This window comes from Semicossyphus pulcher, unplaced genomic scaffold (genome assembly GCF_022749685.1).
Source record: "Semicossyphus pulcher isolate SPU_LCO1_2020_fin unplaced genomic scaffold, fSemPul1.0.p SCAF_17, whole genome shotgun sequence".
Classification (NCBI taxonomy): Eukaryota; Metazoa; Chordata; class Actinopteri; order Labriformes; family Labridae; genus Semicossyphus; species Semicossyphus pulcher.
This window is the reverse complement of record NW_027211681.1, coordinates 10,013,577-10,135,000: the sequence shown is the minus strand read 5'-3', so window position 1 is coordinate 10,135,000 and position 121,424 is coordinate 10,013,577. Positions and strand designations below refer to the sequence as shown.

Below are 121,424 nucleotides of genomic sequence, written 5' to 3'. Positions count from 1 at the left end.
GTAAAATTACAGTGTACTCTGTTTGGTAAAATACAATCACAATCACAGTTCAGCTATGACCTCAGCAGGATGTACAGATTAACTAGCGGCCAACTTCATGACATTTAGTGCAAAGGGTGAACATGGGCCAAGAGAGACCTCAGTATGTTGTGACCTGACTCAGACTCACAAACACAAGAACAACTCTGACTGGAAAACAGCTGAAAGTTTCTTCCTTGTGAACACACAGTTTTGCGTAACAACAGTTTTTTAAAATAACAATCTACCAGAGGTGGAAAGAGTACTAACATTTTCTACTCAAGTAAAAGTACTGTTACTTTGATGACATTTTACTTAAGTACAAGTAAAATGACCAGTCTAAAAATGTACTCAAGTAAAAGTACAAAGTAGCTTGTTTAAAAATTACTTTTTTAACAGCGGGAGGGGGGTCTCTCCTGTGTGGTGCAAAAGGACAAGGGGATATAAATCACAAACTAGTTGTTTTTAATTAAAGGAAAATCCTTACAGATTAAAGTGCAAAAACAAAATAAAACATTTAAACCCTTAGGGAGGTAAAATGTGTCATTTCCCATCAAACATCCTGTAAAACATTTTCAAACAAGACAACCATTGAAGGAGGCATCAACTGTGGATTCTGTAGACCATCCTTCTTTTTGTCACCAACAAACACCAACAACAGTCAGACTGCAAATCTATTAATTAAAACGGGTTAAGGTCACAAGTGTTGTGACTTTCCATGAATGACCCAAAGAGGAGCAAAACATCAGTATCAGAATTCAACGTTTGGCCTTCAGCTGGCTCTGCACACTGCTGTCTGACTCGTCCGTCTCCGTCTCCCTTATGATTTAGCGCTCTTTAGCTCTTCAGCGTTTGTCCTCCTGCCCATCTTTCACTGCAGTTGTTTACGGGGTGTGATTTTTACCCTTTCATTTATTATTTAGGCCTACATTTTTTTACTCAGTAATGGATGCGATTTAAAATGTTGTAAGTACAATACTTCAAACGAAACCTACAGATTTTTAAAACTACTTAAAAAAGTACACAAAAAAACTTCTCAATTACAGTAACGCGAGCAAATGGGGCGACGCCTGCGAGCTAGTTCAGGCAGACAACTCGAGCTGCACTGATTTAATAATTGATATACGTCACTTCCACATCACCTGACAAACACTTCCTCCCAATTGGCGGTCTATTTAAGCTGCAAGATTTCCTGTCTCTCCCTCTGCTCTGTCATTGCCATCGCTGCCCTGCACCAGTACTGCGCTCCTACTTTCAGCCCCACCACCACCCCAGCAGCCACCTGTAGGACTCCGAATAGGGGGTTTAAGATATTATCTCATCACTCCTCAATTTCTGCATGTAAAATAAATCAGCGAGGAGTGATGAGGTCAGAGCCTAGACGCCAAACAAGCTATGTTCTGCTGCAATAAACATTTCAAACTAAAACGTGAGTTGTCTGACTGAAATGTAATTAGTTACTTTCCATCTCTGCAATCTACCATGTTTAGGATTTATTTCAGTCCAAGCATTTAATATACGTAAGCAAACATACACATGATGACAATGGGTCAAAAAAATTATATCTTATTTTATTAAAAGGGAACTTAGAAATACATTTTAAATGCACAGGTGTGATGATTGTTTAAAGGGGACATATTTTAGCTACGCAATCAATTGTCTATTATTCTAAAGTGTTTCTGAATCACGTTGGTAAAGTTTGTTTCTTTTTAAAAATTGTACACATATTTTATTTATATTTTTGTCTCCTTCCACCTGAAACCAACAAGCCGTTTTCCCATTCAAAGGTCAGGGTTTCGGTTTAAACAAAAAGCTGACAAAATCTAACTCCAACAAAAGACAGAAAGGAAAATCAAAAGACACAGCAATAAACTCACAAACAAAACCAGGAACAGGTAATCCAAGGGACACGAGGAAATCAGGGGAGGCACGAAGAAAATCCAGAGTAAGGTCATGGACATAGACTAACACACAATGGACGACAATGAACAGGCAACGAGACAGGGGAGCACAAAGACTAAATAAACTTAGGAGGCGAGGCTAATCAGACACAGGTGAGACAAAAAAGGGGCAGGTGAAAACAATCAGGGCACATAATCAAACAAGCGGGAAACTCAAAGGCAGGAAGTGGACCAACACGAGAGACAAAGACAAACAGGAAATGATCTAATCAAAAAGGTACAAGTGAAATACTAAATTGTGACCCGAACATGGAATACACTAAACACAAAACTAAACAATGAGAACTCATGACAGGGAGACAAAGTGACAAGGTAAAACAAGAAATAATATCTAAACCCTGAAATACAAGTCAACAACATTGCTAGAAGAATAACTCATGACAAGACCTTAGCCATGACTGGCTGACAGTATTTGCGGTCGCACTGCACTGTCACTCCAAAGTTGTAGAAAACATGGCTGCTCTATGATCGGTTATTCGGCCTTATATGTACGAGCCAGAATCGCCAGGAGGTATCGGAATGGTTAGTGCAAGAAGGCAGCCTGAGGTGAACGACGGTGAATGACGTTTAGTTGATTTCAGTCAAGCAAGGTTCTACGTAGAAACGTGCAGGTGTTCTGCACGGCCCATTTCAGAGGCTAACGTGAAATAAAAATGTAATTCTGGAAAAACACGGAATTATGCAGTTTTCACTGTGAACAATAAACACCCAAAAATGTGAAACGCATGCAAAATATGAGAATATCCATTTAAACGACGTGGCCCCTTTAAGCTTGTCACAACCGTATTTTGACATAATTCTTATAGAAATATATCTAAACTTCTAAAGAGGTTGTGTTCGCAGATTTGCAATATGTCAGAGTAGATGATGGAGGTCTTTGCGCTCCAAGTACTCATCTAGTCCCGACTTTATTTCAGGGAACATAATCCTGCACTCCAATATAATAGTTTAGCACTTTTCACTAAATTTGTGCGCTCATTCATTTGTGTAAATAAAGTAAAACAAACATTGCTATGGATGCAAAAATCACCCGGGCAGACAGATATAAATACCACAACACCACAAAGACAAGTTACATAGCTCAAAGTCACAAATTTGTCTGTACACACACAACATGACGCCAACCATAAACATGTGGTTGATGGGGATTTTCATCACCTCAGAGGAGCTGAATGAATACGTTTTTAAATAGTTCTCTGTAGCTTAAACAGCCCATTCAAACAAGAGAGAAACTAATATAAACAATTTAAATGTATATAATCTTCTATTAAATCTGCTCAGAATGGTTGTTGTTAGTGTGTATAAAATCCTGGATTTATTCTTATGCTACATTAGGCCTGCACAATATTAAAAAAAACATGCGCAATTACGTTGTTTAATATTAGGATATGAGGCGTGATAAATAATCAAATATTAAAGGGCTGTAACTCTGAGTTTCTATGTCTGTCTGCTGTTCTGCATGTTTCACACAATACCTGTGTTTGCAGTGACTAAATCCAAAAAGCATTTATTTTTTCACCTCTAAATTAACACCAATTAATCTGAGGGTAGCAAACAGCTAGCTTTGGCGTCATCTAATCACATCCAAAAGGTAACATTTACTCATGCTTAGAGCGTGGCCTGTTTACATGAAATAATGTTTTATTCATTGTGATGAATTCAGACTTTTGCGATTGACAATGCTCAGACTGCAATAAGGATGAAATTGCGATTTATTGTGCAGCCCTGGTTACCGTGCTAGCAGCTCTGAGGGTCTGTTCACAGCACTCATAGTGATAGCTAAATGATGTCGGCCTGGAAACATGTGACAGCGCTAACACTGACCATTTAAGCTAAGTTTTTTTATTTATTTATTTATTAGCATGCTTAGGCTTAGTTACTTTCCATCTCTGCAATCTACCATGTTTAGGATTTATTTCAGTTGAAGCATTTTATATACGTAAGCATACAAACACATGATGACAATGGGTCAAAAAAATTGTATCTTATTTTATTAAATGGGAATTTAGAAATACATTCTAAATGCACAGGTGTGATGATTGTTTAAAGGGGACATATTTTAGCTATGCAATCAATTTTATTTTATTCTAATGTGTTTCTGAATCACGTTGGTAAAGTTTGTTTCTTTTCAAAAATTGTGGACATATTTTATTTTAATTTTTTTCTCCTTCCACCTGATTCTGCAGAATCAGGATTGTAAAACAGTGACCGAAGCGTGGACACACACTGGGGCTGTGAGTCGAACAACTAACTGCACAGTTGTCCCGACCATACACACGCACAAACACACACAGTCCTCTGTCCAGGGTGTGACATGTGGGCTATAGGGGCGTGTTCAGACAGAGCTAAATACAGATAAACCATAATTAAGACCTTCCCTGAGGGTGCACGCTGCTGAAAACACACACACACACATACACACACACGTACTATCACACATTAGCACACATGCTCACAGGTAAAATTGAGAGAATCATCACCTAACAGATGTTTGGCACAGTGATTTGGCAGAGTGAGCTGTGGTTTGGACAGGTAGCTGAACCTCCCTGACACTCCTTCTCAGCCTCACCTGCTTATTGTTACCTGTGCAGACTCTCACACACATTGACACGCGTGTGTTTTGTATGTGATTCTGTACTGTGCGGTGTCACTTCCATTCCAACAATTACAGAAAGTGACACGATAGCCTCGCCTTTCCTCAAACTCAATTTAAAAACCACATTTCAATCAGATTATTACTTGAAATTTTCCACTGCACAATAACAAAACGATCATAAAAAGCAGACACACCTTTCTCTTTGTGCTCCTCCAGACTCCATACTATTAATTTCCATTTGATTCCAGACTGATAAGCTTAGTTATGATGAATCGTAAACATGACATGTCTGTATCGATGCCTCCGTTTCACGCCGGTAGACATGCAAGGAGCACGGGCTGCCAAATTATCAGAAAAACAAGACAGAGCGAAAACATTGTGCAAGACATCTGCAAGTGTGTGTGTGTCCCACTTAATCCTATCATAAAGATATAACAGATTGATGATGATAATGAACAGATAATAATTTTGGAGAATGTAAGATGATGATCTCTGGATGTTTTCCAGCCTCACCTGACAGCAGAGAAACACCTGCATGCAGCTCTAAACAGCTTCCAGGACATATATGTCTCGCAGAGGGAGTTTATGATCTACCTTCAATAGTATCTCTGTTTTCACTGTTGTCACATCAGTTGAAATCTGTGTGTGTTTGTGTTTTAACAGCAGGTGACTCTAACTCGTAGCTATGTTATGGTATATTATCGTCTCCCTGGGGAACAATCACATCTCTGTCTCTACATTCAACACGGGCAGACAGGCAGCGTGTTGTAACCACAGACGTGACTCTCTCAGAACAAACACTTTAATTGTTCATATCTGCCATTTTCACAAGCTGCACCTCCTTAAGAAACAACCCTGGCTGTAAATCTAGAGCACAGGTGTACTCAGAGAATCAGAGGAGGTTGTGTGTGTGTGTGTGCCTTCTGGCAGTATTTTAAAATATCACTAATTGAGGCACACAATTGACCTGCAGGGAAATTGATCCACCCAAATAAAAAATGTAACAGGCATAAAAAAGCCGCTATTGTCCTGTTGTTATTGTACACTGTTATTAAAAATGACTCAGCAAGGTTATTTGATTAATGATCTATGATTTGATTAATGATCTGTCTGTTGTTGACTAATGACGAACTCGTTCAACTTGACACAGAACCACAAAAGGAAGCTTGACTCTGAGAATCATCATAGTTTCAGACCTCACCGGTAACTCCGGTTAAATATGGTTTAGCAGGTAACGAAGTCAACAGTCTTGATTTGTGATTGTTGGGTGGAGGTGTGTTATCTGTGATATTATCACAGATAACAGACACCTGGTCAGAACACACACACACACACACACACACACGCAAACACTAAGGAAGTCAAGTCTAGTCACTTGACACTTTTTTAAAGCACATTTAAAAACAGCAGGAGATGTCCCAAAGAGCTTCACAGGCGATGTAGGTAGTTTAGAATCTGCTTCAGTATAGGAAGAAGCTAGTTCACCTCCATTTTTAGATGTGAGAGAGATACAGCTTTAATTTTACTGAAGTTAACAGCTGATAAAAGCTGCTCTTAACTACAAAACTAAGCTTTGTATTAAAATTCAATAAAACGTTGATAATTATACCAAGCAAACAGGGGCCCAAATGTATTTCATAAGCTGGTGATTGAACTAGGGTGGTGTGTGTCATCAGCATAACAGTAGTATAAGAGGTTATATGTCATAAAAATAGAGCCAAGGGACAGCATGATGAAAATAAAAGAGGCCCCAGTATTGAGCCTTGGGGGATGCCACATTTACTTGGAGCTGGTGATTACACGCAGTTTTCAGTTAACTGAGAAGTTAATTTCTCTCATGTAGGAGATGAACCATTTTAATACAGGGCCCTGCACACTGACCTTATTCTCCAGGTGTTTTAAAAGCATGACACGGTTGATCGTGTCAAATGCTGCCCTAAGAGAAGTACCAAAATGACACAGAGGCCTTGCATGTAATTGGACTGTTGCTTATTGTAAATATAAGAATAAAATGTATCTGAACTCAAATAGTTAACACATTTTTAAGATGCCACATTCTGTTTTTACTAGATGACTAAATTATCCACGCATTGAAAGAAACATTAAAGTCTGGTTAAAGTTTGAGCGGCTCTGCAGGACTGTTCAGAGTTCACAGGCTGGCACATGTTCGGAGATGCCAGCACCCACGAGACCCGCATGAGTCTAGAGGAACGTACAAAATTAGTTACGTCCCACATCGGCAAATGATACTGCGGTGATCACATAGACAATAAAAGGAGGCCTGTAGTAGAGGCCTTTTAGCACAGTGAAGTCATTGTCATGGTTAAGGAACCAGTTTGAGATGACTTGACCTTTCTTCCCCATTCTTATGCTTGGTTTGAATTTGCATAGACTGTCTTGACCATGTCTTCATGCCTAAAGTCGCTGCCACTTGTTTGTTAGATATTTGCTTTAAGGAGCAGTTGAACAGGTGGCTGATATGTGTGTGTTACTGTACATCTTCCCTGTATTTTAGACAATTTTTCCTTTTATATACATTGTTCTGTTTTAAAGTTGTATTAACTGTAAGGGGAGTGCAACCGCATTTTGTTGTGCAACCCTTTGTTGTATAATGACAATAAAGCTGAACCTTGAACCTTGATCTTAATAGTATTTCTGTGATGACACTTTTTGTGTGTCTTTTACCTGCAAGAGCTTATAAATAAAACAACACACTAAGCGTTTGGAGGTGGTTGACACACTGGACTTAATATTTCTTACAAAACTCTGAAATTAAAGATAGTTTTAAACTCTTAAACTCCATGAGATCTTCTGCAGTCGACCTGCCGCACACCTTCATCCCCAGTTTGTAGAGCAGCAGACAGAACAGGCCTGAAGGAAGTCGCCCAGTCACTGAGAGAGGAGCTGGCAGAAAGCCTGGCCTTATAAAAGACGATTCCTTCACAACACAATTACTAATTCTTGTACAAGAAGGGCGGGGCAAGACAGTGAAACAGACTTTGGGCTCCAAGATAGCCAATAAGTGTGTGTGACTTATGAACTGTGTGTCTCTGGATCAATGCACATGCGTATATATGTGCATGCTGCATGTGTGTGAGTGTGTGTGCGTGTTGGGTGGGGGCTCTATGAATCCTCTCCCCACCCTGCAGGGAGTTGCTCTTCCTCTCCAGGGTTCAGAAATAACTAACAGACAGCTTTATTGTTCAAGAAAACCTGCCTGCTGTCTGTGGCTGTCGCTCACACACACACACACACACACACACACACACACACACACACACACACACACACAAAGACCCCCCTCTCCATTTACAGATCTGAATAACTGACAAGTAGAGTCTTGGTTACACCCTGGCTCTGAGGAAGGGAGGAAGAAAGAGGGAGAGAGAGGCATAGAAAGAGAGAGAGAGAGAGAGACAGAGAGAGAGAGCAGGGGGTAAAGGGAGGGGTTTTGTGGACACTCGATGTGCTGACAGGACAGCGGTGGTCACACCCAAACTGTGGCGCCTGACCTTCTACAACAAACAGAAACACCCTTACACACATACATTGACGCGCGCACACACACAAATCCTGTAACATCATCCGTCCCAGTTTTCCAGAGAGGATGTCTTCTCTCCGCTCGGCCTGCTGCTCCGCGTTAGCAGTTTGTGACTCAGCAGGACGACGACAATCTGCCTCTTTCATAATCTGAGCCTCAGTTTCACCCTGAGGTCTCTGCAGGAGGCTCTGAGGCACGCTGTGGTCTGCAGTCACAAACACTCACTACATCTACTCCGCTACTTGTACTGTACTTAAGTATTTCCATTTAAGTGCCACTTTATACTTATAACATATGATTATCTTATAAAATATAACAAAATTGCCTTTATTTTCACCTAAATTCTGAATGAGATAAAACATGTTTTACAGGGTAGATCTGTCTAAGGTAGCAGCCATGCAAAACCACAAAGTATTAAAGTGCAACAATGACACTTCGGAAACAAAGCCTTGCCTCCACCAACCACAGCCTTTATGTTCGCTTAAATTCAACACTGAATTCCTCTCATTAGACGTCGTTTTGCAGATTATTACATCACCAGGTTGCACAGTAAGAAAACGCAGTTATTTGCAGACCTCTCATAACCCAGGGGAAATAAAAAAGCAGCGACTTTGAGAGAAGCAGGTGATCACAAGAGCTGAAAAAGAGGAGGGTACAGAGATAAGATTCAAGTTTACCAAGTATCGCTCCAGTAATCCACTACCATGATGTACTATGACACTAACAGGTGATGTTCTCTCCATATTTACTTACACATATAATGTTTTACGGTAAAATGTTGCTCCTTTCACCTTTATAAAGGATCTGAGTATGTCTTCTACTACTTTAAACATTACAGGAAATGTGCTGCAGCATTTCAATGAGAGACAACTCATATCAGGTCGACTGAAAGAGAGTCATTTCAATCATTTTTAAAGCCTGGATCTGTGCACCACCCGAACGGATCTCTTGGGTAAGATATTCACAGAAAAACAAAGTAATGCAGCTTTAGATGTAAGGCACACAAACCTCTATCCTATCACATAGTGTCAGTACAAAATAATCAGTTTTGGCAAACAAATGTTGAGGGTTTAGCCAAACCAATTTATTTTTTATGACCTTTGATTTCACGTGTTAATCAGCTCAAAGATAAAGAATGTCATAAATTATCCTTTAAAATTGCAGCTGCAGCGTTAAGCTCACACCTGCTCCTTTAATTTATAACTCTGTTTACCATCTCAAACACTGTCTGCTCCTTTTTATACCTTTAAAGGTATTAAAAGCAGGATTTTCCTAGAAAAATAAAATATAGACTTTATTTAAGACATCACTTTTTGGCCTCTATACATGTGTGTTGGTGAGTGTGTGTGCAGACCCTTGTGAGACCCTTCCCTCTGCATCTATTCTGTTGTTTTGCTTTGTACAGGATGTTTTCAGGAGGGGCGCTGTTGTGGTTCCCTGAGCCAATCACAGCGTGTACGCGACTGTGGGAGTGGTTCAGATTAGCAACTGGGCTCAATTCAGACCGGCGAACATGGCGGAAGAGCGATGCAGGGGTGGCCTTCTTTCTGCTGGACAGGTAAGTGCCTCAAACATGCTAGCGCAGAGCTAACCGACAGTTAGAATGCTAGCACAAAGGTAACCGTGATGCTGTCGGTGTTAGCTCGGCGGGGTGGGCGTGTTCGCGCACGAGAGAGTGAGCTTCTGGTTCCGAAGAGCCCAGGAGGAGGGGCCTAGTTTGATGGTGTTGTTGACAAAATCCTACTTATTATACCTTTAAATAAAAAATATAAATCAACGTGATATGCAGGACAAATTGTAAATGATAACGATACTGGAAACATTAGATAACACTTGATATTTATTAAATATTTGATCGTGTTTGTTGTCATTTTTATAGACTTACAGAGACACGATTAAAAGGCAGCAGAGTGTTTCTGTTGATCAGGAGCTAAAAAGGAAACAGAAGTGATTTTAATGAACATACATTTTTGAAGAACAGCACACATACACACACACACACACACACACACACACACACACACTCTGTATGTTAAATTTAGTCAGAGGAATGTGTGTTTCATTCACTGAATACAACATTATGCAACTGGGACATGTTAAATAGCAGTTTAGGCATGTGGAGCTGCAACGTCTGGGTGGTGTGATGAAACACACACACACACACACACACACACACACACACAGTGATGTTGAAATGCACAGGGTGGGATATATGCGCAATTTCCTTGCCAGCTCTCTGACATATCTTTGAAGAAGGCGGTTGTTTCTTTTTCAAACCAGTTTGTCCTCTATAAATTAAAACTCACAAACACAGACAGCAGCGCAGGATGAACCCAGCTGAACAATCAAATACATTATCATCAGTCATATAAGGAGAGAGGAGCCAAGACACATTGACTGGATCTTTTGTGCATGTTTAGGAAACAGGGTGAGGATGAATCTAAAGCGTGAGCTTTATTTAGGAGGGTTGCTTTGTCACATTGTGAGTCAAACAAAAAAAGAAACATGTGAGAATTATCCCAAGTTAAATATTATAAATGTTATATAAGTTTTAAAAAAAAGGAGATAACAAACATTGCAATTTCTAGTACATTGCATTGTGTCACAGTTGTATGAGCTGTAGTGCAAATATGCAAATATGCAGGGTGGAGGACTGAAAGGACATGTTTGATCCCTGAGAGGTTCGAATAGTGCGTGCAACAGTTTATATATTCTTAAAGCAACATCACTGTTTACAGCATTTCCTACTTCATTTGTGTTTATTTGATATGATCATTTATTTTTATAACACGAAACTTATTACATTATAACATGATAACTTATATTGCTATAACATGAAACTTATCATGTAACAATGTGACAAGTTGGTCTCCAGTGGAGTTACCTGTGATAGGTACTAAGGGTACTTCCGTGCCCCTCCAGCTGATCAGTGAGAAGCATTGCAGACTGCAGATGGTCGGACTCATTCTTCGTTCTGTAAAGCCACAGGCATTTTAAAATCCTTCTAAGTGCATACATGCTTAACACAATATCATCCACCGTGCTCAATAGCAGCAGAATCTCTCCATGTCTCAACCCAAGCAGGAAGTAGAACATAATCAAATCCTGTAAATGAGACATATTTTTCAATTTGTCCGTCCACACAAAGTTTCCTGACTCAAACATCACTTTCATGTTGTAACAATATAATTTATAACATTATAACTTGGTGAGTTTTAAGTTATAACAATAAATGATCAGGTTATAACATGATACTGATCCTTTTTTTAAGTCCGGCGTGGCAGCGATACACTTCTTTATCAAACAATAAAAGTAAGACAAAGAAGATGGTGCAGTCTGCAGCTTCTTACATGTACTATGAAATACCCGATTTGTCTGCAGTGCAGGTTTCCCCCAAGATTTATCAGCCCGATCAAAGGTTAAACTTATTAAAGCTTGAGGTCAAATCACTGTTATCAAAACACGCATTTATTGAGGTTCATATTTAAAGGACTCACAGTGATGTCAGACTGCAGGTACTCTGAGAGGAGCAGTCTGATGGATCCGTCGCAGGTCCAGTATAATCAGTAGCATTTTTATGGCCGCAGGTGCTACAGGTGAAGTAGCTCCTTATCGAGGTTTTACTGCTTTATGAGCTGTTACTGAGTCTGTTTGACCTTTTGTCCTGACCAGCGCGCTCTCACCTTACCACCTGATGGGAAGCTTAGTGTCTTTGAACAGAGCCTTATTAATGATTACATCCACCTAAATGAGTTTATACGCCGCATAAAAGGATCAGGTCGGTATTTGCTGGTGTGTTAAGGTGAGCTGATAAATACTCAGATGTAGTTTTACTGTTAGCAGAGTGGCTGTAGGGATGACGACATCAGTAAGTATACTTTTGATCCGACTGAAATAATTAACAACTATTGAATGGATTTCCTGTAACTTTGGTACAGACACACATGGTACCCAGAAGGTGAATTCTACTGACTTTGATGTTCCTCTGACTTTTTCTGTAGCGCCACCATGAGGTTGAATTTGTTGATTTTACTGAAATATCATAACAACTATCAGATGCATGACCATAAAATTTAGTACAGGCAATCATGGTCCCCTTATCATATTTATCACTTTGTTTTATGTCCAACTTCCCGCAAAGCTCATGTCTTACTGCTGTATATCAGCTGCACCGCTGTTGGGAAACATTACGTCAAAATACCAGCAAGTATGCATTATAATTATGGGCATGTTAGCATGCTGGTGTTAGCACTAAGCTAGAAACAGTGCTGTGCCTACGAACTACCTCATAGAGCCGCTAGCTTGTCTGTAAGTCTTGGAGGAGAACCAGAGCTTGATAACCTGTGAGGCAACCATGACAATACCCACCATTAAGGTCCCCAATGTCCAGGCCTATGTGAATAAAGTAATGTAATACACGCCTTAAAAATAACTTGCTTGTTTGATCTTGACGATGCTACAGAAACGTTACTCAATGGTGTTTCTTTGAGTGTTGCAACCACTTGATAATGTCAAGCAGACAGGCAGCTGAATCCATGCCAAGCGAGATACCGGTAACAGAATTTGTCTCGTGGATTGCATATGGTTCAATGTCAATCATCTCCAGACGTCCTCTGATGTCAAACAGTAGCCAACAATCATTACGCCTGCTTTGTTCAAATCATGTGAGTGGGAGAGAAGTTTCAGCCCAAAGACCCAGGATGAAATTAGCATTATGTCTGCGTGCTCTTCAACACAAAGATAGCCTCTCTCAGGCTCACTCAGAGTGTGTAGCACCAGCGTCATAGGAGGATACGTACATGTGGTGGGGCTGGGTGTAGGGCAGGGCAGGGCAGGTCCGAGGTGGAGTGCGGAGGGATAAACAGATGCCAAGTCAAATAAAACTAAACTCTGTGCAACTGAACAACCCCTGGCACTGTGCTGGGCCCGGCAGAGTCATACACGTAAACACACACACACTGCACTCACACGCTCTGTTTACACTCAGCGTAGGCGTCCTTTTAAACGGCGATCCTGCTCCTTCTCTGTTCTTAAGAAAATCAGTCCACCGCGCCGAGTTTCAACCACAGTCACACAAGTTTGTGCTCTTTTCAACCTGTAGAAGCAGCTCTGATACAACAGGTGTTCAAACACACACACACATGACAACAACACTGCATGATAACAGGCACACACACGACATGGGCAGGGCTGCTCGGTCAAGGGTTATGTAGCTTTAAAATGAAATCCACATAAGTATTTAAGAGATCATCTCAGATTAGCGGCATCAAGGCTCACACAGGCTGCTGACGGTGGTCTGCAGGGTGTGTCCTCATCATCCAGCAGTTATAGAGCCTACCTGCTGAGCGCTCTCATCAGTGGAGGAGGGCGTGTTCGGGAAGAACTTGACTCTCTTTGTTGCTGCTTGGTGAAAATCTGTGTTCAGGAGGAGTGTTTGGTTTGGATCAGCTCTTGAGCTCTGTCTTTAAAGCAGCATTAATGCCAGAGTTCACAGGTATAATTAATGATCTATGGTTGATTACAGTGTGATTCTTTCGTTGATCCTTGTTAAAGTCGTCTGTCTCGCCAATATCCAGGAGGGGTCAAAGGTCATTTAAAGAGCAGCGTGTCTGAAGTTGCAAAGGAGCTACATATAATCCTTATTTATGAGCATATTTCCCTTTATTCTGTGATGATAGCAGAGACATGAGTGTGTTTTTGGGGTCTGATTCACAGGATATTAGACTTGCCCTTCCACACAGGCAGCACACAGAGCTGGATTGCCCAGGCGGACACATTCTCAAGTACTGGAAACACACTCTTTGGTTTAGGTGAGGGGTAGCACCTGGGTAGGGTGGAAGGAGGAGGAAGACTCATTTTAACCATGTTTGCGTTGATACCGCTCCAAATTGTTTTTGGCAAACTCAGCAACAGGAGCATTACCGGGCAGTAGTACTGGGCATTACACAGACTTGGTACTGAGGGGCAGGCAGGGTAAAGCCCGTTTAACATCCAGGTTAAAGGGGCCATATTTCTTTTGAATGGATATTCTCATTTTTTGCAAGGGTTTCACAGTTTTGGGTGTTTATTGTTCACAGCGGAAAAGTGAAAACTGCAGAATTACATGTTTTTCCAGAATCCCATTTTTAAAAAGGTAGCCTCTGAAATGGGCCGTTCGGAACAGCTACGCAGAACCTTGCTTTCGCTGAAATCGACCAATCATCATTCACCATCATTCACCTCGGGTGGCCTTCTCGCACAAGCTTGTAGTCAAGTCGTTTCAGCTTACCATTCCGATACCTCCAGGTGATTATGGCTCGTACATACTGTATAACGCTGAATAACCAATCCTAGAGCAGCAATGTGTTCTACAACTTTGGAGTGACAATGCAGTGCGGCCGCTCCCCCACCTGTGTGATCCCAAGTCAGCCAATCGTGGCTAAGGTCTAACCTTTGAACAGCTTGTTCGTTTCAGGAGGAAGGAGAGGCTCCGAAAAATAATTAAATTAAAATATGTATATGTGTGTGTGTGTGTGTGGTTTCACTCAAAATGTAAACCAGCCTACTCACCGCTTTAACCACACCCTCGACCTTGTTCTAGCTTATGGCCTTGAAACCGAAAACTTAATTGTCTTCCCACAAAATCCTCTTTTATCAGATCACTATTTAGTAACATTCGATGTCCTATTAACCGACTACTCTCCAGTTAACAAAAATGTACTCACAAGATGTTTGTCTGATAGGACTGTAGCTAAATTTAAGGAAACAATTCCAGCTGCTTTTAATTCTTTACCACATCTGTTTACTACAGAAAGCTCTTTTGCTAATGTTAGTCCCTCTCAGCTTGATCAGTTTGTTGATAGTACTGCAGGTTTGCTGAGAAGTACTCTAGACTCGATTGCCCCCTTAAAAAAGAAGATTATTAAACGACAGAGGCTAGCTCCATGGTATGACTCAGAAACTCGTAACTTGAAGCAAATGTCGCGTAAATTTGAAAGAATGTGGCGATCCGCCAAAACAGAAGAATCTCGTTTATTCTGGCAAAATAGTCTTAATAAATACAGGAAGGCCCTACGGTATGCTCGAGGTGTCTACTACTCCTCCCTCATAGAAGAACATAAAAACAATCCCAGGTACCTTTTCAGCACTGTAGCCAGGCTGACAGAGAGTCACAGCTCCACTGAGCCAAGTATTCCTATAGGCCTAAGCAGTGATGACTTTATGAGCTTCTTTAATGACAAAATCCTAAAGATTAGAGACGAAATTTGTAACCTCCTGCCGTTAACTGGTGCAGATGTATCTTTGGAAACTGCTCAAAAACCTGATGTTTACCTTGACTGTTTTTCTCCAAATGACCTTCCTGAGATAAATTCTCTGATATCTTCGTCTAAACCATCAACCTGTCTTTTAGACCCGATTCCAACCAAGCTGCTTAAGGAAGTCTTTCCCTCAATTAGCACTTCTTTACTAGATATGATCAATATGTCTTTATCGACGGGCTATGTACCCCAGTCTTTTAAACTAGCTGTAATTAAGCCACTTCTTATAAAGCCTACCCTAGATTCAGGCACCTTAGCTAACTATAGACCTATATCTAACCTTCCTTTTATCTCAAAGATCCTTGAGAAAGCAGTCGCTAATCAATTATGTGACTTTCTTCATAACAACAGTTTATTTGAGGACTTTCAGTCAGGATTTAGAGTCCACCATAGCACTGAGACAGCCCTTGTGCGAGTTTCAAATGATCTACTTACTGCTTCAGACAGAGGACTTCTCTCTGTACTCGTCCTGTTAGATCTTAGTGCCGCTTTCGACACGATAGACCATCACATCCTGTTACAGAGATTAGAACATTTAATTGGCATTACAGGATCTGCACTAAATTGGTTTAAATCTTATCTATCAGATCGATCTCAGTTTGTTAATGTTCATGATGTGTCCTCTATGCAAACCAAAGTTAGTCATGGAGTTCCACAAGGTTCTGTGCTCGGACCGATTCTTTTTACCTTATATATGCTTCCTCTGGGTAATATCATGAGGAAACACTCCATTAATTTTCATTGTTATGCAGATGATACTCAATTATACTTATCTATGAAGCCAGATGAAACCAATCAGCTATCTAAACTAGAAGCATGCCTTAAGGACATAAAGATCTGGATGACTAGAAACTTTCTGCTACTTAATTCAGACAAAACTGAAGTTATTGTGCTCGGCCCAAAACACCTTAGAGACTCTTTCTCTAATGATATAGCTGCCCTAGATGGCATCAGCCTGGCATCCAGCACTACTGTTAGGAATCTGGGAGTTCTATTTGATCAGGATATGTCCTTCATCTCCCACATAAAACAAATATCAAGGACAGCCTTCTTTCATCTTCGCAACATAGCAAAAATCAGACACATCTTGTCTCAAAACGATGCAGAAAAACTAGTCCATGCATTCGTTACTTCCAGGTTGGATTATTGTAACTCGTTACTATCAGGCTGCCCTAATAAGTCACTAAAAACTCTGCAGCTGGTACAAAATGTTGCAGCACGTGTGCTGACAAGAACTAGGAGGAGAGATCACATCTCTCCTGTATTAGCCTCTCTGCACTGGCTTCCTGTAAAATCTAGAATAGAATTTAAAATCCTTCTTCTTACTTACAAAGCTCTTAATGGTCAGGCACCATCATATCTTAAAGAGCTCATAGTGCCATATTACCCCTCTAGAACATTGCGCTCCCAGGATGCAGGCCTGCTTGTGGTACCTAAAGTCTCTAAGAGTAGGAGTAGTGTTGGAGGTAGAGCCTTCAATTACCAGGCCCCCCTCCTCTGGAACAATCTACCAGTCAAGGTCCAGGAGGCAGACACCCTCTCTTCTTTTAAGAGTTCAAACTTTCCTCTGTGATAAAGCTTATAGTTAGGGCTGGCTCAGGCTTGGACTAGCCCATAGTTATGCTGCTATAGGTTTAGACTGCCGGGGGGATCTGACACACCAAGCTTCTCTCTCTCTCTCTCTCTCTCTCTCTCTCTCTCTCTCTCTCTCTCTCTCTCTTCCTCTCTCTCTGACTCTCTCTCTGACTCTCTCTCTCTCTCTGTCATATTAATGCAGCTCATTAACTCTGTATCTTCTGGTCCCATTAACATTACTAACCACATATCTTCCCGGGAGTTCTTGTGCTCCCTTGTCTTGAAGGTTCCTGAGGATCGTTGCTGCAGACCACCTGCTGCTGTGGACCTGCTCGACTGCAACAACTACTAACATCAGCCTTCCCCATAGTATCATTATTGTTGCTGCTAATGCTAATAGTAGACCTGTTGACTTCAACTGTTACAATTACGATTACCTCAGCCTTTATCATTACTCTGCTTCTCTCGCTAATTTATTTATTTATTTAGCCAATCTTCACCCTAGTCTACCACTATTATTGGCATTGCAACCATAAGTATGTGTCTGTTGTTGTTCATGTAACAAGGACATATGTTGTTGTGGTAACAAGAACATATGTTGTTGTTGCTCTCTTTGCCTGTCTCTATCCTGCATCTCCTTCTATCCCATTTTCGGCCCATCCAGTCGAGGCAGATGGCTGTTCAACATGAGTCTGGTTCTGCTCGAGGTTTCTGCCTGTTAAAAGGAAGTTTTTCCTTGCCAATGTGCCGAATTGCTAAGTGCTACTCATGGTGGATTCATGTTGGGCCTCTCTTTAAATAACTTAACAAAGAGTCGGTCTAGACCTGCTCTTTCTGTAAAGTGTCTCGAGATAACCCTGGTTATGATTTGGCGCTATACAAATAAAATTTGATTTGATTGATTTGATTGTATACAATTTTTTAAAACGAAACAAACGTTACCAATGTGATTCATAGACACGTTACAATAATAGAAAATTGATTGCATAGCTAAGATATGTCCCCTTTAACTGATTCCTACATTTGCATTTGACTGTCTGTAACCAGAACCAAACTATCGACTTGTACAATTACCTGAGAGCAGGTTCTGGAAAATTGACAAAATTGAGTATAATTAAAATAGTTGTGCGCTCAGAACATTTTTGTGTGAGCTGTTGACGTTGACACTTTTGTAAAAATAGCCCCAGAAAGATCTCAGAAAACATGTAAAAGGGAAAAAAGTCACCTGGGGGGGTCGCTGAAACAATCTGTGATCACAACACACACATCATCACCTTTTAAGTTGATGTCAGGAACTGGTTCGTAAACAATATCTCATTTAAAGACCCAGCAGTTGCTGAGGAACAATATAATTTATCTTAAGTCACGTTTTTGGCTACGTAATACATATAAGTCCAATATTTACATTAATTTTGTAGTATTAACTTTGTGGATCAAACTGATTTTTAACCAAAAAGTTTAATAAAAGTTCAGTTTTTTTTCTGTACACAAAAGCCTTAAAAAACATGTGTAATGGCCTTCAACGTAATGGTTTGTTTCTTTAGCTCATGTGCACACACGGCGGCATCCTGATAAATAGGCGGCTCCAGTGTGAGCAGGTGTTTGATTAATGGGTTCACTCAGAGGACCTGAAACAGGTTCAGGAATGTCAGGAGAGAAAAGTCTTGCTGGGAGCTATAATGTCATCGTACACTGCTGTTAGGATGGGGAAATGCATTCTTTAAAAAAACAAAGCCAATAGAGCTAACAGAGACTACTTGGCAGTGCAGAGACACAGAAACGTATTTGTGTCTTATTAAGCTGTTTATAACGCATTGACATATGTGCTTCATTATTTAAACTAAAACCTATTTTTACCAAAAAGATGTATTTCCATGATATTTTTGGCTGAGGTTCTGCTTGAGTGTCTTTTTCTGTTGTGTACACACGAACACAAACAGAGCCAGGACCTGCCCAGACATGCCCTTTTCTCAACCTCAGGAGCAGTTCCTGGAAAGAGACGCATGTCTATGTTCTAATAACAGTACATTTCCATATGCTTGAAACCCTATATCATGCTCTTGGCTTCAAATTGACTGACATGTTTAGACAGGAGGAGGTCGAGTCGACACAGTCTTTATCAGTCACCTGACACATGCAGGCAAACACTCGAGGAAAGACGACTGCTTCAGATGTGCTGAAAGGATATGAAATGTATTTTAAAGTACAGAATTACAATAACAATCAATTAAAACAAAATGTGCAAGGAGAGTCTGGAGTAAAAGCTAAATATTTTTACAGTGTATATCAACATATTTGTTGGCAACAGTGAAGTGCACGAGCACACAGTAACACAAAGAGACATTAACATACAAACACAGCGAGCTGCCGCTCGGCCTGAAGGAATTCAGTGTTGAATACAGTAAAGGACTCAGAGCTGACAGATTGTCTCAACAGCAGAGGTTTCCTGTTTGAAGTTTCACACATTAAGTATGTTCTGTAGTAATTCAAAGTAACTGATCTGTGAAAGAGTGCACTATAAAGACACAGCTACTGTTTTTAATCGTTCTGCTGAACCTGTGTCTCTTTCCCTTTCTCCAAATCAGAGGTGAAAAAACAGGAAGTGGATTTATTGTGCCTCTCTTCCTGTGACCTACTGTAGCTAAATGAAGTTTTAAATGTTCAGGATCAGGAAACAAACTTTGGAAGATGGAGGAGAATCAAAAACAGTTCCCCTCTGACCTCTGAATATGAGCACCAAGATCTATTATCATTTAGCTTATGTCAAATTCACCTTTTATAATAAAAGAACAAAAACAAAACTGTGTCATGAAGATTCATCTTCATCAGTCCCTTCATCTCACTTCTCTTTTTCTTTGGAAACATTCGATCTTTGTATTTGTTACATGTTTGGAAGATCATTAACAAGTTATTTGTTCGAGCTTGTTTTGTACTGAGAAGGACGTTCTTTGGCTTTTTGAGCCTCGTTGCATCTTACGCACAGACACTAAAACACACAATGGAGACACTTTCACACACACAAACACACAAGTACAGGTGCAAATGTAACTGTTTTGTTTTGACAGTAGAGGCCCAGTGGGACAGTGCTATCTTTGGGGATTGTTGGTCATTATATTCGTTACAGAGAGGGAAGTGTGCATTCATGATCATAGATATTGCTGTCCTTTTTTTTCTTCTCTCGTTGAACCTCATCCCCAATTTATGTCATTTATTCTCTTTTAGGTCCGACTTCTGCTGAGTTTCCTCTTTTTATTAAAACATTCACAAACTGGAAAAAAGGTTAAAGGTCGAGGAAGAGAATCGTTTCAACTCCTCCATCGACCTTCTCTTCACAGGCACTTCCACACCCGGCTCCTCCTCCGGTCGACCTTGCCGTTTGGAAAATTATTAGGTGCGGTTGTGAACCCTCTGGAAGAGCCAGAGGGTGGGGAAGGGAGTCCACAGTCCTTTTGGCCTTCCCCTCCACCTTTACTGTGGCTGTGTGTCTCTCAGAGGGTGGGGGGAATTGCGTGTCCATCAGGGTTGGTGTGTATGCCGAGGCTGGCGAGGAGGTCCTGGAGATATGTGACGGTGCTCGCTAGTTGCTTCTTCTCCTCCTCCAGTGCAGAAACTTGCTCCTTCAGTTGACCCTCAGACTGAGCCAAAGCCTCCACGCGGCTCTCCAGGCTGCAGACGCGAGCGTGCGACACCTGTGAGGGAGAGAGGGTCGGTTGAACGAGCAAAGTAAAAGAGAAGATAACTTGTCTTTATTTCTGTGTGTGTGTGTGTGTGTGTGTGTGTACCTGCAGCTCCTCGAGCAGGTCGAGGTTCTGCTGTCGGAGGCTCTGATTGGTCCTCTCCAGCTGTGCGGCTCGCTGTTGTTGGTTAAGGGTCGGGGGCGTGTCCAGCAGCTCGTCCTGCAGGACGTGGTACTCCACCTCGTAGGCCTGCAGCTGCTTGGACATATCCATCTCACACACCTGATGAAAAGACACAGAAAGATTTATAATGTGCAAAGAATTAGAAAAAGAATCTTTAATGAACATTCACCTTCACATGACTTATTTACCATCTGAACTAGCAGTAAACCTCACGTTCGACCTCAGGAACATTCTGTTTTCATATTGGAAGAAAATTACTTTCTCAACAATTAAAAATAAGCTACGTAACTTAATTAAGACCTCATATTTAGAGAACATCTGACAAACTTCAGATAGAATTTTTAGTGTTGATGGTAAATAAAGTCAATTGAGGCCATTAACTCCTCAGTGTGGAAAGATATGCTAAAAGTCTTCTCCTGCTCGTGGAGTGTTGTCTGCAGTGCCTTTATTTACCTGGATGCATCAATACGAAACAACGTAAGATGCATCATCGTCCATAAGATCCTCTGCATTCATATTTTGGAATAACGTCTATATACGTCTATAACAACAACAAGCCGTCTAACTTGGTGAGTACAGTGTTATCATAACTGATATGAACGGTGACTGAACAGTCCTGCACCAGAGGCTCCAAACATCCTGGAAGTACACTCTGTTTTTTTTTTTGGTGAAACTTTGAGTCACACCCCAGTTAACATATAGACAGCCTGATGTGGATAAGTGGCACCTGGGAGAAAGTACCGGCAAGCTGGAGCACGACTCAACACACCTCTGTTATCTCATGCAAATTATAAGGTCAATGCATTCTTTCTAAACTATAGTGTACCTTTAAATATCTCTCTACTGAACATGTGTTTGACTCATCACTCCTGTCAGTGACTCATATCCAGAGACAACTTCACACCACTAATGTCCGATTTTCTATAGTGACATCAGCTTACATGACAATGACTCGTGATTTAAATAGCACAGAAGAAGGAGCACGTCCACTTCAGAATGTATCGCTTAACTGTACTTTACCAGTTTTATTTCTTAAAAGAACTGATGCATGAGGTGAGGGTTATATGACTTCACTGACACACCCACCAGCTGCCCTCCTTACTGTCCGAAAGAAAGGGTGTGGTTCAAATTTACTGCATCCGTCACTCAACCTTGTGATTATTCTCCATTTTTTTGTTGCGTCATAAAGCAATGATCGTGTTGTCTCTTTGCCATGAGTCATAAAATCAGATCTCATGATGAAACGTTTAATAGTTTTTTGAGCACAATCAGTAACACAATAAGAACAAGCACTTACACAAGACAAACAACTTGACTCAGGCTCCATGAGTCATTTTTGCCCACTGATCCGCTAGTTAGTTACCTAACCTATAACAATTTAATTTAACCTACCAAAGTGTGTCAGGAGATACACACTGCTGCTGCACTGAGTTAAATGGTAAGTATGGTGGTGTCCCATGTTTGTTTTATGGAGGGTATGTGCTGACGTCACTTTCCCACCAGAACACGCCCCCCTACGTCGGACTGAGTGGCAAAACATCCTGCAACATGGCTGCCTTCAGCCGGGGAAACGGGAGTAGAACAGACGAATAGGTGCTTAAATTTAGAGCCGTTTGGCATGAGATGTAACGACACTCTGCACTGGCCGGCAGCCGCAAAATGAGATATAATGTAACTAAACGGGGCACCGCACATACGCCAATATACAGCCACTAAAAGCTCATGTTTTTGCTACTGACAGGCTCAGATCGTTATAAGTGTCTGACAACACTGTGGCAGCCATGCTACTTTACCTTATGCTCTCTGTTGTTGTCTGTAACCAAGTCTCGCTCACGGAGAAGTCTCACGCTGAAATCTTGCGCGAGACCGTAGTTGTCGCAGGAAGAAGGAGAGAGGAGTGAATCGTAGAAATCAGATAAATCTTTAGCCATGACAATCTTTTAGAAAGCACTGAGCAACGCTTTCTGTACTCCAACACAACAAACGCCACTTCTCCCTCTTCGTCTTCGTCTTCTCTCACTCCTCTCTCCTTCTTCCTGCAACAACTACAGTCTCGCGCAAGATTTCAGAGACTTCTCCGTGAGTGTAGAATTTTTATATTATTGTTTTTTTAGTTTTTCTTTTCAGAATTGGTTGTTTTTTCTGTCTTTTGTAGGTGTGCCCCTGCTTTTTGGGGTTTTATTTTTCTTTGCTTGTATTGTTACACTGGATGTAGAGGTTTAAATTTCTGCTTGGTAACTTTCTAGTGCAATTATTGTACAATTTTTGCTTATGTTGAAAATTCAATTAAAAAAGTGTTAGAAATAAATAAAAATCATTTTTTTTTAGAGCAGTTGGACTCGAAAGAGATCCCTTCAATTTACCAAAGACACAGTGGTCTGTGGACATCGACATGTGGCCAGAAATTGGGTTTCCTGACATTCATACCTGATTTCAAAGAGGGGGAAGTACACAAAGCAAAGCCTTAGGTCAGACAAAAGCCTTGGCGCTTGGTCGTACTTCAAGGTGGGACTCTTGGCGAAATTTAAGTGAGTATTTTATCTCCGCACAGGAAATAGATATGATTTCATCATTACTTGGAACATTTCACCCATGTATCTGGAGAAGACTACAAAAGTAGCCAATAGTGCGATCACCTATAATGACAAACAATAATTCTACATATTTTTTAGAAACTTTTAAAGCTATCTGGCTAACTGTGTACTTGCTTTTTGGAGTAGCCCATTATAAAGAAAACTAACACTGTCCGAACATCCCCTTTAGTTTGTAGAGCATGAGGCTCATCATCAGATGGTTTTTGATGCTGACAAAAAACTACAATCTCCCACATTACACCTAGTGGAATCAGGTCCATAAATATAATCAGAGATAGAGGGGTCACTCTGTGTTGTATCCAGTTTAGCAGCCTAGTGATTAAAGTGACTGTTTCTTGTTCTGACCTGGTTGATGGTTTTCTCCATCTGCACCAGGCCCAGGTTGGGCAGTGTGGTCTTGATGAAGTCCACTATGGACTCCAGGTTCTCGTGCTGCAGGATCAGAGGCTTGTGGCTCCCCAGCAGGCTCAAGGCCACCTTAAAGATGACCTCTGACCCCTGCAGGAACAACATGTCTGACAGAAGACAAAGAAACAAACAGAAAGGAGGTTGGATGATTACATAACATGAAGCTTACCGCCATGACTGGTGACTTAAAGGGCTTTATAAATGATAGATGCTCTGACGTCAATAAAAAGTTTTAAGCAAACACAAATATAGGTCAGGAGGGGCAGAGTAGGTGTGTGGGTTTGTGTGTGTGCTTTGAATGCATCAGGGTGGAGTAAGGGTTAGGCAGGATTGCATGAGATCATGCAACAGATTAAGGACTGGGAGTGGAGGTGTTATATCATAGGCTGAACAATGCTACCATGATGCCCCCTAACAGTAACACACACGCACACACAGCGTTATGCTCAGATGAGCACGAGGAGCCAGGGAGTCTGGTTCAGGGACTGAGCACAGTGTAGGAAATTAGGCATGAAAACAAGAGTAAGGAAGGAATGAGGGAGAGAAAAAGAAGGACGTATACGAGGGGGTTGTGGGTGTGATGATGTTTACACAGATGATAAAACGGTCACTTCAGAGGAAAACAACAGCCCGCGACTGAAGAACAAAAACTCCTTCTGGAATGTCTGTGTGTACATGTTTCGTTATTGAAGCCTTTATTCCAGAGAAATGTCTGTAAAGGTTTATATAAAACTTCCTTTATAATTTAACAACATAAACACTACGCCCATTTTCTTTACCTCACTGCCAAACTTATGAGATTCCTTGTCTGTATTTTGATTTACGGCCTTTGATTTCCTCCTCTTTTGCCAAGCCCTTCTACCATCATAGTTTCCTATTTTTGCCCTGCTTAACCACCTTCCATTCCCTTCATCACTCTGCTTCAACACTTAATTAGAAAAGTTAACCGAGGAGAGGAGATAAACTTAACATCTCTAAAAAGATGTCTTGTTTCTGTCTTAAGGAGAATGTTGATTGAGTTAATCCAGAATATTGTCTACGTGTGCAGATACACAGGAGATGCTCTCAAAGCTTACCGAAGACTCTGGCCACAAAGCCGAGGGGGAAGTGTGAAGCGAAGGCGGTGAGGAACCACGGTGTGGCGTACAAGCTGGGCCCGATCTCCTGCTGCTCCAGGTGGACGTAAAGATCCCGGTGGTAGTCATGGAGCAGCCGCGACAACTGGTACATCTGAATCTGAACGGAAGAGCATAACAGAGTGTGTTTGACTGGGATCAATATGTGCAGATTGTGACTTTGTGCATAGTTTAAAGTTGGATTTGTTGCACATTAATGAAGCTAAAGATATGGAGTCTATGATTGTAGTAACTACATTTTGGTGCAATGGTAGCTACTGAGATCAAGACTGTTTCTGACTCAGTTTCTGATGCTTATAGAGATTTAAAGACATCAAGAATGTTAAAGGGCCAGTTCGGCGACTTTCAACCTCAGTCCTATCATGCTAACATGGGGAGCTAATGCCATTATGGTAGAAATAATGGCCTTTATATTGTGCCTTTGGAGGACGCTATCCGCTTCTCCAACAGGCCCTGGAAAACCTCCGGCAGACTATGTAAAACGCGCCATCTGGTGGAGGCCAGGGAGCTCAATAAACTATACTTCCTCAATCTAGGACATCCGCCTCCGATGTCATGTGTCGTTCAGAATCGTCAGGTTTGAAACGTAGACTGCAGACCTGAAGAGTTTTTAGACGATCCACCGGTATATTCTCGTCGTGTTTCAGATTCTGTACCGCTCTGAGCCGTTGCTTGCAGCTAAACGGTTGTATTTCACTCCAGCGTCTCTCGCTGGGCCGTTCCTTTCAGAGGGAGGGGCGCAATGCACGCTGGGTGTTGTAGGAATGTAGAATGGGCGAACCCAGTTTGTACAACTTTCTCCACAGCTATGGCGACAATTAAAAATATTATTTCCTCTAACGATTACAGAGAACACCAGCTTTGACTGACAGAGGCTTTTTCCAGGGGCGAATTGCTCCTGTAAAGAAATAAGCTACTTTTGTCGAGTAATACAGAGCTCGTGAGCAATTTAAAACTTCCTTGCTGCAATCATCACTCTCTGAAAGTAAAACATATTTATATAGCACATTACAAAACAAAAAGACTTCACAGTTGCACAATAAAGAGATGCCATCCATCCATCCATCCATCCACACCACTTATCCTGTTCAGGGCTGTGTGGGGCTGGAGACTATCCCAGCTGCCATTGGGCGAAAGGCGGGGTACACCCTGGACTGATTACCAGTCAATCACAGGGTTTCTAAACAGGCACCCAACAGTAAAAGTAATATAACAAACAAAACAATGCATATAATATGTCAAGAGAAACGCTCTCTATAACAAAGTGAATAAACAAATGTAAACACAATATCTGTGGCGTTAATAATAAAACCATGATACAGCCTGATCATGTACTATACCTCCGTCTTGGGTTGCAGCAGTCCTATTAAAGGTTGAAATCCAAAGCCTAATTATAATTCAAAACCTGCCCCTGGGTATCTAAAGTGGGACTCTCTTCCATCAGGTATAAATGCAGCTAAATTCCCACACAAACAAGATCTCAACTAAACCAGCGGTGCCGCACAGACGACAGAACGCGGAATGAGATGCATCAAATTTCATATGAATAATGTGAGATGAATAGACCCGACTGATGGATCAAATAGTGATGATATTTAAGAATGACAACAGAGAAAGTATCTAGATTTATACTCATATTTTTAAGGTTTGCTACAGTACATGTGGGACAAAGAGACTCTGTGCGCTCGTTACCTGCAGGATAATCATGTCGGGCCTGTACTGTTTACGGAGCCCGACGTCAAACATGAGAAATTTGAGCATGTGGAAGGCGTCCTCCTCCCCCATGTGTAACAGCAGCACTCCCGCAATGAAGGACAGGCCCTGGCAGTAGCCCACCTACAATAACAACAACAACAGACATGAAGTCGACATGGATGAGGAAGGGGGAAAAAGCTCAAAGACAGCTGACAGTAGCATTGAGTCCATGAAGTGAGGGTTAGAGAGAGACACTTGAATAGAAAGTGAAAGAGAAAGAGAGGCAGAGAGAATACTAAAAGAAGAATCAGATGATACCTCTGGGTCCAGCAGGGAGTAGGCCTTCAGTAAATTATATAGAGACAGCTGTCCTGCCCCCAGCTGGGCCTGGAAATATGGATGAGTGGGAAAAGTGCGACCTAGAGAAGAAGAGAGCGAGACATTATCTATACAGCAAAACATCTGCTCTGTTTATATTTAGTAGGAATTCCTCAGCCAGACAGAGCGTCTATCTGATGTCCCAGATAAACCTGATATGCATCTACAAACACAGCTTCGACAGCTTTGATTTACTACAGTTTGTTTGGAAAAGTATCTTGAAGGATCCATATGAGACCAAAGCCTGTAGGTGTGTGCACCACTTGTCTGAACCACGCAGCTGAACTCTGCCCGAGGATGCGAGACTTCACACTTTGCTGTTGATGTTAAAAAACAGAGCTCAGTACGCGAGCGTGTGTCAACTTATTCCATGTTGCCGCAAACATGTTCATAAAAACATGCACACACATGAATGAATGAGGCCGCATCCCCTCCCTCAGCAGCTTAACATGTAACAGCGGATGGGACGTGTCCCTTCAAACATGACAGCATGATGACCTGGGATCTGTAAAAAGAACATTCTTACCGTGGATGGGCGGGTAATTGGCAGGTGTGTGTGTTTTTGGACTTCTTCACTTACAGTGTGTGACGGTGAGGCTTTGGAGAAGACAATGGCGACGGTGTGAGTTTGTATTTGTGGAATGCGCCGGAGGGGCTTTATGTTTGTGAACATAATGCCATGATTCCCTCCCCTGCCTCAAGCTAAGAGTGTGTGATTGGTCCGCTCTGTGTGCTGCGTGTGAGTTGTTGTAGTACTGTGCATCACAACCCCAAACCTTCCTAATCTACTCCCTCCTGCATGATCACTCAGTTAAATGACACATTTTCATGTTTACATGAAGTAAACAACTGTGAGTTTCCGTGCGCTTCCCACCTGCAGACATCTTCGCTGCTTCACTATGTTGTTTTTATCCTATAGCGCGTAACGCCTTTACAATGGACCGCGTTACCAACCGTCACTGTGCGCGCTGTTTCCTCTGTCCCCACCCGACGTGATGTAGTGTGAACAACACAGACATGTCAGATGAAAGACACGGGGTCAACAGTAAAAACAGAGGAGGTTAAGTGCTGCAGGGATAGATGTGTGGGTGGATGTGTATGCATGAATTCTATGCATGTGTGGGTGTTAAATGGGTGGGGTGTAGGTGTTTTGCGCGTCTGTGTGGGTTTTTGGGCAGGAGGTGTTGTGAACATTTAAGGGTGAAAGCATTAAAATGAGATTGGAGACACTCTACTGTATGTTTTTTCACACGGTTTTAGTTTCCAAACTGAGTTTACAAGTTTTGAGGACCTTTTAACTATAAAGCTTTTTTAAGACTTTTTCAATTCCAAACAGGAAGAAAGTTAATAAAAATATCTATAAACTGGGTCTACAATAAGTTATTAAAAGAATGATCAGAAAAGCAGAAGTTTATCTTCATGTGTGTAAGTGAATTATATTATGGTCTATGGTGTGTGTGCGAGAGTGAGTGCGTAAATTACCCAGATCTATGAGGATGGCGTGCTGCTGAGACGTGAGCTGTTTCAGCAGCTCTTTGTATGGAGTGTGATTGGCGGGGGGTCGGGAGGGGACCGTCTGCCTGAGCAGATACTGTTCAGAGAGAAACTTCCAGATCTCGCCTCGATGCTGCCGTGGGACACCTGCGGGATGGAAGAAGAGAGAGGGGTGTGGTTGAGAGGGGTTGGGTGGTTTAAAAGGTGGTATGACATGTTAATCTGCTGTAACCGTGAGCGGTTCAGGTGCATTCCAGGGAAAAATCTGACAATTTCTACCAGTAGTATGCAAATCCTGCCTGAAGTATGCAAATATTGAGTTGTGACAAGACTTGGCAATGTGGTCAGTCTCTGGGGGCTGAGAGCACTTAAAGGAGGCTTAACGCGTCTGTAAATACCGTCAGCCCAGTTATTAGTTTGAGTGACGGACAGGGAGCGTCTGAGTTTGTGCGTTTTGACACATAAAATGTTTTTAAATGGTGAGGGGATACAGCGCACTACAGTCACAGTCATCAGTAGGTAAAAATTCTGCTAGTGCTAAAGATAAGGTAAGGTAAGTGAACCTTGCATTTAGAATATTTACCTAAATAATTAGAATCCAGTGGACTCTGATATCTGGTGCATCACACTATCAGATCAGGTTATGAATGGTGAGGTTGAGTAGTATACATTTTGGTTGAATTCAATAAGATTCAATATATTTTCAAAAAGGGAGAATTTTTTTAAGTTTTTAAGTTTTTAAGTTTAAGTTTTGCTGCGGGCATTTCAGACACACCTTGTTCATCTATGCACTTTAAAGCCTTGAAGCTGCTGTACAACCACATTCTGATATGAAGGCTGCTTAGCGATTAGCTTCAGGCGAAAATGATCATTTTGACAACTTTTTTACCATCGAGGAAAAACCTGTATCAGGTGGAGGGTAAGATAAGACACTCTCGAGTACATAGGAAAAATCTTAGTCTACAACCAATACCCAACTTGCTTCTTATGCTATCCTTATTACAACGACTGGAAACACGGGGAAACCGCTTACCTAACTTTGTCCAAAGCTGTTCCTAGCTTATGTAAACCTCTCTACTTTATAGGAGTTATACTTTAGCTCTTAGCAGTAACTTCTTGTACTATATTCTGGCACATATCCCCAAAAAAACTGACAAATTGCTATTTTTACACTCCAATGTCGGTACAAATTAAAAACATACATTGTCGTACTTGTCATTATGTGAGCTTTAGTTAGAGTCGCTGATGGGTGGATTTGAGGCAAACTCTTTCCCCCTGTTTCATTTTAGAAACTGTAATGAGAGAGGGGTAATGTAAAATAGGCCATTTAAGGGAAATTAGTCGGTTTGATTGATAAGAATAATTCTATTTACACCTTTGTCAGGAAAAACTCTCCTAAAGTCTCACAGTTGAAAAAGGTTTACACATGTGACCTTGCGGCACCTCTCATGATCCCCTACCAGATGATGTTACAAACTTTTAAATGTGATGTCATCTTATTGCGTAATAATCTTGCCCTAGAAGATACTTCACCAAGTTCTTACACAGAGGAGATAACCCTTCTGACCTGTGCAGAACATGCTGATATCAGAAAAAAGAACAGAACAGTCAGGCAGCACAACATGAGACACTAAGGGTGAAGGGGAAATATACACTGACTTTACTGAGTGCTCAACCAGGGACTAATAACTTCTCAGAATTTATGCTCTTTTCTTTTGCCCGAGCTGATGATAAGGAGAAAAGTTACAATACATATTTTCATTTTTAGAGCTTAAACATTAAGCTTTAGTCAATAATTGATAATACCTGCTGATTTTGCAAAAGAACAAATATTTCCAAGAAACACTGATATACGGTATGTACCTTGTGCAACAGCAGCATGTATGGTCTCTGGGTCAAACTTGACCTTTGCCCTCCCTGGAGTTCCCATCATCTTCTCCCAGACCAAAGTGACCTCCTTCAGACACGGTGTGATTTCTTCGTAATCCAGCTTCAGGCGCTTGTTCTGCAGATCGCTCTCCGAGGCTACAAACACAAGACAATACAGTTAAGATAAGACAATAATGTGACAACCCCAGAACTCCTTATCTAACTCCTGCATTGTGTGTGTGCTTGTTCCAGGTCCTTTGCTGGCTGCAGCTGAGGTGTGTATTCTGCAGCTGGAAAAACCTGGACAGTGTTCCTGAAAGCTATTTAAAGGGGACCTTTATTGGGTTTTTTATTGCACTGGAGAACCTTTTATGATTTACTGTTAAAAAAAAAAAAACGTATTTGTCTTACACAGGTGCTTTTTGCAGACCCTAAGTTGAGCCTCTGTCTGAAACAAGCCATTTCAGCTACTGTCTCTTTAAGGCCTACCTGCCTAGACGCTCCCTTCCTCATGCAGCATCTTCAGCTAAGGCCAGAACAAGAAATGAAACAGTTTTAGAAAATAATACCTTGACTTGAGATAAAGATAACTCTTAAAGGGCCGGGCCCCATGTGTTGCTTTGACAAAGAGTTGGTGAATATAAGTCAAATAATCACTCTGTTTTAGCTCTGTTTTTGGTCTTTACCAACTCCTTAGACTCTAATTTCTGGCGACATGTTGCAACATGTTCATCAGCTAGTGACTTACTATCTCTGCATACTGTTTGGTATCAAGTCAGTACAGTGTTTTCAGTAATTCTTCTCATTAACAGCTGCCTGCTGCAGCAATAATTGCACGTTTGTAGTGTTGAGAGTGAACCAAAGCAGTGAAGTTGCAGGCCTGGTGGCTGATCCTGGACTTTGATTAATACAGCATATCAGCTTAGCAGAGAGGCGCAAACTGTGAATTCCGTTGCAACATGTTGACACCAGTGATCAAAGAAGGTGAGGGCACACCCAGCGCCCCTCATCTGTTCCTCTCTTTTTGACAACACCCTTCCTCTCTCCCTCCCCATATCTCTTAACCCACAGCTCTCCTCTTCTTCTCTCTTTCCAGCAAATACTCAATTCTCTTCTTCTCATTAGATCCCACATCCGTCTTGTCCATCAAACCACACTCTCCCTCTCTCTCTTTTTTTCCTTCCCCCTTGCTCCTAAAGGACTTCCCCACCCTTTCCGCTCATGTGTGGTATCCACCCAGTGACCAGCTGCAGCCGGGTAGAGCTGGGGAGAGTGACATCATCACTATTAGACAGGAAAGAGACAGTGGGTTACTTCCCTGTCAGAGCGGCATTGGCACCTTTATTTAACAGGAGTGAGAATTAGGTTTGCAGCCATTAAGGGGAATGATCTGAGAGTGTTCATTAGCACAACTTTGCATAAAGTAAAATGAAGCAAATTTAATAACACGACTGCTTTAATGAGGATGCTGATTAAGTGCCTCGCAAAAGCAGAATGTGTTGCATAAAGCTCACAGCTAAAATTCAGCCTAAAAAAAAACCTTGGCACAAGATAAATGAAAAGAATCACAAGTATTTTACATGCAGTATTATATATATTGGCCTCTGCGGTCAAAGTCAGCATAGCAGCGGGAGTGACCTGGAATGTGAATTTTGGATAACAGAGGAAGAAAACTTGGATGGAGCAGTAGCCGACACACCCAGAGTAAGAATAGATGCTGCTGGAGAGGCTGCGGCTCTGCTGTCTGTCTTATCAGCCGTCTCTGAGCACGCTCAGTCACGTCCATCAGGACTCGCTCGTTGGCTGCAGCCCAGCTGCTTGTACTCAATCTCTCCTCTCTCCAACCTTTCCTCGCCTCCCGCTGCTCTCCATTGCTCTCCCTTTCTGTCGCTTGAGCACTACGCCCATGATAACGCACAACAAGATAGGATACTCCACCCCAAAGCTGACAAAGATTCACACACACACTTTCACAGTTGACCCATAAAGCAGGCAGCAGGGAGAGAGATAAATAGTAAGAATGGAGTATAGGGAGTTGATCTCCACTCTGACAAATAACGGACAGAAAGGTGGAGCGCACCCTGTGGGAGGAATAAAACACAATCAAACTATAGACGCCCAAGATAGTTGCACCACACTTAAGATGTGTAAGTAAAGTGTGACCACAGCGAATGTGTGTGAAGTTGCTGCACAGGCTTGTTCGTGTTACATCAATATTGATTCACGCTCTCTCCATAAAAACTGTGCCATATACAGCATATAGGCATTAATGTCTGTCTGCGTGATGGATGAAGTGTTGTGTGTGTGTGTGTGTAAATTAATGGTTTGTATACAGTGCAGGTAGTTAGGGGTGTGGTGCATTGCTATGCGTGTGCCGATACGTGTCAACTGGGTCAGGAAAGAAGTGGTGCACACACACCTATATGTTATCTAACCAGTTAATTAACGGTGGATCGAAATATTAATAGAAAAAAAGAAAAGAAACAGGTGTGCACTTGAGTATCTAACCTGTGAGTGTGTGCACATCTGGAGAGGCATGTTGCCAGAGCTGAATTAAAGAAAGAGTTGTTGGTCTTGCTATTCAGCTTCAAGAGAAAGTAACTCATCATGTCACTCAACAGTGTTATCGTGTGAGTGATGCCAACGCTGCTTCGTGAAACAATGTTGGCTGCTGTTCCTGTCATCACACCGACTGACTAGAAATCCAAGTCTGCAGGACCAGGCAGCAATAAAATGTGGTGATACAACAACATCAGAGATGATTCTCAAATGCAAGTGTTAATGCTGATTATAAGATTATCACTCAGGACCAGTCTCATCATCATTGCATTAATTGCTGTTGCTTTTCTTCTCTGCAGGCTCCTATTGTGCATGTGTTTGTGTGTTTCGGTTCCCTTCATCCCTCAGATTTACCCTGTAGTTTCTGGTTCTCCCTCTCCATCCTCTGCAGCAGGATCTGCTGCAGGATGGCCTTCCTCCAGAGCTCCCTCAGCTCCTCTTTGCTCCTCTTCGTCCTCTCCTCAAGCACCACGCTTATGGACAAGTCACCACCTCCTCCAGCTCCCACCTGGCCGCCGCAAACTCGACCCGCATCGAGACAGGGATCCCCTCGCTCTGAAAGACACATTGCATTTTAATATAGGAGATCAGATGACACTGCATAAGATGTCCATTGCAGCAGGAATATATAATTACCACTTTGATGGAATAATGCAAGTTTGAATGATTCATAAGCTGACTGTGTGAAACAGCACAGAATGTTAGGACATAGGGAAATTAAAAATAAGTAATATCTGGTTTGAAATGTAAAAATTCACACAAAAAACATATTTTATATGATTTTTTGAATTATTATTATTATTTACAAGATACAGTTCACTGACCCGCAGTCAAATAGCGAGTTAATTCATTTTACAAAAATCCCTTGGGCTCTCATTCAAAATAAAAATAAAAATGCTAAACATAGATATATTTGACACAGTCGGGTGCAACACACACACACATACACAGTAAAAAAAAAGTGTTTGTGTGACTCCACCCAAAAGTACAGGGTGGATCCCAAACCTCAAAATACCCTATGTTACTCAGAGGAAGGACATAACAACCATCCAGATAGCACTTGCCTCTTTCAGTTCCTAGGAACATTAAAATTCAGTTTGTGTATGTGTGTGTGTGTGTCCGTGTGTGCGATCACAGACACAAACGCACGCACATAACTTAACTTGGCTTGGGTATGTAAATTTGACGCTTATCTTTCCAGAGACTCATCCGGGGAAATATGTGAGATAAGTCACCATTTTATTCCTGCAACAAATAAAGACAAACCTACATACTGCGCGCACACAATAACAATAGTGCTCTTTGTGCTGGATGAGGCTTACATTCACGTATGCCTTTGTGTCTGTGTCAGGGAGACTTTCCGAGACATGCTGAAACCGGCAGAGTCGCTATACAAACATATGGCTCTTCAGTTTTAAGAGAAGTGAAGACAAATCGACGCGTGTGTGACACAGACACACAAACACAGACACACACGGAGACAGCAAGAATCCCTTAAAAGAGTCATGTATGTGTTAGACAAACACAGACTGCTGCACTGCTTCCACAGAACACAGCTGAAGAGCTAGCTCTTAGGTGTGAAAAATGCATACATGGACCACACACACACGCATGCACAAACTGACTACACTATTTGTAGGGACCCTAGTAATACCCTAACCCCTCGCCCTCACCTTAACCAAAAAGAGCTACTGTGCTGTGCTTGCCTATTCCTTATGCTGAAACCGTGTCTTAACCAAAATAACCACGCACATACACAAACACACACATACACGCCCTCTTGCATAAAGTGGCACGATCCACTCCCTGAGCAAACACTCCAACTTGGCCAGAACCAAGTCCCAGCACACACTCACACACAAAACATGCAAAGTAGGTCAACAAGGCTGACGCTTTCCTCTGGCGCTGTCTGTGTGTGGACTGTCAACATGACCTTGGGACACCGCCACCCCCTCCAGCACACACACATACACTTGTCACTCGACACACCCATGACCTCATATAAGTATATAAGCACATACTCCAACATACACCCAACTTAGTGCTGCATTCAGCCATTACAAAGGCCATCACGCTGACCTGCTAAAGGCAGTTTTTCCTTCACCTGGTGGCAGCAGACAAAATAAGCTTCAGGTGCGTTTTTCATTCATGGAATGGAGACCCGTTTCATCTGAAAGGGAAACTTAAGTTCACAAAGATGAGCCTAAACCCCTCTAATCCCTCATGAGCAGCACATTCAGTGACAGGTGGATGAGAAGGTCACATCAGTCCCACGTTGCAGCTATTAGAAACAAATACAGAATTAAGAGTGTGTACAGAAGAGAATACATTTATTATTTATGTTCCAATTCTCCTGCAACACTACACAATTTAAAAGGTAAGGGTGCTTAATTATTGTTGGGACTGCACCTAAGAGGTGTTCATTTCTGCAGTGTGTAGACAATATGGAGATTTTACACTTTGGCATCCCCCAGTGGTAACATAAAAATGACACAGTAGCAGACAGCAGTGTGTGGCTTTCTGATATGCAACACGTCCTGTTGTTGTCCTTTGTCGAGCTGCCACTGTAAGTGTAATGTAATTACAGTGCTTGTGTTTTTCTAATGCATTGTTTTTGTTGTTTCGCTCACTTCCCTGGACAAAGTCAAACTATCAACCTGAAGTCAAATGTAAATGAAACCACACACGTCAGTCCTAATAGGTTGAATAAAGAAACATAATGAGGCGGCTCAGTAGTCCAAACAACACTGGCATCACAGGACGTGTATCCAAACAGCCACCTTTATTATTTTTGGCGTGGCGTGCGTCACTGCAGGTGGATCCAACACCCCATGCTAGAATGTGTGCCATTGTTTACTTTTCCAGATCAACGCCAGATTAAAGATTTGTTTTCTGTCACTTCACCTCCCTTCACATCACACTGCTACTGGACTTCACATCTCTGCAGGTGTCATATAAGGCACAAAAGGTTTTTGGTGTGCAAACTGGGGTCAAAAAACGCATTGTGCTTTGGATTTGAAGAAGCTTTAAGTGACACAAAGTGGCGTGATATTTGCTGTAGGTACTTTTGCTGCTTTACTGAAAAAAAATGCAAAATTATGTAATGTGACAATATAGCAAAAGTCCCTGACAATCATGACAACGCAGGGCAAAGTTTACAGAGATCTTCACCAACTCTCAAAGACACTTAACAAGATATCTCCACGATGAGAGGATAAAAAACTGTAATGTTTACGATCATTTCTTTGATTTAACACAGCTCCTGTGAGGAACTTTCGGTTTGTGTTGATTCTGGCGCCCCCTGTGGACAAAGAAGTACCTCTTATCTCTTTGCTGATTTGTCCTGTACATGCTTAAGTGGAGGTATACAAAAACTCTAATCCTGCTTTCTTTAACAGGCATGTGTATCACTCAATTTTTGCCCTGGAAAATGTAAACAAAGGCAGCGTGCAGTTTATCACTTCGTCTGACACCGGGCCAGCAGTTTCAGGCATTCAAAAATAACTATATAGAAATAATCACTGGGGTTGCTGATAGTTTTGTTCTAGGCATCAGAATTAAATTCAGTCTGTTTCTTTAAGTATTACCTCGAATGATCTCCTCACAGGTGTATGCCTCTGTCAACCAATCACGTCGAGTTAACATCCATCGGTGTTTCCCAGACAATGAAACAGCAACTGTGGCCCAGGATGGGAGAAAGTGGATCGCTTTGTATGATGAAAATATTCAAAGAACATTCTACTATTAAAACGAAACTATGGAATAAGTAGGGCTAATAAAGAGGAAAGATCTTAGCGCTATTTACAGCAGGTACATAATACCAGAGAAGAGCTTTGGTATCTGCAGAGAAGGTGATTGTCAGAAGAGCAATCAGTTTGATAACCAATTAAGTCTTACTAGTGCGATGCCTGCGGGGCGTGGTCTTTTGGAGCGTGTGGAATGAGCTTCAGCGTTATTAGTGCGTTCAGCGTTATCTAAGGGCGTGCTCATTTGGAACACCTGCCGGCTTGGTGCGGTTTGCGGCGTTCTTCAGAACTGTCATCCGATCAACTTCACACTCGACACTCCCTTGGGTCCTCAGCATTACACCTGCCAAGCGTGACGTTGATCAGATGAACTGTACCAGAAATATCCAAATGATAGACAGACCGACAAAGATCCAGATAGTTTGTTGTCATAGAAAAACACAGCATCTTAAATTAGAGGGTTGGCAGCTTTTCACTGTTTGATATGAATGCAAACTGAATGTCTTTTTTTTTTGGATTATTTTCTGGCTTTTTGCCTGTATTGTATAGGACAGCTGAAGTGAGACAGGAAATGTGGGGAGTAAAGAGTGGGGGATGACATGCACCAAATGATCGGCAGATGAACCTGTGATCAGTGTGTCGAGGACTGTAGCCTCTAAACATGGTGCGCCTGCTCTACCAACTGAGCTAACCAGCGCCCCCGGTTCAAACAAGACATCTGAAGACGTTTTTTCCCCCACTATTTTCTTACATTTTATGAAAGACAATGATAAATAGATAAACCAATAAACTGCTGAGATGAACAGGGTTTAATGCATGTGCCACTACAAGTCTGTGCTGTAGGTTGACTTCAGTACTGAACCCATCTCTTCTAAGAACTTAATATAAACACTAATAATAAAGTGTCATAAAAATAACTTCCTGTCTTACTGTGTGTGAACATGTTTCCATATTTTCCCTTAAGGAGTTTTTGTGTGCTTGTACTGTGTTTGTTCAGGAGTAACAGTGTGACCAAGCCAACTATCTCAACTGTCAACACTTCTGTCATACACACACACGGTACGTATAATTAACAAAATGCAGCATCTGAAGACGTGCAAGCACACGCATGATTCCCACGTCTGCACAGCCAGACACACACGATATTTTGTGGGCGTATTCCAAGAAAAGAGGTGATTGATATTTCAAAGCTATCGGACATTAAAGCAATAATTTACTGACTGTAGAACAGGGCTGTCAATCTCCAGGCGGACCTACTTCTTTGATTATTTTTACTCGCTGAAGGCAATGACGCTTTAACTCATTTCAGCTTCATTGTCAAACCTGAAAAGACAACTCCATCAGACAAAGAATTTACGCTCACTTAATAACGCAAAATGTAAAGCTGCAAAACAAACACAAAATGCCACAAAACCTCATGTGTCAGTCTATGACAGATCACAGAAGACACCCACTAGCCCAGTTTAGCATGAAACTATAATTTCTAGCTTGCTTTATATAATATAATAAATATCAATGTAGCCATACTGGAGAGAAGAGGCTACAGTAAAGTGATCTTTTCTCATCCCCTTCCTAGAGTGACACCGAGTGGAAAGACTTTGTCCCTGCACCGCTGTCTACGCCTAAGGAGCTGGTAGGGATGTTTGTTATTGCACAGGTGACGTAGCACTTACAGGTGTCTTGCTAATGCTCTTATCTGCCAAATTATTGTTAGCTTACTTGTCCCAAAAGAACATGTGTGTTTACACAAGTGCCTTGACCTAGAACTGCCTTCTACCTTTGTTGAACTTTACAACTGGAACGTGCAAAGTGATCCTAGAGGGAAGATCAAAGTTCTTTGATGCATACAGACAAACTTATTCTACACAAGTGCACAACGCCGTATACGTCTGTTGTTTTGGACAGTTAGTTTTTTTTGGGTGACAGGAAGCAAAATGTTTGATAACTCCGTGAGATTAACTTACATTATAATTATTCACTGTGGCGTCAATTTGTGTTAAACAACATAAGTGTGTTTTGCTGTAGCTTTGCAGGCAGGTTTCAGCATTGTCTCTTTAACTGTATCAAAATATCTTTCCCTGCCATGCTCGCTAGCTTTGGCTTGTGGAAGCTCCACTCATGAGCGATGATTTCAAGCAATAGAGTCAAGCAGCTAGACAGGCAGGGAGGCTGGATTTAAATGACAAGACCAAAATTGCAGTGTTACATCATCTTGAGAGAGTCTTGATTCTTACCAATGGTTTCTGTGCTCTTCTGAGGTGTAGCGACCCGCAGGAAGATCTGCTGCCTCCATGAGTGGCGATGGCTCCGCAGAGGGCTTTCCCCTACTTCAAATGCTTTACATGGCGTGGACAGAGCTGCAACATCACTGAAATACAAACAAGCACACACAAAGGAATTGCTACATAATTCTCTGTATTATACACACCACTGTCTATTCAGTGTACATATGTGTGTACCTGCTCTTTAGCTCAGGGAAATCATTCTCTTGGACAGGGGCCAGAAATGGAAATTTCAGAAAATTAGGGACAGAGGAGGAGGAGCGGAGACGAGCGCGCAGACCACCCAGCGGACTGAGATGGAAAGATGGAGGTGAAAAAAGGATGCAAAAACAGATATATGACAAAAAAAAGGCCCCGTTAAGACAGAGAGACACGCGACTTATATGAAATGCTTTTCACCTTTCAACCTGTCAACCAACAGGTAACACATTTAGCATGTCTCTGTCTAAACAGGGCCTTAGAGAGTAATATGACAACAATGTAAAAAGAAGCTTTACACAATAAATAAGAGCACGTAAAACAGAAAATAAGAGATAATGCATGAGATGAACAGAAAGCCAATGCAGGAGTCTCACCTTCTTTTATTGAGCCGGGCTCCAGCAGAAGGAGAGGAAGGATGATGAGTGAGGGGAGGAGAGAGAGATGAAGGGCAAGGAGGAACAGGAGGGAGGGTGGAGTTGGATGGGGCATGTCTGAGAAACAGTGCAAATACAGGAAAAGAGAGCAAAGGAGCAGAGACAATGAAAAAAGTATGAAAACAGAAAATAAATTGAAGGGAATTAAGTTTTTGAGTAGAGGCAGATTCAGGAGATGTGGCTCGTGTGAAATTGGTAGAAATATTGTAAACTGAACATATTGTCTTGTCCTTGTTTAGTTGTCAACAATGCGAGTGAAAATTAAGACTATTAGTATAAAAACTGATGCAGAACCAGAGGTATTGTCTTCTTGGATTCCTTATCAAAACAATGTGCCTACACTACCCACAATGCAACTCCTGCAGAGATTTGTGTAGTTATAAAAGCAGCTAGCAGCAGCATGTGAGGCCTCCAGCTGTTAGTCTCAAGCAGAGATGAGGAGCAGACAACAGAGGTTTTGTAAGCTCACATCTATCTAACTAGTATCTAAGTATTTTCAGCTTCAAACCAGCCCCAACCAAAGCTGACTCTAGTGACATCACTTCAATCAGCAGACAAACCATCAGAATTAGCATAGCTCCCCCTGGAGCCACAAAAGGCCTAATACAATTGTTTTGAATAAGAGCCAAGGGAAGTTGATTTTAGGAAATGGACCATCACTTTCCCATGAAAGTCACTATTTTAAGCATAAAGCTGAGTTTATACTCAAATATGTAGTTATTCAGAGGAAACCCATGTCATTCAACCACCCATGAGACTGCTTTTACAGACTTAGTCCTGATTGTTATCACTTACTAGGATTTAAGTCTGCAGGTGTAGCTACAAATTAATCATAAATCACATGATTACACTTACAGTAAACGCAATACATACTGCACATACCAAATAAGGTTCAGTTCAACCGTCTCCCTCTTTTTTTTAACCTTTTCTCTCTGAAGGACTCAAATCACACAAACACAAACACACTCCTTACTTGCTCTGGTGCGGAGTGTCGGTGCTGACGGAGTAGTGTCGTACGAGCTTGGGCTTCGTAGTTGCAGAAGGGTCCTGTGGTGAGTTATTTAGTGTGTGCAACGGTGAGTACTCTGCTGAGGAGGGGGTGGGAGGGTGGCTGAAGGTGCTGGCCCGTCTGCGGAAGCCCGGTGGCTGAGCGTCACCGAGTAAAGAGGAGGAGGAGGGAGACAGGTGGAGAGAGGAGTCAAGGTGCTTCAGGTCTCCTGTAGAGTTGTGGCACCTGATTATGAGGAGGAAAGTAGACAATACCCACTACTTAGTAATCTATTGCACAGGAAGTCCCGAAACGGAAAAACAATAAAAAACTAATTCAAAGACACATTAAAAAAGTAAAAATATCCGTCATAACGGAAGTCTGCTGTGTTGTCCCTTTTGAACTTGTGGTTGAAAAAACCCTTTAATCATGAAATCCAATAAAACAAGAAGGGCAGCTCTGACCTTTAAAGCACTGACTGTTCTGCCCCAAGATATGAGTCACTGTGTGGGTTACCTGAGTGGGCTGGTGGGTCGCAGCTGGGAGGAGGCAGGCAGGGGGTCATCTAATGAGGGCTGCTCCGGGCTGCTGACGACCGTACAAACGGAAGAGCCGCTGTCACTTCCTATGCTGTTGTCCCTCTGAGCTCTGGCTTTGCTGCTCCCCTGTAAAAACAAAAACACACACCATGGTTAAATAGTACACATGAAATAAAATAAACAACTAATACCATACAAGTGCATACTTGAGCATTGCTGACTACAAACCAAGCAGGAAAGAGCATATCTACCTTCCAGATCCCCTCTAGGGACTCAGTGAGAGAGCGCTTCGCTCGACTCTTGAACTGTTCAAGTCGCTGTCGACTGCTACTCTGCTGCTGCGCCTCCACGGGGGCCGGTGCAGCCTCCTCAGACACCTATAAAAAAACGTGGAGACACAAAGGGAGACAGTATAATTATCACATTTTTTATTTTCATGGGGAACAACTCTTTAACAGAAATGTTGGTACACTGTTGAGCAAATGTAGGACATAACTGGAATAGAGACAGGAAATGAGTGACAAAAAGAACAGGGAGAGCTGGTACTAAAGTGTATATGTGTGCATGTGAGATTTGCGACAGTTACCTGTTTGTTGTCTCCTGACAGTGTGTGCTGATGGCTCCTCTGTCTCTCCTCATACAGACTCCTCAAAGACGCCATCACCAGCTCATTCTCCTCCTGATCACTCTTAGGACGAGCTCTCTGAAATGCACAAAATACAGATCTTTTGTAGTACATTTTTTCTGTTCAACCCTGAGAAATAAATTATACTTTAGGAACAGTTTGAAAAAGTTAACAATATAAACAAATGTCAAAATCAGGTTATAATAAAGGTTATATGTGATGAACAAAAATTAACAATAGGTTGCAAGTTGACTTTTTAGCAATTTGGGAACTCAACAAATGATGATGGAAGTGATCTGCTGATCTCAGGTACAGTATTTATAGAAACTCATTCAGAGCCGTTGTAGTGTTGCAGTTCAGCAGCATCACCAGCAGATGTCAGCAGAGTCTTAGAGAAATATTTGACGGCATGTGCCTGTCATGACTCTAACTGTTCAACAATCTCGAGTCGCACTGATGGAGGAATGGTTGTATGCATTTGCATAAGTAGCGTTTTCAAACAAATCCACTTGTGTTTCTGGAGTGCAGCGAGAGCTGGAAAGAGCAATATACAATAGATCACAAGGGAAACAGATGATGTTGCAGGAATATTGTATGTAAAATAAAGTCATGTGTACAAACTCAATTTAAACTTGTGTTTCTGCAGTGTTTCAGTAATGCTGGGCTGCAGACTGACAGGTTTGTTTCCAGCTGCAGTCACCCTTTAGGGAACTTCAGGAATTCACACATTGCCCTAAAGGTGCTTTAGAAAGAACGGAGTAGACACATTACCATAGTGTTTTCAAACACTGAAGCCTGCTCCTGGTTGTCCAGAGTGGCCAAGTGCCGCTGAAGCTCCAGCTTGGTTTTGGATGGATGCAGACCTGAAAAAGATGGACCCAAGAAGATACAGCTACATTTCTCACGTTTTGTATCTTGCAATTGTTTTCTACAGTTCTTTTCAACAAGTCAGATGGGCTTGGTAACAGTATCAATCAACTCACATCAAGTAAAGGAGCGCAGGGACTCTTTTTTTTTTTTACCTTCTATCCTCTCACACAGTCTGTGGAGCTGCTGCATGGGGCAGCTGTCACACTGCTGGCTCTGGGTCTTTGCATTCTGCTGCAGTGCTGCCACAGAGAACGCCTGCTTCAAGGTCAGCATGATCTCATCCACCTACAAGAGCAAAACACAAAACTTGTGCTTTTCTTAAACCATCCAGCATTATATCCTCTTTTCTTTTTAAGATTTTTTTTTTGGCTTTTTGCCTTTATTCATAGGACAGCTGAAGAGAGACAGGAAATGTGGGGAGCAGAGAGTGGGGGATGACATGCACCAAATGGATCCGCAGACAGGGAGTCGAACCTGTGATCAGTGTGACGAGGACTGTGGCCTCTATACATGGGGCGCCTGCTCTACCAACCGAACCAAACCAGCGCCCCTCATATCCTGTTTTCTAACCCAAGATAATGTCAGTATAAGTGGAAAAGCTGGGTCTGCCAATATAACATCTTTTTTATTATGGAAATGCAGATTGTCCCTCAGATTTTCCTCAGAAGACTTGGCATTATTGATGTATAGCAGTCCAAGTGACTCATTATTTCAAGAACTACAGTAACATGTATCTGGTATAAGCCAATCACACTGCATCATTAGCTGAACACAGCATGACTCATGAGCACAGATGCACTAAGTCAAAGTTCTTAAGAAAAAGAGCAGAATTTATGCTTGATTGACAGAAAACGTTGTTGAAAGATATTAGCTTCAGGCGCTATGACGCTTGAATTTAAATGTGGGCTGATCAAATGTGATCACTGAATGGGTTGCTTTGGTATAAAAATAGAAGGAAATTAGGTTTGGAAATAAACATAAATCTCAACTTTGCAGTGTATTTGCATAAACGAATGAATGAGTGAATGAACTGCACCGACAGAAATCTTTATGTCTGCACATGCTATTTGGATGGAGGGACAAACAGAAAACCACGTTTTATCATGTTTCCTACACAACAACAAGCTCCTTCCTTGTCTTGCCATGTTCTACTTGCTCTCATTCATTATATTCTTCTCACCAGTGATTCATCGGTGCATTGGAAGACATAGCAGACAAAGTGGCAGCTCCCTCCTTCCACTGTCTCCCTGCAAATGAAGCCAAAGTGATCCACGTGACGAATACCCTGGAAAGAGAAAATCAGTTGGTTATGAGGATTCAAGAGGGCCTTAAAAATGCTATACATGATGCACACAAACACAAAGCGTCAAACCTGTGAGCAGAAGGAGATCTCTTTGAAACTCTTCTCTATGGCAACTTTCTTAGTGTCTGGACTAATCAGGAAGATCTGAGATCTGCCCACCTGAGACAAACAGAAAACAAAGATAAAATAGTTAGACGCTGTGAGCAGGCATATTCGCAGGCTTGAAATCTTTACTGAGTGCTTCTGTCAGTTTGTGTTTGTGGGTATGAGTGTGGCGAGGTCTTGTGGTGTGGATCTGACAGCAATGAGGAGCCTCAGAGCATCAACTAGTTACGAGCCTATTCCAATTACTCACAATGGAAACATAGTGATTTTTTTTTTTTTTTTTTTACATGCATCTTAAAAATAGATGTGTTTAATGTCAAGAAAGCCTGTATCAATGACCTTGTGATATAAAAGGAAGTCAAAAAGTTTTTTTCTTTTTATCGTCATCATTGTAATGAAGAAGTTTCATTTCTGCTCAAAAAGTACCAATGCTTTATAGGGTATCCCCATATATACCATTATTAGAGCATGAATCACCATCACAGCTCAACCTCAGAATGGGACTCATAATAAGCTAGTGATCTCATTTCCTTCAAATTCCCAAGTCTTCGACCTCTTACTGCGAACACGTTCCCCTAAATGAAATCAAATATGAATCACATCATCGGACTACTTCTGTAGCAGAAGGGGGATTTATTCTGTCTTCAAATTTGAGGCGATGATGTCACAGGGATGAGGTCATTCTGTCAACTATCCATGGCAGCAGCAGGATATATAATCAGTGTCTATAATGTGTCTGTATTTGCTGAGAGGAGCAGCAACAGGCCCCAGTGGTTCCTGTACCAGTGGTCACCATTTCCTGTCTGGGTGACAAACAGGAAATCTCCTGTTGGCAGGGGGTCACTGAGGTCATATTAAGGTGAATCAGAAGAGCTTGACTTAGCTCACTTTTAGCAGCAGTCAGCATTTCCTCTCGCTGAGTCATCTGGGGATTTATATCTTTGTCTCTCTTTTGTTCTCTCCCTCCCCGTCCTTTATGAGTGGCTGTGCACGAGGACTTGTTATTTAGGGGGAATCCAAAATTGGGACTTCACGGCACTGCAAAGTTCTCTTCTGTTTCTCAACAAAGAAGTGCCGATTGTTGCGGTTCAGCAGCAGGTCCACACAAATGTTCTAAATAAATCAATACTGATCTTATAATTTAGTTTGATGTATTGTGAATAGTTTCTATGAGAATATACCTGTAAAATAAAGAGTATAAAAATGTAAGCAGTGTTATAAGAGCATACTTGTTTTTGTTTGAGTGTATGTCTATTGATGAAAATTACCGTAAACAGCATGGTCCTGTTCTCCTGCAGGCTGGTGGGCTGCACTCCAGCGGAGTGGGCGTGCGCGTCAGTAGTGTTGTTGTGAGAGATCTCTGGAGAGAGTCCATTCTCATCCAGGGCCTGCAGACAGGGAAAGCTGGGGTCTCTTTTAAACAGGACAGGACGCTTCCCTGTGGTGGGACTCCCTGCTGCATCATTACCAGCGGCACCACTCCCGAGTCCATTCGATTGCAAGGTTAACGCCCTCCTCAGCCCGCCCACGTTCCCCCCACTATTTCCGCCTTTATCGGCCGTCCCTGAGCCATGCAGCTGGCTAAACTTCTCGATGCACTCGTCAATCAGAGCAGGAGGGGCTTTCTTGTGAGCGACGCTGACGCGGCCGCAGAACAGCACCTCAAACTTCTTGGCGAATGTTGTTGGAGACACAGCAGAGGAGGGGGCCACGGAGGCTGTTGTTGTGGAGTGAGAAGAAAAGCATTTTTCAGACGGATCACGGCCTCCAGCGGAAGTCTTGTTGGAAATGTTGTTGATATCATCGTTGCGTGCCGAACTCTTGCCGGCCTGCCTTAACGTACTGATGATCTCTGGAACCTGGAGAGATGGCAGGAGATAAGGAGGTGTTACCACAGTTAAACACATGGCATAAAAACATAATAACAATAAAGCATAATAACAGGACAGTTATATTAACCAATACGATCAGAAGGCCTAATTAAATAGAATGGGCCATAACATTCTCGTGAATTGAAGAAATACTAAATACGCACAGCAATGGTGAATGGACTGGACTTATATAGCACTTTTCTAGCCTTTGCGACCACTCAAAGCTGCTTTTACACTACATATCACATTCACCCATTCACACACACATTCATACACTGATGGCAGAGGCTGCTACGTAAAGTGCCCAACTGTCAACCAGTTATCACATTCATACCCGTTGGCTATGCCACCGGAAGCAATTTGGGGTTTAGTGTCTTGCCCAAGGACACTTCGACATGTAACCTGATTGGCTGGGGATCGAACCTCCGACCTTCTGATTGAAAGACGACCGACTCTACCACTGAGCCACCCGCAACAACCACAATTGCTCCATTTATCAATGTAGATGCCACACCTCACTGTGACCTAACATAACATATGCTGTAATGTGTGTTTTGGTTCCCTAGAATAGAGCAGCCCTTATGATATCTTCCGGCGTATAAAGGAAGCCAAATTAGGACCTTTGGGCTCAAAGCACGCTTTGTACTCACTTTCCCTTCATTTCCTTTCCCCCCTTACACTCTCTCCATGTAATCTTTGGTTGTCCACTTTTTCTCTGTTAATTATACTTCCATTGCTAATAAAACTATTTAAAGCTGACTGTTTACAAGTATCCGCTTTCTGACAACTGTTATTGTGTGTATTCTTGCTCTTTGTGTGAGAGTTAAATGCTCCAAGCACGCCACTGTTTGTGTAAGTGTGTGAGTGAAAGACAGAAACAGACAAAAAGCAAACTTTCCTGAATGGATCTACCTTGGATTCCTGGCCTGCTGCTCTGAAGAAAAACAGACTTGTATGCACACTCTTAAATGCAAACAGGGCTCATAACACACACTTGCACACAGCCACATACATATTGTAACAGAGATAATGAGCTGATGGAGATAAGGGAAAAAATAGCTGTTCTCTTTTACTGTGGTAACAACAATTTAAGTTGCATAGTAGTACCGGGGACAACAGGGCCACAGCTCTGCCTTGTTGTCTCGCCAAATAGCACGGCTCGGGCTGAAGGCCCTAACGGATCAGGCAGTCAAAACAGTTAGTTAAAAAAAAGACGAAAAAAGACGAAAAAGACAGAAAAAGAAAAGAATAAAATGTTCACTTTCTTAGAGCAATTATACACACTCACTGCCATTCATAAACTTTATTCAGGAAAGTGCAATAAACAGAGATTATGAATTATAATGATTTTGAATGACTTGGCTGTGAATGTAGTTTATATAATCTTTGTAAACATTCATGTCAAACTTCATAGATACAAACCGGTGTGCAAAAAAACAAAAAACAAAGCAGAACAGCGGAGAAAAAGCAGTGATCCTTTTGTCTTCCTGGATATTTACTCTAAAATTGTCCTGTTGCTTTGTATATTCTGTTAAAGTAGATCCTAATTTTGAGGTGCAGATGTGTTTCTGTTCTTTTCAACCGCTGCTGGTCCCTCAGGTCAGCAGCTTCTGAGGGTTGAATGAGGACAGCTTAGGACAAATGTAGCGTAACTCCGGGATCTCACCCAGACAAAAATCCTTCTCTGTTAACACTCTTTCCATGACTAACAAGGAGGATTTCCATGACCGTAAAAATAGTCTGACACTTTGCCTGTGCCAGTTTTAAAGACAAAAAATTAACTAAACACATGAGAATAAAAACATTTGAAAAGCTAGGTGAAGTTAGATAAACTCAGGGTCAGGAGCCAAAGCCATCATGTATCATCTTAGTATTAAAAACAAACAACCTGTAGTTTTAAAGGTTGCTGTTTGGTCAGCTTCAATTCATGTGAATTACAATGTATTCAACTGCAGAAAAAAGTATCGCAACATTCATACAAACTTTTTGAATCAATCCTGAAGCATCAAAAGTCATCCAAAGTAGTCAAACAGGCAGCAACCATTCAGACTGACAATAGTCACAGTCCGATCTATGTAGCTCAGGAAGATGATAATAAGAACATAACTGAGGTTATTTTTGGCCATAATCAATACCACAAAGGTAGAGTGTGGTTAAGCAAACATATGAGACCGTCAAAGCTGAGCAAAGTGAAATCCAGCATCCATCATAGTCCTTCAAAATAAAAGCATCAGCCTCACAGTAAAAACCTGCGACAGTGGCATCTCAGTGCACAACATGTTCCTCTTGTTGTGTAAACACTCAGTTACACATGTCAATGTTCTCTTTCAGCACCCTGATGATCGTTACTGTGTTTCACATGCTGATATCTCTCCTCTCCAGCAAGGACACTGTGTGCTGTATATCTGCAGCCCTGTGCTGATAATAACTGGCAGCAGTTACAACATCAACACTGTAACAAGAGACAAACAAAGAAATCCCCCCCATCATCCCAGTAAAGTAACTCATCCAGAGCAGTGAGGCAGACTGTAGCCTGGAATGTGACACTGCTATAGTTCAGTGTCCCAGAGTGTGTTATTCCTGCAAGAGGGTCAAAGGTCAAAATAGCTAAAATAAAACTTTTTCTATTTAATTTTACTTTGACAAACATGACTTTATTTAAATTCATGAACATTTCCCAGGCTACTTTCTAAGACAACTTCCTCTATGTCAACAAACAGAAGTGTAGCACACTGATGAAAAAAGGCATAAGTCTAAGTAGGACGCAGTTGTGCTGTCATTGTGTGTACAGACAAAAATGTTATGCTACAGAAATATATCATCACGATCATTATCTACAAAAATGACCTTAGCCAGAGGAGGCTGCCAATATACACATGCTCCTCCTATCGTGGCCCCAGTGTTCTGCTGCACTGCTGCTCTGGCAGAGAACCAAACCAAGGAACCAAAAGGAGGAAGTAGACGCACAAAGCAGAAGCGGTGGTTGACTCACATTGGTGATGTCATCAATGTGAGAAGCCTGAGCAGCAACTAAATCTGCAGGCTCACAAACACACACACACACACACATACACACACTTCCAGTCAGGTCATGCTGTGTCTTGCATCGGCATCAGATGTGCTCACTCCTGCTCTTCTATCAAAACAATACCAGCCTCACACTTAGTGCCTTGTTCTGTCCTAACTGTAGGGATGATTGCATAAGGAGTGCGTCTGCTAAATGCCCCACATGTCACGTATCCTCGACTCTTCAATTATTAGTAGTAATGAGCTTATTAATCTACCCAACAGAAGAGGGGTGGGAGATGTGGCCAAAATATTCTATTAGGCCTTGTAATGCATTTTAACAGGAACAGTGTAGACAGCCATAAAGAAACGATTTTGTAATTTCAATTAAGAAACTTCCTCAAATGTAGTTGTTTTCTTTCCTTTGGTCTGGAACTCCCAAAGAAACAGACACAAACACTATGGGATGCCTCCTTCTGCTCTTTATTTGCAACAGAAACTGTTCAGAAAGGAGATGGTTCGCTGACAGTCATTTCCTGTCTCTGTGTCGCATGTTTTTTCCCCCCCTATTCCCCCGCCCCTTTAAGAGACTAGCTGCAGCTCCTTTGACTTTTCATTGAAATGGGAGAAGTTATAGTCAGCATATAGTAGGTTATAGTTAAAGTAAAGTAATAATCTCAAAGATTTTCATGTAAATAAATGTCTGTTAAGTGGCTATCTATCGCCGAATGCGGTAACACATTGTTGGTGATTGAGCCTTTGGCCCGCTGATGAAAGCCTTTGCATTTGCAGTATTATGGACTGGGTGTCTGGTGCGACTTTTGCGGAAAAAAATCACAAGCGACGGCCAGTTAGTGAGATGTTTGCCATCACCCAGCAGTGGTTGGTCTGCCAGAGAGGGTAGGCGAAGCTAGGCAGCTGCTTTTCCGGTCTCTGCAAGTGTTGCGTTTATACAGTAATCTACTATAGAGCTGAAGGATTTTGAAAAAAATAACTAATTGTGATCATTTTGACTCGTATTGTGATTTGCAGCAGGGGCCCGCCGCGGACAAATTGTTGCCGCCGCTGCTTCAGATTTGTATAATGTGTCCTGAAGTTGCAATTAAGCGAATACGAGGAGATGTCCGCTCCAAATGAACAGTTGTTTGCCCGCTCTCCTCGTTGAGGTAGAGCACTGAAACAGTGACACGAGTCACAGGACGTCAATCACAAGTGAAGTCGTGGCAACCAAATAAACAACAGCGGGACCAGTTTACTCCTCACACAGTGTTCTAACAGCAAAAGAGGGTCCAACATCGGACGCTCTCTGTCCGCACACAATCATATGCAGTGCTGTTACACAATGTAAACAATCTTATTGTGTATCTCCGTATGTCCCTATTGTAAATTCATTGATTGTCGCTGTTTATAAAGCTTATAAAAAGGCTCAGATGTCATTTGGTAATGTTTCATTCAATTCGATTAATTCATTACAAAGCCTGTAATTAATGTGATGTTTTTTTTTATTTTACTGTCAACAGAATGGAAGAGATATATAAGACATACACAGAGAAATAAACAGAAAAGGAAAAGAGAAAGCTTGTTCTACTGTGTGCTTAGTTCCAACATGAGTCTGAATCACAGCAATTTGACCTCAGGGCTTTCTGGCTTTTTACTGACAAACACCACATGAATATGTTCCCTAACTGACAGCAGAGACACGTGCTGCGACACAGGACTCCATGTGTGAAGTGTTACTCCTCCAGCCCCTCTGATTTTGACTCTGTTTATTTACATCCATCAAGAATAGTTAAACAGCTCTGGATAACAGAGACCTTCTGCAGCCTCTGATTTTACATCGCATAATAAACTAACTGAGTTCAGCGTGCTGCTTCCGTAAACTGAAGATAAGGGTCTCAGTCCCAAAGGAAGACATGGCACCAGCACCAGACGTAAACACAGAGTCTGACTTACTGCTCTACTGGCTACTGTTGGATATACTTTTATATAATAGTTACATTTGACATAAACATCAAGACCATGACGCTGATGAATATAATTGTTAACTATAGTACTTTTTATTCTGAGATTCCAATCTCCATCTAATGACTTTCTCCTCCAACTATCTGTTTAACCACTGATTCCTTTACTGTTTCTCCTCCCATCCTCAGCATCCAGGCACCATGTTTCTCACCCTCTAGCTCCTAGGGTCTCCTTGTTTTCAATCATCCTGGCATGGGAGTGGAGTCTGCTCTCTGTCCACTAACAACAGACCTCTCTCTGTTTTGCTAACCTCCGTCCATTCACCTACTCCTTCTTCCTCTTCCTTCTGCTTTTACAGTCTGATTCTCTGAAACACTTTAACCAACAGATACACTTTGTCCTCACACGTGCCTCTCCTCTCACTCCTCTGTGTCCCTCTGTCATTAAAGACACTGAACAACCACAAAGAGGAGGAGGGTTTGTTTTCTTAATTGCACTCATCCAGCCCTCTTATCCCAGTGTCACTCCCTCTGCTTTGTTAGGCAGGGAAAGGCTCCTTAAAGGCCCAGCATGATGATTTTATAACCTCTACCCTCAGTCAATCACACCCTTTGTATTTGGGACTTTCCTGGCCCATCTACCATGAAAAATATCGCATTTTTAAATGGCATTCTTTTATGGTTCCTAATTTGAGAATGGGTGAACAGACAGGGAAGCAAAACTGAAATTAAAATATTCTTTAGAAGAGTGTTCTTTCAAGCAAATAGCCATGTTTGATAGTGCCAACTTCATAACTATGAGAAGTTCATTATTTGAATTTGTTTGGGATTTGGAAAGCCGGATATAACAAGCCATTTTAAAAAGGCTTTTTTCATATTTCACTTTTTTTTTTTAATCACAGGCAAATTGTTTATTCAATAAGATAAGATAAAATAGATCTTTATTAATCCCAAAGGAAATTATAGCACCAAATAGCTCCAAAAATACAGTTCAAAACTTGAGAAATACAAAAAAAAAAAAATAATAACTCAAACATAAGTGAAAGTATAAAGTGTATGACTTAATGCAAAAGAGACACTGCATAATAGAAAAAACAATATTACAATAGTTATCTACAAAAGTAGGCAGAAAGTAATGGCGCCAAGATTTTCTAAATATTATTCAATTACATCCTTAATTGTAAAATATCTAGTATTTCTGCATTAAAGTGTCTAAAAATGGGCAGTGTTTTATCGAGGTATAAGAACATATTGATACACTCTAGTACCACAATACTCTATTATGATTCCTAATTAATAGTTTACATGCAAGGGCTGTGCTTAATCCTACGACTTCTATATAGCAGTGTTCTTGTCTATCTTCTGTAACTCTTCTAATCAACGTAACAATGTAAATCGAGTCAGGCAGACAAAAGCCATAACGTAAAGAAAGAAACACAGACCTACGTATTGTGGGAAACCTCAGAGAATAAAAAAGTGGAGAAGGAATGTGCTAAATGTTAACGTGAGCTTACAAAACTTGGGGTTGTTTCGTTAGAGAGAAATGACATAACTTGAAGGAAAAAAAGGGGGACATAATTTATGCCCGAGACACAACAGATAGATTTTTATCAGTGGTGGTTGTATTACAACAGAAACAAGAATGTACACTGCTGTTTTCTGTTTTTGTAGCCCTTTCATACAGAGACTCTGCAACAGTAGGGCTGTACCCGAATCAGGATTCTTTGAGACGAATCGGATTTGGCTGTTCAATATGAAGATTCGACTATTCGTTGCCTTTTTTTTCTTCATATAGCAGTGTTTGGGGGGGAGAGGGGGTACTCTGACTAAATATATTAGAACCTTAGGCCCTGTGAATATACAAGGAGGCTCACGCACCTTCATTAGACCTTAAAAAACATCATACAAAAAATCTGATGCAGACTCGCAGCGCCAAGAGGGGGGCACGAGCACAGAGGGAGGTAGGGAGCGGGTGATCGCGGACTGAAGTGATGACGTGGTAAACAACTTAGTTTGATCATGACGCCTGATGCTCCTCTAAAGTTCTGTGTGAACTACACAAACTACACAGCAGACTGGAGTCTCTGTTAACAGTGACAGACAGAAAGATCTGCAGGAATAACACAGATCCACGTTATTAAACGTCTGTTTCCTCCCCGCGCTGTGTTATTATAAACTATGATGAACTGATCGCAGGTTACAGCTCCTGCTTGTGTCATTCACAGCATGCGGAGACGTACTTTTTATTTTATAGTAATGGAAATACGGACAGATCGTGACATTATTGAGCCAGGTACAGAGCATGAAAAACACTCTTCAGTTAACCAACAGCGCATGTCACCGAGAAAAACAAAAATAAAACAAAGGCTCAACTTGAAGAATTTCAAGTCGACTGAGGGGTCGCAGACACAGATTGGACTCGTCGATATTCCGGGGGCAGCCCTATGTAACAGGGCCGTAACTTGGTTCTGCCATTAGCCTACATCTTCTTTTTCTTTTACACTGAATCAAAATATTGCTGTGTATTATTTTACACAGCTTTCCGGCAGCGCCAGCAAAAGAGGCACCACGTGTCAATAAACAGCGCAAGCTTTACATACATACTCACGGCGCTGTTCAGTGCTGCCGGCGCCTGTGTTTTCAAAACGTTGTTTCACCTCCATTACGAAAAAGACTTTGCCTCACGATTCCGCCTCTGCATCTGTTATACAGAACACTGAGGCACAACAACGGCGTAATTGTCCCATCTTGAACAGGCTGTGTAAAAGGGTCTTGTGATTGTGTAGGAGAGAAAGCATTGATTTGTTTTTTACTTATAGAACGCTGGAGAACTCTGCAGCCTTGACGAAGGAATACAGTCACATTTCTTTGTACGTCACCATGTCACCCATTCCAGGATTTCTTCTTTCCAATGTTCTCCTTTTTTAGACCCCTTCATACAATTGGCTTCCTTTTTTAGACTGCTCGTACAAGGCTGAAACATCTGATGCAGAGTAGTGGATTAGGAGGACTGAACTGGAGTGGAGAGAGGGGTTTTGCTCCTCAAAGATGCATAAGCTAAAGACACACAGCACACAGGATCTTGTTCAGGGAAACATTTACACGAGGCTGATCTCAGACAGGAAGGCAGTTGGACATAGCCTCTGGCTGTGACCCACAGAAGTGGCCTCTTTCAGGGGAACAACACTGAACAAGTACAGTGTCTCTCCCCCGGCAAGAATTAAATGGAGCTACTGTAGCATTGACCTCAAAAAGAAGGAAGTTACACAAGGGCCACCGGTAAAAGAGAAGCTGCAATTCAGTGCAATAAACATCAGAAGTTTTCAGTGAGAGCAAAAAGGTAAACGGAGAGGATATCATGAGAAGTAGAGGCCGTTCACATCACTCTTGGGCTCACAATTATTGAAATTCTTACTTCATCTTTCCCCCTTCTTTGGCTTCTCGCCTTCTAGATTTTCAAAACAGTCGTTTCCCTCTCACAAGGCTGAAAGACTCTGACACTTGTATGTCCTACATTTTTAAGCAATAGTAGACATGACAAGATGTTTGCCCAACAAAGATGAAAGATAAAACACAGCAATGCTACTCCGGTTCTTTACCCAAAGATAAAGAACTTGTGTTGTAATTTAGACCTAGTTATAATAAACTAGTTAAACATGGACAAAAGCTACATTTAAAGAAATACTCAAAACAAAACACTAGCCTAAACTAGAGATGTCAGGAATAAGGCATTACAGCTGAATGTCACTGAAAACCAAGTGACACAAGAATGATGACAAGCCCGGGGAAAAAAGTCCCTCTACTGCACTGCATGGTCATGTGCCTGTCCGGGTCTCGTGCCTTGTGGAGCATAGCCAGAGCTCCCAGAAGTTCAAAGTCTAGGAGTCATGCAACAAATGAGGACTGTCAATAACAGACGGGGAAGGGCAGAAAATGACATTTTTAAAAGGTTGTGGAATAGTCGTAAAGCAGGAAGTGTGACTGAAATGGTTAGCCACAAGGGAGACCAACACACTGACATCACTCTAGTGGGATTAAAGAGCCACTTCACAGCACAAAGACAAGCCAGGCTGAAACTACCAACTCATTCAAATGTGATAAAGGGGACACAGTGCATGGGCTTGTTGTCAGAGTGCTGTGCTGAGTCAGAATGAACTCTTGGCTAAGAAATATTTAGGTCAGTCAGGTTCACAGATACCACAGTGTTCTCATCGCAGGGGACCGAGGAGTCTTTAGTGGTGTAGCGCAGAAACTGACATGAAGACAGGTGAGGCAAGCAAAAGCATGAAGGGAAAAGTGAACGACAGCTAAACAAATAGACAAAAAGCAGACCCACTATTGACGGGGACAGCCTGTTGGTTATATAAAGACAGGAAGGTGCCTCAAGTTTACTGGCTTGTTTTTACTACAGCCTGGCGACTGTGTCACATGAAGAGGGAGGGAAAAGCATGTGAGACCAGGGGATTACAAGAGGGTGGCAGTGAGGGAAAAAGGGGCATTAAAATCCAAGCGCTACAGCCTCTCTAGGACAATTTGGGTAATCATTAAGCCTAATCACTTTTGAAAGTAGGTTTTTTTTATTGTCAAAATCAAAATGCTGTCGAGGGTACTTTCCAAGTTGAGAGGAATCTGAGGAAGTTGCATGTCAGCGTCGTAACAAGTTGATCTTGAAAAGTCCAACAAACCACATCTGACTCTTTAGTATCTTGATCTCAACAATTGTCCCCATCACAACTCTACAATTGAAAAACACTATAACAATCACTTAATCAGAAAAACCAAGAAGCATCAGCATTCTCCTCCCACGTTCTGCAGTTCAAATGTTGATATTTACTCTCGCTTTAAGAGGCTTTAAGATGGCATGTGTGTGAAACCAGCTATCACGAAGAGAAGTGAGAGCTTGAGACAGACTATGTGACTAATCTGCCGCACAGAACCTCCTGCCTCCTGGTCCAGGAGTGAAGTCCTGGCATGAGCACAATGACTCTGGAGGTGATATCGCCATGACTCACTCACATACACCTACATTTGGCTTGTGTTTACGACAGCTAAGCAGACTGGATTTTCCCGTACTCCTCTTCACAGAGGGGCTGACAGCCAGCACTGCCACTGTGTAACAGAATCAGCATCGAGACAAGGGAAAAAAAACGTATTTAAAGAGAAAAATGACCATGCACTGTTTCAAAAGCCATGTTGAGAAACAAGTAGTGAAGTAGGAGGAAAAAGAGAGATACTTCCCTGTAAGGGTGGGAATCGCAGGGGAACTCATGATACGTGGCCCACGATAACGATAATATCACGATACAGCGATTCTGCTTTAATTTATATATTGCAAGACAATCATATAATGATACATCACGATATCTGATTAACTGAAGAATACAAAATGCTCCTTAAAAGGTGAAGTGCAGATTATTGCATTTATTCACTGCAATTGGGTGTCAGTTTCACAGATTTTGATACAAACTGAGATAAACAACCTGGCAGGGAGATCTGTTTAGAGCGTTGAATTTTTATTATTATTAAAAAGTCCATCTTTGGCACCAGCAATATGATTATTGTGTCACACCAGTCGGAACAACAATATATTGCGAAAAAAAGTAATTTTCATTTTTATAACTGACAAATCCGCAAAATCTTTTCTCAATTATTCATTTGTTTAGAAAATGTAGGAAAAGTGTGTAAAGCACCCATAATGTATTAAAGCCCGAGGTTATGTGTTTGCACAACTACCAGTGGAAATCATAAAGGTTAGTAGGTCAATTTACTTATGCTGGTAGTTATGGAAGACTACCAGCAAAAAAATCACGGATGACAATTCATTGTTGTGCAACATCTATAATATCATATTAATGTTCTTTTAATAACTCAATTAGAAAATAATGATTTGATTGTTAGGAGACTTCACTGAAAAAGTGAAGACGTGACAGTATTAATCTGACCCTTACAGTTCAAAATCCTTATTCAACAACTTCGAGAACAGATATGAATACATGCATGAAAGTACCAAATTCCAAGTTTGCAAACTTTAACTTATTAACATAATTTGAAGCTTGTTTAACTGCCTAAAGTACAGGTTGATTCAAATGGAACTTTTGTCAACTATAGACAGCTACGTTACCCTAAATGTTAACCAGCACACCGGCAGAAAGCATACAAGTGATGACATTTTCCACCCATCATTTCTTGACCAGTTAAGGTAACTACTGCAGGGCCACACATCACATCCACTTCAAAGGAGGGGCAGTAACTATGTTAAAGTTTACTTTACAAACAGACATTTGAAATTAAGACAAGCCTGCGTGTCAAGTAACTTAGTTTAACAAATACAGGTTAATTTAAAGTATTGGAAACGTCCTACTCGGTCAATAATGACGAAAAAACCCGAACATGTAACGACTGTTCTGTAACGAATGTTCACACTGACAGAGTTGGGAACTTGGCTAACATCTTGTGCTAATTAAGCTAACGTTAACGTTAGCTAACTGTCTACTTAGCATGGCACGCCAACTAAACAAAACGGCACCGACATAGCTTTTGAACTTCACTTACATCTTTCTGTTCTTGTTTACTGTTGAACAAGTTGAGTCGCTGGAGTCGCGCTTTCATCCCATCAGCCATAAACTTTACAAACAGCGATCTGTGTGGTTACTTTTCCGACACTCGCTTCTGACAGTGTGGGACACTTCAATATCATTTCATTGGAAAGTTGATTTTGTCCCTGAAACCGAGGAGGTCCAACGGTTTAGTTGACGAGATAAACTACAAAACATCCGGTTTTAAAATTTCAAAGTAAGATCATTCCAATTAGCTCATATCCATATCCCCTGAGTAATATTCTTTTGTGCTTTTGTTTTGAAGGCAACTTGACCATCTTCCGAATGTATTTCAGTTAACTTGACTCAGCTAAATCCACCAATACGTTGAGAGAACAGGGTGGACACAGTTCCTGTCCCAGGTCAGTCAAACTTTAGGCGGTAGACTTTTGGGTGGTTTTCACGTTACCGTTACATGCCTTTCAGATTTGTGATTTTATCTACATAGACACAATCTTAATATAAACAGTATTTCCTGTCCGGAGGCAAAACAGGCCCCATTAAGCAGTTAGGAATGCCCTCGGGATGCACTGCAGCTGGGAGGAAGAGTGAACTTCATGGCCCAGAAGTTTTCTAACCGTTTTAACGTCAAAATAGACTACTTTAGATAACATTTGACCCAGTTTGGTTTCATGCTCCATGGCCTTGTTGCTTGACTGGATGTAGTTTATGAAGTAGATTCTTATGACTGTGTAATTTCCTGCAACTGTAATGGTCTCATTCAAATTAAACAACAGGAAAACTGTGACTATGCGACACATAATCCACATTTTCATAGGCCCCTACTGTTGCAATCAAAGATGGATTAATTCATGTTCTTTATTTTTCATCATACAGGACTAATTAATTGGTAGTTAAACTCATATAGCAAGTAGAAACAAGTTACTAGTGGAGAACAGAGAATCACACACAGTCTTTGGTAAATATTTGTAAATATCTAATAGATATAGAACAGTAGGTTTGTATTTCAATTTAGTTAGAAAGATTAGATTGGGTAAGATTTCATTGTCAGGTGCCTCTGGACTTTTCAGTAACAAGTAAATTCTGTCTCACATAACACAACATTAAATTTAAAGTTTTGTACATATCAATAAAATACTTTTTGCTGCCATCTTAATCTCATTTTAATATCTACATGACAATAATTAAATCAGTCATAAAATCACCATCAATAAACTGGATGATTTCTGACTAGATAACAATAAGGTACTTAAAAGTACTGTAACAAAAATATATTGCGCTTAGTCATTAGCATCTGTTTACTTGAAACCAGTGATTTAGTCATAATAATGATAATAATAGTAATAGTAATAAAAATAATAATAACAACAGTAAATCATTTATTACAAAAAGAAACTAAATAATTGCATATAAATAATAGTCTATGATGGTTAGTGAATAGGTGGCTACAAAAACACAAATTAGCCACAAAACAAATTCAATTCATTCATTATTAAAAGTTCACACTGGAACATTGTGAACTTTGTGAACTACAGTGGAGACACCTGGTGGTTACTTTTTACTCCAGGAGAAGTTCTGACATTTTATCTCTCCTGACACGGTCCCCTTCGGTTGTGGGGCTTAAATAATAATGATTAGTTTCACCAAAAAGTGGTTTATAACGCACTATAATATTAAGTTGATAGTTGTTTTATTACACATACTCTGCTTGTGTTTAATGGTTTGAATAACTTTACATTTCTAAATTAATATTACACAGCTTAGGGTTTGTTGAGCTGAAGTGTTTGCTGGAGTAACTAGTGCAGCAACAAGTACAAGTCCATCAACAATGCCATCTATGAGGATGGACAGGGAGATCACAACAGAGGTGGTTGTGTGGTTTTTCCAGTGCATCATATGCACTACTTTTTGTGTGCTATCTTACTGACGTTTCAAACTAAACTATGATTTAGCATCACATGTTGAAGCTGGGGAATAAGGGGAAAAAGTATCTACATCTTTTCAAGGCAGATTATTTTCACCTTAAGAACACCTTTGTGATACAGCACAGAAATCTTGTGCAAATGTTTACTACTGCTCGCCTTGAAAAATACACTTGAATGTTTGCTGGAATGAAATTGTGATGTGAATGAAACTCCTAGTAACTGTATTAACACCTCCCACACTTGAAAGGGACAATAATGTAGAGTGTGATCTTGTGTGTTCGGCATGTGTGTGTGTGGTTAAGTGTTTCCTGTGAAAATGTGAATAGATGGAGCGGTGTTTGTGGTTTTGATTCTAAAGGGGGTGAGGTGTTCCTGATACCCAGTGTAGTTAAAAAAAGATGTACATTTAATCAACCAAAGCACAAGTAGTTTGAACAGAGTGGCAACCAGAAATTTCACACATATAACGCGCATGTCAATGTATGTGTGTGTGTGTGTGTGTGTGTGTGTGTGTGAGCCCAGTGTGACAGAGCTAGAGCAACAGGTGGTCAGCCTGACATCATCATCACATTTTTGAAAGAGCTGAAGAGAAACAGAGAGAACAACACGCACACACATACACACAGGAAGTGGTTGCCATAGTGACATGGCTCTACATCCTGCTTAATACATTTATAACAAGCTCATTTACTCTCACTGAAACAAATACCTGCACAGTCATCACAACATGTGAACAGCCTGAATGAAGACACAGAGTCTTATCTACATGCGTGTATTTACACCATAAACTGCAGATGCAGTGATATGTATACACTCTGTTATATTTACAGTACATAGTACAGGCTGGCTGCTCATTTATTTGAAGTGTGTGCAGATATTTGTTATGTGAGCCCAGACATGAGCACATGAGCCTTGTGGAGAGCAGAGAAACACGTCTTAAGGGCAGGTAGACATTTAGTATATTGACTTCTTCAATTAATTTCTCATTTAGTCTTTGTTGTCTCCATCTTTTTTTGACCCGCCCTTTGAAGTCATGGGTATGTTGGGCATGGCACGCGAAAGGATGCTATCAAATGTCTCCTGCCTGACTCGGACACCAGCTGCAGCTTTACACTGCACGGAGGACGTTGCCATGTGGAGGAGAGTTGAAAGCAATAGAGGTCAGGAGGGTGTTGGTCAGCACAGCCGAGTGCGGCATTGTGTTTGTTGGCGTTGTTGAAGGGACAACAGTGTACTTGGACTTCCACAAAGCCAAATATATTATACATAAAGATAAATAATAACAAATACTGTTGCGGTCGCACTTAATATACAGAGATTTCTGTCAGGCTGAGCCCTGTTCCTAATGTTATTAGAATTGCTTCCTCTCTGCCCTTTAGTCATCGTCTGACCTTATGTTGATGTGTTCATGTTTTTGTCACATGTACTCCTGAGTTATGAGGCTGTTACCTTTGACTTATAAAATAATGTATCATATATTTGCACAGTACATTTGCCATTTGGGTGTAGATAATTTGGTGTTTTTAGAGCTCTTTTAATTGTCTGTTTTCTTGTTGTTACCAGGGTTATTTTTATAGCTGACAAATCGATATACTTAGTATTAAACATAATCTTCCTCACAATCTGGCGTGATGATGCTGGAACAAATGGTTACAGTTGGAGCTTGGAGTGTTTATCATCTCTTTTATACACACACACACCTACCTTGGTGCTGTCCTGGCACTGGAAGACATAGCAGGCACAGTTTGGTGCTTCTCTCACCAGGCAGCCGAAGCTGCGGGGCTCCTGGCTGTTGTGAATGAGCTTAGTCACCTGGTGAGGACGACATTCAAACAGCAGAGTGTGTGTCAGAGGGTCCCAGACAACTTTCTCTCCCAGCACGGACACACATCGCACCCAGGTTGCGGACACACACAGAACAACTGTGTGATTAATGGTAGAGGGCTCCAACTGTGTTCCTCCTGGACTTACAGACCCAGCGCCCTGTTCCTGCACTGCAGGGTGACTCCTGCTAATCTCAGCCACCACCCAGGGCAGCATGGCCATGGTGGTCAGGTGGTGCACCGGCAGGGAACCGATCAATGTCAGTTTGTATCGAACTTCCTCCTCTTCTTCCTCTCCTTCTTCCACTACCTTTCCCCCCCATGTTGCCATCCTGTTCTTACCAGAGAGGAGTTTCTGAGAACACAGTGGGGAGGAGGTGAGATGTGGAAGTGACGGACATGAGCGGTGGTTTGAAGTTATACGAAGAGGAGGTTTCTCAGAGCTCCCTGGCCTGGGCTTCACTTCGAAGTAGAGCCCCTCCATGGCTGCCTCTGCTTTTACCTGTAAAACATCAGTTAGAGACCAGACATTTAGGGGGGGGCGCTTCTTACAAACAGAAAATAGTAAACATTAATGTTAGGATTAAATGTAGTTCCTAGGTGTTTCATCTTTATAGAATTAGGCCTTGCAGTGTAAAAGTCACAGGGTCATTTGGAGGGTACTACATCATGACCACCTGGTGTTGTTTACCCAACCAGAAACACATAGTTTAACTTCTGACCAACACTTTTACAGTCTCAAGGACACTCAAACACATGACTGTGAGGATCATGTTTGGCCAGCCGCGTTCCATAGAAAGAAAGTGAGGGGGAGTTAGAGGTCCAGCTGACCCCTCTTGCCATCCTACATAATCAACAAAACGTAGAGCGATTTAATCACCACGATGACTGTGTTATAGCAGTGCAAAATGTATGTGAGATCTGGGTAGGAGTATAAAATCAAACGTTAAAAGCGGGGCATGATGATAAAGCGATATAATCAAACATTGAATAAAGCAATAAAACGGAAGCGGCTGCTTACCTACTTCATATTTGACCTTGTAATATAAATATTCCACAACTACAACACACTAGGACAGTGCAGCACGCAATTTAGGTCGCCCCGCTGCAGTAGAGCAGCAACGGAAGTTAGAATGACATTTCATTCCAGTGCAGCGCAGCCTCACGTGCCTTACATTAGCGTTAATTGTACTTTTACGCACAGAACTAGTGTTTTTTACGCACGAGGTTACGCAGACTTCAAAGCTCGCCCGAAAATGAAAGCCGTTTTTAAATGACATGGCAGATAATTCAATCAATTTCAAACTTCCGCTCCTCAAGCCGGCGCAGCCTTCTTACCTGTTCTCTGTAGTCTCGCCCTATGTGCGTAGCGTGGATGAGTAACCGGTGTACACAGATATATACGTGCACACGCAGAAAAGGAGTCAGAGTGAGCGAGCTCCACGCAGCCGTAGCCGGCTCGAGTTAGAGTTAAATATAGAAGACAGGGCAGACCCTACCTCCCTCCTGTCCTCTATACACTCAGATGGAGCATGGCTAGTGCATGCTGTATGCATGCACTGCCGGAGGATGCAGGACCAAGGTATCCGCGAGTAGTGTGTGTTGACGTGTGAGTGTGTGCTGTAGGTCTTGACATTTATCTCAACAGGCCCTGTTAGAAAGCGTTTTATTGGGGAATATAACATTTTCAGCACAGTATTTTGGTATAGGAGGCACAAATCGAGAGTTGCTAATTACACATTTTCAGAATAAATTACTGTGAAGGGAAAGACACTGTTTTACATGAAACTTTCTGGTGTTAAGGGTCCATTTGATTAACAGAGCAATGAGCTGTGGATGCATGGGATAAAATGTATTTCTCCACTTGGTGGTGCTCTGAGCTTTTAAGCTGAGTCATTTTTCAAACCAGCAAATGAGCACATCTGGCATTGATTTAAAATTAGGGATGCACGATATTATTGGCACGTTATCGGTATCTGCAGAATATGGCTTGAAAATGACATATCGATATCGGCAGATATGTCATTTTTCAGCCGATATTTTACGCTTTAATTATGCTTAATGCTCGATGATACCCTAAAAGCTTGACGTAATGCTACAACATTAACTCCACGTGAGTGTGCGCATGCACTGCCTGCACCACGCCTCTTCCGTTAAGCGTGAAGAAGACTGCAAGATGTCTGCAGTATGGCAGTTTTTGGCCACTACAATAAGAGTAGGCATGACATCAATTCCACTACAGAGGAGACTTGATGTTCTCTGCAATAAGATGGAAAAAATATGTGTCTAATATATCGGTATCGAAATTGGCAATCAGCAAAAAGGGTTGGAAAATATCGGCATATCGAATATCGGCAAAAAAAACAATATCATGCATCCCTATTAAAAATATATTTATCTGAACTTTCAATGCGAGACCTTCTATCAACTGATATATTATACATTCAAATATTAAAAGCAGTTTACAACATCCTTTATAGTTGCAGTTGGTTAAAAGTTATAATTACAGTTTCAGTTGTTCTCATTAACACTCTTCTGTTACTTTTCATTACAGCAGTCTTACAGTTGAAACTTTGGGGAATGCATGATTGTTCAGGTGATGTAAAGTATTGTGTGTAACACCACAGAAAGCTGGAATGACACTGAAGTGAACTGTGATACGTTGTGACTGTTGAAAGTAAACCTGGCTCTGGATTCATAACTTAAAGCCAAAAAAGTTGAGGAAAGATGTTGCAGTTAACTCTGCAGATGATTACAAAAAAAGACAGATTCATGATTTTGTAAATACCAGTAACAGAGTTGTAAATGAAATGTAAAGCCTGTGTTAAGCAAGAATCCCTTCTGAATTAATTAAGACAGGATGTGAAATGCTGGTCTGAGATAATAACTGGTCCTGCATATGTAAAAGTATTTCTATCAAGTGCTACTCCGGTTTGGGCTGCAGCTTATTCTTCTCTGGCTCCAAGAAGTTTTCAACAATGGCATCAACCAGGTCATCGAGTTCCTTCTTCAGCTGCGTCACATCACTGTTGGACAGGAAAAGAGTTGGAGTGGAAAAAAAAACAATGACACACTGAAGAGAAGTGTTGAGATAACTGGGGTTGCCAACTATTTCTATTTTCACACATTTTATACGACAAATTACTGATTTATAATCAAAATAATGATTATCTGCAGCCCTAAAGGCATTTGTCACATGATGGCCTGGCCTCTAAGGTGACTCACCTGTTACCAGGAGCAGCGCAGAGTTCAGTGTAGTATTTGATCTTTGGCTCAGTGCCACTGGTCCTCATGGTGGCCACACCCCCGTTGGAGAAACTAAATGTGATCATCTGACTGGAACGGGAGGTGGGAAGAACCTGGGACACAAGAGTGATGGATGAACAAGTGGAAAACAAGAGATAAAGGGAACTTCTGTTTGTTCCATTTGATTCTCCATATACACTTACATTTGCTCACATAATCTGTTTCTGTTTTTATAACTACGGCAGTCTGAGTTGCCTCTACTGCAAAAGATGTCTTGTTTCCTCAGTACAGTGTTAGTTTACTTTATTTTCCTCAAAAATTCCAACAGCTCAAGTTTAAACCTACTATAACTTCTTTTGGTGGCCACTTGGGGGCGGTGAAAACAAGCTGTGACGATGACACTGATAGCCAGAAACAATCTACCAGTCTAAGCTTGAACTCCAAATACATAACAAATCATTTTAATAAAAACTTACTGACAATATATTTTCTCCAACTCTTGTTTTTTAATGTTCTAACAGTGATATGTATTGGCAGACAACATCCTTCCTGTTCATAAACAAATCAGATGCATGAGGTTTGTCCTGCTCTGAGTGGATGTACTGTTCATGTGTCTGTGTCACTTACAGCTTTTTTGTCAGCCTGGTTGCTGTCATAGCCGGTGGTCAGGTCTCGTACAGCAGAGATGGAGAAGCGGCCACATTCAGTGGGATATGAGTCCTTCTGGCCACCGTAGTTGCGCAGGCGCTCAAACAAGCTGCGGATCACATTCTGGTCGTGGCAGATGAAATAGGAGTTCTTAGTGATGTGGTAGCCATACCTGATAGTGAGGAGTACAGTGAGAGAGTTAGAGCCTGCAGCTTCTGTTTACACATCTCAGTAACAGAGCCAGATGAGTATCATGTATAAATGTGTCTTACTCTTCATAGATGGCGGTGAGCTGCTGAGAAAGGCTTGTGCTTTTTGTGGCAAGATAAGAAATCATCTCTCCTGCTATCGCTGCAGCACTCACTCCATCCTTGTCCAACACAGCGGGACTACACATATACCCTGTAACACACAAACACAGTTAATCCATGGTATGCGTAACCTCCATCTGAAGTAGTCACTTACTTATATTACTAAGAGTGTGTGGAAAGGCATGCAATTCCAGTTAGAGCATCATAATCAAGTTATACAGGAATGCTCTAAACTCTGTGATTTTGTGTTTGAGTGAATAATGTCGTATTAACCCCGAACAACCTTTAACCGAGTGCACGGTCAAAACTTCAAACAACCAGGACCAAGTTCTTCAGTCGACATGTCTGCCTTTTGTACACCGTCTCTGATTGCAATGATTGATTTATTCTTTTAACAAGTAACCAAGACCGTAAAACATGGTTAGAACACCAGTGCAAGTAGTAATGTCAGGCTGCTCATGGAGGCCACACAGGAAACTTAGGAAGAAGTTGAAGTTAGATGACTTCTGGGTCAGGATAATAAAAATCCCACCAATGTGGCCCAAACAGTAGAAATAACTAAAGTTTATCCTGGTTATATTAGCACATGCATTTAGCTCTTAAACAGGTTTTAATTTCTCTCATATTTACGTATCTTTAAGTAAAGGTTTTACAGCCGCACTCTCTAGAGTTTAGATCTTGTGAGCTGGCTTAAGGATTTTAGTAAGTTTAGATTGGCCTTTAGCTAATCCTACATAATTAACACCAGACGAATACTTTTAGATCAAATTATTCAGCCTGTGACATCATGGAGGTCATTTTGTGAATGTGTCTTATAATAAGCCACAAGGAATTCATCAGGACCACTTTCCTATGATTATCCTGTAGACATCATTCAATTGTGTGTGTGTGTGTGTGTGCTCGTGCATTTGTGTGTACCTATGGCCTCTTCAAATGCAAACAGAACAGCTTTGTCCTGGTCCAAAAGGTCTCTGGCTCTGTTTCCCATCCACTTGAACCCTGTTAGAGTTTCCTGTTCAAACAGTGGTGACAGTAAAGATGAAGTGTGTAACAGAGCTTTAAACTGTATTAGTCAGTGCCATTTGCCACATTGTCTGTTAAATTACTGTTGCTAAAAGCATTTGATCATTTGATGATGGAAAATCTGATTGTTTTCTGGCAGCAGGATAACGTTGTGACATTAATTCATGGAGAATGAATGAATCCCTTCTGATGAGATTTAGATCTTTTATTAAAAAAACAATCAAACAAAAAGAAGAAAAAATAGTGCAACTGCCCATTGAGTACATTTAGTCTTGACCTTGACTTCATTACCTCAAAGTGGAAGCCTTCCTTGAGAGCGATGGCACGCAGGATCTTGGATGAGACGGTGCTCGACAGCATGTAGAGGTTTTTAACAGCCGCAGCGTCAGAGTTTTGCTGTTTCCAGCACCGGAACATCCACCAACCAAGCAACGCTCCCAACTCATTACCACTGAACAGTCGCCACTGTCCACTGACGGAGAGAAGAGAGAGAGAGGTTATCGGAATGCAGGCAACACATTCCTCATATATCACCTGTTGGTCATGTTTAAGGCATTTAATGATGATGTGTTTCTAAGGGTTTAAAGGGATAATTATACAACAGTAAGTTCTGACCAAGTAACTTGCTTGGGGAGGTCTTTCATTAGCACTGAGTACAACAGCACAAGGACTTTTATATATGTATTAATAGATATAAATAGACAAGTACAACAGCACGACCTCTCAAGGTCTCGATGACCTCAGCAAATATAGGAAGGAATGATTAATTAATATGATATTAAAAACATCAATGTTTTATACACACAAACACAGACCTCTCCTGCTTCTCAGCGATTGCCAGTCGATCAGCATCAGGGTCATTTGCCAGCACGACAGTCGCCCCCTCCTTCTCTGCCAGTGCAAACGACAGCGTCTGCAAAACACACACACACACACAGAGGATTCAACCACAACACAACTTCTAATCTACCTATGACGGCATGGGAAGTGAATGTTCAGAACATACCAGGACTCCCTCTCCCTCCTCAGGATTGGGATATTTGACAGTGGGGAATTCAGGGTCTGGATCTTTCTGCTCCTCTACAGCATATGGAGGGTTGAGGTCAAAGGCCTTGAACGCTGACTGGACAAATGCATGGCCGACGCCGTGCACAGACGTGTGCACGATTTTCACCTCTGAACTCTTGTTTATGCCCCTGTGAAGAAAGAAGCCACAGTCAAAACAGTGCCCACGTTTGTCCTCGTTTGAACTCTGTAGTGTTTTGTGTGAGTGCGTATGTGTGAACGGTTCATCTCCTTCTTCACCATGCCTGTCTCTGCGCTCAGCCAAATTAAATTGTACATGCTGGTCAGTATGAAGTTATATATGGAGTACCTGTGGTGACAGTGTTTCTGGATGGCTTTGAAGTATTGTGTGTGGATGTCCTGGAAGGGATCTTTGAGCAGGGGGCTCTTCAGGGCCTCCTCAGTGTTCCAGGACTCGGGCCAGGGCTCCAGGTTCTCCTCTATGGCTTTGGCGATACCTTTGTCATGAGGAGACACAATCTGGGCTCCGTTCTCCCAGTACACCTGAGACACAGAGCAGATACAACTATGAATTATGGATGTTATTTTCACTATCAGAAAATATTTCCAATTTTACTTTTTCCAACTTGTTTCGAATGTGACAAATTTAAATTGTTTGTCGTCTGATCAGCGAAACAAAAGTCAGTTCACTATACAAAAACTTATGACACGGAGCCAAAGACTAGTTAAATAACTCACATAAATAAATAAATGTATCATTAAACAGGTGGCAAAAGTTGTTACCTTGTAGCCGTTGTCTTGTTTGGGGTTGTGAGAGGCAGTCACCATGATACCAGCACACAGGCCCAGATGGGACACTGTGAAGGGCTGCAGGGAGAAGGAAGGAAACATGTTACTCTTCTAATACAACACATCAGCCTTTTTATTTGTGTACAGCAGGACAAAAACAACTCTGCTACAAGCTGTTTTGAAATGCAGGTAGATACTAGTAATCAAGGCCACCTCTGAAACTGTTTCTATGCGTGTGTAACACTTAAGGTCTATGAGCCAACTTTGAGTCTCGAGTACCAGCAGGTTCATTTCCCTTTCCACAGAAGGTGAAACTCTGTGCTGCTTACAAAACTTCTCTAAAATATTTCTTTTTGAAAGAACACTTTACTGTAGACAAGAGTGAATATCTTCTTATAGTAGGGTGTATGTGGGGACATAAAAACCAGGTGAATATTACGATCGACTGTTTTACAAGCTATGAATTTGTTGTACTCGATGTTCCCACAATCACGCAGACAAAGTGAATCATGTGAAGTTATCCTTTGATTGTGACTGGCCTAGTTTCGTCTTTGAGGTTGTGTTATAACTGCCATGCACAAAAGTAAGTGTACTTGTAAGTGTATGTATTATTAAGTACCTGGAGATAAGGACGTATTGTAAAATCTGCCTCTCTGCCAAGTCTTAAACATAGTATAACCAAGTGAATCATATGTGCATTATGCAACATAGTTTATGTAGGCAGAGTGTGCTTTTTCAATGGAGTTTGCCCTTTTGCTTCTGTCACCTATCCCAGTAGCAAACCTCAAACCCACAAAACTGATCTGACTTAAAGTTAAAGTTGGAAATGTAACAGTAGACATTATACTCCTGATTTAAGATAACACAAGATCTGTGACTGTGACTGCAATGTCAAAAAAAAACCCTAAATGAGGAAATTACAGAAGATAAAGTGATTACCACAAAGGGTGTAGGGGTGATGTCAGCAAAGAGGTGGACCGGCACTCCTCTGCTAATGAACACAGCTGCAGCCAGGCTGGCGAAGCGCTTGCTGCCGCCCCCGCTGGGAGGGTGGGCCCGGGCATCATAACCAATCACCACCCCTCGCTCCTTAAGGTTCCCAAAACTCGCCTCGAGGTAGTGACAGAAACCCTGCCAGAGTAAAAAGATTTGAGGATATGAGAGGAGAAGAGGAAATGAAGAACAGTTGGGTACAGCAACAAAAAAATCAAAAACAGGAAATGATGTTGGCGTGTACGCAATGCAGCCGGTCTCTCGGCTGTTTCAAACAGCACAGGTCAAGAATCAATTATGTCTTTGTCTGTCTTTGCATGTGACTCCACGCTCCATGAGTGGTGGGCTTGTAGTTTAACTATTAACCAACCTGCGTGGTCTGGATGATAGTGAGGTCATTCATACAGGAAATGCCGGGGCCCATGGCTGCTCTCAGACCTGCTGTACCAAACTCCATCCTGGAGGAGAAGCATTTCTTCAGAGCCTCCACCGCTCCTTCTTTCACCATGTCCTGCACCATCGACGCCGTCTTGGGGTTCTTGGATAAACATGCACATTTAGTTACAGACAGGAATCATTTTTACATTTGTTAACTGCATTTATTGAAAACGTTTATGTGGAGCTGACAGCTGGTGACCAGGTGCTAAAGTTAGTATGATGTAACTATTGGTGTATACTATGTCCACTATTTCAAAGAATTAGAGTGGTTTCAATCAAACTATAAATACAGCAACTGGGTCCAAATGATGCTTCCTTTAAGTGAGCTGCCCTAACACAATTATCTTGAGACTGATGAACCAGTGTCCCCTTTTCAATGTGACCTGAGTGGTGGTGTCCCGTGTCTCCATAAAGCCATGAATAACTGGTTTGTGTAGGTCTGATGGCCAGATGTATGTTAGTCACATTAGCCTGCGATCTATTACATTGTGCAGCCTGTGACATTACTAATGATCAGTACTTCAGTCTTAATGGAGGAAGTCCATTTTCCCTTCAGATAAGAATAGAGGGAGGGTAAAAGTCATGTGACACGTGAAGCTTTGACTTTGGTTTAATGCATTTATACCAGAACTTTCCACCATGATAGCTACATGTGTAAACCCTTAGAGTAGGCCATGCTTTTTTACAGATGTTATTTTCAATATTTTTCTAGGAAGTTCCCTGAATGTTAGTATGTGATATCTGGAGTAATCACAGGGGAAACACACATCCTTAGAGGAATTTTAACTCAAGTAAATAATAATTTTAGTGAAATAATTCTCTGTATATGATGATTTTTTTTACTTGCATGTAGACTTTCTAGCAGAAACTAGAAATGACTTGACATTAATACTGGACTGTAAGGAGGCCAATTTCCTGTAGTCTTTCTGTTCCCATCAAATGACACACTTCTTTCCGGGAATTGTTTCTATTATTTATTAACAAATTACAGACCTGTTAAAAGAGCATTATCATCAAGAAAAATACACGTCGTAAATTGATCGAGAGCTAATAAAAGAACAAATAGGGTTATCATTACATTCACACAGCACTTACTTAAACGCCACATTTAGTTTCACTTGACAGAGTTGTACCCTCCTGTTTAACGTTAATACAAAATATCCTCCTTACATTCGCCATGTGTTATAAATATTCCTATGATATCCCAACAGAGAGCTCACGATCCAGACTTGCCTCATCACACGAAGTCATAATTTCAAATTATTACATAACGCTAGGTCACACTTAAATGTAACTTAAAAACTACAGAAACATACCAGGACAGTCACAGCACTTTAAGCTAGCTCGCTAACTTGCTGTCAGCTCACCTTGTCATACTGCAGCCACTGTTTGACAGCCTGGTCCAGCTTGCTGTCCCCGGTTTTGGACGACCCGTTCTCCATGTCTCTTCTTTGCAGAGTCAAGTCGCTGTCCACCTCGCTTACTGTGCTCCTACTCAGCGAAAACTCTCACAATGAAACCTTTTACAGCACAAAACCGAAAATGAAGGTGTAGATGCGGCTACTTGGAAGTGCTCCACGCGGGTGCGGAGCGACGTAATGCGTCACGAGTTTCTAATCTGCTGCCTTCACGTATTGTCGTAAAACGTGGAAAAAATATCTGTAATGTTTTATATCTAGGTTAATTACAAAGGAAGGCCAAGGAGAATAAAACACTTATGTAGTTTTCTTTTTCTACTTTGCAGCTTATGTTTACGCACACATTATATTATCGTCTTATAAAGTGATTCCTTAAAATAGATTTAACTACCCAGCAGTTGTAGCTACCCCTCCCCAATACTACAGTGATGATAATCATTTCATATGAAATGCCATAACTCTGTGAAAGGGACTTAATGAGTGGGGTTTTCTTTTCTTTTTTAATAATATAAATAAGCTTATAAGGCTTATAAGCTTATATAGGTTTAGTTTTGAAGCAAGAGTTTAGATTTTTCTCTATACTTTCACATGGGTAAAATATAAATATAGTGTACCTCTTATACTATGGCCTAAATGCCAAATTTTGGCAGTAAAAAGCATTTAACACAGAGTAGGTAAATATATAAAGTTAGGTGTAATTGAATCTTTTTTTGTCATGTACATTTAATGCATTTTCATTCATGTTGGAAAATATCCATAGCCTACTGTTGTACTCAGTATATCAACAGACTTGTGGGAGGATCACTTTTTTAATTTATATTCACATCTAATAATTAATGAAAGCTGTGATTGCCAATACTACAAAATCTTTGCAAAGCCAAATATTGATACACTTCAAATATGACTGATATTCCAGTATTTTATGAGCATGACAGTGTGTCATCAAGTGAAGGAAAAAAAGACATTAAAGGACTGGAACCAAACTGTTTTATTGACTCATCTTCATAAATTATACAAATTATTATGGAACAGTTTAAGGTTACTTAATATACCAGTGAGAACAGGTCATCATAACTGAAGCACACAACTGATGCCACTGATTTGTCCTCCGCAATAACAGATCTAATAAGTCAGATTCAAGTTTATTATGTTTTGTCATTACAGCTTTATCATAGTTTATCCATTACAAATAAGAATATGTGCATTTGTGTTTAAATAGTTGATGGTTAAACATTAATACTGACAGGGCTGCATGTCAGTGATGCTTTCTGTCCAAATCACAAAACTGGTGATATTATTATCTGCCGATTTGCATCACATGGATGACCCAGGTTTTTACACAATGTTCAAATTTTTAGATAATTTACAAATTAATGAGTTATAGAAAAAATGCATCCCTTCAGTTCTAAATGTAAAAAGGAACATTTCCGAGACTAAGTTTAAAAATCCACCATCCTTTGGTTTCTATGGCAAACTGCAGCAACAACTGTGTTCAGAGTGGAGGCACGAGGAAATCATCTTACTGTAATAACAGAGCAGTTTTCAATATACATTTTGCAATGTGCAGAAACTATTATGACATTAATAGACCCATTTATCCATCAATTAATAAACAGTCGACTGAAGCATTGCTGCATGATGGAGGTACATTATTTTCTGTCTCTTCAGGCTTGTTATGATTAAAGTCATGATCTTGACACGAAACCGGCAATGAATTCTTAGTAGCCAGTGATACATTTAGAGATTGACACTGTTCAAGATACTAGCTGAGATGTTAAAATGCCATTACATGAAGCCACTGTTTGAGTACGGGTTGACCACAAGGTGACATTTTGTCATTGTAGGAAATATGCAGGTGGTACTATTAAAATAAAAGGATAGGTTCACAGTTTTTAAGCCTTTGTTGAACCCATAGTCAGGCACCCAAATGGAGGTTTTGACACAGGTGTTTGCTAGCTGTACTCAGTCCTCCTGGTGATTCAGGATTAAGAGAATTATCATACAGCATTAAGAGATACGCTTTATCTGAAGGTAATAGAAGGACGTTACCGAAGTGAGTCAGACAAATCAAGTAGATTTTTCCAAAGTTAGATTTTTTATTACAAACTTTCCTCGCCTTGTTTTCGGGCAGTTTGTCCGTGTTGAGCGGCAGTGGAAGGAACAAATGTTTTTACATATTTTACTACGAAGACTGTAACTTTGAAAAATATCCACTTTATTTGTCGAACTCAGACTTTAGAAGTTGTTTTTTTTTTTCAGATGACCTTTTGAATACAGTTTCAAACTAAATGTGAATTTTGTCCCCCAACACTTACAATGAAATTGCATTAGTAAGGGGATCCTTCAAGGGCCAATATAAGGAGAAAAGACAAACATGTTTCAATGTTCATATGAGCTTCAAACTGTTTTAAGAGTGACAAAGACAGAAAAATTGTGAATCTATCGTTACAATGGATCTAAAACTGAAACTGAAGTAGATTCTTTTCTTACTTTTTTTTAATTACACCTGCACTTTTCTTACTATGACAGGTCAAATGTCATCTGTAAAAATCCTATGAATCCTTTAAAGCAACTTTAACTGTTTTTCAGCAAAACCTGAGTCAAGAAAATGACCAGTCCTGAAATGTCATGACGCATACTTCAGGTACAGGTCAGAAAGATAGCGGCCCTGACAGCTCCAGACAAGCAGTCTGATGCTATCTGCTCCGTTTCCTCTTCTGTTTGATAACAAACAGGTTCTCATCAGTCGGGTACATCTGATCATCAAGTTTTTTGTTAGTGTCCCCTCTGCCTCGACTTCTCCACCTCCTCTTCTTCTCTCCTTTCTCCTGCCTTGACCCCTTCATGTCTCCGGTTACAGTCCAGCAGAGCCGGTCCGGCCTGCTGTCTCGGTGTCCCCTTTGTGGCCCTGAGGGAACTTGCTTTGTTTTCTTCATCCTGTTCCTCTTCTTCTTCATCTCCATGCTCTCTCCTTTTCCCCCGCCTCGGGGAAAGTCATCTGCTTCATCCAAAATCAGTTTAGGTGGTGGGTCTCTGGAGGTGGGCACAGGTCTTTTCGGTTTCCACGGTTTAACGTTGCCACTGCTTTCCTGTTGTTTGTACTTATTGTGCTTATGTGTTTTGGCTGCTGAGCCTTTATAGTCATGGCTGTCTTTAAAAAAGATGTGACTTGGGCTTGGCTTGTGGTTGTTGGGGCTTTGGTGAGGCGTGCGGTTAGGCTTGTGGTCGTTTGTGTGATGGTTCAGTTTCTGTTTCTTCTTGGGTGGTGCCGGATTGAGAGGGGTCTGAGGACCAGCAGGGAAAAAGCCGTTCTTCTTCAGATCTGGGCAAAAACAGAGAGAGAAAGTCTTTAATCATTCAGTTATTTTGTTTCAGGGACGTTGCCACAGACTCAAAATGCAAAGTTAGATATTTAATACAAAGCAGGATTTAAAATAAAGAAGTTTTACTTGTAAGGGAGTATCAGTACATGAATTAATTATTAGTACTTTTACGTCAAGGCTCTGAATACCACAGCTGTCTCTACAAACACCTCAGCTTTGTTTAGTGCTTCAAGGCCTTGGTTAAGAGATTGGTGTTACTGCCTGCTTCTTACCTTTAACCTTCATCTTCATCCTGTGTTGTCTGCGGTTGATGTCCATCGTGTTGTCGTAGTGGTTGATGAACGGGGAGCTGGGATACGTCCCGTTGAACATCCTCTGCCGTGTACACGCCTGAGGAAAACACACAATTGTATGAGAGCGTGTGCACACACACACACACACACACACACACACACATACACACACATACACACACATGCAGGTGTTGAAGGGAAGATCAGTGATGTTTGGCATCCTATTTAAGGAGCAGTGTGTAGGAGTGAGCGGAGATTACAGATTAAAACCAACTGACAACCATTCTGTTCTAGGCTGCTGTAGAAACATAGTGACTCCTCTGGATGAATGAATGATTATATTTAATTCCTACAGTAACTTTACGGGCGCTTTCACAAGCACAGCATTTAGTTCAATTTAATTTAACTCTGGTGCTGTTCAGTTGTGCAGTTGTGAAAGCGGTAATCACATGATGGTGCGGACCAAAACAACTGGTCCAAGACCGCTTGGAGAGGTGGTGCGGTTTATTACAGTGAGAACATAAACGGATCTAAGGCAGGACCTAAAAAAACTGTGCATTGTGGGCTGTTAACGGGTGCTTACACGTACAGATACAGGCAGCAGGATGAGTAGAGGACAGACGTGGGGGAGCGACGAGGAAATAGAAATAAGTAATTTCACAAATACTTGTGGAAGCGCACAAGAATACAGAGGTATTTAAATTGTACAGAGAGAAACTTAAGGAGAGTGGAACTGATTGAACGGTGGAGCGATGTTGCTCGGTCGTCTCGAGTGTCATTGAGGAGCGTACTCTCCCTCTTTGTTTACTTCAGGGAGTTTTCCCACGTGGAAATTCTGACCAATCAGAAAGCAGGTTTAACGCACTTTTGGTCCACTGGACCACTGTGTGAACACAAACCACGCTCGAGGCAAAATGCAACATGGTAACAATTTGGTCTTTGATTCGGATCACACAAAAGGACTTTAGGTGTGAAAGCACCCTAAAACAATATGGGATAGTCAAAACACAAACAACTCAAACACTGTTATTCCGTGCAAACATGAGAATAACCTTTGAGAAGGCAGGTGTGGGGTGAGTTTAAAATCCTTCTGATTTAAAGTGCAGGAGGCCTTTACAATAAAAAGCAGACAGAGTGAGATACTCACATGGCCAAAGTGTCCTTTCCTGGAGCAGTTGTAGCAGTAGGCGGGACTTCGACCCTCGTCTTCTCCACGCTGCTTCACAGGAACACCGGCCTTAGTCTAAGAACAGACAGAGAAGATGAAAGGAGCTTGTTACTAGAAAATCAATGCTTAAGAAAATTAATTATTTTCCCTCTATATAAAAATGTGGGTTTAACGTTCTGTTTATCTCCCACCCTCCCTTTTCTCTTCCATCATTCCCATGCTCTCTATTGATACCTGCTGTGTATTGTACGCCGAATATGGGTGCTGATATAAACCAGTGATTACCAGGGCTTTAGTTAGAGGCCTGTAATGACCCTGTATGATAAGTAGCTGCTCAGTGTGTGTGTGTGTGTGTGTGTGTGTGTGTGTTTGTGTGTGTTGGACACAGGGTCCCGTCCCCTATGGGCCAGTGTTCTGAAAGCCTTCCATGCTCCAGCGCTCACAGCAAATATACACTGATAAAGAGAGAGAGGAGACACAGGCACACTGCATTTACTGCTAATGTCACACACACGCACGCACATCTAAAGCCATTCTCTAAAACACACACACACAGCTTCACACACCTTCACACTCATCCCCCTCCCTCGTCTCTCTCAGCCCTGATTCCGAGATTACAAATGATTTGTGCCCCGCGTCATTTTTTAAACATAGCTTAGCTAACCTCCCTTTCTTCTCCTCCTGCTCCCCTCTCTCCCCCCGTACACACCCCTCCATCCCCACATCTACCCCTCACACTTGTTTTTCCCCCCTCTCTCTCTCCCTCTCTCTCTCTCTCTCTCTTTTCCGCATGAGTAGTTTTGCAGCAGAAAGGATGAATGCTATTAGAGCGTCGCGTCATTATCGGGTCAGGCCGGCCGGGCCCATCTCCATCACAAAGGCCAGGAGATCACAGACCTCTTGCAAAGCACGCACACACACAAACACACACACATGTGCACCCTAAGGAGATCACAGTCCCCCCCCCCCACCCGTCTCAAGCTCCCCCCGACCTCCACCCTTCCAGCCCCTCTTCCCATTCATCTCTCATGTAAATTGGCTGTAGGTCTCCCTCTGTCTCTGACCTTGGGCTTGTGTTATCTCCTCACACTCTGATCCAGCACACACACACACAATGAAAAAAGAAGAAGAAATGAAATCCCCTCTTATTCTCTCATCAACCTGTGATAGTTGTGTGAGAACCTGGCGTGAATGCGCGCCTGCATGCGTGTGCGTGTGAGGAGTCGTCTGCCTCATACAATATTAATTAACTTGAGGAACCTTCATCCCTCTCTCTCTCTCTCTCTCCCTCTCTCGTTCCTGCTCTCTGTTTCCTGCCGCCGCTTCCTATCAGGGGTTATCTAAATTGCCAGCAGGGTGAGGGCCTGAGGGATCCTATCAGTTTGGTGTCTTTCTCTTTCTTTCTCCGGGGTTTAGAGAGCAGTCCTAGAGAGTCTGGCTGTGCCGTGAAAGCCAATATGACGAAGGCGTGTTGGTGGATAGTTTTAGTATCTTTGGTTTCAAACTTTAATTACTTTCAGGTGATCACTACTGATAGGACAACCGGCCTGAGAAATCAAATCCACTTCTAATGGAATCCAATCGACGGCAGTATGTGTTTGGGTCATGCGTAAACAGGAAGTCTTTCTACACCTTATTGATCCTGGTTTCCTAATTGGATAAACATGACATTTAAGGAGTTTTTCTTCTTAAATATCCAATGAAATCAGTTTAGGATTAAATGTGTCCGTGCAAACTCATGCATTACTTATGAGCTGTTTATACCATTAAGGGCTTTGAAATGAAATAAGGTATGCCGTAGTGTTGTAAGTATTGTTGGCCTTGTTATAATACATTGTATGTTTTCTTATGCTCATGTTTTAATGCATTTTATGTGTCTTTGTAGCTGCATAACACATGCCCACGGACTGCAGTTGAAAATTAGCTTAAAGGGGCGCTGGTTTAGCTCAGCGGTTAAAACGTACGCCCCGTGTTTAGAGGCACAGTCCGACGCAGCGGTCCAGGGTTCATCTCCGATCCTTGGATCCTCGCAGCAAGTCACCCCAACTCTCTCTTCCCTCATTCAGATTCTATCCACTGAATAAAGCAAAATGGCCAAAAAACAATAGAAAAAGGAAGAAAGTGAGTTTATTTTGGCACATTTATGGAAATTTCCTTTGATGTGCTCTGTCCCTGCAACTTTAAATTGGTTATCTCGGAGATTTCAGTTTCGTTGTGTGACGTCCACGGTTGGCTACAGTTGTAACTCTTGATTTTCCTCGCTGACGGTCGCTTTCCTTTTCAGACTGTTTGCCTTCATCTGAGCGTCAAATTTGTTTCTTTTTCTTTGGATTTATATTTGAAGTTGTATCTGTAGTCATCGATCTTTTCTTTGTTTGTTCAGCCATAGTAGATTACAGTTTACTCACAACACTTGCAGAGACCGGAAAAGCAGCCGCTTAGCTCCGCCTACCCTCTCTGGCAGACCAACCACTGCTGGCTGATGGGAAACGCGTCACTAACTGGGCGCTGCTTGTGATTTTTTCCACAAAAGTTGCCGCCCACAGCCAGTCTGTAATTCTACAATGATGCAAAGGCTTTCATCATTGGGCGATAGATAGTGACTTAACAGACATTTACATGAAAATCTTTGAGATTATTACTTTAAAACATATAAATAAAACAGATAAATAAATCACGTGAACTCCGTGCTGATTGGTTCTGCTTCCAGATGATTCTCAGCGGTGCGAAGCCTCATAATGAAACTGATAAAAAACATTAGCATGGCTTGCTATGACTGTTCTACGTATTAGTTTAGAGTACCTAAATTATAATTGAAGAACACACTTAGGTTTCCATATCAGTAATGTTGCCATTGTTATATTTGCTGTCATTATTTGTACTGCCCCATGTTTTGATAAAGTTCTTAGGCTGGGTTAAATGAACAATGAATAAGTTTCCTATGAAGTGTTGTTCAAGCAAGTCTAAATGTGGAAGTGTCAAATGACAATGTGTTGCGAAGGGAAAGATGTGATAATTGTTCCAATATGGGGACAAAGATGGCTGCTTCAGACCGTGTTTCTGGAGGGTATTCATCGTGACGTATTAGGTCCTAGACAAGTTAAAAGTGAAAGTAGCAGTTGTGTTAATAATGAAGGTTGTATTGCTGGTTTTGGAGTTGCAGAATTTGCCAGACACAGAACATGAGACATATGAGAAATGTGAATGAAGGAGGCCTTAGCAGTGTTTGAGAACCTGAGAAGGGCTTTGATTGTACTGCAAGGCTCGAGGAAGATACAGACTCTTAAAGGTAACCTCAGACTACCCCTCAGGTTAACCGTAAAAACTACGGTGATGAAACAAACAAGAACAACAAGTACACCTTTGTTAAACACAGTGTTGAAGTGGTGAGGTTTCACATTTAAAGCTCCTGTGAGGAGTTTTTCGCTGGTTATGAAACAGACTGAAATTAATTCTGATGGCTCTATATGAGCTACAAAAGCAAACCAGACCATCAGAGACAAGGTAGGTGGGGGTAAGTGTCAGATGAAGTGATTAACACACTGCCTTTGTTTACATTTCACAGGGCAACAATTTTAAGTGAGTGATACATATGACTGTGAAGAAAGCAGGATAATATGTTTTAAGCATGTACAGGACAAAATCAGCAAAGAGACAAGAGGTACGGCTTTGTCCACACAAACCAGGAGCTTTAAACAAGTTAAACAAATCTGAACTCTGGCTCCGTCTGACTTGGGATCATAGTAAAACAAGAAAAACACGCCTGAATGTGTCCATTGTTTAAGGAACTGAATGCGAGACCATGAGAAGGAACAAAGACAGGAGTAATAGAAACTACAAACAGGTCCTGTTATCATCGGAGTGGCTGGTTAGTTTGGTTTCCAGAAGACTCTCGGTTTGTCACAAACTCAAATTAAACAGAGAACAAACAATGTCTTAATGATGTTTTAATGTGGGTTGGATTGAGTTTGTTAGCATTTTTAACATCTTCATCTTTGACCTCACTACAAACCGCTTTATACTGTATGGGGCAGGCCGGCACAACTGTGGAATTAAGTTAGATTGACTATCAAGATCACATTTTTCATGCTTTTATTTTAGGCACGACACATTATGTGTTTTATTTCCTTTTATATTCTTCACATTTTTCCATTCAATGTGTTTTCCAGCTTAGCTTTCCCTGCTTTCCCAAAGGGCCCTTTAACCTCTCCATTCATACACTTGTTTGACAGACACAGCATGAGAGGCTGCATTACAACGACTGTCTGTGTTTAACTAACGCTCCTCCTAAGTGCAGAGACAGCGGGAGATATTTCAGTTGGTCCACTTCCTGCTGATACGACATTAAAAGCTTCTCGAGCTGTTCAAAGACAGTTTGCCATTCAGACTAAAGGAGGACTGACGGTCTAGGATGTGTGTGTGTGTGTGTGAGTGTGTAAAGGAGGGTGTTTGAGAAGGTCCTAAGGGCTTCGCTAGGTGGACGCAGACAACCAGCCATCCGTGGCCTCTAATGCATGCACACACACACAAAAATCAGCACTCTCTCTCCCTGTCCAACACACACACACACTCACACACACAGTGTTTTCCCACAGTCGTCCCAACACATACACGGTGTCTCTCTAAGCCGCGCTCTCCTCTGCTCCTTGCCTTGGCTGCTGGTGGCAAAGCCGTGATAATCCTTTGGCCAACACAAAGCTCAGACTGTTACAGACTACAATCTGAAGGAACACACACACACACACACACACAGTTATCAAACACAATCCGAGAAGCAAACAGGCCTGTGTGTAAGAGGTGAGGGGGGTGGGATCTAAACAGTAGCGGGTGGTGGGAGCTCGGGGTGCTGTTTTGCATATGTTATTGCAGCGATGGGTGGAGGTTTGCATATGTTACTGGACCCACAGGGGACCCACTCTGCATGCTTTATCATAGAAAACAGCCTCACAACACAACGCAACACTACCAAGCTCATACCACAACAAACAGAGCCGTGTGGTGCGTTTGAGTGCAACATGCTGGTATGTACATATTAGGTTAATTAGACAGTTGTGAAACGGCTATAAGGAGAAGAAGAATGAACTCCAGAGCCATTAATCCACTTATTCTCATGTGGGAGTTTTAACAGTGCAATTTCCAAAATTATAAAGAGTTTAATTATAGTGTTTACTCTCATTCAAAAAGAGTGTTATCATTCTGAGGAGACGCTTTAAGGTGGAGGTGTGCAGTTAGGGAGGCCACGGAGGGAGAGGATATAGAGGAGGAGGAAAGGGGGGGGGGGGTTCTCCAAATAACCAGATGTGATTCTTGCCCCCTTTGTGTCTGCCAGTTCACAAAGCCTCAGACCGAAGGCGTAACCCCGCGCCCTGCGAGGACTCGCACTCGCACGGTGGAATTCCCAGAGGCACTCCCTATCTCCTCCCGTCAGTCAGTCAATCAGTGTGAACACAATCAGAAGGAGTCCTGATTTTCTCTTCAGAGAGGAAACGCTCCTGGAATGTAACGATAATGTGATGCAGAGCGGTTGGACGGCAGCGGTGGGTTGCCACCACTGGAGGGAACCCCCCCCCCCCTTTTTATGGGGCAGGGAATGGAGGTAATCTGGTCACAGCGTGGAGGGCGGAACAGAGGATACAAGCTAATCTATTCAAATCTGGGTTTCAGTCATTCGGTTTCTATCCTGAGCGCTCAGTGACGAGTTCACAGGAAATGTGTCATTCGCCTTAATTCCAGGAATTAGACAGAAACAGCACATAAGTACGAGAGGGACCGGGATTTAGATTTGACATTTTATACTAGTTACACATGGACTCACTCTCTCTCTGATGTCGTGGTCAGGATGTTAATTTTACATTTTAGCCAACAAATCACCCGCAAACACACATTTACAGACACACACACACACACACACACACCAAAACAACACCATGCAGCAAGGCGGAAAGGCACAGAGACTTGCAGAACCTGGAAGACCACTGATAACACGGCACCTGTGTGTGTGTGTGTGTGTGTGCATTCCTCTGGTTCTTTATGTACATTCAGTTTGTATGTGGAGACACCTGTACCAAATATACAAGTGTTTGAACACACAGCCAACTGTGTGCAAGGTGTTGTACAAGTCATCTTTTTTTGGCTTTTTTTTTTTTCCTAAATTGTCTTTTTATATTTTTTATGTTGCTACATGTATATTTTGATCCTTTTTTACTAAGCAGTGATTTGAAATAAGCCACAAAAAAGTTGTTTGAAAACAGTACAAATATATAAATATACACATGTATATATTAAACAACGAAAAAACTACATAATTACATTTAAGAAGCTGGAAGCAGCAAATGTTCAGATCCAACAAGATGAGTTATCTGCACCACTTCTCAGTCTCTAACTTTGTCATTGTGCTTCCTAAATGACTTGTACCTGCAGGACTTTACTCTTTTTGCCCTGTCGGCGGCTAATTGTTAAAAGAACCAGATTAAAAACACACAAAGGCCTTTTTCTTTTTTTACAAAGGTACCCTCAACTTGAAGAGGGAATAAAGACTTGAGAGCCTTTTGACAGAGGTGAGCAGACTGCAGAGTCTGTACCGTACAGTGATGAGGCAGCAAAAACAGCTCGCTGAATAGATGTGGGTTTAAAAGGACTTTTACAGAGCGCCGTTTGAATGAACACAATGTAAGAGAAAAGAAATGAAGGAGGTCAAGGACAGAAGAGGAAGCAGAATAAAGGTGGAAACTTAAACCTGTGATTTCATGTTCAGCAGAAAGAAGAAAGGAGGAAAGTGCTGCGGGGGTCATTTCACTGCTTTAACTATTATATCAGCCTTTGTGGAGACGGCTTCATGACAAACATTTTATTATCTCTCTGTCACCACTGTGTTTGTGAACAGTATAGTTTCAACTACATGTTCGACTTATTGTAAGATTGATGAATATTTTGTCATCCTTTTTTAAGGTTTGTGTATTTATTTATTCATGTTTTGAATGCACTTCTAACAGGAAAGGAAACACATGAGATATTATTGACTTCAAAGCCAGCTAGCGGCCGTCTTATTGATCTAAAAAAAGGTATCCTGCACAGGTTTCCAGCATCAATGAGCCTGTTTTATTTATTATTAATGGATGAAATGACAGAATATTCATTCAGCGTTTGTTTTCATTTAGGTTATTTTAGGCAAAGAAAAAATCTGCACGGCCTGTTTGTGTGGTAATATTCTAGAGTAGACAGTTGTACTGGTGTGAAGAGTGTCAAATGTGAGGTATTCTTTAAATATAAGCACAGATTGCATAAACAAATGTTTCAGCATATTGTTTTTGCTCCAACCTTACTTAAAATGATCATTTTACAGACATCACAACTAGCACTGTGGTCTAATTTCTTGAAATGAAGTTTCAGCATAGACACGTGACTTGATTAGATGGTTTTGCAAAGTGTGGCTCTAAAAAAAGCATGCCAACATAAGTAGATAAAAATAATTTGATAAGCTCAGTCTGGGGCATAATTAGATGGGGCTGGTTCCCAATCCCAAATTACTTTATTACATATATTATCAATATGAAAGCTTCATAATTTCACTCATAATAACAAAGAATTACTCCACCCAGGCCATGCCGTGGTATTTCCTGTTCTTCTATCATTCGACATAGACATGACTTTTCTGACTGAAACATGTCTATGTAAAATAAAAGAACAATTTAGAATAAGAAAAAATGTGAGGATTTTTGGTGAAAATAATGATGTCCCCGGACCTGCAGGGATTTATAAATGTGGATGTGCCTTCTGATGACACAAATAAATTGGACCAGTGGAGTTATTCTGAAGAGGGATGAAACTTCTCCTTTCCTCTCTGTGTGAAACAAATACCGTGCAGATGTACAGTTAACATGCACATACACAGCAAACAAATGTCTCAATGCGTCAGTCTGGCTCAAAACTCTCCCCTCTGTAGCCAGAGTGCAGTTCTCTGTCTGCCCACTGAAGGGCGCTCTAACACAGCATGATGTCATGAACCTGTGGCAGATTTCAGCTGCTGTGTGAGACCAGTTGAGGTCACAGAAGATGAACTGTCTTTATTTCTAACTCATATTAAACACAGTAAAACAGGGTTAAACAGAACTCTCATTCTTTGTGTTCGACCTGTGTAGAGAGGAAAACATTGCCAAACGTATCGAGGGATGGACTTCGATTTGTGCTTAGGGACCTGACTTGGTCAATGGTGAGAGAAGAGCATTTTCAGCCTAAGCTTTATGAAACTTCCGCCTGGAAAGACGGACGTGTATTTCTAGTTTATATGACGCCAAAAATGTTCTTAAAGCTGCTTTTATGTTGCCGCTGTGATCCTGCAACTCACCAAGAACTACTTTAAATCACCGGATGCCAACAATGATGCTGGAACACGATGTACCCGACACATTCACTGAGCCTCTCTACAAAGAGCCGCACATTAACTACTGAATTTAATACTAGACTAGCGTTACAGAGATTGTTTATGTTGGACAATATGGAGCTTCCTATAGGAGAGATATTATGTCATCATATAATATGAATCAAACTCCTCTTTAGTGCTATGTCATAGAGAGTATTTCTAACCCTAATTTGTAGACAATATGATTCAAATACATAATTTTCTTATGTAAAAAACAACATTTAATAGCTTCAAAATATGTTAAAAAAATAAATAAATAAAAAAGTTTGTTGTCAATTTCTCCTCTCTATATTAAAATATGAAAGATTTCAACAGTGAATTACAGACACTGCTGAGCCAAATACAGATATGAACAAATACAATATGTGCCAACGCTACACAACCTCTTAAACATCAAGTGTGTATTTAAAAAAAAAATCTAAGTACTTAATTTAACCTCTATGAGAGAGTTCAGATCAATTTTACTGAAGGTCACACTGAAAGAAATCACTGCAGAAATGTGTTTATGTGTCGTGGTTATAAGACAGCGCTCGCTGTATCTGACTCCAAGGCCCTGCTGGAAATAAGACGCTCTGGTATTGTCTCAGATTACTGCTCAGTGTTGGTAAAGAAGAGCCAAATAAGTAGAGTAAAACAATTAGCAGTCCCCTGCTCAGTGTGACAAATATTGATTAAAAGCACACTGATATCACATGGCTGAAAGTCAGCTTCAGATGAGTTTATTACTGAAGATAAAATTAAATAGGATGTGTGTTAAGAAATATATTAATTATTTTTTGGAGAAAAGCTGATAAAATGATTACTTTGATGTTTAGATAAAATGAGGTTATTATCGCCGTTTGCTTCTGGCTGCTGCATCAGTTGTCCATTTAGTTGTTGTATTAATGCTCTGAATATGTAGTGGTCTGATGTCATTATAGTGGTTGATTGAAATGTTGATGTCGCAAATTTAATGTGTGCTGTAAGAAGTATATTGTTGACTGACTGTGTTTTATTATAATATGGATCCTAGGAAGAGTTGTTGTTGTCAAGGCAACATCTAATGGGAACAATATATCCTGCTGCCAGGTCCTAGATGTACGTCTGCTCCTAATTAAAAGTTAGTCAGAATAAATGTAATGTCAGACAAATGTTGTAAATATGTTTAAGCTTATCGGGCCATCATGTTTGATAATCTTAGGACGGTAAATTTTACACCACATGATGAGTATGTTAACGGTTATCAGAACACAGAGAAGGATTTACACCCTACATGCAAGTTATTATACTTAATGACAATTTGTACAATTGTACAATCTGAAAATTGTAAAGCAGATAATTCTTTATGAGCTTTTATTTGAGATCGTCAAACTAAAACAGAGCTACTTAAAAATGTATTCAACGAAATTTAAACATATTTCCTGACAATAAGAGGATTTTAGTGGCAAAACGTCCTAACCTTGGGCTAACAAAGACATGTGTGAATATGACCATAGAGCAAAGAACCTTCCGGACAAAGACAGTGAGACAAAAAGGCTTAAAAAGGTACAAAAAACTAAAAGAAAAGGGCAGAAAAAAGGGGCAGTGGGGTGAGTAAGAGGGACACCAAATGGAGTTTAAGGAGACGAGTTAAAACGGCTTCATTTCTGTCAGGAACAAAAGGTCACTTTACAGGCACCCCAAGAGACACACACACACACACACACACCTGTCCCTGAGGAAAAGATCGATACACACACTGATACCACCGTGAGGAGAGAATCCGCTCGATACACACACACAGCTCCACGGGCAGAGGTGCCGATCAATAAACACACACATACAGGTGTCACAGCTACCATCTAAAGAGAGGCCAATCAATGCTTACACACCGATATACCTGCACCAATCAGCTGCTGTGTGCTCACTCTCTCTCTCTCTCTCCTGTCTCTCTCGGCCTTTTTAATACACTCCCCCCTCCTCGCTCTCCCGTCTATCTCCTCCTATCCTTCAGGAACATAACATCTCTCTCTCCCTCTCCGTCTCCTCCTCTCTTCCTGTGGTTCAGAGAGAATAAAATATACAACAAAACATATGCTTTTTAATCATTAATAAGGATTTAACTCACTTTAGGAGTTAAAAATAAAAGGAGGAATTTTCTCACTGCAAATACCTGGTTAAAAGGAAGGAGTTACACTTCCCACAGCGGCCATGGGGTGGCGCTCTGGTCTTAACGCAGCACAGCAGGGTCCTGACAACACTAACAGGAGGAAAAAGTCACTGTGACTTGTGTGTGTTGTATGCTAAACGCATGCATTTATGCATGATCTTTACATGCATTAATGCAGCCCGTGTAAGGACAGCAGGTCGGTCAACTTGCACCGCCTTTTCCTGCTCGTTCTCCATCCTTCCATCCATTCCTCCTTCGTTTGCTCCTCCTTTTCTTTTGGCTTCTATTTTCCAGTCTTCCAGTTTTGTTTCTCCTCCTCTTTGCCCTGAACCATTCCCAAATCTTGTCTTTCTTCATCAGAAAACCTTTCCCCAAAATCACCACCACTGTGTAGTTCAAATACAATATGTGGCATACGAACTGTGACAGAAACCACAGAACATTCAGCGTACATCTCCGAATGTTTAAAGCCTTTTATCAGGCAGAAATTAAAATCATTTACTGGCCCAGCCTCCAAATTTGCCACTGCTGCTCTGTTGTACTTCACTAAGCTTTGTGACCCTTTCTTCCCATGGTACTGTCTATTGTACAACGCAACCAAACTGAACATGTCAACTTATGATCTTTATTTTTTCTAGATTTTAAGAGCAAAACGACAAATAACTAATGTAGTGACTGATTAATCAGTAATATACGAAGCAGCCATATGCTACATTTTAAGCAAACTAAAACAAAGAATTGATGTAGCATTTTGTCATCGCTCGCTCAGATTCAAAGAGCCGTGGCTTCTCTGTAACTGAAGCTCAAGATCAGAAGAAAACTAAAGCAGAGAAATGATGCAATGTGATTTGACTGAGAGGTGCAGGCGAGATACTCGGGTATTAAAAGTGCGTCAATCGTACACTCATCTTGGACTGAAAGTAGCACACCTGTTCTTTCAAGCTTGTTCAAAGGCATTATGGGAAATGAAGTGCAATGGTAAAAGAAGTTGTAGAAATATGTACATAAAAAAAAATACAATTATATATTTTCATAACACAAAAAAGCAGCGAGAATGCTTTAAAGAACAAACCAATGATGTCTGAAAGTATTTTGGTGTTTTTTTAAATGAGGTTTTGTATGTACAGAAACTCGGTGTGAATGACAAAGAAGAGAGAGGGAAGGCAGAAGGGGTTCGCAGAAGAGAAACGACCCCACGCTGTAAAGCTGTATGCAAAAGAAAGAAGTAAAACCAGAGCGTCTGTGGGTGTGTGTGTTGGTGTGTGCGTGTGTGTGTGTGGGTGAGCGAAAGAGAAAGAAAACCTGAGAGAGTTGTTGAAGCAAATCTTTTTGTGTAAATGTCACTGTTGTATAAAAATGTCTAAAAATACGTAAAAATACGACAAAGGCCAGATGAAAATGTTGTGGATGGCTTTTTAGTCCATTTACTGCTCTATATATATTTGTTGAAATATGTGTGTGTGTGTGTGTGTGTGTGCGTGTGCCCATGTGTGTCAGTATCTTACTTTCTCAGTAAATACCCCTGGGCTTTGTGGTCTATACTGTGTGGTTTGGAGGAGTTTGTTAGTTGAGGGCCAGGTGCAGGCAGAAAACACACTGAAGATAAACGGACCCAACACACACACACACACACACACACACACATACACACACACACACACACGAAGGATAAATGGACCCAGTAGCAGGGAGGTCTGACAGAATGCCTTTTCACACCTGGCTGAGCCCAGCGGAAGGTGACAGAGTCACATCTCCCAAAGCAAACACGCACACACATACACACACACACACATGCACACACACCTTCTCACATTGGGGAGTTCAGGGTCATAAGCAGCATCATGAATAAAATGAGGCTGTCTTAAACAGAAGGAGCCCCGTGTATGCAGGTGTGTGTGTGTGTGTGTGTGTGTGTGTGTGTGTGTGTGTGTGTGCAGGCCCCTAACCCCCATGCCAGTTTGGATCTGTAACGACCTTCTGTTCCCAGTGCTTAAATGGCTTAAATACTTCAATTAGACCTGGGTCACAATCCTCCACCCGTTAAAGCACGCCGTCACACACAAACACACAGGGAAACACACACGAAAAAAAAGATGGTTTTATCAATCTGAGAGGCGACCGAAGGAATCTTTCTGCTGCTCTTCCATCTGATTTTTCTCCTCAAAACAAAAAGTGTACAGTGAATCACGCAGCATCCCCCCCCCCCCCCCCCGTCTCCACTTGTGCAACAATTAAACTTCACTCCCGTCCTCTCTGCCAGCGTCTCCCCTGGAACTTCCCGTCCTGCTCCCTCCTCCCTCCGCCTCTCCCGCCGTGCTACCCTCGCGCTAACGATGCTGCCTTTTCATTAGACAGCCCCTGCTAATTAATCTCCATAGAGGAGAGTGACAGACCTCCCCCAACACACACACACACACACACACACACAAAGTGAACGCCAAGATGTATGCAAACACACACTCTTCTTCCCTCTCTCTCTCCCTCCCTCGTCCCGAGTGGCGTTGGCAGCCCATTTCATGCTTTATCACGTCTTTTAATTGACAAACAAGCTGCTCTTTTCTCTTAGGCTGAGGTCTATATCACCCCCTCGCTTAGATGCACACACACACACACACACACACACACACACACACACACACTAAAACACACACACACAAACACACTTAGATGCATACATAAGGAGCCAAGAAACTAGTTATCTTTTCTGATTTGGGATAAACACACACACATACACACACAAATAAGCAAATGCATCCCTGCTGACATTTGGCCCATGTGACTGTCACACAGTTTTCTACACTTTGACACATTGTTTCTGCACAGACACACACAAACACAGGCGCACACACACACACACACACACACACAGGTTTAAAATGAAAAAAACAAATAAGTAGAAGAAGTTAAAGGTTCCCGTCACTCTAAGCTCTTACTCTATCTCCTAAGATGTATTTTTCCGCCATGGTTCAGTCATCTGCTACAGGGCGAGGTCAATACCAATCACAACAGACTTATTGATCACTGACTGATCGTGTTTGCCTTCAAGACGCCCATGGAAAATACTTTTTAAGGCGGGTGTTGATTTGGAAGATCCACATGCTAAACTAGAAATAATCTGGTTCTTGTAAAGGCCGTGTCACTCTTTGATGATTCTTATTGACACATGTTTCTATCCTGATGAGGCAGGTTCTGCATGAAGAAGTTTTAAGGAGTGTCACCGGCTGTAAGGGGGACAGGGTGAGTGTGCGGCTGGCTAAGTCCCTCCACTGCCACCACCTTGTTCTCTGCTTTTAATTGGGACTCTGAGCAGAACTACTGCATCCGCTGGGATTTGACCAAACAGGTTGAGCACAAACTGTTGGGACACTCTACAAACTTAAAAACAGTATAATATAGGGCACTGCTTTAGCTACAGTCCTCGTCACACTGATCGCAGGATCGACTCCTGGCCTGCCGATCATTTGGTGCATGTCACCCCCCGCTCTCTCCTCCCCACATTTCCTGTCTCTCTTCAGCTGTCCAATAAAAGGCAAAAGCAAAAAAAATATATATATAAAAAAAGTTATATTTTCCAACATATTATAAGGATACACTTAATGGTATGTGAAATGCATGGGCATCCTTTCTATGTATTTGTATGCAGCTGTCATGTAAAAGCTGAGCTGACGATGTCACCTCATTTTTAACACCACATTTTATTTTACAGAGATATACTTTTATGTTTAAACCTACAGTATGTAGCCTTCTGTCAATCAAACACATCTTTTTGTCCAATCAGTGGCACTCGATCCACCTCAACCCTCCCTCCTATAGCCAGGAGGCACTGCAGGAGCAGGAGTCTTCCAACGCCTCTGTGTTCGCTCCTTATATCGTATTAAATTAATGTATTTAGTAAACATAAATCTGTGAGAGCTACCTTAGCTTCTTCCCACCACACAACACTAGAAAACCAACCTCAGACAGAAGCAACATCAAGGAGGAAACAGAGTGGCTATTTATCCAGGGTGTTAGACGTTAACACAGTAGCTAGCTTAAAGAGTGGGTATTATGCTGTTTCACATTTTAAGACATATATATATATAATGTTACAATGTTGAATGTTTAGACTAAACATGGGTGAACTTTCAAATCTGTAGGTAAAAGTATGTTGGAGTAATCCCCAGGCTACTCAGCTCAGTCTGCAGGCTGCTGTGAATGCCAGGTTTCTGACTGTTTTTTCTACACGCAGCACTTTGTGACGTCACAATCAGAAGAAAGTGGGCTTGTAGGGGCGGGGTTTCTTAAAGGGACAGAGCTGACTGAGTCGTTTCAGGCAGGGGCTGTATGAGGGCCTGCACAGAGCACCAGTGTGAGAAAACGTTTTTTTAACTTTAAATGATGTTAAGCTACTCCACAGGTATCACTGAGTGAAATATGAAGCTTCAAAATAGCATAATATCCCCCCTGTAAGAAAGTTGTGATTAGTGAAAACTGGTAATTACATTGAAGCTTTTTTTTTTAAATAGGGTTTAAGTTGTAGCTAGCTTTCCATTTTGTTTGTTTGACATTTTAATGACTACTGTTGTGTTAAGAGCTTTTGTTACCTGAAGTTTTGGAGCAACATTAAGTTTGCCGCTGTGTGTCATCAACTGTGTTCAGACGGTTGAGTTGTGGGTTGTTTTCGCAAACAGTTTCACTAAGGATCTGTTGTATGTACAGTATGTTGCCTGTAGTTATGAAACTGAAATAACTTGTTGTGAATGTCAACCCCTCCCCAACTGAGACTGGACTGAGGTGTTAGGAGTCGTCATCAAATTAAAGTCAGCTACAGGAAGTTTGGCAAAGAAGTGCGGCCCAAGATTCGGCTTTGTATGTCAGTAAATACATGAAAATGGTTTCATGCTTTCTAGAGATGGATATTGAACAAGGTCAATTTGTGCTTTTGTGGGCAATGTGTTACAAGGACTGTCCTTATGAGGCAGATGACATTGGTCTGAAAGTGTGCGCTGCGGACATAGGTGAGGACAGCGGTCGAGCAGGGAGGAGCAGCCCCGCCTGCTCCCCGAACAAAGTATCCAGAGCCGTATAGACAGAGAGTCGCGTCAGTGGAGGTCCAATATGCTCCATGATCTGCCATTGTGTCGCGACTCTCTCTCTCTACGGCTCTGAAAGTACCATCACTCACTCAGTCAGTCAGTTACTCAGTCAGTCACATACAGACCCATGTGTAGGGCTGACCCCGGCGGTCAGCCAAAAATACTTAACACATATGCTTTTTCGTAGCTTCAGCAGAGCTCTGTTTATGATGTTGTTAATGCTGAAATCCTAAGTGTAGATGAGTTGGTGCTAGGAGCTCATTGGCAGCTCTTCAGGTTCAATTAAAATCAATGAGCTTTTGAAAAAGTATTCATTATCTACAACCCGTCTAGCAGTCATACAGGCTGATTATCCCAAGCCACTGACAAAAAAAAAAGACATAAAAAGTGTGGCAGTGCTAATGTTAAATTGTGAACAGCACTAATGTAGAGTTTACTGACAGAGGTGGTTTTGTTGCAAATTACTTACCGTGATGTGATACTGTCTCCAGATATCTGGACAGGCCTGAGAGGAGAAAGAAAAACACTTGATAAGGTATTCAAAAATGCAGAAAAACATATAGACATGCACACTTTAATGGAGACGAAATGAGGACGAAGCGGGAGGAATATGTCTGAATAACCAGCAGCTTGTATGTGTAAATTCTGAGTCAGATACAAACACAATAAGGAAGGAACATTTAGGCTGTGATGGCGCTAACAGATAAGGGAGGACTGAAAGAGGCCTAAAAGGAAACTGAAAACTTGCTCTTAAGTTTCTGTCCCTCACTAAACCTGTACAACCCTGATTTCTGTTTCTCTTCCTCCACGTGTTTCTGTGCAGCCACTCAAACAGCCAGTAAGTCAGGCAGTCAGTCGTTTTGTCCCGGTGTGGCTAAAGCATTATCTCCGGGGCTTCGCCACGCTGTTCCTTAAGCGTTCCGACATCCTTTCCCAACAGCCGCCACTTCCCACTGGGAAATTGAAAATGCCGCAGTCGCCGCGGGCAACGAGATTTATCTACTTACACACCTACTGAGTGAGAGAGACAGAGAGAGGAGGAGGAGGAGGATCTGAGCCTGCTCTGTGCAGCAGAGACGTTTCAAAAAGACAAGTTCTGATACACATTTGCATGATATGTAAATTGTTGTCACATTAAAGAGAGAGTTTTCAGCCGCGCCCGCTTGTTTGAATCGTGACCTTTAAAGAGCGCTCGGCACTTTTTTAGGCTTAATCTGAGATGTTTAGATTTGAATACAGAGATGGAAAATATGAATTTCGATAGCTGCATCTTCCTCCACCTCTCATCTAGCGTTCTGTTCTTCAACAACCCCCCTCACACACACACACACACTCCCTCCTGTTTGCTCTCTCCCTCCAGACCGCCGGGGTAGTGTGTTGTTGTCGAGGGCGACAGGCGAGGCGAGCGACACACTCGCGCTCCGTCAACCGTCTGTCTTTAATGAGAGACACAGAAAGGCCCAGGGGACAGAGACCTGACTCTCTTTCTCTCTCTCAAACGTGCACACTAACACATACAGTGTAATTTGTGAGTGCGAGAAAAAAAAAGTTGTGCGTTCCAAGAAAAGGGTAATTAGAATACCGCACAACTTTGCACCTTTGTTTGTTGTTAAAAACAATATGCAAAGGAGAGAAGAAGAACGGGATGAACGTGGGGATCGGAAGGAAGAGGGGAGGAAGAATGGACGACAGGAAAGAGAGAGAGAAAATGGGCGGTGTGTGTCCTGGTCTCCCCTCTCCCTCTGGTGTTCACCTGGTTACTCATCCATTACACAGAGCACAGTACATGACTGACTGACGGAGAGAGAGAGAGAGAGGGAGAGAGAGAGAGAGAGAGGGAGGGGGTATGCGAGGCGGGGGAGACACAGGCAGGCTCTTACATGCACACAGGGTTTTCCATTCTGTGGCATTAGTGTAAATGGGCAAGGTAATGAACGTTGCGGTGGGATAATTGTCATTGATGGTCATTAGATTCACCCTTCAGTGCCAACACACACACACACACACACATACACACACATACACACACACAGCTGGAATATGCGGCATGGCAGAGACATAACTAAGCTGTAATTGCTGAAGTGTATCAATTAATGTGAACAGCAGCGTGTGTTGACCCCTGGTCACTCGTCATCACGTGGGGAGGAAGTGGGGGAGAGAGGGGGGAGGAAACGGGGTAACAGAGAGGAAGTAAAAGTGAGGTACATATTGTAAACTTGTGTTATAGAAGTAGTTGTTGCTTCGTTGTGTTTATGTGTAGCACTGGTTGTTAACCGGTTGTTGATTGATGTTCTGATACCATTTGTCCCTCCTGACTGACTGGCTATCATTTCATTCCACGTGACAATCCACAGAGTGCATGCTCAGTTGTCCTCGGGGTTCCCCCCCAAAACCCAACAGGATGTGGGATTGTAAATATTTAATATTTAATATTTACAATTTGAAATCAGGGTGGCCACGCATTCTTCCAAGCAGATCGGGATAAGTTAAATCCCTCTTAACATACCTCACACCACAGGAACATCAAGATAATATTTATAATCAAGAAAACATCAAGACTTTGGTTACTTTTGTTATCTTGTAGTGTGTACCCCACATAACACTACCCTCCCTGCTAGCACCACACTGTTGTTGTTTGTTATCCTCACACCATAATGTACCTCAAACCAGTTGCTTTATTGGGGGGGCTCACTGGTTATGGCATTGTATCGGTGAATTGACCGGCAGACTTGCCGATACCTGATACCACATTTTAGGCAGTATCGATGGCCGGAATGGGAACAACTCTACGTTTCATGTCTCTTTGGTTTTAGTATTGATTTGTCCTCAGGCCCTGTGATAGGTTGTATTACCAGGGTGTCCAATGCATTTTGATCAAATGTGTTGGACTACATTACCCATTTGTAACTGTATGGCACAGCACAAATGTGGCAGCTGGTCCAATTTAAGGCATTTTACTATAAATGATGGGAACTCTTAATGCTACATCATAAACTTTCATCTCGTCTCAACAATATTAACTGTCGTCCATAAAAAGTTTATTTTATACTTTTGGCCTTGTGGTGTTTTTGTCCATGTAAACAGGATGTTATACTCACGTCAAAGAAGTGTCCGGTCATGCTGCAGCGGTGGCACTGTTTGTGCCAGTATGCCCTCTCGCTGCACGAGTTGTAGAAGTGGCCCGGCAGGCCGCAGTTGTTGCAGTGCCTGTTGGGACATTCACTACTCAAGTGGCCCGGGGTGCCGCAGAGGAAGCAGGGCAACAGTTTCTGCACACAAACACACATATAACACGGTTAGTACTTCAACAAACATGTATTGATCAGTGTGTATAAGCTGTACATGAGGCTCTGCACTGATGGGAACTGACTTTGGGCTCGAGGCAGTTCTTGGAGAGATGTCCGTTCTTGTTGCAGTTTCTACACTGGACGTTCTTGCTGGTGTAGTATCTGTTAGGCAGCCGCTGCACCGCTGCCCTGGCTCCTTTGTCTTTGTTATAGATCCGAGCCTGAAACAGACACAGTTAATGCATCACTTACATTATGATGAGGTGATTTGTGTCCACTAAGGACAAAATAAAAACCATCATTTAGTCAGGATATATATTACATGGTGTAAAGCTCTGAAATACCACCCACCTCCTTGTCCCTGTCAGAAACCAACCAGCTGCCGTCCACGTCAGCATCTGTCAGGAAAGAAAAATACAGAGTAAATACCTTTTATCACTTAGGTTTAATGCAACAATTTAAGTACATGTAATTGCTTACTTTATTTCCAGTCATACAAGCAAACATTATCATGTTTTCTGAAGTGTCGATGTTTGGAAAGATGCACCTTCTTTAAAGGAAATCTACAGGCTTCAGATGTGAAGCCAACAACCTCACAGAAAAACTTATAAAATCAAGAACCCTTTCAGGATGGGAAATCACAAGTACCGTGGGTTTGTTACAAAATAAAATTGTGCTCTGTGTGCTACATTCCTTTGCAGCTACAATGATAGTTACACATCTCTTTGTGTAACTGCTTAACCTACAGAAAAGAAAGTATAACAAAAGTAGAAACTAGGACTCAATAAGAATCAGAACTGACAAATTCAAGACAATATCCAACCCTATTAAGAACTCTAAACCCTGAGGAGCAAGTTTAGTTTCCTGTAAGAGAAGGACACACACACACACACACACACACACATACACACACACACACACACACACACACAGAAACTGACACAGTGGCAGCCCAGCACATCTGTATGAGAGTGGCACTAACAGCGCCCTGAGGGAGACCACTGTATTCTCCTCAGACCCACAGAACTGTAACTGACATCCAGAAATTGTAACGCACACACACACACACACACACACACACACACACACACACACACACACACACACACACACACACACACACACACACACACACACACACACACACACACACACACACACACACACACACACACACACACACACACACACACACACACACACACACGTGTACTCAGCATAAATTATGTGCCGATAGCAGCGACCCACACAGGCTCACATGCTTTCACAAACACACGCAGACACACCCACGCATCGACCCCCACGATTAGCTGGTTGACAGTCTTTAGCCTTTGGACAAACACGCAGCCTTGAGCCATAATCAAATATTACAGTCTCCTTTCCACCTCTCTCTCTTTCTTTTCTCACTCTCTCTATCCGGCCCCCTTATCGCAATTCTGCTCAGCCCTCCTTCTTTTGCTTTCGCTCTCTCCCTCCCTTGTTTTCTACCCCCCCTCTCTCCTCCACGGGTGTGCGGCTGCAGAGGGAGGTTATCACCTCTCTTCCCTGTCAAACAAATTAAAATGGCTGCTGTTTGGATGAGGCTTCTTTCTGCCACGACCTTCACCTTCCAAAAACACACACGCACACACTTTCAAGGAACTCAACGTCGTCATCATTGAGGCAAAAGCTTCTGACTTCACTTTAGATTATTTTACATTAAAAAAAACACATGAGCTTCATCTCCGGACAGTTTTTGAATGTCAGATCAGAGATGAAAATAACATTTGAGTAATAAAGCAGCCCTAGTTTTTGCTTCTGGAGAAAAAAAATGAAACAAGAAATTCAAAATAAAACACCTTGTTATGTGTTTCTTCACAGCAGGGCCCTTTCTTCCCTCCCTAAAGGACCAAACTCCCTGTTAGCCGCGCTGTGGCAGGTTCAGATCAGCTCGAGCCAAATTAACAGAGCAGGTTATTGACCAAAAGAATAATGATAATGACTTTGTCTATAGTTGAGGAGCCCTAAGACTTTTGGATCAGTGACCATACAATGTTACCAACAAGCAAAATGTATGTCCTGTGTTTTAGGAGCAGTTCCCCTATCATCTCTAAAAAAAAGTGACCCTGATACAGATTTCATAAAGAGCACCAAAGACATATAAAATCCAGATTTTAGACTGTGAAAGAACAACCATCAAGTAGCACTCATTTTGAAGTTGGTCAATTAAAACTTAAAGCTCCTGTGGGGAGTTTTTCTCTGGTTATGAAACAGACTGAAATTAATTCTGATGGCTCTATATGAGCTACAAAAGCAAACCAGACCATCAGCATCAAGATTGATTATTTCTATATAGTTATTTTTAATGCCTCAAAACACTGGCGTAGGTGTTTACATTTACCAGGGCAGGCATTGAAAGTGAGTGATACATACGACTGTTAAAGAAAGCAGGATGAGATTTTTTGTTAAAAAACGACTTACTTAAAACTTAAGCATGTACAGGACAAAATCAGCAAAGAGATAAGACGTACGGCTTTGTCCACAGGGGGCGCCAAAATCAACACAGGAGCTTTAAGATTAGAAACAATTTAAAGTTTTCTCCTGGATCTTACAAGGACTGGGTGGTTAAAACCAAAGTCAGTACTTTTTTAAAACTCCTATGCAGAGACGTGTTGGTGATAAATAATCTGTTGTCAAAACCTGAATCAGCTAAAAGATGTGATCAGCAAAAAAGCAAAATGAAACACAAAATGCAGGAAAGAGCGGCAAACAGGAAGCATAAGAATAAGAGTTTCATGGCGATACTCGCTGCAACTAAGACTGCAAGTTATCTTCATCAGTTTATAAATCTGCTGATGACTTACTGATTAATCAATAAGTTGTCTCGTCTCTCATGAGAGACGTAAACCAAAGTGTAACACAACTTAAGGACAGGTCTTGATTTGGAAGAAAACCTCAAAGATATTTTATTTATATTTATACTACACAAAGAAAAGAAGTAGATCCTCACATTGAAGAAGCTGAAGCTGAAGTGAACGTGGATCCTCTGCAGCGCTCACCTACTGTGAACAGACTGGGGGGCCTCAGCGACATGTGTGTGTGTGTGTGTGTGTGTGTGTGTGCACGCGTAGATGTGTTACACAACAACCAGCACCCAGTCAATGGGCAGCTTGAAAATAAAAGCAGGGGTGAAAGGTGTGTATGTGTGCAAAGAAGTGCGTCTGAGTCTGTGTGTGTGTGTGAGTAGGCGTTAGTGACTCAACGAAAGTCATTCCCAAAGCGTCTCCCGGGGGGACTCCCCAAATAAAGAGCAGGAAGCTTTCCCTTAATCTAAGGGCCCCCCATCTCACCAACACACACACGGATAAAGGGTGAAGCTCTTTGTCACGGCCGAGGAATCAAACACATGGGTGGGTGGGGGGGTGGAGGAGGAAAAGAAGAGAGGGAGGGTGGGGCAGGGTGGGGGGCTGTTGTCTGTACACTGGGTGAAAATATGCTAATCAACCTTGAGGCCCCGTTCAAAACCAAAGCATCGGAGCCGCGCGCTTCATCGTGGCCCGACTGATCTGAAGGAGTCTGGAGCTGAATTAGCAGATGGCTGCGGCTCCACCGAGCAGCTGAACGGGCTCGAGAGAGGCCTCCGCCATGTTGGCTGCAACTGCTCCGTTTCAAACGATCTAATGGTGAAGCGTGTCTTAAAAGTCCAGCGAGCGTATAAAAGTTGCTGCCTCAATCGGGGTCTGAAGGAAACAGCTCCACGTGTGTTCAGGGAAATGATCGTCCGCGAGAATCTGAGGGACCGCTCCAAAGCATGAAGGTTCGACTGATGTTGATTCTCCAGGACACATCGTACATTATCACATCACTCGGGCGACGAGGGAAATTCGACACAATGGCGGAAAGAGGGGGGAGACGGAGAAACAGAGGGAGGGAAGGATCAGGGGAGAGAAGGCGACAGATGCTACCTGTCTGTCTCATAGGTACCCAGATTACTGGAAGATGAGGAGGAGAGGGGAGGAGGCTGCGTGCCAGTTCATCAGAGCCGGCAGAACACAACAAAACACAGAAATATGTGTGTGTGTGTGTGTGTGTGTGTGTGTGTGTGTGTGTGTGTGTGAGAGAGAGGTGCGAGGGGGAGCATGTATGTGTGTGTCAATGCTCTGAATCTGTCCCCTCTACCAGTGAGAGCCGAGCAGAAGTGTACGTGTGGCTAATGAACCATGAACACCCGGATCTCCTGGGGTGACACGCACAAACACACACACCAACACGCACATACACACACACACACAAAAGGGAATATAAGTGGACCACAAGCGACATCCTGCTCACGGGACGAGGCTCGGGCAGGGGGGGGTTTAAGTCTGATAACACAAGGACGAGAGAGAGAACGTCATGCAGCCAACCTACCTCAACTGTAACCATTAACCAGTGTCCTACAATGTGTGTGTGTGTGTGTCTGTGTGTGTGTCTGTGTCTGTGTCTGTGTCTGTGTGTGTGTGTGTGTGTGTGTGTGTGTGTGTGATCATCAAGCTGCTCTCCGCTCCGTCACGGCATCATCAAAGCCTCAGACCGGCCCGCTTTGCCCCTGCCCTCTCCTGACACTTAAACAGGCATCCCAAGCCAGCCCGCCCCGTTGTACCACACTGTTGCCCATTAACACACCAAATAAGGTGTGCACGCACACACACACAAACACGCACACACAAAATGGGAGTGAAAGAGAGGCCTTGCCCGCCGAATGGAGGTTATGTTTGATACTGAAGCGACAGGACGGATAAGAAACACTATACATGACAATGGTGAGGGTCAGAGGGAGTGTGCGGGCTGTGTGTGTGTGTGTGTGTGTGTGTGTGTGTGTGTGTGTGTGTGTGTGTGTGTGTGTAGAAAAAAAAGTGCTTCCTTTGTGACATCACCCTTGCCCTGCAGCCTCGCCCTCCGCGAGGTTAAACACACCGAAATGTTGGCTAAGTCAGACGCACACACACGTAGCTCTTCCTCGCTCTTTTGTGTGACAGAAAAAGTCTGGCCGAGGGTGTAAAACACAGCAAAGAAGAGAGCAGGAGAACAAGTGGGATGAAGAGAGCAGTGAAAGGGAGAGAGAGTGGGGGAGAGGGGGAGAGGAGGAGGGTGAAATGCATGGGTATGAGGCCATAGAGCACATTACTACACAAAAGAGAACCCGGTTGAATATCAAGTCCAGGTAGCAAAGACAGACCAGGTAGAGGAGGACTGTGTGTTGGTAAGAGGGGCGAATTAGGCATAAGAGGAGAATGGCGTGTGTGTGTGTGTGTGTGTGTGTGTGTGTGTGTGTATGGATATTTTCCATGCAGGGAATAGATCAATAGCTGTACAGGCCTATTATAGATTAAAGCTGCAGATTTCATTTGGCTTCATTTCATGCTTTCTGTGCCATCTTCTCTGATCTCTCTGTTAGACACACAGACGATGTGAGAGAGACAGTCACTTTTAAAGGGCCCTTAGAAAACTGCTGACTGACATGATTACGACCTTTAACCTTTTAAAGCTCATTTTCCAATAGTTCGAAAACAAATGTGATTAATATTAACTGAGGAATGTCTGTATTTGTTGTTGTTGTCCGTGCTTATTACGCTGGCTTGATGTAGGCGACATTAAGTAACATATGGAGTGTTGCAGGGAGGACATGTTTCTGTAGGCTGAACAGGAAGTTCCATTGAAAAGAAACCAAAGGCATTTATTTCCATTGGAGTTTAGATGTGGAAAACAAAACGTTGTTAAACTATTCATTCAGGCAGAACGATTCAAAACCTTTTTCATGATGAAGCCATAAAGGAACTACACAATGGTGGCATGACTAACAACCACCACTTAGCTTCAAACTTCCTGGATGGGGTATCTTTGGTCCGATGCTTAAAGCTTAAAGAATTTCATTTTTGGTCTTTGACCTAAGAAAACAGAATGAGAACTCATTTTGGGGTTTTTGGACTCGTTCCTGCAGCACTCAGAAAGTCAGGTTACATTTGGTTGCTTAAGTTGCGAATCAAGTAACAAGCACAGAGTCCTCATACAGCAGATGAGCTGAGTTTTTTGAGTGTGTTAGTCTGCAAATAAGACCTATGGATGTTTAACTGTGATTGATCTATTGTCAGTATAGTAATAACTCTTCACAGGCTTAAAACTGAGACCACAACCTGCGTATTTAAGACCTGGCCTTGCTGAACTCAACAAATACTGACAAATTTAAGGCTCAATCCGAACCAAGGCGATATATTTTCTCTACATCATCCATTACTAGTCTCGTGCAACTCATCAGTAGACGGTAGCTCAGTCTGTAGGGACTTGCCAGTTTAAGTCCCGGTACGGACCATCCATGGCATTGGGGCTGGTAGCTGGAGAGGTGCGAGTTCCTTCCCTGGGCACTGTCGAGGTGTCCTTGAGCAAGGCACAGAATCACCGACTGCAGCCATGTGCGGCCCCCTCACTATGACACCTCTCCATCAATGCATGTCCATAGGGCTCTGTTTGTGCATGACTTTGTACCATAGAGTATATAAAAACATGGCTGACTTGACAGCTTCCTAAAAGGGTATTTTGGTGTCAATTTTGTACAATGAGAGCAGATGGATATGTGCCGTCCATCTACAGTCATTGGTTTGTAACAAGAGGGGAATTTTCCCTCTGGGATTAATAAAGTAAATCTTCTTTTTCTTCCTCACACCGGCTAACCTGTCTCTTTCCAAGTATCACGGGGCATCGCTTATGGTCTTGCAACATGAGCTCTGGTCTCTTTCTGGCACAGGCGTTACATGATGCTAGAAATCTGCCTCGTTCACAGTCCAAGAAGCTTCCTGAACGTACCAGATTGGAATGCACCATCTTTAGACGTTTTGTGATTTTACACAGGTTTCTGTCTTTGCTAGTTAATGAAAAAGCAGAATGCAGGCGGATGCCATCGTCCTGCTCCCTGTTGAATCTTCCTCGTGTTCGGCCATCACATATTTCATCTCCGCCCGTCTCTGATTATCCGCCCCTCCACCCTCTGCCTGACAAGCCGAGCGTTCACCCCCTGCCAGCCCTTGCCACCTCCTCCCGTTCCTCCTCGCCCCCTTCCCCACCATGTTGGCAGCCAGGGCAGGGCAGGTGGCCAAACCTGTCAGTCAAAGCACCGTCGCCACGCGGCAATACCGCAGACACCAATTACTACACAGCAGGGGCGCGGCCTGGCAACCGCATGGCAACCACATGGTCCAATCAGGGTACACAACAACAGGGGCGAGAGCAGGCCAAGAAAAGTGAGCGAGGCTGTTTGTGTGTGTACATGTATGTGTGTGTGTTCAGTGTTCAAGTTATCCGAATCCGAGCGTGTGCGAGTCTGCGGGTTTGACAGGTTGTGTCTTTTTAATATCCGTTAGCGCTTTTTTTTAATGGAGACTTTGAATTCAAACACACAATTTATCTCCGTGTGTCGGTTCATAATCAGTGGTTCTTAGTAAAACACACAGTCCTGAGTCATGACCTGTTCTGCTGCTCGCACCAATCACGCATCTGTTTCAAAAAGAGGCTGAAATTAAATTTGACTTATACAACGGGTGGACGGGTCCGAGCCTACGACACAATAAAAGGCAACAAATGTAAAAGATCTCATTTATAATCAGTTTTTTTCAGCATGTATGCTTTGTACTTTTCACTATGAAACTTTGGGCCTTACCCTAGTAAGAGCAACGCTCGAATTTCCCCCTGGAGATAAATACAGTATTTCTGATTGTGATAATAAAAGCCAATATACTTTTATAGTCACCATATGATGACATTAGTGAGATTAGTTAATAGCTTTGAACATGGACTAAACGTGGAGGTTATAGAAACCCACTTTGGGCTGGGAAATCACGACATTACACAACATTATTGCTTGAGAGGAACAAGAGAGCCATTACTTTTAAATGAATGTCAGACATACTATAAGTGAGACCAACATTGTGTAATAAAAAAACCTACCTGTTGGAATGGATAATGTCTGGATCCAGAAAAATTTATTATCCTAAAAAAATGTGAAAAAAATTTCGAGTTGAGCTGAAACAATAAATTGAGTAACGTAGAAGTCGATTGACATAAACCCTAAAGAAAAACATGAGCTTGTTCAGGCGACAAGGTTTTCTATTTCTTGTGCGATCGTTTATTAAATATGTTTGGGAGGTTTGTTGGGGGAAATGAAGCAATCATGATAATATTGTTGGGCTTCAGGGAAATTCTTACTGGCATTGTCACAATTTTCTTTCATGTTATTGGCCAAACAAAAAAAATATAACCGTTTTGAACTGTGATTTTAGAGTTCTTACACAGCCGCCGACATAACAAGAATATGCTATATGCTCAACATGCCCATATCTAGGTATGAGGTCAGTAACACAGTCTGATAGCGGAGCGCGCTAGTCAACAAGTGTTTGCATTTCCTGGCTTAAGTCGCACACGCGAGCAAATAAATCACTGTTGATCAAACTGACCAAATTATTCAGGAGCCCCTTTTGTCTTCTGCGGCTAAACCCGCTAACACACCAGCACACAGCTTCTGGAAGGGGCAAATATATTTCAATAAAACCAGTGAGTTGCAACCTCAATTTCATTTTGATGAATTTCCTCCTGCGGGAGTGAGCCAGGCGGAGGGCGGGAGGGCGGAGAGGCGGGAGAGGGGAAGTGGGGTGATGGGGGCTGGGAGGCAGATAGAATTTTCATGATTGTTATTTTTGTTATTATACAGCGGGAGACGGGGGGGAGGAAAGGGGTAGATAAACGGCGTTGGTTAATCTGAGGCGTTTTGCGGAGCGCTCCATTATCGGGCAGGTTGGGCACGTCGAGGGGGTTATTTTTCCGAGGGATCTTTGGCCCCGGTAATTAAGCTCCATTCAGCGGGCCCTGTTCCCCAAATTAAAAATTTGTCATTAAGTGGAATTTACCATAATGCCTTTTTATCTGCCGGCGCTTCAGCGTGCGTGCATGAATGTGTGTGTATACGTGTGTGTGTGTGTGTTTGTGTGTGTGGAGGGTAGAGGTGAAGGAGGGGCAACGGGAGAGGGCAACCAATAAGGGTGTTACACTGTGGTCACACGCACATACAAACACACACACACACACACACACACACACACACAGAGGAGAAAGGGCAAATTGAAAAACTGAAATAATCCTGGACGGCAGCAAACGACTGCATGAGCAAACAACATACACACACACACACAAATGTACACACACAAACACACACACACACCCTTCAATCCTTCAAATCCACAGCCTTTGGGGTAATTAAATAATGGTGCTTTAAAGTTTTAATTTAGATTTGGCTTTTTCCTTCCTCCTCCTACTGTATGCCACACAGCGCGCACACACACACACACACACACACACACACACACACACACACACACACACACACACACACACACACACGCCCAAACAGTCACAGCAGGTTACAGACTTCATCCGGTGAGATAGACCTCGATGGACCGGGTACATTGGAGAGAGTGAGTGATTGAAGGGCAGAATCTCTGTCTCTATAGGCTTTATAAAACAATACAATTATTAGTCTTTAATTAGAGCAGCCCCTCTGTGGGACGGGGGACAGACGAAGAACAATGGAGGATTAGAAGAGGAGCTCCTAATATGGCTCTTTTATCTCTTCATTCAAATACAGTTTTAAAGGCATCCAGCTGTCCTTTCCAGCGGGCAAACTTGGACGTTGGTGCTAGATTTGGGAGAGAATTGGTACAAAAAAATATCAACTATTACTTTTATGTAGAGCTGCAACTACATGGGATTTTTGTAATTAAATCGTGTAGAGATTATGTCCTAAAAATATTAATGTGGCATAAAATATCAAAAACGAGGTGGCGCAGGGCGGCCAAGGGGTTAAACGCCCCCGAGTCCGAGCTCGAGGGGATCTTTGTTGCATGTCCTTCTCAACTTCTGTCAGCCTGTCTTAAAATAATGTGTTTAGTCAAAGCATGAGTCAAAAACATTTTTAAGGCCAAGAATGAAAAAACCTACTTATGTGACAACAACAAAATGTTACTTCTTCACTTATTAAATAACACAGTTATTAATAGGGCACCAACGACTGTTGTATTTAGGCATGTAGATTAATCAATTCAAAATGTTCCTTATTAAAAAGGGCAAAGAAAGAGCAGAAATTGACACCAAAACATAAAATTAAAATGGTAGTGGCAGTATGACAATGACCTAAAAATATCCAAACTACAATACAAGATGTATTCGCACCACAACAACCCAATGACCAAGACAGAGCTCACATACTGGATGCTGATACTAAGGTATGCAGTAAAGTGACCTCTGAGGTCATGTGATGAGGTTAAAACTAGGGGTGGGAATTGAAGGGTAACTCACGATACGATATATCACGATGTAGGATAATATCGCGATTCAGTGATAATTGATATATTGCAAGACAATCATATAATCATCACGATATCTGATTAACTTCTTTTTGGGCCGATTCATTTCCGTTCACGTTACCCTCATTCATGTCACAAGCGCCACTGCGAGGAGTCATGAAGTTGTGACACGGTGAGTCAAAATCGTGTCAATTAATACATATCGATACTTGTATTGCACGAGTCAGGAAGACGATATATTGCCGTATTGATATTTTGACCCACCCGTACGTCAAACTATGCACGGTCATGTTTACACGAAGTCATTCAGCCTTCATTTCCAGTTCTCTAAATAACAAAACATGTCATCACAATTGCACTTGACAACTGAACTGAACCTGTGATCCTGTCAATCTGAAAATACAACACATGTGTCTCTGAATGCCACTGGAGAGTGGGTGTGGGGAAATAAGGCCCTAAATGAACAGTGGTGGGGCTGGAGGAAGAAGAGGAAGAGCAGAGCAGGAGGGTGAAAGGGAAGACGGAGAAGGAGGAGGGGGGTGGACAGATGGCAGAGGTTATGCCTGGCTGCAAGGGGCAAGACGGGAGGAGGCTGTTCTGGGTGTTCGGGGTGCGTGTGTGCGTATTACTCCCACTTCTCCACATCCAGAGCTCATCCTTAAGAAACCCCTCCATCCAGCCTCTGCTTCCTCTCCCTCGCCCCATTTTTCTTTGATTTCTGTCCCTCATTCTTAATTTTTAGATGTCAAACGTTCACTAAATCCATCTGAATAAAAGTATTTTCTCTTCCTTCCTGCTCTTGGCTCAGTCGGCTCCATATCGACATGAGGTTGTTTTCAGTGATGAACAAAATAATTAGGCCGGCCTCCTGCGTGTGATTGACAGATAAATCCTGGTTAAGGTAAACTACAGATAGAGCTGAACAACAACATCCTGTCAAAATCGGAAAATGTGTGTGCGTGTCTCCCTAAAAATCCAGCGCAGGGAGGAACGGCAGAATGGCAGGGGGCGAGCAGAGAGAGAGAGAGAGAGATAGGGGGTCTTATTTACTGTCGTTTAATTTGCTCCCCTCTGCTCCGTCCATCCCTTGGTTTTTCTGACAGGTAATAAAAAGCAGGAGCTCTCCTGACAAGCGCATTTGAATTTGGATTGAATAATATAACTGTAGGGTTTCCCACATAACGCTCTGTCCAAGCGTGCAGCCCCTCTGCCTGCCAGGGTGGGAGTTTAGTGTGTGTGCGTGTGCATGCACACACAAACACACAGAGGCTCTTACGTCATGGTAGTTAATGCAACAATTATAATGAATTCCTGCAATAGCCACCATGCCAGTATACCTCTCCTTTATTCCCTCTTCCTGCTTCTCCTCCTCTCCTCTCTGGATCCCTTCATCCCACCTCCTCTCCTTGTCTTACCTCATCCACCACTCACCCTCCCTCCCTCCCTCCCGCTCTCGGTAGCTGCTGAAATCCCATTCCCCGTGGGGCAGGCTAAATTGAATTGGCGTGTTTATATGAACAACAGGGCCGTTGCTTTAATATACCTTAGAGTTTATGCCTAATGCCTCCCTGCTAATACCGCTGGAGCTCGCCGCCCTCGCTCGACACACGCCGCTTTTATGGAAGTCATAAAAGAGACAGAACGGCGAGGGAGGAGGATGGAGAGATACTCCGGGAGTGTGTTTGTGCTTGTAAGTGAGAGAGGAAAGAGGTGAGGAGGCTGTTAATACATCGTAACAAGTTATCTGTTTTATCACACCTCTTTGTGTGTGTGTGATACTGTAGGATGATCTCACACACACACACACACTAAGCCCTGCAGTGTGGAGTGTGAATGAAAAGAAAAGAGCAGAGACAGAGAAGGAGGAAGATTTTTTTAAGATTAGTGAGTAATGCTGAATAAATATCCGGAGATTTGGTTGAGGGAGTCAGTCATGCTCGTCGACTTGCAAACATCCTCCATTTTCTCTCCGTCTCCCCCCCCTGTCTTTCTCCCTTTTCTCCCCCCCCCCCTCTCCTTTTCTCTTCTGGCCCGGTGTCAGCCTACAAAAGGCCCGCAGTACAAAGGAGAGAAACAGGCCCGAGACACTCAACCCAATTACTATTGATCAGTCTGCACTCAGAGGAGAGCAATGCGCTCACCTGCACACACACACACACACACACACACACACACACACAGGCATGAGAGCGCGCATACACACAAATCTGTCTGGAGACAAAGTCCTGTTAGGACAGGGGTGGGTATTTGTTCACAGCTGATTTGTAACTCTGACACTCAGGATGTAACCCATCATCTTTGGCTACATTATATTCTCTGTTTTGACTGTTAGGTTTGTAGTCTTTAAAGTTAATTTTCATTTTTGGTGCTAAAAGAAAGCAGATTAAAAACAGTGGTGATAAATCACAGTTTTATCCATTTAAGTGTTCAGGTCAAAGTTCTTTGAGTGACACTCGCACAGAGGATTTAGACAAGAAAGAAATACGAAGGCAACACCAACGAAGAAGAAATCAGAGAGACACGTCTCAGGCTGGATCTGTCGTGCGTTGGGTGACACAACACAAACATGTAGGCGAGGAGAATATCTAAACATGACATAGATTTACTGGATTCTGTTCTGTTTGGCTTTTTAAATGTTTGCATTGTAAATACACATTTAAAATCTCCTCTGATCACGTTTTTCCTCTTCCACCATATGTGGACCAAATTTTTAACAGTGCAAAAGATTGAGGGTTATACTTTAATACAAATGTATCACTGAAGTCTCAATCCTTCAAGGCTAGAAAATCTACCCCTGATAATATTTTTAATTTGCTGTTGGCAGCATTAAAAATGTTTTAAATTCAGAAAACGAAACCTGGATTCTTGGCAGCATTATTTTAACCAGTTTGATGAGTCTTTACTGTGAGCACCGATTAACACACTTTTACATTTATTCCACTGTCTTTGACATCAGTTAAAGTCACTCCTGGTAATCCTATTCACAAACTATTCAAATATAATAGTCTAAGAGGAGACCAGGACCTGTTTAAGCTGTAAAATCCAAATACTTTTCCATTTGATGATCCCCGACTGAAGTCAAAACACAGCCCTGCTCCTAGGTGTGCGCACAGACACACACACACACACAGAAACGCACAGTCTGACATTAAGGCAGTGATGAACTCTGCGTGTTGTCTGGAAGCCTGCGCTGAAATATCAATGACTAAACTCCCCAACGAGTAGGTAACTATCTCCTTCGCTCTGATTTTATCCTCAATAATTAATTTTCTCTCCCAACGCCGACTTGGGCTTTATCGGCCGCTCGCCGCCAGAATCTCAGCATTCCATTTAACCATAATCCCCCGGATAAAGGGGCGGCCTAGGTGTGCTAATACACAGACACGCATGTGCGCAGGAGCACATGCACGAGCAAAGACTTCCACTTCGTTCATAGATCCATAATGTAATAAACCAGGTAGGTATATGTGTGGGAAAAACCTGATGCTAATGCTGGGTCTCTTTTACAACAAAGGATATGAAGGCCAATGATAATCACAACATTTGGACACATGAGGCCTCTCTGATGTATGTCTGAATATGAAGAGAAGGACACGGTGTTCCCTCCTCAGACAGATCCCACATACAGCCTGGATTAGCACAGGGAAGCCTATAGCGTGAATCCTGACCCTGCGAGGCCGGCATAGCAACAGCCGCGTAACCAGGGCCTGGTCTGGTCGTATGGAAGGATGGTCGGGAATGGGTGTGGAAGGAAAAAAAGAGATGGGAGGGTTGGATGGAGGGAGGGGTGGAGCTGAAGGGTTAGCGGAGGAAAGGTAGAGTGCTGGTATGGATACGGGCTGATGTTGAATTTCTGAAATAACCTCGGCTTGTGCTGGTTTTTACAAATACTCGAGACCCGATAAAATATCTCCCGCTTTAGACCACATGAAATCTTTTCATTCATGATCACATGATGCAAGTATTCTTAATAATCATCCAGACTGAGGCTACATGCTAGCATGCATGCGTAAGGGATGTCAGTGACTAAAGTCTTATTGAGAGGCAGTTTCCAAAGGTGACCGAGGACGCAGCATCCAACAAGCACGACACATTGCTGCCTGGCAAAATGCAAGTTTCAAGTTTGACTTTAACCAACGCAACTACTAAAAACATCATTAAATTAGAAGGTTTGAGCAAAAATGTTGCCATTATCAAATGTATTTAGGCACGACCCATCTCATTCATGTTATAATTGACTCAAGCACCATTTAGATGTCAATTTTCAGATATTTTCTTGGACAGAAATACTTACATATCCTCAGCTACGAGTTAGCATCTTCCTCCATTGATAACTGCTCAATTCTTTAGCATGTTAGCGTGTTGCACCTAAATCCCTGTATCTAAGGGCCTATTAACAGGCGAGCTCTCACATCCTAATGGGACTTCTAATTAGTGTTTTATTGAAGGCAGGTGTGATGCAAAGGTCAACCAGTTTAGCAGTGATTAGAGAGCACTAGCATCAACATATAGCACTGAAACAACACATGCTAACAGTGTGTAAAAAAACCAGATTAAAAAGGGGCGAAGCGATTAGCTAAGGCAGAACAGAAAAGGTGAAGGGAAAGTGAGTGAGAGAAAGAGAAAGAGAAAGAGAGGAGGACGAGGGACGGGCTCGATTGACTGAAATATGTTGAGTGCCAGCTCGGCCAGACCAGGCCCAGCTGCTCCGTGTCTGACGAGCGCCTTAATTAAGAGACACGGGGAGAAGCCTTGGAATGGCCGCGTACACACTGCCAGGAGCCTCTGGAGAGGAAACTGCTAAACAGGCACACTTGTGTGTCTTTGTGGTACACTGCCAAGAATCTCTCTCACACACACACACACACAAACACACACACAGACACACACGGTCATCCTCTGGGACCTTGTGAAAAACATTGGCCAGCTATTATTAGGCAACCCTTTTGCATACCAGAGCAAGTGTACTACCCCTAAATGCGCCTTGTCGTGTGTTCTCCCTCTTATCCTGTTGACTGTTAAACTGAACTTCTGAGTCCAAAACAGCTTCTTCTTCTGCGAGCGCTGGTGCTCACAGAAGAAGAAGAAGAAGAGGGGAGAACGAGGGGGGAGAGAGAGAGGCTGATTTTGTGGATCCATGACTGCCTTTCCCCACCCCTCCAACCTCACCCATCCTGCTCGCCCCTCTTCCTCTTCTTCCTTATCCCAAAAACGTATTAATATTAATACATATCCCTCCAAACCCTCCCCCTCCTCGCCCTAAAAAAATATCACCACCCTAGGCTAGCAGTTAATAAAGCCCTCTCGACGACCCCTCCCAGCCCTGAAAACCAAAGAAAGACAATAAGGGGAAAGTTCTCCGGCCAAATAAAAGAAGAGAAATTAATACAGTCCCACGGGAGCTCCCTCTGTCCCACTGTCACCCCCCACAATAATTTGATTTCCTATTAAGTGATTGCTTAATTATAAAGATTATTATTGGTAATTGTAATTGACATTTTTTTCTCCTCTGCCACTCTCGCCTCCGTCCCTTCCTGCCCGACCTTTCATAAGGTCTTAGAAGAAATGACGGGCGGTGAAAATGCACGAGGTAGGGAAAAAAAGATGGCCTAGATCAGGGCAGGCTGAACGCCACGCAAAAACACCGTTACAGTCTCACACTGCAGGATAAAGTGAAGTTTTATTTAATCATACATGAGCGTGTGTCGGTGTGCGTGTGTGTATTCGTCTAGATGTCTTATCCAGTAGCTTCAGGGCACAATGTCTGCTGCAGGTCTCCTTAGAAAAGAGAGTCTTGCTCTCAGCGGGGTCTCCTGGTTAAATAAAGGTTAAAGAAGAACACGGGAATTCCCTCTTCTCGCTCCTCCTCCTCACACACACATTAAACTACAGTAGGGACCCTCTGGTCTCCTGGTTATTACCCCTTCCTCCAGGCTACGGTTACTGAAACAGGAAGTTGTATGTTCAGTTAAACAAAAAGCACCTTTAGCTGTAAATTCAACATTTTAGATGCCCAAAAATCAGACATAAATACCGTACAACTATTTATTTAACGTCACATTCTTTCTCTATTCGGAACTAAAGACGGTGAAACTTCGTTCCAGTGGGTCAGGGCACGCTTATTGGGCTCACCTCAGGCGTGGTGAGGCTGACACTGGCTCCCTCTCACACACACACCTTCACACTCCAACACACACACCGTTCAACCTATCACACCTTCACTTTCTAAAATGTTCTTTCATTTCCACAACGTTAAATATTAAACCCGAACTAAATATCTTAAATAAGAGCCGAAGTCTTACGTCGAAATAAAATCCATCAACAGACATCATTTGGTTAAAGACGCTGAGGCTGTGTGTGCGTGTGTGTGTGTGTGTGTGTGTGTGTGGTAAAGTCTGAAAGTTAAGTCGACATGTTTTTTCTACTAGATTATATTTAAATTGAAGAACAAACAGCCGCATTAATACAAATGAACACCTGCATCCACAACCGCAGAAGTCTGTGGGTGTTTTTGAGTCAAAGTTTCCAAGAAAAAAAAAAGAGAAATTTTCATAGATTATTTTGACCAACTTTCAGACAGGATGGCTCGTCCCTTACAGATGCTGATAAATGTGGTATTCATAAACTCAGATCAGCATGAGAGAGAGACACAAGGCAGCAGCTGAAATTAAAACACGTCTGCAGTAAGTAACAGCTGGGTTATTCGTCTGATTCCGCCGAACGAACACAGAACATGAATACAGTTTTATTTCTATAACTACGTAAAATGCACCGTTTTACTTAAATAACAGCTTCAGTAAAATCCAAACTACTTCAACATTGACTTAAACCTTCAAACGTCCCGATGAACATGTGCTCAGAAAAACATAAACAGCTGTTCCACTGAATTCGAAAAACACAACATTGAAACCAGAGCTGTGGTTTTCATACCAGCCCAGCTCAGGTCAAGTTCGAGACTGTGAGAACTGACACACAGACTGACAGACGATGCTGAACGATGACTTCAGCGCGTGCAGCCAGAAACCTGGCCGTGTTAGAACCACTCTGAGATCTGGAGACAAACCGGCCCTGACCGACAGAAACACCGTAGCCGATCCTTTTCAAGGCCTGTCTCATCCACTTTGGCTTACCCACTAGCGTCTCTCTCTCCGTCTGTCTGGGGCTCAGCCCCGCTCTGCGTCTGTCCACCTAGATATCTCTGGATTGAAACTCTCACATCTCTCCTTCTCGTTTTGGATTTCTACTGACTCCTTCCTGCTGTTGTTCAATGTGTAAACAATCAATTTTCACCAGCTCGAAGGAAAATGCTGGAAAAACTAGAAGCCGCGGGTCCATGGTGAAGATAAGATGTCATGAACGAGAGAGGAATAACGAAAATTGGACAAACAGAAAATGTCCTGACACTTCACTGCCGTTGTGTTTTTTAGGTTAAAATGAGAGCAGAGGTGAGTTCAAGGGCAAAAGCTTTTACAAAACACTCAGACTATATCTTTGTTGTTTTTAATTGCTCCAGCCGATTTTACCATCAAACATATTCAAATATAAAACCTCTCAAAATCACAACATAGAGGCCAAATGTTGCATTTTATTTTGAAAATATAAAAAGAGGAAACGAGAGATTTTGGACACGACAGCACGGCCGCTCGATGAAGATAATATTCATATTTAAAAATACATAGTGCTACCAGTTTACGGTTATCATTACATTTCAGCGTTCAATCCAAAGCTTTATTTAAAACAACAGCATCTGGCTGCAACTGCATGTTTTTACAATTTATTTTGCATGCGCTAATATTAGGCCTCCATCAGATTCTCATCTGCTTTGCATATCCTCTGTAAAAACTGGATAATACAAGTCAAACTATGGCACAGCGATTTCATGGTGTGTGTGTGTCTGTGTGTGTGTGTGTGCCTGTTCAAACACACTGTGTGGTAGTGTGGGTGTGGCGTTACACCTCGTGTGGCACTGGGCAGCCAAGATAAGAGCTGATCCTATCCATGCCTCCCTTCTGCAGCGCCCGCCCGCCCACCCACACACCCACAACATACACGCTCACAAACGCACACCCACACGACACACACTTTGTGTGGTACCCAACTTGCAATTTACACATTACAATCCTGATGCCCGCAAACACACAAAAACTAAATCCATATTTCCGTCTGTTCGTACAGTACGCTGGCATGAGTTGCGATGACTCACACTTCTAACGATACAAAGGCCGACTGAGGTCTCAGAGGGCGAGATGCTGCAGGGAGAAGAGCTTCAGGCCCAGAGTAACATCACTTATTCACACATGTATGAGTGAAAACAAGTCGTACTTCAGCTTTAACACACAAATTTGACACTTTTTTTATGCATACACAATCTGAACAACATGACAAACCTGTAAAGAACAGAGACGATACGATGACGACAAGAGAAAAGAAGAGCTTACCTTTCTCATCTGTGAGATAGAGAGAGCTAACCTTTGGGTACAAACACACAAACGACTTTCATTGAAGCACACCCACACACATTCACACACACACTCTGATGTGATCGGCCACCCCGATAGTGAGCCAGAGCTGACTCTCTAAGCCTCAAACAAAGTTTGGTGTGCACTGACCACGACCGAGGGGACAAAAAAAGCGAAGGAGAGAACTGGGGGGAGCAACAGAGAAAGAAAGAGAAAAAAAAAGTGTGACCACTGAGTGAAGTTTAACCACTTACGATTCAAGTTTAGCTCCAGCACACCCCGCCTACACTCCGGATTCATTCACGGCCATGTACACGCACACACCTCTCCGGGTGGGAGAGGCACTGAGCTGGATTTTTGGGAAGGCCGCCTTTTTCTCTCTTGTTCCATCTGGTTGCTGCTGCATGGCGGCCGGACAGCCAGACGGGCCTCGCTCATCCCCCTTTTCTCTACTATCTTTTCTCTTTCCCTTATCCAGTGTCCCTACAGATCCACCCCCCCCGACAGCTGCCCCTGCACGGCCAGGTGTCAGATAGCTGCTCGGCCTGCGTGAGCATGTGTGTCCACGAATTTGATATAAAAAAAAAAAAAAACATATGTGAAGAAGTGAGAAAAGATTAGATTGTAAAAGTATGTGAACAAGTGACAGCATGAAGGAGGGAGAGAGAACAAGAGAAAGAGGATGAAAGGATTCAATTTCTGTAGGGTGAAAGAGGAGGCTAAGTGTAGTGAATGTGATTTGATGGTGATGCTGAGATGGGGTTTAGGCGTACAAATACTATTAGTCACTGCTGTGCAAACCTGTTACTCACACACTTACACTAACACACACGCTCACACTCAGAAACACTCGGCTCCCGGGCTACAGGAGTCAACATATAAAAACAGAAATCAATCTGTATATGTGTCCGACAGCCCTGGGTTACGGATGCAACTGTTACTGTTGCCATATAAAAACATCAGCAAGCCATATTTCAGTGACATTAAACTGGTCTTCTTCCTCTCTCTTTAAAATGAAAAAGGTGTCTGAAACAAGTCAGTGTACTGTCTTGGATGAGAGCAGAATTAAACCTACACATGGAGGGACAAAGAGGAGAATTAATCAAAACTGTGCCCTAGTTCCATCACAATCGACCAACAGTTCAAAGGTCATATTGAAGAGAGAAAAGCAGCAAATTGTCACATGTAAGGAGGGAGAACCTGCAGCTTGTTTGCCATGTCTGCTTAAAAAAAAAAAGATAATATACATATTAATTTTCTGACGATCGACTTCCTGACTACATTTTTCCTGCACGTAATGCCTTTGTCAATTAAACTTCATAAACCGAAACCTAAACGTTTGTCAGATTTAATAGTTCTTATCTGTTGTTCGCCAAAGTCCCTTTAGCTGTTTTAATGTTTTGCAGTTATGACTGGCTCCTTCATTTCAATTTTGCAATGCACTGTGGGATAACAGTCTGCATGAAGAGCACAATTAAAAATCAATTGTCAAAAAGTACAGAATGAAAATGGATAACGCTTGCATCCACCTTATTATAGACTTAGTAAGCAGATGCCGGCCTACACATATTATAGAGTATGTATGACATTTTTCACAAGTGTATTCCTTTTGTTGAAGTTATCAGGGGCGGTTAATTTCAGCTTTAAAACACTGGAAGCGAACAGAGCTGCTGTATTCTATTTTTTTCGTATCATCTACAAACAGGACGAAAAGATTTGATTCCCCTCTGAATTCAGTCTGACTCTCCTTCCCTGTCTGTGGCTCTCAGCTTCGAGGCGATCTGTTCCTGCTGAAGATGTACACCTTTCAAAACGGCTCAAAATGTATTGTTTTACCTTGACACCTCACTGTAACGCAAATAAAGTGTGGATTTGTGGGGGACTACTTTGTGGATTAATATCCATTTGGTGCTCCTGTGAGTTTTTACGGCGTGGCCAACAGCTGCTCTTAACAGCTGCACCGTGAAACAAGCTAAACCAGGCTTTGTGTTCAAATTCAATATTTTGGTTTTTAAAGGAATTCATGACATCACGATAATTTAATTTGCCACTTTTTCCAGTGTGAACACACCACGCTAAAACCATGTATGGTATCAAATTAGCTCCCAGCCCACAACTCGTCCTTCAAATTTCCTTGCCTTCATTTCCTTTTTCTCTCTCACTAAACCCTCCCCCATTCCTCCCATTTTAAGACCCCTTCCACACCACACCCATGACCCCCCATGTGCAGACACGAGGTCAAGCTCCAAAGATCACAGAGAGAAGCCAGACGAGAGAGAGAGAGAGAGAGAGAGAGGAAGAAAGAAAGAAAGGAAGAGACACAGAGACCTAAAATCCTCCTTTCCTCCCTAAAACCAGGCCAAAACCTCGAGCCTTCCCGCCAGCTCCAGACCCCCTCCTTTAGCCCAGTTGTGTGTAGAGGAGGCAGTGAGCACTCTTGCAGAAACATCAGCCCAGGGAAATTCAAATGAGGAAGAAACAGTGAGAGAGACACAGAGAGAGGGAGATTGGGAGAGAGCACAATAGTGAGAAAATAGGATAAAAAGAATGAGATGGGAGAGCGTTAGGTAGAGGAGGAGAGGGAGGGGGCAGCGGGAGAGGAGCAGGAGAGGTTGCTGAGGCTGCAGGTTAAGATAATGTGGAGATCTGAAGAGATTTGCAGGGAACATTTTTATTCATTTTTTGATTACTCCCATCTCTCCCGACCTCCCCTCCCCTCTCCTCCTGCGTTGTTCTCTCTCCGTTTGTTTGTTTTTGGCATTAGTGTTATGACTGTTGGTCTGCGAGTGTATGTACACATGCATGCTGATTAGAAACTGGAATATTTTATAAACACAAATATTCACACTCGCACAAGCCTTCACGCACATATCAATACATAACGCACACAAACATACTTAAAGATGCATCAGAGGAGCGAGCGGCCCGGGCAGACGGTGCCAGGAATGCTAAGAGCTTACAAATTCGTAAACATGCAGGCACAGATGCTGCATGTGTACATACAAACATGCACGCGGCGTAGCCCAGCGCTGTGCCCGCTCCTTATCAACGTGCTGCAGGTAGGGTTAAGTGTTCTGAATGAGCTGGACCGGACAAAAATACTCAGTGCGTCCGTTCTCCCGGTCACACACATTCAAAGCGCACAAAAAAGGCCTGAACAATGAAGATCAAAGCGAGAACAAATGACACACACTGATGAGGCCACACGTAAACACACCTGCATTGCTGTCCGACCCTCCCTCCAGGTTGAGTGAGATGGAGTGGTCTTCATCCTGCTTCCCTCGACCCAGGATCATCCAGTTCTCCAGACCATCCGAATCCGACGAATCGGAGGAATCGGCCGATTCAGACTCCGACTTTGATTCCGACTCTTGTGAATCAGAATCTGAGCTGCTGGAGTCCACAGTCAACGGCACGTTGAGACGTTTTTGGGCTCCCTGGATGACCAAAAAATCATACAGTAGATGTCAATACAAAGCTTTCAATGGTAGCATAAAGCATCCCCCCCCCTGAACAGATCATAACACTAACTAGCTGTGCATTGAAAGTGAAAGAAAATAATAGGCAAATGTTTAAAATGATTACATTCAGCTAGAGTTGAACTTTGGGGCAATGACCCATTACATCAGCAAGTCATTTACTTGCATTGCTACATGCCACGCTGATTGCTGCTGCTTGACAAAATCAGTCAGCGCAGTGAATTCAGAGTAAAGGAAACACTGAATGGCCAAAAACTCCCCTTTCAAGACCAACAACCATAACATAGATGTTGTTTTGGGTTAAATATTCAAAGACGATAAAAAAACAAAAAAACAAAAGTGGGTTGATGCTGTGCTGAGATGACATGCGTGGAGTCATAACATAGTTTAATCACACTCCACTGTAGCTGGGAAATCCCATCTACAGATACATTCTTGAAACTTGATGAGCCTGACAGCAGAGGCATTTATGTTGTAGTTTTTAGCATATTTCTGTAGAGGGAATATTTACCCCTTATGCTTGACTATTATACTGTTGTGTTTTGAGATGTTAACATACTGTGATGCTACATTCCATCTCAGGTCCGCTCTGCACCATTTTTCTTTAAACAAATTTAAGTGGTTGGAAAAACTAAACTAAGACTAAAGCCAGGGTGCATTTCAGCATTTAAAGGAAGTTGGTTCATCTGTTTAGAGAATAGTAGTTAAAAGCAGCTTTCCCAACAGTGTGCGGTCCTGACTTGCAGTATCTACAGTTTACAACTTCCTCAAGATCAAAGGGTCCTACTGAGTTTATATTGCTCGATGACAAATGCATAACAAGTTGATCACTGGCCGTCAGTGTAAAGATTTAAGACAGGATGATGTGATCATTTCTCTTGGTTCTTATACGAATATCTGGCAGCAATGTTCTGAACGTGTTAAAGTTGTCTTTTTGGGAAGAGCAGACAAGGGAAACCATTACAATGGTCCACCCAGCTGGAAATGAAGGCATGAATGACTTTCTCTTAGATCTTGTCTGGACATGAGACCTCTGATTACTGCTATGAGTTTAAGATGATTGAGGCTGCTGAAGCTCAGATCTGAGTCTCTTAATAACCCAAGACTTCAAACTTGGGTCTTCATCTTTTAAGCTCTGAATCCAACAAAGAACAAATTAGAGAGATAATGAACTTTATCCAGCTGTTTACCTGCTCTAAGCAATAGTAGAGTGAGTCTGATGAACGACAGTTCAGAACTTGGTCAAAGAGCTATGTAAATCTGAGTGTCGTCCTCGTAGCTGTGTAAGCAACATTATGGTCATATATAAATTGACCTAGAGGGAGCATGTACAGGTTGATGGCAGTGGCCCAAGAATAGAACCCTGAGGAACTCCATGCCCAGATCTGCTCAGATTCATGACCACTAATGGCAACATAGCCTCTGCTGTCCCCCACTCTGTATTCAGACATGTTTATATAAGATGATGTATTACACTTGCACAACGAGGCTAAACTAGCAGTGCATTGTGATACAAGAACAATGCTTTTTCTTTATTTCCATGTCATGTACATGGATTATCAACTGCTAACGATTCAGTTTGTTTGCACATGCAGCTTTAGTATCTGTCTTTAAGTACAATATAATATATGTAGCAATAAAGTACAGATTTAAGACCCCTTTTGCAAGAATCTCAGAATTCAGCAACATAAGCTAGCAACAGCTGATACAATTTGCTAGTTAAAGGGGCTAAATGTAAGCTTTTACATACATTAATCAATCAAATATCATTTTTTATTGCCAATGTGTGAAGGGATAGTAGAGGAACTGATAAACTGAAACCTTCCCCAACTTCCTCCATTGGCCCTAACAACTTGTGGGCTGATTTTTATGTAAAGCACTCGGGACGTTTTTTCCACGAAACAAGAGGATGTGACGTATCCGCACGTTCGCGAGTACCTCTGCCGAGAGCTCATTCTACGCCTCTACAACACGAGTCAACGCAAGCTGTGAAATAGAGATGGATAATGCCAACAAAAGACCGGCACCCACAACAACACAAACTACACACAAGAATAACCTAAAAACGTTTTATCTAGTGAAGCCCAACTAACCAAACTGGAATGTGATCTACATCCACCGAGCATGCTCAGTTTCGTGTGTCTTTGGCAAAAACCCTGGATGCTTGTTCATGTGTGCGAGTGTCCGCGCGAGCGTGTACAAGAAGGTTGACTGCAGTTCCCTCAACGCCCGACCGTGTTGCTATGGATGAGGATTTTCTGAAAGTTACATATAGCACCTTTAAGTCGACATCATTACAGAAGGCAAACTCTGGAGAATTTGCTTTGATCTAAAATTATGCCTCATCATTTTCTACGAATTTGAGTAGTTAATCTTCCACTGTTACTAATATAAACTCCATGCTGCATTAAAGGAAATCTAAGCAGGTGAAACAACAGAATCAAACAGTTTCTCGTACACAAGCAATCAAACACAGTTCATTATCTTTTGCTCTCTACCTGTCCAGCTGGGGTGGAGGTCTGCAACCTTCCAACGCCTTGACCCTTTAGGGCACAGACACCTTCATCATCATCAGCACTGTCCCCCTCAGAGATGGAGATGACATCAGGGCTGGAGTCAATCACAATGACCTCCTCAAAAAGTGATGATGACCTCTGACCTTTGGGTTTACTTTTCTCCTTCTTCTGTTTCTTCTTCAGGTGTTTCCGTAACTGGCTCATGTCAGGTGAAGGAGGCCTACTTTCTTCAGTGTGTTCCTGCTCTCTGTCAACATCTGCAGTGTTCTCCATCACCTCTGGCTGCTGGCTGTCCTGGCCCTCCGCCTCCTCTCCGTTCTCCTCCTGCTCCCCCATGTCCCCGGCATTGGAGGAGTAGTGGAGCTGGCTGTAGAGGTGGAACTCCAGCTCGCTTTCTGCCTCGGACCCATCGGAGTCGGCATCATCCTCTTGATAAAGATCATCCTCCAACTCCTCCCGGTCCTGGTACATACAGTACATCTCCCCAATACAGAATCAGCAGACACACACACATGCACACACTTTTACGACACTCACACCTGGGGAGACGATGAGGCCAGTGGCAGAAGCAGACTGCAGGGAAAAAAACATAAACATACCAGATGAAAGATTATAGTCATCACAATAACTAAAACATTATTATATATAAGGCATTATATTCCACAATTTACTTACACTTTAAAATTATAATTAACATGCAATGTGTAATAATATTGTAATAATTATGTCATATCAGTGTTACACCTTATTAAATAACATGATATTTTCATTCTCACTTTCAGGTGAGAAAGCAGTGACAAATAATTATCACAATTTTTTAAAGCCCTATTTAATGTGTCTATCCAAAAGCCAAAACCACATCACATTCAAATCAATTTAATTTATCATCAAACTGGTCCAACATGAGAAAGAAAATCCTTGTTTCATAGTCTCTTTGGTGAAACAAAAAACAAAGGGTAGACACACACACACACACACACACACAGAAAGAGACACATTGAAGACAGTTAGAGTTAGGCTACATTAGGCACTATTTTCTAGCCAGACACAGACTTACAAATGAGAATCCAGAAGAAGGAAATGTCCAAAAAAAACGTACATTTTACAGTAAGAATTGACATTAATTATTGATTAAATTCAAAATAGTTGCAGTTAAATTTTTATATTCTGTAGAAATTAATCAATAAATTGTCAAAATTTAAATGGAATTGCCAACTTTCTTCATAGTGAATAATTGGTTTGAGTCATGTATTATAAAAAAAAAAAAGTATTCTCTTCAGCTTCATAAATAAATGACTATCTTTGTGGTGTGGGTAAAACAAGACATTTGAGGAGGTCATTTTGGGCTTTAGAAACTATTAAACATGTTTTTGAATTTATAGGCCAAACAAGAATCGATTAATCCCGACACTCATCCACATATGAAGATTACCGTTAGATGCTGCCCTAAGTAACAACATTCAGTAACCTCAGACATAATTCAGAGATAATAAGGATAGGATTAATTCAATAGTTTTAAACCAACTCTTGAGTCAAGCAAGATGATGAAAATCAAAATCTTTAAACGTTTAAATCCTAATATCAATTATAATTTTTTTTAAAAATCAAGGTTTCAATCCAATATCAGTTTTGTTTTTACTTCATCCTGTTTTGAATATCTGTATGTCAAGTTTACATTGAGCATTCTCAACGCCTAATCCACCTATTACAATTCAGGATGTCCAATTGTCACATTACAACCAGATTTTCTAACAATCCATGTCATGTTAATGCTGTTATGTCTTCTCTTGTCTACAGCGGTGA

General features: G+C 42.1%; 3 protein-coding genes across 3 annotated transcripts; all 3 read right to left on the bottom strand.

Annotated features, from left to right (window-relative positions):
- Positions 1 to 19,161: 19,161 nt before the first annotated feature.
- Positions 19,162 to 62,609, bottom strand: tbc1d1 (TBC1 (tre-2/USP6, BUB2, cdc16) domain family, member 1). Its single transcript, XM_069666067.1, is given in 22 exon segments — positions 19,162 to 20,491; positions 20,493 to 20,678; positions 20,772 to 20,948; positions 23,789 to 23,958; positions 24,928 to 25,087; positions 26,680 to 26,823; positions 27,001 to 27,101; positions 28,543 to 28,701; positions 30,418 to 30,579; positions 33,337 to 33,537; positions 38,963 to 39,096; positions 40,619 to 40,879; positions 41,150 to 41,298; positions 41,424 to 41,549; positions 41,759 to 41,875; positions 42,569 to 42,660; positions 42,820 to 42,952; positions 43,848 to 43,952; positions 44,040 to 44,129; positions 45,344 to 45,934; positions 61,100 to 61,720; positions 62,557 to 62,609. Coding segments are annotated over 21 exon segments (4,083 nt in total). The 5' UTR covers positions 61,703 to 61,720; positions 62,557 to 62,609; the 3' UTR covers positions 19,162 to 20,269.
- Positions 62,610 to 62,875: 266 nt separating this feature from the next.
- pgm2 (phosphoglucomutase 2) lies at positions 62,876 to 71,254 on the bottom strand. Its single transcript, XM_069665823.1, has 13 exons — positions 71,060 to 71,254; positions 69,625 to 69,792; positions 69,201 to 69,392; positions 68,256 to 68,339; positions 67,822 to 68,015; positions 67,453 to 67,642; positions 67,262 to 67,359; positions 66,738 to 66,918; positions 66,342 to 66,435; positions 65,385 to 65,514; positions 65,092 to 65,284; positions 64,444 to 64,577; positions 62,876 to 64,244 (listed from the first exon to the last, which is right to left on the bottom strand). Exons 1-13 carry the CDS (start codon positions 71,132 to 71,134, stop codon positions 64,142 to 64,144), a joined length of 1,836 nt encoding a protein of 611 aa, XP_069521924.1. The 5' UTR covers positions 71,135 to 71,254; the 3' UTR covers positions 62,876 to 64,141.
- An 826-nt stretch (positions 71,255 to 72,080) lies between these two features.
- Positions 72,081 to 120,101, bottom strand: zcchc7 (zinc finger, CCHC domain containing 7). The gene is made up of 9 exons (XM_069665939.1): positions 119,604 to 120,101; positions 116,844 to 117,063; positions 95,155 to 95,201; positions 94,887 to 95,024; positions 94,615 to 94,785; positions 91,986 to 92,021; positions 75,874 to 75,969; positions 74,706 to 74,823; positions 72,081 to 74,432 (listed from the first exon to the last, which is right to left on the bottom strand). Exons 1-9 carry the CDS (start codon positions 120,099 to 120,101, stop codon positions 73,807 to 73,809), a joined length of 1,950 nt encoding a protein of 649 aa, XP_069522040.1. The 3' UTR covers positions 72,081 to 73,806.
- Between the last annotated feature and the right edge of the window lie 1,323 nt (positions 120,102 to 121,424).

Coding starts and splice junctions, on each gene's coding strand:
- pgm2 (XM_069665823.1), bottom strand. CDS start 71,134: ATGGAGAACGGGTCGTCCAAAACCGGGGACAGCAAGCTGGACCAGGCT. Junction 68,340..69,200: donor TCACCCCTACACCCTTTGTG/GTAATCACTTTA, acceptor TTCTCCCTGCAG/CCCTTCACAGTGTCCCATCT. Junction 65,515..66,341: donor TGCATTTGAAGAGGCCATAG/GTACACACAAAT, acceptor TGTGTGTTACAG/GGTATATGTGTAGTCCCGCT.
- zcchc7 (XM_069665939.1), bottom strand. CDS start 120,101: ATGTACTGTATGTACCAGGACCGGGAGGAGTTGGAGGATGATCTTTAT. Junction 75,970..91,985: donor GGAGACAGTATCACATCACG/GTAAGTAATTTG, acceptor GTCTGTTCTTAG/ACTAAGGCCGGTGTTCCTGT. Junction 74,824..75,873: donor GGAAAGGACACTTTGGCCAT/GTGAGTATCTCA, acceptor TGTTTTCCTCAG/GCGTGTACACGGCAGAGGAT.